The sequence below is a fragment of the Protomyctophum parallelum genome (genome assembly GCF_964188405.1).
Source record: "Protomyctophum parallelum genome assembly, chromosome: 13".
In the NCBI taxonomy this organism is placed as follows: domain Eukaryota; kingdom Metazoa; phylum Chordata; class Actinopteri; order Myctophiformes; family Myctophidae; genus Protomyctophum; species Protomyctophum parallelum.
Window position 1 is genome coordinate 20,343,890 of NC_139708.1, and position 144,179 is coordinate 20,488,068.

A 144,179-nucleotide genomic window follows, 5' to 3' on the forward strand; every position below is an offset into this window, starting at 1 on the left:
TTTTTTTTTTCATTTTTTTCAAAACCTCAAAAATGATGAAAAACGGCGTGCTATAGTATGCCGTACAGTATGGGCTATAGCCCATGTTCAAAAATGATGAAAAACGAGGTTAACTTTGTTTTTCAAAATTTCAAAAAACGATGGGCTATAACCCATGTTTTTTTTTTTTTTTCATTTTTTTCGAAACCTCAAAAATGATGAAAAATGGCGTGCTATAGTATGCCGTACAGTATGGGCTATAGCCCATGTTCAAAAATGATGAAAAACGAGGTTAACTTTTTTTTTCAAATTTTCAAAAAACGATGGGCTATAACCCATGTTTTTTTTTTTGTTCATTTTTTTCAAAACCTCAAAAATGATGAAAAACGGCGTGCTATAGTATGCCGTACGGTATGGGCTATAGCCCATGTTCAAAAATGATGAAAAACAAGGTTAATTTTTTTTTTCAACATTTCAAAAAACGATGGGCTATAACCCATGTTTTTTTTTTTTTCATTTTTTTCAAAACCTCAAAAATGATGAAAAACGGCGTGCTATAGTATGCCGTACAGTATGGGCTATAGCCCATGTTCAAAAATGATGAAAAACGAGGTTAACACTTTTTTTTCAAATTTTCAAAAAACGATGGGCTATAACCCATGTTTTTTTTTTTTTCATTTTTTTCAAAACCTCAAAAATGATGAAAAACGGCGTGCTATAGTATGCCGTACAGTATGGGCTATAGCCCATGTTCAAAAATGATGAAAAACGAGGTTAACTTTGTTTTTCAAAATTTCAAAAAACGATGGGCTATAACCCATGTTTTTTTTTTTTTTTCATTTTTTTCGAAACCTCAAAAATGATGAAAAATGGCGTGCTATAGTATGCCGTACAGTATGGGCTATAGCCCATGTTCAAAAATGATGAAAAACGAGGTTAACTTTTTTTTTCAAATTTTCAAAAAACGATGGGCTATAACCCATGTTTTTTTTTTTGTTCATTTTTTTCAAAACCTCAAAAATGATGAAAAACGGCGTGCTATAGTATGCCGTACGGTATGGGCTATAGCCCATGTTCAAAAATGATGAAAAACGAGGTTAATTTTTTTTTTCAACATTTCAAAAAACGATGGGCTATAACCCATGTTTTTTTTTTTTTCATTTTTTTCAAAACCTCAAAAATGATGAAAAACGGCGTGCTATAGTATGCCGTACAGTATGGGCTATAGCCCATGTTCAAAAATGATGAAAAACGAGGTTAACACTTTTTTTTCAAATTTTCAAAAAACGATGGGCTATAACCCATGTTTTTTTTTTTGTTCATTTTTTTCAAAACCTCAAAAATGATGAAAAACGGCGTGCTATAGTATGCCGTACGGTATGGGCTATAGCCCATGTTCAAAAATGATGAAAAACGAGGTTAAGTTTTTTTTTCAAAATTTCAAAAAACGATGGGCTATAACCCATGTTTTTTTTTTTTTTTCATTTTTTTCAAAACCTCAAAAATGATGGAAAACGGCGTGCTTTAGTATGCCGTACGGTATGGGCTATAGCCCATGTTCAAAAATGATGAAAAACGAGGTTAACTTTTTTTTTCAAAATTTCAAAAAACGATGGGCTATAACCCATGTTTTTTTTTTTGTTAATTTTTTTCAAAACCTCAAAAATGATGAAAAACGGCGTGCTATAGTATGCCGTACGGTATGGGCTATAGCCCATGTTAAAAAATGATGAAAAACGAGGTTAACCTTTTTTTTCAAAATTTCAAAAAACGATGGGCTATAACCCATGTTTTTTTTTTTTTTCATTTTTTTCAAAACCTCAAAAATGATGAAAAACGGCGTGCTATAGTATGCCGTACAGTATGGGTGTCACGGCCCCTTGGCCTGGCCTGCAGGGCCTATGCTGTGTATATGGTGTACTGCCCTGTCTGTGTTTCTCCCACAGATCATGTGGGCGTCGGCCCACTTGAGACTTCTCATTAGGTGCATTAGGAGCACCTGATCAGTGCTCCTGAAACCCTATAAAAGAGGGCTTGCCAGCCATTCTCTTGTTCCCACTCCAGATGACAGCACCTTTCTGTTTGTTGCTCCTCACTGTTTGAGTTGCACACTACAACACACCTTCACCATATTAATCACACATCCACACTGACACCACTGATCTTACTGACTTCCACATCTCATACATTCTGTAAGCATTATCCTTTATATTAAGTTATTATTAGTTCTCTTACAAATAAATTATTGTTATTTTGAACACTGCTCTGTGTCCTCCTCAATTTGTCATGGCCCAACGGGCCGGGTTATGACAGATTGGGGGCTCGCGGCCACTTAAAGCAACTCGGGTTGGCTGTGACTCTGCGAACAGGTAAAAGTACTTTCCTGTATTGTTTGAAGCCTACATTGGCAACTTTAGTCACAGCATTGTTGAGGAGGTGCATAGTGGTGTTTGAGTAACAATTGTTTTGAGTAACTAATTAACTAATTGAGTAACACTTTGTTTAAATTACAATTTGTTTTGAATCATTTGAGTAACACTTTGTTTAAATTACAACTTATTTTGAGTAATTTGAGGAGCAATTTGTTTAACATTTTGTTTCGTTAACAATTTTGAGTAATTGATTTATCAGTTTGGTTAAATACAATTATTTAAATTTTGTTTTGTGCTGTCAATTAGTTGCCACTTATGGTGGTAATTAGGGCAGGTGTTGCAGGTGGGTCTAGACAATCTGAGGGGAGGTGTTCCCCACCCTTGTAGGTCAGCGGCGTTTCCCCATATGGGATCTGTTTGTTTGATTTTTGTTTGTGTTGTTTTGGGTTTAATAGATTGCTGTCCCACACAAGCTGGGATAGGGTGGTACCCCTGAGATGCCCAGTGTTGGCAGGGGAACTCGGGAGGCCCACTGAAGACTAGGGCAAGTTATGGTAGTTTGGTTTTTGGTTAGGCAGTTTAAGTAGGGGGAACACCGCTCCTGTAGGTGCACCTGTTCCACCTGTCCTAAATTGGCAAGGAGGGAACGTTTGTTCCAATTTGGAATTTTGTTTTCTATTTTAAAAAAAAACAAATTAATTAAAAAAAAAAAAAAAAAAAAAAAAAACTACTTTGTAGATTGGCGTTAAAAAAAAAAAAAAAAAAAAAAACTTGTTACTTGTTTTTGCCTTGAAAAATGGCTACTGCTGAAGAGTTTATTGAGACTCCATGTGAGGAAACTCTAGGTAGTTTGTGTAAGGACCAGCTGCTTAGAGTGGCGGATTATTACAAAATTGATATCCAGGACAGAAGGATAAAGGACACTAAAATAAGATCACTTTTGGTAGCCAATTTGATAGCTACGGGGATCCTAGAGGAGTCCTCTGAGGTGGTGGTTAGTCAGCCTATCCTACCCACTGGCCAGCTTCTCACATTTGAGCAACAAAAGGAGTTGATTATCCTGCAGACAGAGCAGCAGAGGCTGAAGTCACAGTCACAGTCAGAGGTACTGCGGCTGCGGGTAGAGCAGTCTAGGATTGAGGTGGAAAAAAGCAAACTTGAGTTAATAAAAGAAGGTAAACTCTCAGCTGATCAGGCTGGGGTGTCCAGTAGTAGGGCAACGGCCTTGGGTTCTCAAGACCGTGAGTTTGACATTTTCGGCAATTTGCGCCTTGTGCCCAAATTTAATGAAAAAGACCCAGAGACTTTCTTTTCCATGTTTGAGCGAGTAGCCGATGTTCGTCATTGGCCAGAGTCTGCCCGCACGTTAATGCTCCAATGTGTATTAACAGGCAGGGCGCAGGAGGCCTATTCCTGTCTTAGCCCTGCGGACAGTCAAAGTTATTCCAAGGTTAAGTCAGCGGTGCTAAAGGCGTTCGAACTCGTTCCAGAAGCCTACCGCAAGCGTTTCCGCACATGGCGGAAAACTGACAACAAGACTCATCTAGAGTTTGCACGTGACTTGTCATGCTATTTTGCTCGCTGGTGTGCCGCACTAGATGTGGGGGATTACGATGGGTTGTGTAACCTGATAGTCCTTGAGCAGTTTAAGACCACCTTGCCTGAGCACATTGCCAACCACATCAGTGACCGGAGAGTTGAAACTGCTGCCGAAGCGGCTGCTTTGGCAGATGAGTATGTGCTGACGCACAAGCGCTCTAATGGAGATCGGCGCTCCTTTGGCCAGCCTCGTGCTGGTAATGATGGTGGTGAGGGCGCACGTGGCAAAAATGGCTCTCCTGGTGGTTCAGGCATGGCGGTGTTGGAGGTGAAACCTGAGCATGGCACACGTGAGGAGAAAATATGCAACTTCTGTCACAAGAAGGGGCACTGGAAAATTGATTGTTACGCTCTAAAAGCGAAGACGTCAAAGTCTACCTCTTTCCCTGCAAAAGGTGCGGCTATGGCTGTGCCTGCACCAAGCATGGGGGAGGTACAGGTCAGGGAAGTCAATGGGTCATGTCAAATTCTTGAGGTTGATGCATCCTATAGGCCGTTTGTCAGTGAGGGCTTTGTGTCACTGGTAGGAAGCAATGTCAAGGTGCCAGTAACAATATTGCGTGACACAGCAGCTTTTGACACGTTTATTGAAGCATCAGTGTTGCCATTTAATGCAGAAAGTGCTACAGAGTCCTCTATTCCTGTTTTGGGGATGGGTTTAACTGTCCTCCATGTGCCTGTTCACAACGTCATGCTATACTCCGATTTCTTCCAGGGTCTGACAGGCGTGGCAGTGCGTCCCGCTTTACCTGTGGCAGGGGTCAATGTCATCCTGGGTAATGGTTTGGCTGGGGCACGTGTGTGGGCGGATGTACCACCACCTTTAATAGTCGATTCAGTGCCATTGGTAAGAATTCAACCTGATGAAAATGAAACTGAGTTTCCTGAAGTGTTCACAGCTTGTGCAGTGACACGTGCTATGGCGCGTGCACAGTCTGATGCAAATGCAAGTACCATAGGAAAAAACAAAAATGTACTTTCAGGACCAATGTTTTCCTTAGCTGACTTTCCTTTGTCAGTCTCACAGGATGACCTGAGGGTGGAGCAGCAGGCTGATCTCTCACTCAAATGTCTGCTGGATCAGTTGGTTACTGATGCGGAGATAGAGAGCAGCGCCCGTGGCTACTTCCTTCAGGATGGGTTGCTGGTAAGGAAGTGGGTCCCACATGGCGAGGGTTTTGTGGGTGATCCCATTCTCCAAATTGTGTTGCCAGCTAACTTTCGTGAGTCTGTCTTGAAATTGGCACATGAGGGGTCAGGGCATCTTGGTGTCCGGAAAACTTATGATCGGGTGCTGAGGCATTTTTACTGGCCGCGTTTGAAGCGAGATGTGGCGGCGCATCTCAAGACTTGCCACACATGCCAGTTAACAAGTAAACCAAATCAGATCCTCAAACCTGCTCCTCTGTTGCCAATTCCAGCTATCAGTAAACCCTTTGAACATTTGATCATTGACTGTGTGGGCCCACTTCCTCGCTCGAAATCTGGTGCAGTATATCTTCTCACTGTAATGTGTCAAACTACTCGTTACCCTGCAGCATATCCATTACGCACTATTACAGCGAGGTCAGTTGTGAAGGCCTTGTCACAGTTCATTTCTATTTTCGGCATTCCCAAGGTCATCCAGAGTGACAGGGGAAGCAACTTCACCTCTCACCTCTTCTCACAGGTACTGAAGCAGCTTAATGTCAAGCACAACCTGGCCTCTGCTTATCATGCGCAGAGTCAAGGTGCATTGGAGCGGTTCCATCAGACATTGAAGTCATTGCTGCGTGCCTATTGCACACAAATGGAGGGGGATTGGGAGGAAGGTTTGCCTTGGTTGAGGCTTGCAGCCAGGGAGGTTACACAGGAGAGCACTGGGTTTAGCCCAAATGACTTGGTTTTTGGCCACACTGTACGGGGGCCTTTAGCCATTTTGAGTGACCAGTGGAAAGGTGTTGAAGCTCCTCGTAACCTGCTAGACTATGTCAATGGTTTCCGGCGTCGACTTTATGCAGCTGCAGAGCTAGCTAGAGAAAAGTTAGAGTGTGCCCAAAGTAAGATGAAGAAACTTTATGACAGGCGCACAGAGCTGAGGGTTTTCAGCCCTGGCGATCGTGTGTTGGCATTGTTGCCAATCATAGGCTCGCCATTCCAAGCCAAATTTTCAGGTCCTTATACTGTAGTCAAGAAAATTTCTGACTTGAACTATACGATTTCCACTCCTCTGCGGAGGAAATCCACTCAACTGTGCCATGTTAACTTGTTAAAGCCGTATCATGATCGTGCGTCCGCTTCGCCTGATGCTCAGTCGAAGGTGGATGGTGTTCATGCTGCGTGCTTAGCAAGTAGAGCGTCGGTGATCACTTCTCCTCATTCGGTTGCGGATGAGGAAGAAGACGGTTTGCCTGCTGTTGACCCAGCATTGTTACAAGGTCGGTTAAGAAACTCTGAGACACTCGGTAATCTGGATGCTTTGTTACATCATTTGCCAGGGAGAGAGAGAGCAGATTTGACTGAGGTTATCCGGGCTTTCCCATGCCTGTTCAATGATACCCCTGGTCAAACTCACCTGATCGAGCATGACATTGAGGTCGAGGGTGCTCTCCCTATCCGGCAAAGGTTTTACAGAGTAAATGTTGAGAAACGAAAGCATCAAGATGCCGAGATCACTTACATGTTGGAAAACGGTATAGCTGAGCCGTCTGCGTCAAGCTGGGCGTCGCCCTGTCTCCTTGTTCCGAAATCTGATAACACTTTCAGATTTTGCACAGATTTTCGAAAAGTAAATGCTGTTACTAAACCAGATTCATTCCCTCTTCCTCGTATGGAGGATTGTGTAGATGAAATTGGACATGCCAAGTTTGTAAGCAAATTTGATCTACTGAAGGGATATTGGCAAGTGCCTTTGTCCAAACGGGCACAGGAAATTTCTGCCTTTATCACTCCAAAAGGTCTGTTTTCCTACAAAGTAATGCCATTTGGGTTGCGGAACGCACCTGCGACATTTCAGCGACTCATGACATATGTGCTGGGAGATCTTGAGGGTTGTACAGTCTACCTCGATGACGTTGTTGTGTTTTCGGACTCATGGTCTCAACATGTGGAACGCATTCATGCTCTGTTCAGGCGCCTGGCCGAGGCTGGTCTCACTGTGAACCTGGCAAAGTGTGAATTTGCTAAGGCCACAGTGACCTACCTTGGTCGAGTGGTTGGACAGGGTCAGGTTCGACCAGTTGGGGCAAAAGTGAGTGCAGTTGCACAGTACCCAGCTCCAACCACCAAAAAAGAGTTACTGCGATTTCTTGGTCTAGTAGGTTATTACAGATGTTTCTGTCGTAATTTCTCTACTGTTGTGGCTTCCCTAACTAATCTGTTAAAGTCCAGTGTTGAATACATTTGGTCTGAAGAATGTCAAAAAGCATTTGAATCCATCAAGGGTCTGTTATGTTCTGCTCCTGTTCTTGCAGCACCTCGTTTTGACCGTCCATTCACTCTACAGGTGGATGCCAGTCACGTGGGTACTGGTGGGGTTTTATTACAGACAGACGACTTGGGAATCGACAAACCTGTGAGCTTTTTCTCAAGAAAGTTTAACTCCTACCAGTTGAATTATTCCACTATAGAAAAGGAGGCTTTGGCTCTAATATGGGCATTGAAACATTTTGATGTCTATGTAGTGTCTGGGGCTGCGCCTGTGGTGGTCTACACTGACCATAACCCACTAACCTTTCTAAATTCACTGCAGTGTCCCAATCAGAGATTAATTCGCTGGTCCCTAATGTTGCAGTCTTATTGGCTGGAAATCAGATACATTAAGGGGGTAGAAAATGTTGTGGCAGATGCCCTTTCCAGAGTGCCTTAAAATGGAGGCAAAAATGTAACTTGTGTTTTTCTTGTCCCATCTTCTGGTCCTCCTTTTCTGTCTGCTCCTGCCTCCTGCTCCTCTCCTCTTAGATGCTCCAGGAATCCATGGTAAATCTTGGTTGCTGAGGGGGGGAAGCGGTTGTGCTGGTTGTGGACAGGAATGGTTGGAACGGAAATAGTTTGGAGGCAAATTGGGTTTAAATTCACTTTCAAATTTTCATTATTGTTATATAGTAAAAAAAAAAAAAGTTTTTCTTGATTGATTTAATTTAATTTGTTATTAAGTTAAGGTTTAGACCAACTCGGTCCCTTATGGTCCCTCATTTTGAAGGGGGAGGGTGTCACGGCCCCTTGGCCTGGCCTGCAGGGCCTATGCTGTGTATATGGTGTACTGCCCTGTCTGTGTTTCTCCCACAGATCATGTGGGCGTCGGCCCACTTGAGACTTCTCATTAGGTGCATTAGGAGCACCTGATCAGTGCTCCTGAAACCCTATAAAAGAGGGCTTGCCAGCCATTCTCTTGTTCCCACTCCAGATGACAGCACCTTTCTGTTTGTTGCTCCTCACTGTTTGAGTTGCACACTACAACACACCTTCACCATATTAATCACACATCCACACTGACACCACTGATCTTACTGACTTCCACATCTCATACATTCTGTAAGCATTATCCTTTATATTAAGTTATTATTAGTTCTCTTACAAATAAATTATTGTTATTTTGAACACTGCTCTGTGTCCTCCTCAATTTGTCATGGCCCAACGGGCCGGGTTATGACAGGGCTATAGCCCATGTTCAAAAATGATGAAAAACGAGGTTAACTTTGTTTTTCAAAATTTCAAAAAACGATGGGCTATAACCCATGTTTTTTTTTTTTTAACCATTTTTTTCGAAACCTCAAAAATGATGAAAAATGGCGTGCTATAGTATGCCGTACGGTATGGGCTATAGCCCATGTTCAAAAATGATGAAAAACGAGGTTAACTTTTTTTTTCAAAATTTCAAAAAACGATGGGCTATAACCCATGTTTTTTTTTTTGTTCATTTTTTTCAAAACCTCAAAAATGATGAAAAACGGCGTGCTATAGTATGCCGTACGGTATGGGCTATAGCCCATGTTCAAAAATGATGAAAAACGAGGTTAACTTTTTTTTTCAAAATTTCAAAAAACGATGGGCTATAACCCATGTTTTTTTTTGTTTTTTTTTTTTCAAAACCTCAAAAATGATGAAAAACGGCGTGCTATAGTATGCCGTACGGTATGGGCTATAGCCCATGTTCAAAAATGATGAAAAACGAGGTTAACTTTTTTTTTCAAAATTTCAAAAAACGATGGGCTATAACCCATGTTTTTTTTTTGTTCATTTTTTTCAAAACCTCAAAAATGATGAAAAACGGCGTGCTATAGTATGCCGTACGGTATGGGCTATAGCCCATGTTCAAAAATGATGAAAAACGAGGTTAACTTTTTTTTTCAAAATTTCAAAAAACGATGGGCTATAACCAATTTTTTTTTTTTTTTCATTTTTTTCAAAACCTAAAAAATGATGAAAAACGGCGTGCTATAGTATGCCGTACAGTATGGGCTATAGCCCATGTTCAAAAATGATGAAAAACGAGGTTAATTATTTTTTTCAAATTTTCAAAAAACGATGGGCTATAACCCATGTTTTGTTTTTTTTTTCATTTTTTTCAAAACCTCAAAAATGATGAAAAACGGCGTGCTATAGTATGCCGTACGGTATGGGCTATAGCCCATGTTCAAAAATGATGAAAAACGAGGTTAACTTTTTTTTTCAAAATTTCAAAAAACGATGGGCTATAACCCATGTTTTGTTTTTTTTTCATTTTTTTCAAAACCTCAAAAATGATGAAAAACGGCGTGCTATAGTATGCCGTACGGTATGGGCTATAGCCCATGTTCAAAAATGATGAAAAACGAGGTTAACTTTTTTTTTCAAAATTAAAAAAAACGATGGGCTATAACCCATGTTTTTTTTTTTTTTGTTTTTTTTTCAAAACCTCAAAAATGATGAAAAACGGCGTGCTATAGTATGCCGTACAGTATGGGCTATAGCCCATGTTCAAAAATGATGAAAAACGAGGTTAACTTTGTTTTTCAAAATTTCAAAAAACGATGGGCTATAACCCATGTTTTTTTTTTTTTTCCATTTTTTTCGAAACCTCAAAAATGATGAAAAATGGCGTGCTATAGTATGCCGTACGGTATGGGCTATAGCCCATGTTCAAAAATGATGAAAAACGAGGTTAACTTTTTTTTTCAAAATTTCAAAAAACGATGGGCTATAACCCATGTTTTTTTTTTTGTTCATTTTTTTCAAAACCTCAAAAATGATGAAAAACGGCGTGCTATAGTATGCCGTACGGTATGGGCTATAGCCCATGTTCAAAAATGATGAAAAACGAGGTTAACTTTTTTTTTCAAAATTTCAAAAAACGATGGGCTATAACCCATGTTTTTTTTTTTTTTTTTTTTTTCAAAACCTCAAAAATGATGAAAAACGGCGTGCTATAGTATGCCGTACGGTATGGGCTATAGCCCATGTTCAAAAATGATGAAAAACGAGGTTAACTTTTTTTTTCAAAATTTCAAAAAACGATGGGCTATAACCCATGTTTTTTTTTTTGTTCATTTTTTTCAAAACCTCAAAAATGATGAAAAACGGCGTGCTATAGTATGCCGTACGGTATGGGCTATAGCCCATGTTCAAAAATGATGAAAAACGAGGTTAACTTTTTTTTTCAAAATTTCAAAAAACGATGGGCTATAACCAATTTTTTTTTTTTTTTCATTTTTTTCAAAACCTAAAAAATGATGAAAAACGGCGTGCTATAGTATGCCGTACAGTATGGGCTATAGCCCATGTTCAAAAATGATGAAAAACGAGGTTAATTATTTTTTTCAAATTTTCAAAAAACGATGGGCTATAACCCATGTTTTGTTTTTTTTTTCATTTTTTTCAAAACCTCAAAAATGATGAAAAACGGCGTGCTATAGTATGCCGTACGGTATGGGCTATAGCCCATGTTCAAAAATGATGAAAAACGAGGTTAACTTTTTTTTTCAAAATTTCAAAAAACGATGGGCTATAACCCATGTTTTGTTTTTTTTTCATTTTTTTCAAAACCTCAAAAATGATGAAAAACGGCGTGCTATAGTATGCCGTACGGTATGGGCTATAGCCCATGTTCAAAAATGATGAAAAACGAGGTTAACTTTTTTTTTCAAAATTAAAAAAAACGATGGGCTATAACCCATGTTTTTTTTTTTTTTTTTTTTTTTTCAAAACCTCAAAAATGATGAAAAACGGCGTGCTATAGTATGCCGTACAGTATGGGCTATACCCCATGTTCAAAAATGATGAAAAACGAGGTTAACTTTTTTTTTCAAAATTTCAAAAAACGATGGGCTATAACCCATGTTTTTTTTTTTGTTCCTTTTTTTCAAAACCTCAAAAATGATGAAAAACGGCGTGCTATAGTATGCCGTACGGTATGGGCTATAGCCCATGTTCAAAAATGATGAAAAACGAGGTTAACCTTTTTTTTCAAAATTTCAAAAAACGATGGGCTATAACCCATGTTTTTTTTTTTTTCATTTTTTTCAAAACCTCAAAAATGTAGAAAAACGGCGTGCTATAGTATGCCGTACGGTATGGGCTATAGCCCATGTTCAAAAATGATGAAAAACGAGGTTAACTTTTTTTTTCAAAATTAAAAAAAACGATGGGCTATAACCCATGTTTTTTTTGTTTTTGTTTTTTTTCAAAACCTCAAAAATTATGAAAAACGGCGTGCTATAGTATGCCGTACGGTATGGGCTATACCCCATGTTCAAAAATGATGAAAAACGAGGTTAACTTTTTTTTTCAAAATTTCAAAAAACGATGGGCTATAACCCATGTTTGTTTTTTTTTGTTTTTTTTTTCAAAACCTCAAAAATGATGAAAAACGGCATGCTATAGTATCCGTACGGTATGGGCTATAGCCCATGTTCAAAAATGATGAAAAACAAGGTTAACTTTTTTTTTCAAAATTTCAAAAAACGATGGGCTATAACCCATGTTTTTTTTTTTTTTTCATTTTTTTCAAAACCTCAAAAATGATGAAAAACAGCGTGCTATAGTATGCCGTACGGTATGGGCTATAGCCCATGGTCAAAAAATCAAAAAACGAGGATTAAAAAATAAATAAATAAACGATGGGCCGTACGATATGGGTTATTTGACGTGCGTCTAAAAATGGGATAAAAAACGTCTAAGAATAGACGTCTAAAAAACGTCTAAAAATAGACGTCTAAAACACGTCTATTTTTAGACGTGTTTTAGACGTCTATTTTTAGACATTCAAAAAACATGCCGTACGGTATGGGCTATAGCCCATGGTCAAAAAAGATGAAAAACGAGGAAAAAAGAAAACAAAATCAAAAAGAAAAAAAACGATGGGCTATAACCCATGTTTTGTTTTGTTTCCATTCTTTTCAAATCTTTAAAAATGATGAAAAATGGCGTGCTACAGTATGCCGTACGATATGGGCTATTAGACGAGCGTCTAAAAATGGGATAAAAAAAACACGTCTAAAAATAGACGTGTTTTAGACGTCTATTTTTAGACGTTTTTTATCCCATTTTTAGACACACATCTAATAGCCGGCAATTGCTCAGTGGGATGGTCAAAAATGCTGAAAAACGAGGATTAAAAAAATAAATAAAAAAACGATGGGCTATAACCCATGTTTGTTTTTTTTTGTTTTTTTTCAAATCCTCAAAAATGATGAAAAACAGCGTGCTATAGTATGCCCTACGGTATGGGCTGTAGCCCATGTTAAAAAATTATAAAAAACGAGGTTAAAAAAATATTAAAAAATTAAAAAAAACGATGGGCTATTACCCATGTTTTTTTTTTTTTTTTTTTTTTTTAATCCTCAAAAATGATGAAAAACGGCGTGCTATAGTATGCCGTACGGAATGGGCTATAGCCCATGGTCAAAAATGATGAAAAACGAGGATAAAAAAAAAATCTAAAAATCTAAAAACGATGGGCTATAACCCATCGTTTTTTCTTTTTTTTTCCATTCTTTTCCAATCTTTAAAAATGATGAAAAACGGCGTGCTACAGTATGCCGTACGATATGGGCTATTAGACGAGCGTCTAAAAATGGTATAAGAAACGTCTAAAAATAGACGTCTAAACACGTCTAAAAATAGACGTGTTTTTCGCCATCGCTTTTTTTTCGCCATCGCTTTTTTTTCGCCATCGCTTTTTTTCGCCATCGCTTTTTTTTCGCCATCGCTTTTTTTCGCCATCGCTTTTTTCGCCATCGCTTTTTTCGCCATCGATTTTTTTCGCCATCGCTTTTATTTCGCCATTTTCCGCAATCGCTTTTTTTTTCGCCATCTCATCATCATCTCATCATCTCCATCATCATCTCGCTTTTTTTTCGCCATCACTTTTTTTTCGCCATCGCTTCTTTTTTCGCGATCGCTTTTTTTCGCCATCGCTTTTTTTCGCCATCGCTTTTTTCGCCATCGCTTTTTTTCGCATCGCTTTTTTTTCGCCATCACTTTTTTTTCGCCATCGCTTCTTTTTGCCATCGCTTTTTTCGCCATCGCTTTTTTCGCCATCGCTTTTTTTCGCCATCGCTTTTTTTTTCGCCATCGCTTTTTTCGCCATCGCTTTTTTTTCGCCATTTTCCGCAATCGCTTTTTTTCGCCATCTCATCATCATCTCATCAGCATCTCATCATCTCCATCATCATCTCGCTTTTTTTTCGCCATCACTTTTTTTTCGCCATCGCTTTTTTTTCGCTATCGCTTTTTTTCGCCAGCGTGCTATAGTATGCCCTACGGTATGGGCTGTAGCCCATGTTAAAAAATTATAAAAAACGAGGTTAAAAAAATATTCAAAAATTCAAAAAAACGATGGGCTATAACCCATGTTTTTTTTTTTTTTTTTTTTTTTTAATCCTGAAAAATGATGAAAAACGGCGTGCTATAGTATGCCGTACGGAATGGGCTATAGCCCATGGTCAAAAATGATGAAAAACGAGGATTAAAAAAAAAATCTAAAAATCTAAAAACGATGGGCTATAACCCATCGTTTTTTCTTTTTTTTCTCCGTTCTTTTCCAATCTTTAAAAATGATGAAAAACGGCGTGCTACAGTATGCCGTACGATATGGGCTATTAGACGAGCGTCTAAAAATGGGATAAAAAACGTCTAAAAATAGACGTTTTTTCGCATCGCTTTTTTATCGCCATCACTTTTTTTTCGCCATCGCTTTTTTTTCGCCATCGCTTTTTTTCGCCATCGCTTTTTTCGCCATCGCTTTTTTTCGCCATCGCTTTTTTTTTCGCCATCGCTTTTTTTCGCCATCGCTTTTTTCGCCATCGCTTTTTTCGCCATCGCTTTTTTTTCGCCATCGCTTTTTTCGCCATCGCTTTTTTTCGCCATCGCTTTTTTTCGCCATCGCTTTTTTTCGCCATCGCTTTTTTCGCCATCGCTTTTTTCGCCATCGCTTTTTTTCGCCATCGCTTTTTTTCGCCATCGCTTTTTTTCGCCATCGCTTTTTTCGCCATCGCTTTTTTTCGCCATCGCTTTTTTTCGCCATCGCTTTTTTCGCCATCGCTTTTTTTCGCCATCGCTTTTTTTCGCCATCGCTTTTTTTCGCCATCGCTTTTTTTCGCCATCGCTTTTTTCGCCATCGCTTTTTTTCGCATCGCTTTTTTTCGCCATCGCTTTTTTTCGCCATCGCTTTTTTTCGCCATCGCTTTTTTTCGCCATCGCTTTTTTCGCCATCGCTTTTTTCGCCATCGCTTTTTTTCGCCATCGCTTTTTTTCGCAATCGCTTTTTTTGCGCCATCTCATCATCATCTCATCATCTCCATCATCTCGCTTTTTTTCGCCATCGCTTTTTTCGCCATCGCTTTTTTCGCCATCGCTTTTTTTCGCCATCGCTTTTTTCGCCATCGCTTTTTTTCGCATCGCTTTTTTCGCCATCGCTTTTTTCCGCATCGCTTTTTTTCGCCATCGCTTTTTTCGCCATCGCTTTTTTTCGCCATCGCTTTTTTCGCCATCGCTTTTTTTCGCATCGCTTTTTTTCGCCATCGCTTTTTTCGCCATCGCTTTTTTTCGCCATCGCTTTTTTTCGCCATCGCTTTTTTCGCCATCGCTTTTTTCGCCATCGCTTTTTTTCGCCATCGCTTTTTTTTCGCAATCGCTTTTTTTGCGCCATCTCATCATCATCTCATCATCTCCATCATCATCATCTCGCTTTTTTTTCGCCATCGCTTTTTTTTCGCCATCGCTTTTTTTTCGCCATCGCTTTTTTTCGCCATCGCTTTTTTTCGCCATCGTTTTTTTCGCCATCGCTTTTTTTTCGCCATCGCTTTTTTCGCCATCGCTTTTTTTCGCCATCGCTTTTTTCGCCATCGCTTTTTTTCGCCATCGCTTTTTTTCGCCATCGCTTTTTTCGCCATCGCTTTTTTCGCCATCGCTTTTTTTCGCATCGCTTTTTTTCGAATCGCTTTTTTTCGCCATCGCTTTTTTTCGCCATCGCTTTTTTTTCGCAATCGCTTTTTTTGCGCCATCTCATCATCATCTCATCATCTCCATCATCATCATCTCGCTTTTTTTCGCCATCGCTTTTTTCGCCATCGCTTTTTTTCGCCATCGCTTTTTTCGCCATCGCTTTTTTTCACATCGCTTTTTTTCGCCATCGCTTTTTTCGCCATCGCTTTTTTTCGCCATCGCTTTTTTCGCCATCGCTTTTTTTCGCCATCGCTTTTTTTCGCCATCGCTTTTTTCGCCATCGCTTTTTTCGCCATCGCTTTTTTTCGCATCGCTTTTTTTCGAATCGCTTTTTTTCGCCATCGCTTTTTTTCGCCATCGCTTTTTTTTCGCAATCGCTTTTTTTGCGCCATCTCATCATCATCTCATCATCTCCATCATCATCATCTCGCTTTTTTTCGCCATCGCTTTTTTCGCCATCGCTTTTTTTCGCCATCGCTTTTTTCGCCATCGCTTTTTTTCGCATCGCTTTTTTTCGCCATCGCTTTTTTCGCCATCGCTTTTTTTCGCCATCGCTTTTTTTCGCCATCGCTTTTTTCGCCATCGCTTTTTTCGCCATCGCTTTTTTCGCCATCGCTTTTTTCGCCATCGCTTTTTTTCGCCATCGCTTTTTTTTCGCAATCGCTTTTTTTGCGCCATCTCATCATCATCTCATATCTCATTTCATCATCATCTCGCTTTTTTTTCGCCATCGCTTTTTTTTCGCCATCTCGCTTTTTTTCACCATCGCTTTTTTCGCCATCGCTTTTTTTTCGCAATCGCTTTTTTTGCGCCATCTCATCATCATCTCATATCTCATTTCATCATCATCTCGCTTTTTTTTCGCCATCGCTTTTTTTTCGCCATCGCTTTTTTTCGCCATCGTTTTTTTCGCCATCGCTTTTTTCGCCATCGCTTTTTTTTCGCCATCGCTTTTTTCGCCATCGCTTTTTTCGCCATCGCTTTTTTCGCCATCGTTTTTTTCGCCATCGCTTTTTTCGCGCCATCTCATCATCATCTCATCATCTCCATCATCATCATCTCGCTTTTTTTTCGCCATCGCTTTTTTTTCGCCATCGCTTTTTTTTCGCCATCGCTTTTTTTCGCCATCGCTTTTTTTCGCCATCGTTTTTTTCGCCATCGCTTTTTTTTCGCCATCGCTTTTTTCGCCATCGCTTTTTTTCGCCATCGCTTTTTTCGCCATCGCTTTTTTTCGCCATCGCTTTTTTTCGCCATCGCTTTTTTCGCCATCGCTTTTTTCGCCATCGCTTTTTTTCGCATCGCATCGCATCGCACACACACACACACACACACACACACACACACACACACACACACACGAGATTCTGACAGAATGCGGCGGCATGCTTAAAATAAACAGATATACAAGCTTATAGTGTACCATAGCGTACATACCAGCGTACTTACCGTTCAATAATAATTAGCAGTATTATTATTAACGAAAAACATAAATACTAGCCTACTATTTTATTGGTCTAGTTCAGTTGATTGAAACAAACGTAATGGAATTGAATTGCCTACATTCAGTATAGGCCTGGTTTATAATGATGCAGGGAGATTTTCTGAGCCAGTCCGTGCCATGTCATTTACTGCATTACATCTTCTGCTATTTTCGGAGCTGCCAGATTAATATTTAAATATTTAGTTGGAAGAATGCAATAGCATATCATAAGTGTTGACCATAATGGGACGGTTGGAAGTGGAACCAAATGAACCCCCGACGGCTGGCGCTATTCAGCTATAAGGCCTATAAACGATATGGCCATACAAATATGGTTATGTGGTGGTCTGTGACATGTCTGCGTGCGTGCGTGAAAGACAGACAGAATACGACGCAATGACATGTCAAATTGTCAATTGTAGATCAGCTGCTTGTTATTAAAGTAGGCTAATATGAAGGCAGCGTCTCCGCAAACGTGGACACCCGTGGCCCCCCTTGATCCCCAAGGGTCCACGGGGACCCGTACCGCCCGGGGGTATTATCATTAACCCCCGTGCGCTCTGATCCACAAGGCGCACGGGGCTGCGCAGAACCGCGCTCTGAGCTCAGATGCCGGCCGACAGACAGACAGACAGACAGACAGACAGACAGACAGTCAATGCGCTATACGAGCGCGGTGAGCTTTGAATATAGCCGTGTATATAAATTAAATTCATATGTCCTTGTAGGTTATCTATCAGCCCCCCCCCCCCTATACGCAGCAAGTGCAAAGGGGGGACCCCCCCCCTCCAAGGGTCCACATGGGGTGGGGGGGGGGGAGGCACACGGATAGGAGCACAAGCGCTCAGACGCTCACACACACACACACACACACACACACACACACACACACACACACACACACACACACACACACACACACACAGACGGACCCCCGTGGACTACCGTGATCCCCAGGGGTCCACAGACGCGGGGGAGCTGGTAGATCTTCTATTTTCGGTTGGGCAAAAGAGGTGACAGCTCTGGAACGCAGGGTCGCCTGAGGACGGCGAAGGGCTCCACGGAACCGGACCGGCAAGGTGCACGCGGTGATGCCAGGCCCGGGCGCGTGGGCCGTTCCCCGGGCACGATGCGCGCGGAAAAAGGCCTGCTGGAACCCCAGAGAACCACTCAGGCTCGCCTGGAGACCGGACCGGCGAGGCGCACGTCGCAAACGGGTAGATATAGTCGCGACGAGTCACGTTCTGCCGCGACGAGTCCAGCTCACGCCACAACGGGTAGATATAGCTGCGACGAGTCCCGTTCTGGCGCGACGGAAAATAATAGTCAACCTATTACGTCGCAAACGGGTAGATATAGCCGCGACGAGTCCGTTCTGCCGGGACGAATTGATATTTACGCCAGGACGTACTCGAATATACGTTGCGACGGAAAAATATACGTCGCGACGTACGTCGTCCGTCGTGAAGGGATTTCGCTCCACCTGCAATTCACACTGCTTTTTTGTTTGTTTTATTCTTCTGAAATTGGTCTTGAAAGTAAAGACTTGAGTGGTGTTTGAACTCACCATCTCCCAAACATGTGGCCAGTGTTCTAACACACTGAGCCAATGGTTCCAGACAATTAACACTACTTTTTTGTTTGTTTTATTCTTCTGAAATTGCCACATCAGAAGAAGAATAGACACACACCAAGTTTTTCGTCTAGAAATCGGTCTTGAAAGTAAAGACTAGAGTGGGGTTTGAACCCTCAACCTGCAGATCATGAAGCCAATGACCTAACTCACTAAGCTATAAATGCTACCTGCAACAGCACAGTCTTCCTTTGCCTTTGCAACGACATTGGTACAAAATATTAAACATAAAATAACAGGAGCTTTGTCTATCGTTTGTTGTGCTGTTGTTTATAGACATTTGAATGTTTATGAATCAAAATGGAAACAAACCTCCAGTTTTTATGTCATCATTGTAGTGTCCAGCCACTTGTATTGCATAGGGTACCAGGATGTTATACACAGGTGGGTCATATGTGAATAAGTGGTGGTGATTACATGCAATGTGACTGTGAGTTGATTCAGTATACCGAACGAGTAAAGACTACAAGGCAGCTCTGTGTCCGGTGTGTGTCTATTTGGCTTTTTGTACACAACCAGCACCTCACTGGGTAAAGAGCCTGCCTGGGAATCTGGAGGCCACAGGTTCAAGTCCCATGTTTGATGCTGGAATGTTTTGCTTTGAAATGTTTTGTAGTTTCTGAGTTATGGCACGACAAAAAACTGTGGAGACACATGCTGGAACTTTTTACTTTGAAATGTTTCATAGTTTTAGAAATATAATGCTATCAAATTTGAGAATGGGGTCAATGGCAGAGGTTTGAACCTGCAAGTGCTGCAGTACAAACATCTATCCACTCTGGGTGAGATTTCCGTGCACTTTTCTCTTCTTCATTTGTCAAAGTAAAGTTTCACAATATGGAGTGGGATTTGAACCCACAATGTCTGGATCATATGGACAGACGCTTAACACTTGAGCTAACACTCTCTTTGTGTTCTATCATGGTTTCTCCATAATAACAAAGCACTAAAGACATGTGATGGAACTGCAAACACTGTTAAGATGCTCTGTACATTATCCCAAGGCCCCATCTGAAGTGACAACCTAAAACAGAAGCCAAACTATGAGGAACAAACTGTGGCACGCTATTAGTCCTACATAATTACACCTAGAAACCCAGTTCAAACTTTAAAATGTTCATCTTACGGTGGACATGTTTGCCTGAAAATGAACTTTGAACACTTTATATAATTCAGCTTACTGTGGACACACCATACTGAAACTTTAATGATGGAAATGATGAAAAACGGCATACTATAGTATGACGTTTTTCATGTTTTCGACGACATACTAATGATTTTCATGATTTTTATAATCTAAAACCATGAAAAACTATATGCTATAGTAGTATAGTATATGTCCACTCTTTAGCAACTGAAGATGCATACGACATGGATTTCTACACCGAGAACAAATTATTCTAACACATAAATGCTGCCCTTCAAGTTCAGGAGTGTTCTGAAACAAGGCAATTCTCCTGAATGCTGACTTTTGGTATGAACTATGAAGAAGGAAAAAGGGGGGCATTTTCATTTCTTTCACCATAGTAAATGATGCATTCATGGTCCCGAGAGGTCACTTTTTTACAGACGGGTTAAAGGGCATCGGCTCGAGACCCCTTTGATGTCTACTGTATGTGTGCACGGGTCTGGGCAACATGAAGCAGCATTCAGACTCCACCACTGTACAAGAGAGCTGCACTTTATTAGACACACCATCACAGCAAATTATGTACAAAAAAGAAGGCAGGTTCAACCGCCAAGTTTTCTCACAGGGGGAAAAAAAAGAAAAACACACACATCTCACAGAATATCATGGCATCCACACTGATAAATTAGTATCTCCAGTATTGGTAGGCTTTTAAATTTAATATATCATTATATTATTATTATAGATCTATTTTCTGTATTATTTCTGTTCATATATCACACTACTCTACACATAGGAGAATCACTCTGAAAAGAGTACACACCGTTACTCTGGTGTGTGTGTGTTTTCTGGTTGGGGTGCAATCAAGCATTCTGACACTCTCATCACTCCAATCCACTTTCTTCATTATCATTATCATCATCTTCGTCATCATCATCATCATCACATCACAGAACACAGTAAGACCGAACATGCCTGTGTCACAGTTACCAAAATAATATTTAATTCTCTACAGTTGTAAACCATTGATATATCTTTTCTCTCTTTCTCTCATTTGTGAGAAAACATGTAACTTTTTTTTCTTCAACTGCACCGTGCGATTGCTGGAAACTATACATGCATTGTTTTTTGTATATATCTTTGTACCCATCGTATTTTATTAATAAAACATAGTTTTGGACATAACAATTTGTCGAAGTCGCTAGGAATGACTTATTTGTCTATTTACATGGATTTGTTTTGTATTCTTTTTGATGCCAAGATTTTTGAACATCCACACATTCGTGTAAAAATCTCATATACATACTACAGAATGCATGTTTATTTCATATGTATATATATATTTATAAAAAAGGGAAAATGGCAAAAGAAGATAAAGAAGCTATACGTCCTATCATTCCCTTATTTTCTTAATTCTTATGTACGGTGCTTACATACAATTCCAAATCCACTCTGTGCAACAATGGAATAGAACAATGTATTTCCATTTATACAACAATAAAGAACCTCTCTATTCACTATATGCCATGAAAGCGTCGCCACTGTCCTGTCTCACAAGCAGCCATAACACCAAGGAGGACAATTAAAGCAGAGTAGACCAGTGTCAGAGCAACTTGGCTCATTATGAAACAGGTGGGCTTCACCAACTCACCATTCACAGTAGTAGTTACCTCAAGTATCTGTATATCTGACTTTCTCCGAGATTACCGATATCAGCGGTATAGTATAGACTCCATGCGCACAGAATAACTTTTCTACTAACTCTTCAAGTCTTCTCCTACTTCGGGGCCTTCCCTTCACTATACTTCCTTCACACTTCGCTGATGATACTAATTAAGGGTCTGTTCCATTTTAGTGTATACAGTGGTTCTCAAAACGTTTAATTTCAAGGACCCCGCCATAACTCTGAGAGTATAGAAATGGATTCCATTTTGTACACTCAGAGTTACACACCTGTATGGGGCCATTTGGAAGCCACTCATGGACACTTTGAGACCCACATGGTGTTTCCACTGAGCCAACAATAGCAGCACACTGACTCTTTTTGACCTGAATGGAAACAGAGCCTTAGTTAGTATCACCGCTAACACCTGTGAAGGAAGTGGGGAAGGGGCCCGGAAGTAGGAAGAGTTATTCTGTGTGCATAGAGCCTACAGTATAATGTGGCGTATAATCAAAATAAGACGATAGAACAAAAAAAATGCACATGTCTAGGTCCAGTCTGCTACACTGGGAGTCTTCTGGACAATAATTTCCAGGGACGAGCTCTTCATGAGACGGTCAGCAACAGAATAAAGTTTAAAGTAAATCAACTTGAAAGAGTGCAAATAAATCCCTAGAAATAAAAATCAACTAAAACAATATTACAAACCTAGCTGTCATTTGTACAAATGGTCTGTTCAAATTAATGTTAAAAAAACAACAATGCAGCTTATGAATAAATAATCTGTTGATGTGAAATGCAATACTTCCTCTTAAAGAATTAAAAAAGGACAAATATGTACAAAATGGTCACTAATATATAAAGCTGTAGAGATGATGACATTTTACATTATATAATTCAATCTAGGCCTATTATATATATATCTCACACTTTTCTTCACAATTATATTAATATACACAAACATCTCACTGCAGTTATATTTATATATGTATATATTCTGTTTCATTTCAATTCAAGTTTGCATGACGAGTTTTTCTGATTGCCAAGGGCATTCACTGTGAGCATCTTCTCTAATACCCGATTTATACTTTGTTGCGTGGCATCACACACTGAAAATAGCTCACAATGCGTCACAGTGTGACGCACTGTAGCTTGCAGCTCTGCACTTTTCAGTGCATGATACTGGCATGCAACTAAAAATAAATGCGCAGCCTTCAGCCATGTTCAAAGTCACAGTCCAACAACACTATTCTTGAAAGTCATTCCAGAGAGCACTGGCATTTTCATCTTTCCACATCTCTCACGTTAAGCAGTGTAGAATGAAAATGTCCTGCTCACCAGACACCAATAAAGCTAATTTAACGCTGGGAGCCTCGATTTGAATCTGGAACAGCGTGTGTAAGTGAATGTCTTCCTTTGGGCTCCGCTCACTATGAAACCCAGGGCTTGAACACAGCATAGTAACAGAGCATCCTGCTCGAGGCTGCATTTACAGTGTCGGGAGCTTTCTCATAGTGTTAGAACACACAAAGGGTGCTTAGTGGAATACTCCACATTGCTACAACCTGACACCCTGCGTCTCACACTGTGTCTCCTTGTTTCTGCACCCAAAACAACCTCTGTCAGTCTCTTTCTTTGGGCAAAAGTATTATTTGGTGAAAGCGAAGCCAGTTGTTGAACAACTCCTCCTCCTTCATATCAGCAAATTAATTGCATGAACCAAGTCTTAGGCACTCAAGAGAAACCATGGTTACGGTCCTTGCAGACAAAGACGCAGAGTTATTTCAGAGGCTAAATGCACCGCCACAATGAAACTGCAGTGCTGGCAATTATATATTGCACATATTTTTCCAGAACAGAGGACTGTCAAACTTTGTCCTGGCCTAACCTCACTTGAGACGTTTCTGATTCACACACACCAGCTTCAAATGACACAAAGACAAATGACGGGCCGGGGTGGAAGCAAGTAAATGTCTATGTCATACAGGCTGACAAAGACTTCCTCTCATCTCTCTAGGCCTTTTATATCACAAGCAATCTCAGTGGATGCAAGTCGACGTTTGTCTCATTAAAGTGGCCTTTAAACGTACATCCGCCAACTAATCTCTCCTCCTCAAGCTTTCTGCTCTCGACACCAGATATTTTACAAAAGCTATTGTTTTATAATCTCAATGCCAAAAAGGGTAGATTTTGCACGGTTGTCAGGCAGATGACTGAAAAATGCACTTAATCTGTGACTGCCCCGGCCAACCCCACCAGCCCTACAGACAGAGGCATCCTTCCCACAGGACAAAGATTGAGTGAAAGGAGAAAGAATGTTTTCCTGATGCAGGATTTAGTCTTACAGTATATGAACTCTGACATGCCTTTGACGCCAGTGTACTTAAGATAGCCTATACACCATATGTATTCACTTAAGACATCGTCATGAAAGAACCACCATAGCCACACATTCATAAACCCTCCATTTTACAACATATGCAGCCTCTAAACCTTTACTATCCCTGAAATGGATAAAAGCAAGTTTAATATTAGGCATCTATTTTAAATACATCTGGGATTTGACAGTGTTCTGTCTTTGGGGGCATTTGTTGGCGGGAGCGACGACGTGGAATCCTTTGTGCTCTTTGTAGTTGTGCAGATTAAACCTCCTTTTCAAGGAAACGGTTCCACTCTTCTAAAATATGTCACTGCCAAAGTAAGCAAGGCATTTTCCTCAGAAACACATCTTTTGAAACGGTACTTTTATGCAGAACTGTGCTTCTTTCTATCTAGCGGGTATAGACTGTTAAGCTCCAATATTCACCTCCAGGAACAGAATGACAGCCTTAAATGTGCGATCAGCTGCAAGACTTGTTTATCCTTAAAAACTACCCTAACACCACACGATGCAGCGTGTAATTATTTCACTGAAGCGAGAGATACCGCTTGTTGTGGTGCTGAGTCACGATAATTCGAAGAAGGGTATAGCGTTCTACAAGATGGCCTGGAAAATGCTAAACTATAATGCAGAGGCAGCCGTTTCCTAACTGCCTTCCTTTTGAAACCAGGCGTTCAAAGAGCCAAAGCTTCCACTTCCACTCAAACTGGAGTAATCTGAAGCAGTAGAATATCATTTAGTTGTTTGGATCTTGCAGTGCCAGAAATTGGCAGAAAAACAGATTCTAGTGTTGTGGTCCACATGGCAAAATATACCACTGTACTCAATATCAGTGGCGGTGCTACAGAAATGCCATGGAACCCCCCCACCCCCCCTCCTCAAAATAATAAATTAGGGACTGTGCTTTTCCAGCTTGAGAGTGTGTGTCATGTAGTATAATGACATGTGCGTGCGTGCGTGCGTGTGAGTGTGAGTGCGTGCGTGCGTGCATGCAAGTCTTTGGGAAGGGTTCTGATCTGTGATGGAATATGCGGGCCACCCATACTGTACATACGCTGCTACTGTTGTTACATCCTGATTGTCAAAGTACACGTGTACAACAACTCTACATTCCTTCTTGAACCCCTAATTTACAGTGTTTAAGTAACTTGTCTGTGTAACTGCAACCTCCTTCCTGGTCCCTTCAAAGTGTTTGTTTTAATAGAGATGTGCTATTATAATATCCCTATGATGTGCTTTTATGAATAACATTTTCAAATTGAAAACATTTTTTCAAATTGGGCGCACGCAGTCCAGAGTGTGTCTGAGAACTGGTCCTAATGTTTTGAGCCAACCATATATCATGTTGTATACTATTGTAGGGATACATGATCAACATGGATGCATGGAGAATAGATAGAGCAATTAGATCCATAATAAGAAGCCTCGACTCATTCGACCACAGACTATCAAGACAGTGGAATGTACAGTTGCAACGAAGTGAAGGTCAGGGGAATGGGGACATTCATGTAAACTCTTTACAGACGTGTACAAACGGGGACAAAAGTATAGCACCAATTCAGAGTTCCACGTACAGTAGATGAAGCAAGGTAAGCATGAAGCGCCCTTTTTGAACACCAAACAACTCAAGAACCACATCCGCCGCCTTGATCCGACGACACCTTTGACTTCATCGATAATCGTGTCCTTTATTCCGAGCGACCTCTCACTCGGCCCAGGCTATGCATATAAAGAGTGACAGTGGATATTATTGTGAACACCACACATACAGACTACTGTACTCACTTGTTGATTATTATTGCAACTCTATTTCTCTATGGTATACAGTAAGTCACAGTCTAGATAGTACATCTACTCAACTAACGATCCACCGAGTGAGGTTTTGGCAAAAGAAATACGATGTGGTGGACGGATGGGAGAGCGGAGCCGTCACAATGTCCGGCCAACGAGAGCACGTCAGACTTCAGAGCAGCGTCCGTCCATCCGGTCGGTGGGAGAGGATGTGTGTGTGTGTGTGTGTGCTCTCTTTACAGTTCATCCTGCCGAGGTTAATGGAGTTGAATGAACACTGCGTGGGGGGAAGAGTTTGAAGGGCGGACCAGATCACTGCGTGGGGGAGGAGTTTGAAGGGCGGCCCGTATCGCGGACCATATCGCAAGAAATAAAATAAAAAGTCCAAGGAGTCCATTAGCTCTAACGCAAAAGCGGGATGGCGGTGAACGAAAATGTGAGGAACAAATGTCGTACCGCCCACCCCCCCACCTCCCCACCCCCTCCACTCCCACATTCTACTATTGGCTTGTGGTGGTGTGTGTGCTGCCTTGTCCCTAAGATCCAACCTCCCCGCTCTGCTCACTGTGCACCACTAGGTGGGAGGGCCATGTTCCGCTCTGCTCACTGTGCACCGCTAGGTGGGAGGGCCATGTTCCGCTCTGCTCACTGTGCACCGCTAGGTGGGAGGGCCATGTTCCGGCTCTGCTCACTGTGCACCGCTAGGTGGGAGGGCCATGTTCCGCTCTGCTCACTGTGCACCGCTAGGTGGGAGGGCCATGTTCCGGGAGAGCTTGGCGGCGGTCTTTCTGCTGGTGTCCTTCTTGCCGTAGAGGTTGTGGGCGACGTGGGCGGCAGGCTTCGGACCCGCCGGGGAGGAGACTGTGAGGGAGGAGCCGAGAGGGCCTCCTCCGGGGGAGGAGGAGGAGGAGGAGGGAGACAGGGAGGGGGGCGTGGACAAGGAGGAGGTGGAAGAGGAGGAAGAGGCTGTAGCGACGGCCGGGCAGCAGGAGGAGGAGCTTCCGTTGGCCAGAGGCAGGGAGGAGGAGGAGCTTCTGTTGGCCAGAGGCAGGGAGGAGGAGGAGGAGCTTATGTTGGCCAGAGGCAGGGAGGAGGAGGAGGAGCTTCTGTTGGCCAGAGGCAGGGAGGAGGAGGAGGAGCTTCTGTTGGCCAGAGGCAGGGAGGAGGAGGAGGAGGAGGAGGCCTGCTGCTGCTGCTCCCGGAGGAGCAGGCGGTGGTGTCGGAGGGCGGAGCAGAGGAGCAGAGCGTCGGCGCTCTGCAGGCTGGACGAGGCCGACAGGCTGGCCAGCAGCACCTCCTTGGCCTTACTGGAGGAGGACGACACCAGCGCCCCCTCCTGGGGATACCTCCTCAGGCCAGGGGCGAACACCTCCGTGGGGGGTAGGTGACCTCCTGGGAGACTGCCGCCGCCGGCCTTTTTGATGACGACGGAGGAGGAGGAGAGCGGCTCCATGCCGACACTGTGGTTGATCGACGTCAAGGCCTTCTGGGTAAGCATCCCAGGACAGATGGAGGATTGGCGGGTGGGGAGGGGAGGAGGGAAGGGGGGGGGGGGGGGGGGAGCAGGAGAGATGAGCAGTTTTCAAGGGAATGAAGGGAAAATGATAAGAGACAGTATACAGCCTTATAGTAGGTGGTGTTTTCCCCTGCAACACCTTCACATTCAGTCAGAGCATATGTACAAACACACACACACACACACACACACACACACACACACACACACACACAGTTTGCAGTGTGAGTCATTTGGGAGATGCGGGGGGGGGGTGATTTCGAGCACAAGACCCTCAGGAGGGACAGGACGAAGGGCGGACTGATTAAGCAGAAGGGCAGACAAGGTGGGCGGCAGCTCTGAAGTCAGCAGGCGGGGGGGGGGGGGGGGGGGGAGGTCAGAGGTCAGGCACGGTTCAGGTCGCTCACTGCCGGAGGGTCACAGGAGACGACGATGCAGGGTGGCATCACACGGGTGGCAGGGTGGGTGAGGAGGTGGCATCACCGCAGGAACAGGTTTATAGGAGAAACAAAGGGTGCAGGAGTGAGGGAGGGAGGGGGGGGGAGGGAGTGGAATGGGAACAAGAGACAAACACAGGAGAGCGTTATTTCAGGTTAGTATCAGCCCGAGTGGAATAGTAAGAGAGTGGCGACACTAAAGCGTTGACTCCCATTTTAACAATGGAATGCGGAAGTGCTCATTCTATCTCAATGGGGCAGTTCCAATGTTTGGAACTATTAGCCCATAGGCACCCGCTTTGTGGCGAGATCAAAGCGTGTCGCCACTCTCTTACTATTCCACTCGGGTATCAGCGCGTTATTTCAGGTTAGTATCAGCGCAGTGTGACGCTATAGCCACAGACAGGATCAGTGGTTCTTTATACTTAGAAGTCCTGAATTCAAAATGCACATGAAGGTACAAAAGCATTGGCATCAAAATGTACTTGAAGTACCAAAAGTGAAAGTATAGTCATTATGCAGATTGTCCCATTTCAAGTTTTCAAATGTATGAAACACTTTTGAAAATAGCCAAACTACAAGCTTCATGACACACCTTTTAGTGAACCTTGTAGATATGCTACTTTCAAATATCTGAAATGTACAGTCTAGGGCGGCTATATAGGGCTGAGTGTTTTGTAATAATAATCAAATTATCTTAGTGGTACAAATGCTTTGTACACTCCAAGAGTGTACAAATGCTTTGTGTATAAAAGTGTATAAAAGAGGTCGCTCCGCGTGATGCCAGGGTGAGCCAGCAGAGGGCACTGTTCTAGCAGTGTGAAACATCTGGATCACACAGAGATGAGGTGTGTGTGTGTCTCTCTGGCACCAAGAGGGAATTTGAACCCACGGACCACCATTTGACGAGATTTAGACTTGCAGACCCAAAACTAAAGAATACAGTATTTTTATATCGCTGGATACGATTTTTTGTCCACAATTCTTCTAATATTCTATAATTGTGTATAGACGTCTTGTCCACTGCTCCTAACAGGAGTAGTGGGTGTTACGCCGTTACGGGGAGCAATTAGGGGTTTAAGAGTCTTGCTGGCCTTGAATTGAAGCCTCTGGCTCCCCATTAATAGGGCTTAAGTGGTTAAAAGAAGCAATAGGAGAAAAGTTTAGCCTGTTTGTAACTTCTTTTTTTTTTTTCTTTTTTTTAATGGTGTGCATTTAAGTGGGGGATAAAAGAGAGCTAAGCTCTGCACGGCAGGAGATCAAGTAGACACTGGTTGCTGCTGGGAGGTTTTAACCTGCTCCGTTGAGGTTCCAGTGCTTGTGTCTGCCAGCCAGCCGTCTCCCCAGAGAGACCTGGCTGTTCCTTCTGCTTGAGGAAGCCCTCTCAAGCCTGGCCAACACATTTAGTCTGAAAAGCAGTCTCTCTTGTCATCTCCTGGACCCTAGAACTGCTATAGGCTATATAGACACAGCCTCGTGGGATATGGTCTTCAGAACCCCCCACATCCACCCACAGCTCGCGTCCAGCACCTTTAACTAGCTTGCCATTACAGCCAGAAGTAATACAAGGCCACACTGGGAAATGGAAGTATGCGTTTTGCGGCATGAAAGAGATTCACATTGTTAACGCCACCTTCTTGATCTGTGCCAAAGCCAATGGAAAGAAATTGTGGCTTTGAACGGTCTGTTCTTATCCAGCACATTTTGATTGGAAGGATTCCTCATGCCTGGAATCTTAGAGCATCTGGGCAAAACTTAGCTAGCAGCTACGCTATAGGCCAGAGCTGAGAGCATTGCAGAGCATCATCACAGAAAGTTCCACACCGAGAGTGATAGCGCCAGGAAGAACAATGTTAAATAAAAGGGAAGTTCCATTTAGTATGGGACTACCGGTATTTATTTTTGTTTGTTGCATTGAGTTGAAATACATCGCAATTGACATAATCACTATTGATATAATCATATGGGGGTGTAATGCTGCTTTCACATGGGCAGATGAAAGAAACAGTCTACCATTCATTTTCAATGGAAGCCACAAAGCAAATCCCACATTTGTAGCTGCTACAAAAGATACAATGATACAAATTGAAGCTGAGCTGCAGGTTCAACTTCCAGATGCAAAGATACAAAACTACAACTGTAGCTCCAATGAATCAGCGAAGCACGATTATATATTATATTTTTTACATTATTCGTTTTGACTGCTTATTTTTCTTCCTTTTTTCATTTGCATTCTTTGTTTTTTGTATGTCATGTGTATTTGTTGGAAGATTAATAAATACTTTAATGACAAAAGAAAAACAGAGACTGAAAGCCATATAACTGCCATCGTATAGCCTCACAGCATTGTGCAAACACCAGTAAAGTCAAAATGTGTTCAGTAGAGACAAAAGTAGGAGAGAGTGATCTTATTGCAAATTAAAGCGTGCGACAATATAGTATGGGTCAATATTTGGGGGGAAATAACTAGAGAAAAGACAACTTTACCTTCAGCTGTGAGCCCAGTGGAGAGTTCACCCACGATAAGCATGTCTGATTTAAAGAGGTGGGAGGCAGCAAATACGGTTAGAGGGATTGGGTTATGGGCATCACAGGGGATTACCGCTAGTAGGAGGTTATAACAGCTTTTAGAGGACCACACTGGAAATCAAAGTATTTCATTTCATATACTGTGTGTTATCCTCTGTATGATTTACAGTATACTGTGTGCATTTACTTACACATAATACGTACATTTTTTTACCAAATAAACTCAATCAATCAACAGCATTAGGGGTCAGGGGTTACAACATGAGGACACCAGCCAGTTCTAATGGGAGATCCTGGGAACAGAATACGCTGTCCTGCGGATGCAGGCTTAGCAGTCGACGCTGGCTTCATGGACGCAGTGTTAGAGCTCACATGTTTTGAGACTTCTAGCTGGTCGAGGGAGGCAGCAACAGATTCATTCTTAGAAGTGGTTATACATAAGATGTCTTTTCATGAAAGTCAACGAAGAGCTAAAAAGACACGGCGGTGTTAGTCGAGAGAGTAAAAGCAAGGAAAGAAAACGTTCTCAAAGGCTGTATATGCAGATGAGTCAAGCACCTTTTGATGAGACCATTTATATACATAAGCAGTGTATATTTGAGAGCAGTATGGCCAGCTGTGCTCATTAGTGGCCTAAACAACATAGTGCAGAGTATGCACTCCCTCAGTCCTCACTGACCTAAAACATTTCTGCTTATTTTCACGTTTTGTTGTTTTTCATAAATTGCAATTCGGCCTTAGCCACTTGCCCAAATGTGCCAAAATGTGATGACCTCATCACATTTGTGATGAGGGCTGTGGTCCTTTTTAGCCGAAGGAGTGTTTTCCGTGCAAAACTAATGAAAACCCCCTAGTTTGACACGTCACACACACAATGGTGGCCATATTGATTTGGCCACTGTGGCGACCCCGAAGGTCGCCGGCTCGGGCGCAGTAGCTAAATCGAAATATCCCTCCACTATATACTGTATCTAGTGCTGAAAAACCCTGAAGACCCTTGGCTTACACCAATACGTTTTGTCCACTGGGACACACTGCCCCCTGTACTGCAACAGGTGGTGGGGGGGGGGGGGGTTAGTCTGACCTGTGCTGCGTGTTACGAATCCCCCAGAGGACCCACACCCTGGCCCCTGTACTGCAACTGTATACACACACACACACACACACACACACACACACACACACACACACACACACACACACACACACACACACACACACACACACACACACACACACACACACACACACACACACACACACACGCGCACACACACACACACACACACACACACACACACACACACACACACACACACACACACACACATTGGAGGCGTTGCCGGCCGGACGCCAGGCCAAGGGAGAAAAGCCAGGTTTCTAGTGAGGCTGAGGCAGCAGGCCACCTGCCCCGACCTCCCTGCATTCTGCTAGCCAAGGTATTGCTTCCAAGATCATCGGACTTCCTACACCCACACTTTCTGCAATGAACAATAAGGCCATCACACGGCTAACACTTTCAATCTCAAATGACACTGATCATCCTCTGTGTCGCCTCTTTTAGCCTCACGCCATCTGGACAAAGATACAGAACCGTGCCATGGAAGGCATTTAGACAAACCCCCGCCAATACCATGGTTCTGTGGGGACCTCATGTTTTCATGTGTTTGTATTGTCTTGGTGTTGTGTGCTCTGTGTTGTTTTTGATGTGGGTGTTTGAACAGACTGTGAAGACGAATATCCTTTGGGACAATAAAGATTATTATTATAGTAATTAGTAACGTACAATCCACCTGCCCCCCGACGTCCCTGCATTCTGCTGGCCAACGTACAAGCTGTGCTGAGTTGAGTTGAGAGCAAGGAATCTTGTTTCCAGCGGGAGACAAGGGATTGTAACATAATCTTCCCTGGTTGGCGATGCACCAAAACACAGCATCATACCCTCTGAGTTCTCTGTGTTATTTATTTTTGGCCGGAACTAAAATATGAACCCCAGAGGCCATGTTCATCACGGTTGGGGAATCAATGTAAACACACGTGGACATATAGTTTACCACCGTTACTCTCACTACTTCAGCAATGCCTCTAAATCCCTCCTCCAACTATTGTTCGGCAAATGGGATCACGCCTCCATCGTGAGGCTGAAGCAAGCAGCGCCGACCACCGGCGTGAGGGTACGATCCACTGCTGGTCTGACTAGTCGGACGCCGTATTACAGAACAGAGCTTTGATCACATGGACTGGGAGGAGTGGAGGAGTACAGAGGATGTTATCCAGGTGTATCCATGGATCAACATGATGAGCTGCCCTCATCACACCAGACACCGCCTTTGCCCCCGGAGTCATCACCATGCACGACTTGCGGCGGACATATTTGTCAAAATTCCATTTTTGTCAAAATTCCATTTTTCCCACGGACACAATACTAAACTAGAAAAAGTGCCCTTCCGGGCACAGGTCTCCACCAGGTTATCCACAGATCTGTGCAGTTAGAGGTAAAAACACTTTTCGGCCAGTTATAGCGCCACCTTGAGGCTGAGTTGAAATTGTTCATGTGGCATTTCGTCCTCGGCCTAGTGGGAATGTGGGTGCACAATTTCACGGAAATCACGCGATGTGTTCATGATTTGCAGCATTTTGTTTGAAACTGAGCACTCCTGTGAACTTTGGAAGCCAATCTTAACCAATCAGGATGGAGTGTGATAAATCTGAAAGACCCGTTTCGTTGAATGGCTCTAGAGAGACTGTGTACCAATTTGCGTGATGTTTGGACAAAATCTGTAGGTGTACTGTGCAAAAACTTGTTTTGCACAAAGCGGCCTCTTGGTGGCGCTATAACAGGCCGTTGTGGAAAGTTTGGGGCAGAGGTTCATCGTTGGCATCCAGGGAGTGTGTGTGCAAAATTTGGCATCGACCGGGTTAACGGTGAAGTTTTTGCACAAAGCGGCCTCTTGGTGGCGCTATAACAGGCCGTTCTGGAAAGTTTGGGGCAGAGGTTCATCGTTGGCATCCAGGGAGTGTGTGTGCAAAATTTGGCATCGACCGGGTTAACGGTGGCCGAGATTAGCCTGTCACGGACACACGGACGGACGGACGGACGGACACACAAGCGGACGGACGGAGTGCAAAACATACTCTCCCCACATGCCTTCGGCCTGGTGGAGACAATGACTGGTCCATTTGGTTCCATTTGTTTCTTGCGAATAACACATTTGGGAACCACTAGTACTAATGTGCCGTAGTAAATCAGTGTCGCATATTATGAAGAAAGTCTGGAGACTTGACATTTGCAAATGGGAACATTATAATCGTGTGACAGACAAGTTGACACTTGTGGAGAAATCCACCTGGCGGTCCTACTATACTGAACGACTCGGTTATTGGATCGAAAACAAATCCACAATGTCTAAGACAACTGCAAATTCAATTAACAACTGTGATTGTTTATCGTCTATGAATATTTCATATACTGTAGTGTTACAGCTCTAAAATCCCTTTTCCCATGCGCCACGCATTTGTGGCGTGGCGCAGTCCAATCTGGCCTCGTGCCTGTGACGCCAAGAGACAATTAGCTGTGAATGACTCCTGTCCCTCGGCGGGGATTACATTCGCGCTCGCCCTTCTTTTTTTAGGGAAATGTGTCTGCGACATTGTCCGTGGACAAAGCCGACATGCTGTGTCTGAGTCTGAGTGAGTGTCCTACTGAAATAATGGGATTAATTTCCGCTTTCACGCAGGCCGTCGTGTCCCGCAGTGTGCCGAGTGAGAGCGAGGGAGGACGGTTGGAGAAAGAGAGAAAAGGGGGGAGAGAGAGAGGGAGAGAGAGAGAGAGAGAGAGAGAGAGAGATAGAGAGAGAGATCAGGTCTTGTAGATCGGCTATTAATTGGAAATGCTCAAGTAAAGTACAAATATCTCAAAATTGTACTTGAGTTTACAGTACTTCAGAAAATGTACTTAGTTACTTTCCATCAGTGGCGAGAGAGGGGGGGGGAGAGAGAGAGAGAGAGAGAGAGAGAGAGAGAGAGAGAGAGAGAGAGAGAGAGAGAGAGAGAGAGAGACGGGGAGAGCTGAACTGTCCTCTTCATACTGAATAATCTATGACAGCGAATGACTCAACTGGCCACTTATTAGAGATGCTTCCCTCGTGAGCTTCTCCCACACCAGGGTGACTTAAGCCTCATTACGTCTCCTCCTCCCAACCTCTCTCCACCTCCCCCGCCCTCACTCGCCTCTCTCTCTCTATCTGCAATCCCCTGTACAGACTACAGAACAAGATTTCTCAGTGAATTTGCCATCATATTCCGCAAGCGTGTATAGAGGAGGTTTTAGATTCACTTCAGTGCTCTTTGCGTTTTTAGAATTACAATGAGATTACGCACGTTTCTTTTATTGACACAACTCCTGTCATTGCCGGGGTCGGAGGTTCTCTGTTGACAGTGACACGCTTCAACAGTTCCATTTCCTGGACTGCCATGGGCCATCCACCATCCCCAAGCTCTCCCCAGACTCCACAATGTGGCACTTCTACCATCCACCATGTTTCTAGTACAAAAGTAACATCATGCGGTTCAGAAAATCCTGCCTGTTAATTTCACTCATAAGAAATGGACTGCATTTTTGTACACTCTCAGAGTTAAATGAACAACATGACATGCCTATCAGACAATACAATGTATATCCCTCCCCTCTGTAGCAGTGGTTCTCAACGTGAACTAAATGATTGATAGTCAGGAACCGAGTGAACCTTTATGATGCTGTAACTCTGAGTGTGTGTGTACATAAATGGAACCAAATGGACTTATATTAACGGATCCATTTGTACGACGAGAAGACTTCCACACACCCGGTTTCTTTCCAAGCAGGTGTGTGTAGGCGACAAGGCAGTACAGATAGGAGGAGAGAATAGACACGTACCCGGCCACTTTCTCAAGCCTTGAGTTTCACTCCTCCTATACAACGTATACTGTATGATAGTGCAACAATATGGTGCCACACTGCTCTCCTCTCTCCTACACTGTACAGCATCCTAGTGTAATGCTGCTCTGAACAGGAGGATGCTCTCATTAGTGTGTGGCAGGGAGGTTTGATTTATACCTGGTTGTATGAGGGTGTTCCACGCCTAAAGGCCAAACCGCACCAATGCAACTATGCTCACAACTCCTTGCAACATGCAACTACTCACAACAACTATCCTCAATGGCAGTTGCATTAGTGTGGACAGCCTTAAAACCATTTTGTTGCAAGGTGTTGTGAGTAGTTGCATTGGTTTGGCCTTTAAATAAACAGCCCATCTACAGTATAAGCTCACAACGTGTGTCGCAACGACACGGTGTGAGCTTGTAGATCAGCCATTTCCAGCGTGCAACACAACCCAGCCCAACCCAGTATACACTGTATACATTATATATATATATATATATAGTATACATCAGGCAGAGGGTGCTGCTGCTGCTGCGGGACCATCCCTGATCTCACAGAAATACGTAAACAACTAGAAAACTCCCAAAAATCTGTACATACTGTATGACACTGAAATCCAACTGAATGGCTCAAGTTCCGTGGAGTTGTCCGACTCACACAGCCTGAACCAGCCACGGTGAAATATAGCACTTCCGTACTATAGTGAAAGCCAAGCCTCCGTCACGGTCAAAACAGTAGTAGTGTCATATGTGTACGGATTCTGGGGGTTTTCTAGTTGTGTATGTACGGAATTGCAATCCCATACATATTTACGATTTACGTAGTTCTGTGAGATCAGGCTGGCGGGACGGAGGGTGGATGGATGGGGTAAAGTAGGGTGCTGTTGGGCCCAGGTTAGGTTACAGGGATTGACAGGTTAGGTTATTGGCAGGTACAGGGATTGACAGTGATGATGATACAAAGTACAATTGTGCTAATTTAACTCTACGGGCGTACAAATGGACACACACGCATTCAGGGTCCACCTTATAGTTTAACCAACACTGAGGATAATGATATTGTTGACAGTACTTTACCTGCAGCTGGCCCTCCCTTTTCCCGCTCTTTGTCTTGTCTGTGCTGTTGTTCTGCTGCAAGTGCTTGAGTCTGGAGGCAGCCGAGGAGGAGTGCTGGACCCGGTTCCCTCCCTGGAGAGAGACAGGTGGAAGAGAGACAAGGTGGAGGAGAGACAGGTGGAGGAGAGACAGGTGGAGGAGAGACAGGTGGAGGAGAGACAGGGGGAGGAGAGTGGAGGAGAGACAGGGGGAGGAGAGACAGGGGGAGGAGAGACAGGGGGAGGAGAGACAGGGGGAGGAGAGACAGGTGGAGGAGAGACAGGGGGAGGAGAGACAGGGGGAGGAGAGACAGGGGGAGGAGAGACAGGTGGAAGAGAGACAAGGTGGAGTAGAGACAGGTGGAGGAGAGACAGGTGGAGGAGAGACAGGGGGAGGAGAGACAGGTGGAGGAGAGACAGGGGGAGGAGAGACAGGTGGAGGAGAGACAGGGGGAGGAGAGACAGGTGGAGGAGAGACAGGGGGAGGAGTTGACAGGTGGAGGAGAGACAGGGGGAGGAGTTGACAGGTGGAGGAGAGACAGGTGGAGGAGAGAAAGGTGGAGGAGAGACAGGTGGAGGAGAGACAGGGGGAGGAGAGACAGGTGGAGGAGAGACAGGTGGAGGAGAGACAGGGGGGGGGGGGGGGGGAGTACGAGAGGCAGACAGACAGAGAAACGGGAGAGAGAGGTATGAGAAAGAAAAAGGACCACATGTGAGTGACGGATTCTATTAAGCAAGTCTGTTGCCCGATCGAGGCCTGTAGGAGATCAGGGATAACAGCAAGAAACTAAAGTTGATCTTATAGTAACCCAAGTTCTTTAATCAAAATGAGCAGAATGGTTCTTATGCTTATACGGGTAGAGCGGCATCTCCCGGCGCAGTCGCACCAGGAGATGCCGCCACTCCCTCCCTAAGCGAACCATTCAGTGAAATGAAGATTAAAAGAACTGCGGTCACTTTTCAATCACATATCCTTATATACCGACACAGCAGGACTATAGAGGCGCAGCGGCAAACAGGGAAACACGGCAGCGCAGACATGAAAGTGGCGTTGCATGTAGCGTAGCGTAGCTACACACCAGAGGCTATACCGTATGATGCAGTGTGCTTAAAGGAGAATTCCATGCTAGAATGCTTTCTTATCTTTCTTACCTTTCTTTGTAGTTGTTACGTCCCCACCAAAGAGGTCCAGGTGTTTTTTTGTGCAAAAACTCCTTATTGGCTATTTCCCCTACCATAAGCCCTCAATGAATTGCATTGCATTGAATGGGAATTGAATGGGGCTATGGGGTGTGATGCTAATTTGCTTATTTCCATCGAAAGAAGTAGTAAAGTGTGCCGCTTGGGATATTATTTACATTATGAAGAGAGGATATATACAAAGAAATTATAATTTTGAGCGATGGAAATAAGTGAATTAGCACAACACCCCATAGCCCCATTCAATTCCCATTCAATTCAATGCAATTCATGTAGGGCTCATGGTAGGGGAAATAGCCAATAAGGAGCTTTTGCACAAAATAACACCTGGACCTCTTTGGTGGGGACGTAACAACTACAAAGAAAGGTAAGAAAGCCTTTTAGTATGGAATTCTCCTTTAATGGTCGGTAACAAGAAGACTCACCCCGGTGCGTGCCCGTTTTTCCTCCCGGAATTTTCCCCAGTGAGGGGGATAACTTTGTAATATGCTATTGGCTGTTTGTATTCTTTTTGGAAAAATATAAAAAGATACTCCTGTGGAAAGGCTATATTATATTACTTATATTGACCTTATAAACAATTTAGTATTATTTAGTATATGTAAGGTTTTGCCCCCTCAAATGGTACCTCGTCAGATAATCCCCACATATCCTACAACAACTTCTGTGAACAGACTTCACTGTAGTAGCTTTTCATAAATTATATTTGTACTTAGGCTGTCTGCTGTCATGAAAGTTTATAGTTCGAGAAATTCAAAATCCAGCCGTCTGCTGTCCAGACTCTCCCACCCCTCACTGGGGAAAATTCTGGGAGGAAAACAGAAACGGGGTGAGTCTTCTTGTATTCTAATGGTCTTCCCTGTTCCCTGTTATCTGCCTCAGTTGGTGGTCTCTCTATTCTAACACACACAAGCACAAACACATCCTCACACAGTTCATCCTCTGCATAATATAAACCTTAGCTGAGAAGAGAACTGGTTGGAACAACATGCTGCAGTATATAGCCTGTATGCCTGCTCTCACACATAGCCAGTGTTTACGTTGCTGCATTGACACAATGCAAAGATCTGCCTGAATTCCACCCCTGATGCAAAGAAAGATATTAACCCATTAAGACCCGAGGCAGATCATTCTACAAATGCCTTCTAAATCAGTGGTTCTCACACTTTCCCGATTTTTCAATGTTCAAAAATAGCAGATGATGCGTGGCCACTGGCCAGACTATATCACTATATATATACATACATATATATATATATATATATGTATCACTATATATGAAGGCAATTATTTTTGCAGCGCTAGATTTGTGTCTGGCCATGTTAGGCTAGATATAAGAGCTTGCTTGTATATCTACTATTTCTTTAATAGCCAACGCAAAAATCTAAAATGACAGATACTTTCCCGGGTTTAATGAGTCAATCAAAACTGTAACCTGACTTCATGTTATATTGTGTCATTTTGACAAAGACACCCCGGAAATAGAAAGTGGGATTGTTTGGAATTGCAATGGACTAATAAGAAACTGTACAGTTGGGGTGATGAAATATAGTGAGAAGACTCTGAAATCCTCTGTCACATGCCAGTGGGAATGGCCTAGAAGAGCAGGAAAATGCCCCGTGACAATGTGAGAGCCATGACCTGACTGTGAGGCTACACATGTTGTGAGCGTTGTTTCCTTCTCTCTCTCGTACCCATTTTCTTTTTACTGTGACCTCTCAAGTGCACTTCAGTGAAATAGTTTATTTTAAATCACATAAGAATTCAACTAATTAGCACTAATCACTCCTCCATGCACAATGTATCAATGGTGTTGTACACACACTCATACACGCACGCACGCACGCACACACGCACAACTACTTAAGTGTTTGTAATTATAAAGGCATGCTGGATATAAAGCTTTGAATGTGAAAATGTTAATAAACCAAAGTGAAGTTACCTCCGTTTCACCTTTGGCTTATATTTACCCAAAATTAAGCTGATAATTACTTTGAACAGTTTTCAAAGAAAAAGCGATTTTTGAAGATCATTGCGGAAGAACACAGAACAGAATAATTATGAAAGGCAAAGAAAGTGCAGGAAAAAATAACAGAGGGAAAACATGAAGAAAGACCTTTAATGTTTTTTCTTCAAAGTGTAACAAAGAATGAAATTGTCCCGGTTTACAGAGCAGGGGAGCATAGAGATGCAAAGGACAGGTCGATGGAAAGACAATTAACAAGCCTCAGCCCAGCGGGATAGACAATCAGAAAGAGATACATACTGATTGCTGTCATGAGGGAGTGTGTCGGCTGTCCTTCTGCACACTGTGGAGAGTCTCGCCTCAGTTGACAACCCTGATCAGGGAGTGTCCTTACAGGGCAGGCAGCCACGGTGAGGCTAGAGTTCAGGACCACGGCCAGCACCACTCCCTGGGCCTGGATCATGACCCTATTATGTCCCTATTATGTCCCTAATTTCGTCTAAGCCATGGCTACACCGTGAGCTAGAGTTCTGGGTTTAAAACGCCAAACTATTTGATTGCCAAGCCAGCGCAGCTGCCCTCAGCCTGACAGGCAGTGCACCGGTGGCAACGAATCAAACTGATTCAACATGAAATTAGGGACGTATGGTATACCTGCCGTCGTGAACCAGGTACAGGGGGACTGGCGCTGAACTCTAGCCTCACTGTGGCTGCCCTATGAGGGACGGTCACCTGATCAGGGGTACTGAGGCGAGACTCCACAACACCCTCAATTTGAAATGCAATTAGAGGCCAAATCATCCTGGAACAGATCAGAAGAGGTCGACAGAAAATAAGCTTGGGAAGTTGAAATGCTGCCGTTCAATCATCCAGTGAAGACGTTAGAGTGCTAACTGTACAAACAGAAAGCCCAGTGAGGGCAGGGAGGGTTAAGTAATGAACCTGGATCAGTGCAGGGTTGAACGAGGAGGGCTTTGGAGGGACTGCGGGCTTCTTCTTGCTCTCGGGTGTGCTCGTGGAGGTTTTCTCAGCGTCGAGGTGCTCTGTGGCGGATCGGCACTGCCCACTGATCTCTATCAGCGTGTTCTCCAGCTCGCGGATGATTTCCTCCAGGCTGTCCAGACGCTTGTAGGTGCTGCTACGGATGTCCTCGCCCCTTCTCCAGGGGCTCTGGCCCGGCGCGTCTCCGCTGTCCGCGGGACTAGTCGACCCGTCTGGTTTGAGGTCAGCGTCTACTGTGCTCCGTCGCTCCTCTGGAGCGGCGTGGGTTCCAGTGTTACGCTCGAGGTTTAAGGTCCTGTCCCCGGTCACGATCCCTCTCCTCAGAGCCTCCACCAGAGAGCCCTGCAGGCCGGGGTGGCCCATAGGGCCAGGGCTGCCATGTGAGGCACTCAGTGCCCTGGGTCTGGGCACTGGCTTGGGCTCCAGTAGCGAACACAGCAGCCTATAGGCTTCTCTGACGGTCACTTTGTCTCTAAAGAGCACCAGGAGAGGCGTGTCGTCTCTCAGGGGGATCTCAGAGGGTTCCTCACCCTGCGGTGGGACGATCAGCGTCAGCAGAGCATCTCCCATGAGCTCCCTGACCTCCTGGGCCTCCAGGGGAGCCAACACCCGCAACTCTGGCTCTATCAGCAACAGCGCCAGCTCCTCTTGGCATTCCATGTCGTCCTCGAAAGACTCCTGGATCCTTAACTCATGGAGAGGAGTTTTCCGAGATGGTGTAACCGGATCCCTCACAGCCTCACAGACTTGAGAGGTGGCGGGGTGACGATGGCTGCTCCGCTCGCGAGTTGGGAGTTCTGCCAGCAGGTCCTGTTGTGTTAAATCTCTCACGTGGTTCTCTGAGGAGGAACGAGGGGGTGACACGGACTCGGTCAACACGATCTGGGGGATCAGAGAGAACGAGGCGCGGGGCCGGACCGCACTCCTGACCTGTAAAACAAGGAGGCTCTGTGAGCTGTGAAATCACCTTTAATCAGCTACGCCAATTCACAACTACCTTTGTGAGATTAAAAAAGATATTGCATGAAGAAATGCGTATTGAGTATGAAGGACACCAATGGACACAAGACAATATACTGTACGTTCTTGGGTTTAAATCCTTTATAGCAGACCTTGTATTGAACTGTACTTTCCTGTGCTCTTTTTTTGCAAAATGTTAATAAAGTATTCAATCAATCAATCAATCAAAAGTCATTGGGCCCAATTATTCACTAAGCTGTTGTTAGTGCACATATTTTGGGTGTAAAGGAATTTCCCAAACTTCCAACATTAGTAGTCTAGAAATAGAATAAAGCATTCTAATTACATACAGCAAGCTTTGGTCCCATGTAACGTCTGTATCCAAGCAGAGTTGAGAAAGAGCGCCCCTCCGCAAAATTCACCAACAAAAAAAGACTACTGAATCAGACGACTAACTAATCAGAAAATTACTTCACACCCAAAATAATGGGTGTAAACAGCTTAGAGAATCGGGCCAAATGTGTTTCTAGTATCATAATGTATTATTGACTTACGGTATAGCAGCAGTAACAGTGCATTACCATTGTGTCTGATGGAGTAACAGTGCATTACCATTGTGTCTGATGGAGTAACAGTGCATTAGCATTGTGTCTGATGGAGTAACAGTGCATTAGCATTGTGTCTGATGGAGTAACAGTGCATTACCATTGTGTCTGATGGAGTAACAGTGCATTACCATTGTGTCTGATGGAGTAACAGTGCATTACCATTGTGTCTGAAGCCAGAGCACTGCTTGCTGTGAGGTTTGATCTGTACCGCTGCTCCTGCAGTCCAGAACTGCCCAGTAATGCACATCTTGACAGCTGAATGACACATGTGTGATGATGAGTTTGACCACTAATCTAAATGGCACAATGTTAAAACTCGACACACCCATCACCCATGGCATGCAACAAAATAACACACGCAAATGCACACTGCACCACCACCACCACCACCACCACGAACTGCAACAGCCACTCACAAAGGATAGAACTATATCTGTTCTAGAGAGTACATGAATTTGTGGACACGTCTCATCGCACATCACAATGTCCCCAGTTCTGTTCTGGAGAGCTGTGCTACATTTCATCCGTGATCTGAGCTCTTTGTTTCCTGTTCGTAGATAGAGGATAGAGAGTTCATGAGTGCCCTACTTTACTTCAAACATGTTCAGAGCCACATACTTTGCTGGGGGACCAGACGAGGCTTGTATTGCTAATAGAGATGTACGATATTGAAATTATGAGCGATATCCGATCTCCGATAATTTGCTGGTTCGGCCGATACCGATATATCTCTAAGTTAGTAAGGATACCAAACAAAAAGTATATTCGTCTGGAACAAACGGGTCACACCCATTCCGGGTGGGTGGGTGGGTGAGTGAGTGAGTGAGTGAGTGAGTGAGTGAGTGAGTGAGTGAGTGAGTGAGTGAGCACGCACGCACACACTGCACAAATGCGCACTTGCTGCACACACGCACGCATGCACATATACTGCACATACACGCAAATTAATACTCACTCACACACACACAGTATGTGTGTGGCTGTCGCAACAGTGATAACAGCCTAATTAAAAAGTGACAGTGTTTCTCGATCCCGTCGACTGCACGTGCTCTATGTCTGTGGCAGTCCTATAGGTCCTATAGGACACACGCATCCTCCTCTAAGCATGCTGCACCAATTACGAGTCCTCCAGTGACTCCATGGCTGCGGAGAGGAGACACCCTGTTGTTGTACCTTGGCTGAGCTGGAGGGAGGTTGGAGTGACCCAACCTCAGAGTGAGGAGGAGGAGGAGGAGGAGGAGGAGGAGGAGGAGGAGGAGGAGGAGGAGGAGGGCATGTGCAGTGGTGGGAAAAAAAGTACTCTATTTTTTTTTTACTTTAGTGCAATACTGTAGAAATACTCTGTCTGGAATTCAAAAGTGTTGGTATCAAAATGAAGAAAGTACTCTTTTAAAAGTAGCAGATACAAGCTCACAAAGCGTCACATTGTGAGCTTGAAGATCGGCTATTTTCAAATGGCCGAAATTAATAGAGGGCTGAAGTAGTAAATTCATGTTTTGTAATAATAATCAAAATCTACAAAGTATCTAAAGTTTTCAAACAGTAGTGGACTAAAAGTGATTGTAAAGTAAAAGTAAAAAAAATAAAAATGTGCAATATTTGCCTTGCGGAGAAGAAGTAAAATAAATACTCCTATAAAGTTACTTAAGTGTAACAGTACTTGGGCGTGTGTGAGGAGGAGGTTGGAGGCAGAGGTGTGGTCAGTGGGGGTAGGGGGTGGTTAGAGAGAGGGCAGCAATCAACACACACTCAAAAGGTCAAGGGCCAAAAGCTTCAAAAGCAAAAAAAGCTAAAAGTTGCACAGACTTGCTCTCATGTGGGTTTTATTGGAACCGCATGATCTTTCACCTCCGTTGTGTGTGATCCTCCTCCTGACAGAGGCAAAATGCCAACGCATGTTTGTAGGCAATCATGCAGCGCTCCAATGAAACCTGCGTGAGAGTTGTTATGCTTCGTCGTACGATGGTGAGGCTCTATGCACAATTGCACACAGAATAACTCTTCCCTACTACCTTCACAGGTGTTACCGATGATACAAATTAAGACTCTGTTCCATTTAGTGTACAGTGATTAATTATCAAACATTTTTAATTTCAGGGACCCCCGCAACTCTGAGAGTGTACAAATGGAACCGAAGGGACCTGTAAGGGTCCATTTGGTTACGGGGCCACGGGGCATACGGGCCATTTTGGAACCCACTCAAGTTCACTTTGAGACCCACTGGTGTAGCAGAGTGTTTCCAGTTATATTAGCCAACACACACAATAGCAGCTGGACCAGAATGGAACATTATCAGTATCACCAGTAACACCTGTGAAGGAAGTATGAAGTAGGACGAGTTATTCTGTGTGCATAGAGCCTATTGCAGATACTGAAAGCTCAGAAGATGTGTTTGTGAGATAATAGATTGGCTATTTTACGCTACATGACACCATCGTGTGACAAAGTATAATGTAAAAATGTGCATCTTTTGGATCCAGCGTGTTACCTGGGAGCCTGGGGCCGCAGTGGGCCACAGGTCTAGGCGGCAGGGGGGGACGCTGGTGGGCCTGCTGCTGCTCGGGGGGCCACGAGGCAGGGAGGAGGAGGGGAGGGGCAGAGAGAGCCTGAGGGGGACTCTCTCAAACAGCTGGGAAGGGACAAAGGGGAGGATGGAGAAATGCCATGATGGGTCGGACACAGCTGTTCTCGAAATAGAACATTTGCCACGGCCATGACCGGAGAATGATATCATACATCATCTCATGAACAACTGAATTTATGCGATTGGTTGGTTAAATTCACGTCATATTTGGCGGACATAATTTTGACCAAATTTAAATTTTCTCCTTTCATTGCCAATGGCAAATAATGAGACGTGTGGGGACAAAAGCTGTTTCTAAAACGGTTAGTCCCAATACTTGATTCTGATTGGCTGGTTACCGTCACGTGACCGTTTAACCTGATAACCCACACCTTCAATCACTTTATATCATTCCCAGCTGATTCCGCATCTCTGTAGCTGTACTGGGGAAGGGGAGCGCTTGATTGCCTTACAAACTCATGCCGTGCGGGCGTCTAAGCACCGCCCAGGCTCATATGACTGTGAATGTGTGGCTCCAGGCAGCCCCGTAAAGACATCAAGCGCTATTCTCCCGTCACGTAGCCTACTTGCCGAGCAAAACAAGGAAGTGATGTGGCTCGCTCTGGTGGCACAAAGCGTAGCTACTTTTGTGAATGTAATAGTTTTATCCGGTTAATATTGCTATATGTTTGTAACCGTTTTAGAAAAGCAATAAGCCACTCGAGGCCCAAGCTTACCGGTTATTTTACAATGGCTGGGAGGGTAGCCATTGTAACCTGAGAACTCTCGTGGCTTATTGCTTAAATATAGCCCCTCAAAAAACAAAATCAAAGATTTGCCACGGACGGACAAGACCAAGGTTTTGCCAGGGACACATTTGTCTGTGTACAGACGTGTTGATAGTCGGACATCATTTTAGGATTGCACGTCATCAGAATCTGCCTTCGCCGATCTGGACAGCCGTGTTTGCCGTCAAATTGCCAGCCGGGTCGTGCCAAAGTAGCCATCAGGCCCCATCTGTGTGTGTGTGTAATCTGTGCACCCTGGGTGACGATGTGTGTGACTGAGCTGTGTGACTGAGCTGTGTGTGTGTGTGTGTGTGTGTGTGTGTGTGTGTGTGTGTGTGTGTGTGTGTGTGTGTGTGTGTGTGTGTGTGTGTGCGCGCGCGCGACACTGTGCGTGCAATCTCTGGGTTTCTCTCAGTACCGGAGGAACAGCAACATATGGCACCTGCCGCTTCAACATGTGGTAACGAGGCCTAGCGTGTGTGTGTGTGTGTGTGTGTGTGTGTGTGTGTGTGTGTGTGTGTGTGTGTGTGTGTGTGTGTAGCCTGGCATTAGCCAGAATGATAGCGTATATTCACTCACACGTTCCTCCACGGATTAATGGTTGTCTTATGATGAAAAGGATTTTGGGGACGTACTGTAGAATTTAATAAGGAAAATATTTGCGTTGGGTAGATTAGGCATTTACAGGTTAGGTTTTTTATAGGGGATATTATATACAGTATAGGGATAGAGTAGAGTTATGGCTGACTTATACTTTTGCACACAAGCTGTCACAGCATGGTAATACATGCTGTGACAATGTGTGTGCAATTATTACAGTACAATATGTGCACTCTGTTCAGTGGCAGGTTACAGAGATCCTGTGAATAATGAGAGCTGCAGCTACAGGGTTTCCCATTCCCTATAGAACCCCACTGGACAAACCTAATCCAAACGAGACAGTATATACATGTACAGTACATGCTGCTCGCTCGTGGGTGCTCTCCCAGTGTGACAGACAGACCCAATGCAGTACCTCCAGTTCGGCGGCCATGTTGTCCTGCTCTCTGTCTCTGTCCTCCCGCATGCAGTCTCCAGAGGTCAGGGTGGGGGGTGTGGAGGCAGGGCGGGTAGGGTTGTCAGACACCGTCCTCCTCAGCTTTATGTGTGGCTTCTGGCCTTCCGTCTCGTCAGACTCAGACTTCTACCGTAACAGTCGCACAGGATTGGGTTACAGTTACACACAGTGCAGGTGGAAAGAAACTAGCTCACAATGCAATGCGTCGCAATGCATTATATAATGCAGGAGAAAATTCACGGCACTCCATCTTTAAATCATGTCATATGGCAGCCAAGTCAATGGACTTTTTGAGTGTTTGCTTATAGAGACAGTTTTGCACATAGAGACAAATGCATTCATTCTCATAGTGACCAAGTGAGGATTGATATAGATAGCAATGAGGTTGTGCAATTAAATGATCCTTATAGGAATTTAATTGTGTTAGGTGCAGATAAAAGTGAAACGCATTAAAACTTTAATATGAATTGTACACACTGTACACTGCCCATAATGTTAATTTAACTCAGAGACCGTACACACACTATGCCCGAGCTAAATTGAACTCTGAACGTGTCTGTTTTCTGTGACTATCCGGTCCGTCACCTTTATGCTCTTGCCGGGGATGAGGGTCTCTCCGCTGCGGGTGGTCAGGCCCGCCGGGGATGATGGGAAGCTGCGTCGTGGCGGCGGGGGAGGGGGCGACTTGGACGGCTTCTCCGTGCGATACCGAGGCACCGTCAGCTCATCTTGGAGGGAATGGACACACGACGAGTCACTATTTGAGACACGCATAGTGGCTGAATCCGCCATTCCTTCATGGGGTGAAAACAACACAGCTCACCCTGGAGCCTGGACCACATTCACACGGCGGCTATCTTCCCTTGGCAGGGTGGCAACCCTGCAAACTGATTATCTGCCAATTATCTGCCACCGAGTGGCGCGCTACGAGCTTGTAGGTCTGCTATTTTTGAAAAATCGAAGAACGACTGACATAGAAACATGTCAGGATGTAGAAGACATTTTTAGAATCTGATCTCAGGTCAAAATGGGTTAATGTGAACACAGTAAATCCCAGACCATGACTGGTAATGAGAACACGGTAACCCCGCCGGGAACTCACCAGAACCACGCCTGCATCCGCCCCCCTCCTTCCCACCAGTGAGCTTGTGCTGGGGCTTGTTGGAGCGGTGCTCGGGGGTCTGGGTGGGTGTCTGCTGGGTCTGGGAGGAGGGTTTGATCTGCCTGGCAGCAAAGTCCAGGTCTGGGATGGCCTTCATTAGTTCCGCCTGGGTCTCCTCCAGCAGCCGGTTGATGTCCTGGGCGCTGTACTGGGTCAGGCTGGCCCTCTTCTCCTCCCAGTCCCGCTCCGCTGCCTACAGAGTGGAGAGATGGAGGATGGAGCTGCTATGAGTAGCATCACTCCCAATCTTCCGCCGTAGTCTGAAAACCCACCTTTTCAGACTCCACCATGGCCCATAGCACTTACCCTACCACCTTAGATAGCATTTCTGTAGACTTAGATAGCATTTGATACAGACTTATAGCATGATATGTAGACAGCACTATAATTGCATTGTATGTAGTCATAGCACGTCATAGTACATACTGTATGTATAGCATAGTAGTATATATGTATAGTTTATATGTATAGTTTCATTATATAGATATTCCACTGTTACTTTCTTAGCTTAAGCATGTTTCATGATAAATGCTTTAATGTGATGTATTCCCATGCTTTTTTGTTCTTGCTTAATGTAAATCGCTCTGGATTAAGAGCGTCTGCTAAATGCCTAAATTGTAAATTGTAAATTGAGTAGTAATATGTGGACGACGTGTGAATTATCCTACGCTATTTGTCGTTAGACGGATAGTCAGTGATAGTGTCGATAATGTTATAATAGCCTATATGCAGTGGTGGAAAAGGTACTCACATGTTTTTCTTAAGTAAAAGTATCAATATTGCAATGTAGAAAACTGAAGAATATTTTGTTATTGTCTGATAAGATGTTGTTCACAAGTCCATGCTGTGTTGGTAACATAGAAGAGAATAACAGGCAAACCAAAATCAAAATCAATTATTTTACATTCTCTAATTGTGTGGACTTGTAAAATAGCCTAATCTAGGTGTTAAACAATCATTTAACTCTTGAGAACGTAAAATTAAACCAAATTGTCCTGTTTCATTTTGTATAATGCCTATATATGTATATTGGCTGGAAAATATTTACTTGAGTAAAAGTACAAAAGCATTGGTATCCAAATGTACTGAATGAACCAAAAGTGTAAGGTTATTATAGTATTATGCAGAATGTCCCGTTTCACAAGTTTTCAAATTCAAATCAAAACTTTCCAATCCACCGGCTGTTTCAAAACCCGGAAGAGACGCCTGTTCTAGGTGCTTTCTTGACGCCCCTTCACGCTATATGCTGTCTGGATGTACCCTGAGTGACATGATTGCTCTGTGATTGGCTAGTCCGTTGCTATAGGCCAAATTGTTTGTGTGACTCCGCCCCCACAATGATGGCCCAATCCAGTGACTCTACTGTAACTACAAACTTCATCGTTGAGAGACGAGATTTGGGCTGGCAGCTCCAGCCTAAACATGATAGTAGTTATGCATGGTATAGCAATGTGCTATATTTGTCAGCCTGATAAAAGCATACCACGTCCAGTTATTTGTGTAGATAACTAAAAAGCATCGCATGGATCACCCTGAGACGTAAGAAAGTAACAGTGGAATATCTATATAATGAAACTATACATATAAACTATACATATATACTACTATGCTATACATACAGTATGTACTATGACGTGCTTACAGTGATGTATCCTGAGGTCAACGGGGTTTCGGGTCTCTCAACATCATACCCCTCACTCAGGCGACCCAGCCGGGAGTGATCAAGTCCCGACTTACGTCCCAGTAGCTACCCTCAATCAGTCCCACTAGGGAAAAACCAGGGGCACACAATACGTTGGAACTACTCCAGAACTACTCTGCCAGGGCTGGGAGCTACACTTCTGGCGCATGGAAGGACTAGGCTCTGTGGGTTGTCTCCTGTCCGGGCCCCTCCTACGTCTCACCAGGTCCACTCCTGCTCTCACCAGGCTCAGGACCTGTGCGTTGCACCAGAGTCCCAGCACCAGACAGTTCATTCAGGAGTGGTGGGCAATGGTTCCGCAGGGACATGGTGCATGGTGAAAATATAGAAAGCTCTAACAGTCTAACTGATATCTGCTGAGTTCAGGCTGCAAGGCTAATAGCACTCATGAGTCATCTCAGGACACGGCGTGTGCCGGTAGCTTTCTCAATTCTTGTCTTGAAGGGTAATAGAAAAAGCATTAGCTAAAAAACACGAACCATTCTGCAAATTTATCAAATTTAGCAACCATTTCTTGTCGCCCCCACAGCCTCTCCCCAAAAATGGGGCCAGTTAATAACCTACTTTAACACAATAAATCTAGCTTTATTAAACGTCGGGTCTTTCGCAGGAAAAACACTTTCCTTTTCTGTTATTGAGGCAGCAGTCGTATACAATGCACTCATTAATACAAATGTGTCCTCTTTTCAGCTATAAACAAAACTAACAAAACAAATCCAAGGAAAATTATGTACGCCGTCGCCTCATAGTCCCACAGCACTGGAAGGTTTTTTCAGGTGAGTTCTTGGAGGAAAATCACATCACAATACTTTAAAGCCTTTAGATGTGTCAACAGTTTCCCCCTTTTCATGGGATGACTCATTTTGGGCGGGAACCCCTTTTGTTGTTTTAACTAAGCATTATGTTATACTTTAGCTATTGAAAAATAGCAGAAGCTCATAATGCGCCACCGAGTGGCGTGCTACGAGCTTGTAGGTCTGCTATTTTTGAAAAATCGTAAAAATGTGGCACAAATCTTTGAATATATATTCTTTCAGAGCGAACGTTTTTTTTATTTTGACGTCAGGTCTAAATGGGTTAACCACAATGAACCTGGCATGTCAGTTCGTTAGCCTCATAGGATAAATGCCCAAGTCATTTTTTGGCGAAATTGAGATTTCTGCCTACAGGTGCTCTCCTGGGGCTGCTGCATCGTCCTGGATTAGCGCCTATGTCCTCAGCCAATCACAAAGCTCACTATCTTCAAAAATGATGATCTGCCTAAGTCACTTGTGTGATTTGAGCATTTTTACGTTGCCGCCTAACTCACTTTGTGTGACTTGGGCATTTTTACATTGCATACACAGCAAACAACAGTTACTCTAATAGACCCCCAGGTGTTTAGTATGGAGTTAACATTACTCTAATAGACCCCCAGGTGTTTAGTATGGAGTTAACATCACTCTAATAGACCCCCAGGTGTTTAGTAGACATGTATTAAAAAATGCCTAAGTCACAGATTATTTTCTTGAAAATGGCCTAAGTCACTTTTTTTTGTTATGGAATGACTCTCATGTTTATCTTTTTGTAAAAAACATTTTGTTAACCCCTCAGGAAGCCATTGTAAAAATCTGCAAAGGGAAAAATCTGCAAAAATGGCAGAACTTCCAGCTCAAAACACACCGCAACTCTACACATTGAGGTTGTAGATAGCCCAAGTAGGCTATAGACTCCTGGGGGACCCCCGGCAATGAAGTATAGGTTTTATTCCATGTAACCACAGTGTACGGTCTCCATGCATTCTTCATTTGTGTTACAATATCCTGCATAAAATATAAAATACAGCGTGATAGAAATATTCAAGTGCATATACAGTATATGTCCCAGGCTAAATTACCTTCATATTATATTATATTATTTTTAAATGAGTTTATAGCACAGGCAGACTATCACATACTAGAGCATGTCTGAAACAAATGTCAGAGCTGAAATCGACATGTAAATATGAAATAAATGCTTAAACATGTAGCTAGGTGTAATGTTAGAGACCACAGAAGTGAACCTTTCAAGACTGTTTTCTCAACTTGCTGTTTTCTGCAAGACATTACTCTATAAGCCATATCTCCAAAACTGGTGGGTCAAACTGAACAACCAATATGTCAATTTGAAGCTATGATTCCCTGCTTTCACATGACATGAAAAAACGAAAATGTAAAGAAAATCCAATGGCAGTCCCTCAGTCAAATGTAGTCACATATGGTCAGAGGTCGCTATAGCGTCAAGTCAAGATGTAAGTCTGAGTTTCACACTAGAGCGGAAAGCTCGTTTCCAAAATGTGTCGGAAACCTCCTCAATCTGAGAATCAATTGTCCAGCACATTTCAGCCCTGGTGGTTTGAACCTCCATGCATAGCGAGTTGATGGCCTCCAGGATGGCGGCATCGGCATCGACCATCTGTTAGCTACAGCTTCAGTCCAGGGTCCAGGGAAGCAGGGCCTGTCTCCTTTAGCTTTTTATTTTTGCCTTTTTAGCTTTCGAGGTTCTGCATCTACCATGCATTCTGGTGCTGAACATTTGGCAAAAAATAGCAGATCTACAAGCTTACAACACATTGTGTTGCGAGCTTGTAGATGATCGGTGAAGAGATATGGTATGGAGGAAGCAAATAGAGGATCTACTGTAGTACAGAGCCCTGGGGGGACTCCAGAGAACTAATTATGGTTTAAGTGGTGAAACAATACAAAACAATACAGTACAGTGCAGTGCAGTGTACCAATTCATCTTTCAGGTCAGGAAAAAAACTTTGATCAATCATTAAAGTACAAACTTGATATTATGATTTGAATTTAAACTTGATTAGAGCAAGTAAAGTGAATCTGGAATGAAAAGGGGATGGCGCTGCCTATTCCTTTTACTGTATCTCATGGAAAAGTTGCCTCTTTTGAATGTGTGCATCTTCAGTAGAATTCCTCCTCTTGAGTCACATTCCTAAATATCTATGCCATATTTTCACTTTGATGAAATGTGGTCTATAATCTGTATTGACTTTGACTATGTAGCAATTTTGTTGGTGATTTTAACATCCATTGTTGAAAACCTTGAGGACAAAGGATGTAAAATTTACATCCAAAATTTACATCCAATGTTGGATGTACATTTTATTATATTATATTTTTGTTTTCTTGATAACTATGGATTGACTCAGCATGTGACAGTCACCACACACACACACACGCGCGCGCATACACAACACAGTCTGCTCTGGCACACACAAGAGGCACACTCTGGACTGAAAACACCAGTGAAAGGCTGGTGTTGTGGAAGGCTTTGTCTTCCACAATCTTGGGTCCCTGCCAATAACCTTATAAGATGAAGAAATGCCAACCTGCTGAGAAAAGCATGTCAAAAGCTGATGTCAAAAAAGTGTCAAAAGCTATAAAATAGGTATATAAAAATATAATAGATATAAAAAAGGCTTTTCCTCAGTCTAGTTGCTAATCCTCGGTCTAGTTGCTACTGTAAGTTGTTTAGTTGTTTTTGTTTGTCATGTTTTTCTCAGAACCTAATTTGGGCGCTGATCAGAGGGTACTAACAAAGAGTTCTTGGATCCCAGAACGTAGAACATGTACATTAAATTGTTTTCCAAAAAATGTGCTAAAAATACAGTAGCTGATCTACAAGCTAACAAAACAAAAAAACAGAACAGAACTTCATGCCCTAGTCAAAAGATCCTAGAGAATGTTCAAAAATTCTAATAGGATCCTATAGGATTTCGAAAATCCTACAGGATTCTATTGGAACTTCCAATAGAATCCAATTTCAAACTCGGAAAATCCTATTGGATTTTCTTATAGGAAAATGATCTTAGAAAAAATCCAATAGGATTCGTTCCAAAATCTGATAGGATTTTTAAATTAATTTTAAATTATTTTGTCTAGGTCACGTTCTGGAAAGTTTCAAATGATGGAATGTTCTGGGTTAAACTTCTATGTCGGGGAAAAAAAGAGACATTCTTCCCGTTTGGTCTCTGAGGCGCTTTATATTCTGCAGACCCCATTCTGGGCGGGAACCCCTTTTGGTGTTTTACCCCCTCAGGCCGGGAACCCATTTTTGTGTTCTGTACAGTATGTACAGTATTAAAAAAATGAAAAACTTTGATGCTGCTATATAAATATTTGAAGTTTTTCAGAAAACTTAGGTCAGGCTTTAGAAGTCCTTTTTAGAATGGCCTCAGGCCTAAATGGGTTAGGACTCACAGTGTACAGCATTCCGCCACTAGTGTACAGACAAAGCAGGTGCTGTGGGAAAAAAAATAGATGGACGACAGACAGACAGAGACGGCGTTTCCTACCAGTCGCACTTCCACCGACGAGGCCTTTTCCGAGGCAGCGCGGCGCTCCAGCTCCACCAGAGCGTTCCCTTTGTGGGGAACAGGAGGGTGATGTGACGACGTGCCGTGGAGGGGAGAGGGGTTCCCGTGCAGGCCGCCCAGGGTGGCGTGATGGGGGCTCCAGTTGGACAGGTTGCCGCTCACGCCCCCCAGGTCATGGATGCTGAGCGGGGGGCTGGTGGGCATGTCGAAGTCCGAACCTTTCCGAAGGTCCTCGCCGTGCTTATTGGCCATTAAGGGGCCGGAGAAATCCTCCGGCGTTTTCCAGACGCCCTCGTTGGCTTGTCTGACAATGACACATTGAGATCTGAGTCATCATTACTGGCTGCTATGTCGACTTTGTTTAAAAGGGAACACGTTAAGAGTGTAAATTTAAATCAGAAAATACATAAATATGTATAAATGTTTACACTTTCAGACACATTTTTGCTGTGGAGACACTTTTATAGAAGGGACAGTGCTGGCCTCAGCCGGTCACAGAGTGGGTTATATGCGGTACAGTACAGTACAGTACAGTACAGTACAGTACAGTACAGTACAGTACAGTACAGTACAGTACAGTACAGTACAGTACAGTACAGTACATACTTGCGCATTGTGGCCAGGCTGTCAGTGATGGTCTTGCAGCGTTTCAACAGAGCATCCAGCCTGTGGGGTTCCTCTTTCAGGAACTTCACCGCTTCCACCTCCACCCTGAGCACCACCCGCATCTTACTCTGCAGGCCAGGGAACTGATCTGGAAGGTGGAGGAGAAAATAACGGTGTTCATAACATGACAAGTATATTTTGAACTATGATCATTTATTTAACTGGGCATATTTTGAAGTGTGGAGAGATTTTCACAGTTTTGAGACAGCGTGGGACTGTGTAAGACTTTGAAAATGTTTGGCAGACAACGTGCATGCTAGAATTGACTGACAGATAATCAGTCCCTTGTGAGTTATTACAAGTAGCTCTGCCAAAAGCTATCGTGCATGTGTGCGTGCGCAGAAACATGCAGAAAGGAGCGTGTGTGTGTGTGTGTGTGTGTGTGTGTGCATGTTGTTTAAGCTGGTGACTCACTTTTGAGCTCCGTAAGTGTCTCTCCCAGCTTCCTCAGCACCGTGGCCTTCTCTTCCAGCTCCTGCACAGACGCCAGCTTGTGGCTGACAGAAGACTCCTTCTGAATCTCCTCCACGGACTTCTCCAGGTCACTGAGACGGAACAGACAGATGGATGGAAGGATCACCAGGGATTGAAGGGAGTCGTGTGTTCAGAGCTGTGTTCAGGCGTGAATATTTCCCTCAGAATGGTATGATATCAGTGGGTTATTTGTTGTGTTTTTTGTGTGTCACGATTCCGATGCATTGTGAGCTTGTAGATCTGCTATATATATTTGTTTTTACCACAAATAATAGTATTACGGTAATCTCCTCACACCAGAACACAGGGATTTCGGTTGGAAATGGGTGATGGGTTCTTTAATTCAAAGCTGCAGTGAGTCAAATACAAAATATTTAGTGACATTGCATTTAGACAAAATGTTTGGACATAATTCATGTGCACCACACACACACACACACACACACACACACACACACACACACACACACACACACACACACACACACACACACACGCGCACACAGCTAAGCAAGACCATAATTCTGTCCTCAATCGTGACCTCAATTAATTATAGAAGAATTATAATAAATAATGAAAATAAACAAACTTGCTCCTCGCAATGGCAATTAACAGACATTGATTCACAGAGGTGATTAAGCAAAGTAGATCAATTATCACCAATTATTATTGGCACAAAAATGCCACTCACACACACGGCATGTATGGCCATGCAGAAAAACAACCAGTAGCATTTTCATTTTTAGAAAACCTGCACAAATTATCTAATGATTAAATCTCAGAGTATATCTCTGTGCTTTTGCAGTCACTTCGTTACTTGTTGGACCAAATCAGTCCTAGGATCTTAATGAGCATCCTGCTCTTTCCCAGGGATAATTACACTGACGTACTGTAAACCCATTCTGACCTGAGATCAGATTCTAAAAATGTCGTCTACATCCTGACAGTTTTCTGAAAAAGCTATGTTTCTATGTCAGTCGTTCTTCGATTTTTCAAAAATAGCAGACCTACAAGCTCGTAGCGTATGAGCTCACAACTATGAGCTCACAACGCATCGCACCGTGGTGCATTGTGAGCTTGTACAGTACAGTAGATCTGCTATTTTTGGCGTGTGACAGAGGTGCATATAACAGAGTATGAAGCATGTCACTCCGTCTGCCAGTGAGTGAGTGAGCTAAACATGAGCGTATGTTTCCTCTCGGGCTGCGACTATATTGTTTTCACAGCTATTAGCCTACCGACTACTTTTGTGATAAATCGACAAATCAAGAAGAAATGTATGTATTTAATTAATTTGTCAAAAAAAATCAAAAAAGTCTGTATGTCTGTTTTCTGTGTCTCAGGCATAACTCGTGCGGCGCGCCATTCGCCTGTTTGACATCAAACTTGGCATGTACGTGTCCTACGTGTGATCCATCGAATGTTGCTCAATAGACGCCCCCAGGCTGTAGACTGGTGCACTCTGTTATGAAAAGAGTAATGTTCCATCTTTTGATTAATCTCCGTCCTGGGCGTTGGCCATTATTATTATTATTTTTTTAATATATGTTTATTGGTAATATGTTTCAACAATTTAGTACAGTTTGAACATACTTTTATTTTTTTTTCTCCCTCACCCCATCCCTCCCCCCAGTTATCGTCATCATCAAAACAATATAAAAAATTACATTACAAATTTTGTACAGACATACAAAAACAAACATACATACAGACATATGATATAAACAGTAGGATACAAAAATAATAATTTAAGCACAGATAACAAAAACTATATAAATAACAAAAAATAAAATAAAATAAAACAAAAATAAATACAATTATGAGTTGGGTTATTCGAGTTCAAGAGATAGTCAGTCACAAATTATGTCGGAAAAGATTGTGTTCGGAACGTTGTCATATATCACCCTCTATACACAGTTCTATCATTATGAGAATGCAAAAAAATTGTATTGATTCAATTAGTCTGTCGGAAGTACTCTCAGATTCTCAAAGTAGGTAATAAATGGTTGCCAGCTAGAAAAGAACCTTTCTGTTGAACCTCTAATTGTAAACTTTATTTTTTCCAATTTTAAAAATCCCATAATATCCTTAAGCCACATAGCTATAGAAGGGGAAGTTGGGGATTTCCATCCCAACAATATTCTACGTCTTGCTATCAGTGTGGCAAATGCTACCATATTAGACTGTTTCTGGGTTAGAAGTTCAAAATCTGATGGCACTCCAAAAATAGCGATATGGGGTGACGGCTCGGCCGTTATTTTTTAATAGGACGGAGACCTCTGTTTTGGCCGACCAGAGTGTTATCTCATTGCAATGTCATGCAAAAATGTTGAAAATAGCTGATCTACAAGCTATACAATACAATAAATCTACGATGCGTCGCAATTGTGAGATTGTAAATCTGCTATATATTTTTTAAATCCTGAAAACGGGTGCAAATCTTTGAATATATATTGTTTTACATCAAACGTTTTTAACTCATATCTGTGCTTCTGGGCTGGACAACATACTGTATTTTCAGATGGTTGTCGGCGGCCAAATACATATAATTTTGGGGCTCCTTGACATGAAATAGTTTGAGCACCACTGATATAGAAACACACGCTAGGTGGGGCAGTGGGGGTTCCAGGTGGTCCCCAGCTAAATGATGGAGAGTGGTAATGGTAACCAAATGGACCCTTATAGAGCTTTAACTCTTGAGCGTAAAATGAAACGGTTTACATTATTGTTAAACATCTACATGACTTCATTTACAAGAAGTCTACACAATATGGAGAATGTAGAATTGTTATGGGGATATTTTGGTTAATAAGATGTCTTATATCTGTGGGGATTTCCTTGATTTAAATGACTATGTAAAAATGGAGATATGTTTTGCCAAAGGGACTTTTGTTGTGGCAGATTTTATTTGTCAAGCTTGGGAAAGAAGACAGAGTACTCTGTATAAATCTGAGTGGTAATATAATGAATTATGTAATGTAAACATGCTGTAAATGCAATTGTGAAATGGTGTCTTATAAACCCATGAGGGTGAGTTGGGCACATTGTGTGCAGGACACGGAAATAAACAATCAATCAATCAATCATTGCTATTTCCGGTGTCCCTGAAGAGGGAACCAGACTGAACTAGAAAAAGTGCCCTTCTGGGCACAGGTCTCCACCAGGTTATCCACAGATCCGTGCAGTTAGAGGTAAAAACACTTTTCGGACAGTTATAGCGCCACCTTGAGGCTGAGTTGAGATTGTTCATGTGGCATTTTGTCCTCGGCCTAGTGGGAATGTGGGTGCACAATTTCACGGAAATCACGCGATGTGTTCATGATTTGCAGCATTTTGTTTGAAACTGAGCACTCCTGTGAAATTTGGAAGCCAATCTTAACCAATCAGGATGGAGTCTGAGAAATCTGAAAGACCGGTTTCGTTGAATGGCTCTAGAGAGACTGTGTACCAATTTGCGTGATGTTTGGACAAAATCTGTAGGTGTGCTGTGCAAAAACTTGTTTTGCACAAAGCGGCCTCCTGGTGGCGCTATAACAGGCCGTTCTGGAAAGTTTGGGGCAGAGGTTCATCGTTGGCATCCAGGGAGTGTGTGTGCAAAATTTGGCATCGACCGGGTTAACGGTGGCCGAGATTAGCTGGTCACGGACGGACACACACACACACACACGGACGGACGGACGGACGGACGGACGGACGGACGGTGTGCAAAACATACTCTCTCCCCATGCCTTCGGCCTGGTGGAGACAATAATAGACAAAAAGATATAGTTTCATTTACTTCTTTAATTTCTCGCCGCCGTATTCTACTTCTATGGAGAAACCATCAACCTCCCTCAAACATATCCTGGTTACGGGACCTAATGTAATTTCTGAAACTAGAAAATAATTTTCTACTTTGCTGTCCACGGCTCTATTGAAAACTTTTATAAACACTAATGCAGCCTCTCGTCTCTCACTTTGATTCACTTCAAGCTATCTCATTGGATTAGATAAGTGTATAACTCACCCAAGGGTGCAGACTTTGTTCCATCATTGTCACAATTCACAAGGAGCATATGCCACCTGAGGCTGAGGCCTCTTTTAGACGGCGACCATCTCCATATAACACGTCAAAGTCCCGTTGCGTTCTCATTTTTTCTTACCCTTTAGACGAGAACGCACATGTTATGATATGATGTGCTATTATGCTATACTGTCGCTAGGTGGCGATAACGGGCTGCCAAATAGACAGGTCACCCACGTACAAGAAGAAGACGCAAGCGGCGCAACACTGGGCGCGCCACGGGATGATATATATTTATTAAATAAACGCTGCATGCTGCCGCGGCTGCCGTCTATCACAAGGCTTTTTATTTACATCATGGTTTTACATTCAACATCGCTGATGAGCATCACTTTGTAGGCGAGGAGGGAGGCTTGTTCAGGAACTCCATTATATCATAAAGATATTGCTGCATCAATGTAATAAACATATGCGCTGTGAGCCAACGTGAGCCATGATGTCATAAGTTTTGCGGATTCACCGTTTTGCCTGTTTATATGGAGACCATAGGAAACGGCGTTCTGAAAGATTTCCACTCTGGGAGGCGGTTTCACTTCGTTGCGTTTTCACCTCCTGAGAACACGGTTCTCGTCTAAATGACAGCAGCAAACGATACTTTATTTTGACGTTTTATATGAACACCATCCTCGTGTAAATAGCACCTGAGTCAACATGCTGTTTTCACCCTGTCTTTCCCCTGTCTCTCTCTCTTTCCCTCTTTTCTTTCTCCAATCTTTTCTTCTTTTTAGTGGTGCAACCACTTCATTAAGTAGCTTTTGTGTGTGCCTGGCTGCCTGCCTGCCTGCCTGGCTGGCTGGCTGTTGTGGCTGGGTTTAACGAGGGGGGTATGTGAGATGGAGGATGACTGATTTAAGCAGTCACACCTGGCCTGAGTCAAACTAGAACTGAATTCAGAGCTGGGTGTGGCTGCGCACCTGTTGTGCATGGACTTGATCAAGGCATAAATCAGCCATCTCCACAAACACTCAAGAGAGAGCCTCTGTCTCAGTGGAGAGCTATCTGCTTTCCTGTGTAAACTAATATTGTGATGCTTTTAAATTGTTCCCTCGACTTGGAGGAATAACTTGGGAGTACTTGGGAGCAGGGGGGAAACTGGTGGGTGAGAAAAATCCACAAGCAAGCACTGCCACTGACTACCATGAAATGCACCTACTGGTAATTATATGTATGCACCATGTACTGTACATGTATAACATGTACAGTATGCAATGTGTCACTGCAAAGATGTGGAATAAAAATGTAATAAAAAAAAAGGAATTGTAGAAAAAAAAATCTCATGCAACGACATACAAACAAAATATTCTTTAGTTTTGGGTCGAGAAGCTTAATCTCTGGTGGCCCATGTGGTTCAAATGCGGAATAAACAATGGGCCTTGAGATGAAAAGGGTTGAAAAGCACTGATTGAGAAGACGTGACGTTTCCACATACTGTAGCTGTTGGATGAGCAGCTCCTCTTCGTTCAGGTACTTGAGTCTCTCCTCCTCCACCAGGAGGCGCTGTCTCTGCAGTGGGTCCTCCTGCTTCCGCAGGGCGTCGCTCACGCGCACGCTCAGCTCCGTCTCCGTGTGCTGCAGTAGCGTCCGCACCGACTCCTGGTTCTGGAGCTGCATGCGTGAACACAACACGCACACACACACACACACACACAAACATGCACGCACAACAACACACACACACACACACACACACACACACACACACACACACACACACACACACACACACACACACACACACACACACACACACACACACACACACACACACACACACACACACACACACACACACACACACACACACACACACACCAGATTATGTCCTGCTGTATAATCAAATCTGTCAAAAAAGTCTGTATGTCTGTCTGTGTCTCGGGCATAACTCGCGCGCCATCCGCCTGTTTGACGTCAAACTTCGGTTAGCCTGGCCCTGGAAACCAGACGAATCTGCCACAGGAAAAAAATAAATGCCCTGGGCAGATTGGGTCTGGCACTCACCCCAGAGTTGTGGGTGACCAATCAGAGCCCACTATTCAAAGTGAGACTTTTCTTTCTGTGACGTTGGAATCTGTTTGTATAACCACTCCTTGGAAATAAATCTTCCACAACGAAGTTCCAGACTAACATCTACGCAGTGATATATAGTCTGGCCATGCCATAGTAGGCTATAATCCAGGGGTATAAAGTGCCGTGGCAATTAAAAAGGACCAACAGTTTCCGAGAACCGAAAGACTACATTATGTCTGTCCGCAGGAGGAAGCACCACATCTCTGTTCATTGTTGGTGAGAAGTGGCTGCTGGTTTAAACCGACTGCCGAGCTTCGATCGCGTCACATATGATATAAGTGGCAGCGTGTGCAATAAAATGGAACATAAAGTACGAGATCTGTGGGTGAAGGAAGCCGCGGCGAATGAAAGTGGCGGTGAGCAGCAAAACACTGACGACAACGCGGGCACCACGTTATAACAGATACCAGCAGTATTGCACGGGGGTGGGGTTTGTATTCCCCACTTTGATTGATTCATTGAATGCATTTGGTGATAAAAAAGGAGAGAGTACATTATCAGTGCACTTCCATGACATACAGTATAACACATATACAATATCACAGAGGTTAAAAGAAAACACAATAAAGCTCTATATGGCTATGGCTTTCCATTGTGGACAAGCATTAATTCCTGGCTCGCATGACCCGGAGAAGGCCGGGGCCTGAAGGGCAATGGCCTAGTATAATGTCCATACGTAATATACAGTGGATTGTTATACAAGAGGCACGCTGCAAAATCATGGGTGGTAATTGAACTACCAGAGTGTACAAATGGAACCAAATGGAGGTTCCTTTGTAACATGAGCACTCAGGATTGTATTATATTTCCTTTAGAATATCCAGTTAAAGGATAAGCCCTATGAGATGCATCATATTCCTCGAGCACGACACACAGACAATAACGATAAACAGAACATTCCAACAGACATACATCAACAAGGGCATACTGTGTCTATACAGACTGTACATTGGGGGTATATACACATAATAAACACATAGTGCTCTCCCACCATCTCAAACCACACTGCCTCTGTTACCAATATAATCTACAATAAAACACCATAAGAAAAATAAATAAAATAAAGCAAACATTGTACCAAAATTAAAACACTCAGAAACAGATAGGTTTCAGTTCAACAAGCAAATAATTCTTGAAAATATTAAATTAGTAATTGATGCACATTGTACAGTAAATGGTAAACAGGCTGAAAAGGTTGTTCCAGTCAGTCTGATGAAAGTCTATTAAAAAAACGACGTTCAGAGTTAACGCCGCTGTGTCCTGTAGTGTAGACCTTAGTGTACAGTACGTTGTGTTGAGAAATGCATTGCGTGGCACTATTCCATGTGGGTGTTTGTTCGTCGCGGGTGAATGCCTCGCGGAATGCCATGAAACGAACACCCTTCCTGGCAGGATCACTCTGGCGTACAACGCAGAGGTGGAAAAAACCGCAGGCCCAGAACCTTTGAAAAGCCACGCCAGTGATTTACAACGGCTGCGCTAAACATGCACTGCAGTGCATAATGCATATACAGTACTGTATGTCCCTGCATATTCTGCATTAGAAGCTTCTACTTTCTGTACCACTGTACTGTACTGCGCCGTATGTCCTTCCGCATGTCCTGCGCGTGAGGGGAACGCACGTCGGTCCGTCCTTGGCTACTTACATGAATTTGAATTATGGTTCTGTGTGTTTTTGCCTTGATACCAATTACTCCGTCCTTGAAAGCAATGTGGTGTCCTGCAGCATGAGTACTGTGCTCTGTCTGAGCTGCTGCAGGGAACCCAGAGCGCAAGCATGTGAAACGGTGTGTGTATGCAAGGTTTCCGCCTCAAAGCGACAATATCCACTTACTCAACGATACATATACAATGTATTATACTGTACATACGTATCTATGACAAGAGAACTACAGTACAGTCAACATGAACCAAATACTCCACCCGTGTTTTTGCATGTTGTGCAGGTTTGCTCCAATGAAAGCATCTGCTTAGCAGAAAAAAACAATCATTGATTGACCTTATGTTACAGGAAATGAAGCAGAACTGATACCAGTAAATGTTGAAAATGACCAAGGATTTGCTCCATGCACCAGTCCAAACGTGTGGTAAAGTTATCTAATTTTATTTCATTTATCCACCTGTAACTCTGAAAGTGTAGCTACAAATGGAACCAAATGGACCATTACGCATGTCCATTTGGTTATATTTGTACACTCTCAGAGTTTAATTAATTGTGTGTGCGTGCGTGTGTGCGTGCATGAGCATGTGTGTTTCCTCAGCATTATGCTCCATCTCTCCTGTTTACACTTCTCTGCTAGACTCTGTCTGCATAATTCATAAAGCACGTGCATAATTCATCCTGTTTGTCGAGACCATTGGCAACAGGGGTCATGTTAGGCCACACATCCAGGTGTACGTCAGCTGGTAATTAGCATGGATTAGTTCTAGTACGGTTTAGTTAGCTCTACATTCCAGTCTAGTTCCAGCATGGTTAAAACCTTCTTTCCACAACCGTTTTATGGCCAAATGGGGGTTCCCAGTTCCATCCCGGCCTCCCCCAGAGTGTCCAAGTGTCCTTGAGCAACCCCTAATCGCTCCCGTTGAGCAGGCTGGTGCCTTGCGTGGTTTCCTCCGCCATCGTTGAGTGGTGAATTCAATGCACAATCATTGTAAAGAGCCTTGGTTAAAGGTGCTATATATAAAGGACCATTTTCTATTTTCCATTTTCCAAATGAAGCCACACAGCGCTGCCTCCATAACTCTGAGAGTGTAAAAATGTAACTTGTACTGCATGTGTAGTTATAGTTGTAGTTGTACACTCTCTGAGCTACAGCTACCTGTACGGGTCCATTTGGAACCCCCTCAAAAGAGCCTGGAGGGTCCCTGGACGCCACTTTGAGAACCACCGGTTTAAAGCCTTCTTTTTCTACCGCAGCGCGCTAAACCGCAGCGTGCTGTGCCGCAGCGTGCCATGCCGTGCCATACTACAAGTGTTCCAGCATGGTTTGGTTCCAGGCAGCACAGTTTTAAGCCTTCTTTCCACAACAGTTCTGAGGCCAAACCACGCTATCCATGCTCATGGGTTCCAGCGTGGTTTTAGTTCCAGCATGGTGTAGTAGCTCTCCATTTCAGTGCTGGGCCTGCGTAAGGACCCTGCGGACTACTTGGGAATTTTCAATTACTATAGAAGAAGGGTTTTCAATTCCCCAAATTGACTTTCATTAGGCCATCATGGACCCCTGTTTGAAATGATTCTTTGATATGGAAATTATGTTTTATTTAAAATGTAAATTAATTGTGTATGTCAAAAGTGTATTATTGAAATATTCACAGGTCTGGTACTGATATGAATCTGTCAAATTATTATTACTATACAGTATCTTAACAAATAAAAAAGAAATAATCTCCATGAATTCAAGGCTTCATGGGATGTGCAATTGAAAGAAAATAAATATTGTTTGGGGTGAACTGCCGGTAATTTCAAACAAATGCTAAATTTTGTCATTTTGAATCTCCTCAATGACACACCTGGGACGCCACTTTGACAATGACCGCTGTAGAACATGTGCACTGCACTTCCTGGTGTGGCGCTTTAGAGGAGCAGTTCAACTGATCCAATAGTTAAACCTTAGGTCTACTGCCCAGGACCTGCACTGCAACCCACTGCATGCTCCAGCCGTGCCGCTGAAGGAATGTTCTGGACTAGGTCTGAACAGAGTGTGAATAAATAGGGTTGTTTTGCACTGTAATTTATATCCTTCTCTCTGCCCTCTCTCCATGACGGCCAGTGGAAGCGTTTAACTCAACAGGAAACTCAACAGCAGACGACCCCATCTCTTTTATAATTTCATATTTTTACCTCTCCTGCATGTATTTCTATGGCCTTTTATGTGATCATCATGTGTCAAATCGCCACACGGAATGTGTGCCTCTCCTCCACCGCGCGGCATCTGCCTGACCTTTTAAACGTGAGCTGAACCCAGTGTTTTATCATTCTTACAGTACGTTTCATCATAGGTTCTCGAAGGATTCAATGGCCTCAATGTGTCAGACTGTACAACAGCAGCAAACCTGTGTCTTTATGACTATATACTGTAGCGTTGCTAGAGTCAGATTAGTTGCTAACAGAAAGACTGCCCGCTTCGAATGTTATCAACCGATAATCACCAATACAGGTTACTTATTACTCAAATACAAACAAGCCAGCAGGCTCGCCTGGAGCCGACTGTATGTACAGTATTCTCCGCTGTGATTAGGAAACACGTCAAATGAAATTACAGCCGCTGTAGGTACCGACCAGTCATTGGTCCGACAACGACAACCTACCACAGACCCTAACCTAACCATAACCGCCAGCACGGAGCAGTGCATGTTCGCCAACCTTAACGCATGTTCGCCAACCTTAACGCATGTTCGCCAACCTTAACGCATATGTTCGCCAACCTTAACGCATATGTTCGCCAACCTTAACGCATATGTTCGCCAACCTTAACGCATATGTTCGCCAACCTTAACGCATGTTCGCCAACCTTAATCCGGGTCGTTTTCCGCATGTCGGACCAATGACTGTACGGACCCCCCGCTGTAGCAAAAACATCCTGAAACTGACTTACATGGCCGGTTAAGACTGATATGAGGTTAGGGGACTTACCGTACGTGCCAGTTTAGACTGATGTTAAGGTTTGGGTTAGAGTTAGGGTTAGATTTAGGGTTAGTAATAGTCGGACAGCATGACCCACACAACGTCGGAACGCCACCGCGTTTCCTGATCGCAGCCAGTCGGCTCCAGGCAAGCCTGCTGGCTTGATTGCATTCGACTGATAACAATTTAAAATTTACAATTTAGGCATTTAGCAGACGCTCTTAATCCAGAGCGACTTACATTAAGCAAGAACAAAAAAAGCATGGGAATACATCATATAAGAACATTTATCATGAAACATGCGTAAGCTAAGAAAGTAACAGTGGAATATCTATATGATGAAACTATACATATAAACTATACATCTATACTACTATGCTATACTTATGTACTATGATGTGCTATGACTACATACAATGCAATTATAGTGCTGTCTACATAACATGCTATAAGTCTGTATCAAATGCTATCTACGTCTACAGAAATGCTATCTAAGGGGGTGGGGTAAGTGCTACGGGCCATGATGGATTCTGAAAAGGTGGGTTTTCAGACTACGGCGGAAGATTGGGAGTGATGCTGCAGTTCTGACTGCAATGGGAAGTGCATTCCACAGTTTTGGAGCCAGAAGGGAGAAGAGTTTGGGACGTGTGGAGCGTTGTCCCGGCGTTTTTAGTGAGGGTACTTCCAGCTTCCCTGCGTTGGCTGATCTGAGTGCGCGGGAGGGTTTGTAGGGTTCGATCATACTTGCAAGATATGGGGGAGCCATACCTTTGGTTGCTTTGAATGCCAGCATCAGAGTTTTGTATTCTGTGCGGGCAGCGACCGGGAGCCAGTGGAGGGAGCGGAGCAGGGGGGAGTAACATACATGTAAGTAACATACAGGTGTCTATCGCTTGATTTTCATTCGAACCTGCAAGACAGACAAACACACACACACACACACACACACACACGCAAAGTGGCAGCAGCAGGTATATCTCACCTGCATGTTGCGCAGCTGGCCGAGCTGCTTGCGCAGGTCCGTGGCGTTGTGCTGCAGGTCGTGCAGCTGCAGCTGCATCTGCAGCCGGCCGACGCTGTCGCCTGCGTTGGAGGACGGAGGAGGCATCAGAGCCAGCGGCGCCGACGGTGTGAGAGCTGACGATCACAGAACAGGACACAGAGCGGGGTCACGGGGAGGTGACGGGGACATTAAATTGCTGATACCGTGAGCTGTGACACGCTGGGCTGACATCTTCAGCCCGGCCACACGCACACACGCATGCACCACACATACTTACTGTATAAACACATACACAAGGGCACTGATGGCACTTGCAAGCAGCGCACAGCAGCACTAATTTGTGAACACACCGCACACAGGCACGCGCGTACACGCACACACATGAATGTAAAATGCCATATTCACAAACCTCTTCCTCCAGCCCCGTTGGGAATGCACTAGAGGAGGTGTGTCCTCATAGTGATCCACAGAGACTTGCAATCAGTCTCCATTCAGTGTGTGTGTGTGTGTGTGTGTGTGTCTGTGTGTGTGTGCGCGTGTGCGTGTGCGAGACATACAGTACACACAGGGGGATAACCATGCTCTTATCTACCTCAGGGCTTTGTGATTATGGCCATTTACCTTCCTATCTAACCTCCCACATGCACACCACACACACACACACAGCCAGGAGTGAGTGCTGGGGCATCTCTGACAAAAAAATATCCCTCTGAAACGCATTGCCAGACTGAAATCCAGAAGGAGGGACAGTCAGGACACACACACACACACACACACACACACACACACACACACACACACACACACACACACACACACACACACACACACACACACACACACACACACACACACACACACACACACACACACACACACACACACACACACACACACAGAACAGTGACAGTGACAGGAACAGATCAAGTCCTGTTCTGTCTTGAGGAATCGATCAGGGAGAGGAAAGGAGGCACACGGGAGGACAGACACCACTATAGCCAGCCAGCCACCCAGCCCAGGCAGAGAGAGAGAGAGAGAGAGAGAGAGAGAGAGAGAGAGAGAGAGAGAGAGAGAGAGAGAGAGAGAGAGAGAGAGAGAGAGAGAGAGAGCGCGCGACACCACCACACACCCACACTCACAGACCGACCACAGAGCCATGGAGACGAGAGAGACAGAGAGAGAGGGATTGGATAAAGGAGAAATGAAGTGTGGTGTGTGAGGTAGGAGAGAGCAACTACCTTTCCCTTTTTTCTTCAGCCGTCCAGCTGAAAATATAGAAAGAGTGAGCCTGGTTACAAGACGGTTGATGAGGGAGAGAGGGAGATGTATAGATCAGGGAATCTCTATAGAGTTCAAATGTACGGGTTTGTGTATTTTTTTATTTGTGTTACTGTATAATCCCCGTAGTCGGATCTTAGATCGCCTCATATAAGAACTGTGTTTGAAAAATAAGCAAATCATCCCAGCGGTTTCACTCATATGGGATATTATGAAGAATCAACTGACTGCGTTAGAAAACGCTAATGTTACTGCTGCCATATTACTGTAGTTACGTTTTTGTAAATGATACAGAGACACGACAATATCGCAGAGAAAGTTTGTTTATTTTTGGACCACAATTCTTTTTTATGTTATTCTCCATAGAGACATTATTTCCGCAAAACCAGCTAGGGATGAGTGAGTGCCGTCAGGACTTCGGCACTCTATAGAGCTCGTCATTTTAGTGTTCAAAATCCGAGCAAGTTTTCACTTTTTTTACGCGGTTAGCGTATTAATGACGGCGACTAGTACAGTAGTACAGTATATTAACGAGTCCTGCACAAAGCACAGGAACGAGAAAGTGAACAGCTGTTAATTGATTCACAGTGATTAACTGTGGAGTGTTTCCTGAACGTACCATTCCTCCAAATATGCACGTTCATACTGACACAGAACACAAACGACTGCAGTCGGTAACTACAGTGGTCGACAAGGACGCTGATGTGAAAGTAGACAGTGTCGCCACTGGAGGTTTGCTGTATTGATTTGGCATTATTTCAGTCGGCAAGAAGCTTCAATGGCAGTTACAGCCCTGTGCTGTCAATGTAACGCTCTGGCGATAGTAAAGGTTATCTCCGTAGAGTATTAAATGCCAAAGTGTATTTTTTCGTTTGGATTTTTCTTCCTTAATGGTATATGGGAAACAGGAATGGGGATGAAAAGAAATAGATTGTGACCGAAAAAGCCCAGAGAGGGAGAGAGATGAGGAAGTCAATGTATCTGACAAAGACTATAGACTAGATACTATTCTGACCTGATCCTGCAATAAGCAGTTCATGAAATACTGAATTAAATCTATATGCACAAAGACTCCTCCATGAATCCCAATTGTACCCTTCATTTTCCCAGCTAGATTTAACCCCTTTAAAGGGAAAGTTCACCTCCCACTCACCCCATGAATACAAGGAGAATTTTCACTGTGAGTGTTGTTTTGGAGTTTATAAACAGATAGACAGCATTGATATACCTGTAGTTTTGCTGTTGCTAATCTCAGCCGTCTACTTCAATTCATCAAGTAGGCCTATTTTCTTAGTTTTTCGATGCTTGATTCACCATACTGTAGGAATGTCGTACAAACGAACATTCTGGAGTGAGTAAACAATAGAAATAAAGCCTACGTCCACTATGTTTCAAGAACAGCAGATCTACAAGGTGACAACACATTTGCTTGTAGACCGGCTATAGTTTCAAAATGACTTAGAAATGTGTAAAGTGGTTAAGGGCCTAATTTTGCAGGGCCATGCATATAAAGAACTAAATGAGAGAGTTCCTGAAGGATCCTGAGATAGGAAGCCAGCTCTGTTAGCATTCAGCTAACAGAGAGGTCATGATCGCGGGGTGCATACAGTACGTTTGTTAGACATGCTAACAGACCGACAAGCATTAGTCCAGACATGCATGGCCGGTTACAACTAAAATGTGGACGGAATAAAATTAACCCGTGGCTCCAGACATGCTCGCCAGGTTAAAACTAAACCATGACTCCCGATATGCTCGGCAGGTTAAAACTAACCCGTGGCTCCAGACATGCTCGCCAGGTTAAAACTAAACCATGACTCCAGATATGCTCGGCAGGTTAAAACTAACCTGTGGCTCCAGACATGCTCGGCAGGTTAAAACTAACCTGTGGCTCCAGACATGCTCGGCAGGTTAAAACTAACCCGTGGCTCCCGACATGCTCGGCAGGTTAAAACTAACCCGTGGCTCCAGACATGATCGGCAGGTTAAAACTAACCCGTGGCTCCAGACATGATCGGCAGGTTAAAACTAACCCGTGGCTCCAGACATGCTCGCCAGGTTAAAACTAAACCGTGACTCCCGATATGCTCGGCAGGTTAAAACTAACCTGTGGCTCCAGACATGCTCGGCAGGTTAAAACTAACCCGTGGCTCCCGACATGCTCGGCAGGTTAAAACTAACCCGTGGCTCCAGACATGATCGGCAGGTTAAAACTAACCCGTGGCTCCAGACATGATCGGCAGGTTAAAACTAACCCGTGGCTCCAGACATGATCGGCAGGTTAAAACTAACCCGTGGCTCCAGACATGATCGGCAGGTTAAAACTAACCCGTGGCTCCAGACATGATCGGCAGGTTAAAACTAACCCGTGGCTCCAGACATGCTCGGCAGGTTAAAACTAACCCGCGGCTCCCGACATGCGTGGCAGATTAATAGTATGTCGGATCAAACGCATGCACCCCTGAGATAGAAAGCCAGTCTGTTAGCATTCAGCTACAGTAACAGCTCACACACTTCCCACAGACGTATTGTACTCACTTCCAGTGGCGGAGCCGTCGCTGTTGGATTCGGTCTTCTCGCTGGAAGAGAAAGGTAATGGGCGTGAGAACTCCGGCCCTTGGTCCGGAGGGCAGCCCGCCATCATGCAGAGACGCAGCAGGCCGCATCTGAGGATCAACGGCCACACAGGGCAAGGCAATTACAGTGCTAATGCTAATAGCGCTGCTATACTGCTGCTGGACACCAAGGACTCCCAAATTGACCCCCCGTTTGAAGAGAGATATGCCAGGGACCCCCATGAGAGACTCTAGCAGTGATTCTCGACCCGTTTTAATTTCAAGGACCCACCAGTTTGACATTTAATGGCATTTCTATCTCCGAGACCCCAATTTATAATTGTAAAAACAATGTTTATTTAACTCTGAGATTTGTGAGCTTGTACAGCTCAGCTATTTATACATTCATAATGTATTTTTGGGAGACACCAAAACGTATGTTTTGGGTCTCGAGCTGAAGACGTTTGGGAATCCCTGATGTACACTGTAGGCTACAGTCGCTGACCTGTACAATGCCCTGCTCTCCATCTGATGATAGTCTGACCTGTACAATACCCTGCTCTCCATCTGATGATAGTCTGACCTGTACAATACCCTGCTCTCCATCTGATGATAGTCTGACCTGTACAATACCCTCCTGTGTGGCTGTACTTACACCATGCTTACACAAAACAAAAACTATTTCACTGCACAGAGCTGGTAATGGTTCTGAGAATAGCTTGTTATACTGCTTGTTGCTGTCCATGTGCCTCAGCGTGCAGCCTGGTGGGATAATGGGGGGGGGGCTATAATAGAATGTCTTACGTGCTGTCGCTGTCCGGTGCTCTGGTCAGAACACTCTGAACCAGGCCAGTCAGACTGGCGATCTGTTTCTCCATGGCTTCCATACGCTCCAGACGTTGGTCCCTAAACAGTGCATATACTGTGTGTCATAATCCCGTCACGTGATGTCATATCTGCCCTGTGCATTTTTTGATTACCAGGCAGAACAGAAATGTCAAATGTTCCTATGTCGAAAGCCAAAAACCACAATTCAATCGTTAATCGCAATATTTGTGCGACGATTAATCGTCAACTTAAAATGGTAATTGTGACAGCCCTACATAATGTTAACCTTTAGTAATCAGACAAAGCACTGTGTTCAGTCCTCACTCTGATACTGACCTACTGCTGTCCGGGTCCATGGGGCCGAAACCGGCTCCTCCGGGCCCGGCCGTGAGGCACAGCGGGTCCGAGCCGGAGCTGGGCCTCGACTTCGGGCTCTCCACGAACACGGAGGAAGAGGCCGAGTCCTTGCGGAAGGCCTGCCTGACGGGGGAGTCCCTGACCCGGCTGGGGGAGCCCGAGTACGAGTCCCTGTGACTGTCCCTCAGGCCCATGTCGGGGATCTTCTGCGGGGACGAGGGGGGCATCCGATGGAAGCCCATGCTGCCCAGCGTGGCCGAGGAGTACGAGTCGGAGTAGAGCGACGCGCCCGGCTTGTAGATGGGGTCGTCCAGGTCGCCCTGCAGGTAGCGGTGGGCCATATGGAAAAATATTATATATCACCATATTTTTGTCAAGCAGTATCACGATACACGATATTATCACCAATTTTTTTCTTTTCATGCCGTTTCTATGGTTATTTTTCAAGTTACTTAACAGTATAGTACAACAACCTACAAGGTAAAAGAAAATGGAGTAACAGACCATTTAGACCAAAATACGTATTCTTCTTGGCGAACGAAACAGCCGTTCTAAGTATAAATTAGGGTATAGAATTCACTGCAAATCATAGAATGAGCATTGACTGTCTGTATCACAATATATACGATATCTGGAAAAGGCATATCGTGGAGAAATTGTCTCGCCGCGACGATATTCATCGCGATCATATCTCCCCACCCTATCTATACCTGGAGGGCGGCGGCTGAGTAGGTGCTGAGGGAGCGGACGGAGCCGCGGCGGTAGAGCCCGCTGGACACGGGGAAGCTGAAGGGGTCTCCGATGGCGGCCAGGGACTGCGTGGAGGCGATGCTGAGGCGGCCCTCGTGCACCAGGCTGTAGGGGTCGGCGTACAGCCCGTCGCTCTTCATCAGCACCATGCTGTTCTTCCCGGAGACCTCCTCGTCGGGCTTGACGTCCCGCCGCTCCAGGATGGCGCTGGGCGAGGGGGACAGGCCGGAGTTCATGGGGGGTCCGCCGCCGCCGCCGTGATGGCCGCCGCCGGCATTGGGGTGATGATGCGGGTGCTGCTGCTGCGAGGAGTGGGAGGACCCCCCCGAGCCCGGCCCGCCCGCAAAGGACGGCGGGCGACCCCCGCTGTAGGAGAGGCGCGAGCGCGACGGGGAGCCAGAGGGGGAGCCCGAGGCGGAGGAGGAGTGAGGCAGGGTGTTGAGGCGGCGGGTGGGGGAGGAGTCGCGGGACGACGTGTACACCATCTCCCTCTGAAATGACAAGTGGGGAGGGGAGGAGTGGGGGGGGGGGGGTGTTATACCATGGAACTCTGGAGATGCATTGGAGCAACGTGTTCGCGAGTCAAGCTGAGGTTGACCTACGATTGTATATGTATCTGCCAATGCTGCATGTAAAATAGACCAGTCATTTGCCCCATTATTGAAACAAACAAAGCTGTTGGGCAGCAGTTAGGTCAGCAACAGAATGTGTTCAGCGATGTTGATCAAATTCAACATAGACTATTTCTGTGCCACTGCAAAAGTTAAAGGCTAGATCTGTAAGAGTGTTCGCTGCCTCTGAGCTGGTATCCAGGATACTGTCCTGTCTAGATGCAGCCGTTTCTTCTCCTTGGAAGAATGCTAGGCATTAGAATGGATCGTTAAGCAGGATGATGCCAGTATGCACTGCTCGGCAAGCAGGGCCAAATGAAGCGAATTTAATAGTTTAAACTACCCTCCAATATCCTAACTTGAACCAGAGGGTCTCTATTCTAGGGGGAACATTCGCCATTCGGCATTATTGTGAGCTATTTTCGGCGAAGACATTGGTGTAGAGGAGGGGAGGAGGGGCAGTGGACCAAGTACAGAGCCACATTAGTTTAATAAGTAGATGGGGTTTACGTGGTTACTAATATTTTTTCCTCTTTCATTTTTCTTCCTCTCTGGTATAGACTGTCGCAGTCCCGCCCCCTCGAGAGACCCGGAAAAGAAATCCCTGTTAATTTTCCTCATAGACTTTTCAGAAAGTATTTATTTAAAGACGTTTACGTCGCGGACAAAGCCAATTCTTGTCGTGACAAATCATGACAATAAACACAATGTTTTGGACAAAACAAAGAATTAGAAAGTAGAAAAGAACGGCAGGTTACAACCCTTTTTTTGTTGTTTTTCTTCTTTGTAATTATTTGTTTGGTCCAAAATATTGTGTTTGTTGTCATGATTTGTCACGACTCGAGTTGGCTTCGTACGAGGCTTAAAAGGTCTTTAAATAAATACGTTTTGAAAAGCCTATGGAGAAAATGAATGGAGAATAATTTCCTGGGCAATCTACTATTGCAATTATGTTAATCTATGCAGCTCTTGTCTCGAGGCAACACTTTCTATCTCCCAACTTCTCTTGTTCTTTAAAGCATCTCAGTGTTTCCTTCTACTTTCCATTCGTTTTTCAGCATCCCAGTTATAGCTCTATAATACAGCACTGTTTGATGCATGCTGTACCGCACACTGGTGTACGACAAAGGGATTTGCAACATTAGGTCCTCACACTCACACAGAAACGCATACAGTGTACACACATAAAAACCTTTCACATTAAAAAGCAGATACAGTATAAGCCATACAACACACTGCAGGACCAGTTCATGTCAATTATGTTAGTTTTTTTTTTCTTTCAATAATATTTTCATTGATTTTTACATTTTATGACAAAGACACAACAGAAAAAAGACACAGACAGCTCAGCTCAGACACGTTGTGGAACAAAGGACACAGTTATACACATAATATACCCATTACTATACATCTAACCATAAAATGAGTTAAGTGCAGCTTGCATTTGGTCCGTCCAGCAGAGCCAGCTGGCACGGAGAGAGGAGAAAAGACATTCTGTGTCATTCCTTCATTCAGTCTGTAAAACAGCTACAGTAACTTCAAGGTTTGTCAAAGTATTGATTTGGTTGTACTTAAGGGTATTACATCCTGTTATTAGCTGAATGAACAGACATTGCTGTACATACAGTGCACGCACGCACGCACGCACGCACGCACGCACGGTCGCACGCACAGTCTGCTCTGGTTTATTTACTGATTTATGTACTGTATGCTTTAATGGCTGCTTGATTCTCTGCGTTGTGTGAATAATGCAGATGGTAAATTGAAAAAGAAAAAGATAACTTGTCTCCAGTCTTTTAAACTACAACAGATAGCTGCTCACGGTGTTCTTGTTGTGCTGGGATGACAGAGGAGTGTTGTTCTCTGCTGTCACGTCAACAGATTGGCCCACTTGGAGATAAGAGAAAAATGCATTTCCAGAAGGAATTACTAACCCACATACATAAGCTGCTGCCCCAGCTGTTATTGCAGGTTATTGCTGGGGAAAATCAAAAGAAAACACCCTGGACTATTACCCTGTCTAAGAAACCCACGGTCTCCATTTATTTACGCTGTAATAGAATACTATAAATATGTAAATGTGCTATACTAGGCCACAGGTTCCCAAATACTGGGTCGGGAACCATTTGTGGGTCGCGGACACATTTGTATGGGTCCCTTTATTTTTTTTGTCGTCCGACATTTTGTTTTTAATTATCAAATAATCAAAACATTTTCAAAAAAATTCCCAGTAATTTCATGAAGAAATCAGAGAAAAATCGAAGAAATTCCATAAATTAGAAAATAATGAAAATAGCCAATCTACAAGCTCACAAGTCAGTGCGAAACAACGCATTGTGAGCTTGTAGCCTACAGTAGATCTGCTAATTTCACTAGTTTGGGTCCTGGGCAAAATGTATTTTTGTCTTTTTGGGGCCCATGCACCGTTTTAGCCTATGAAGATCAGATTTGAATGAGATCTGCAAGGATTTCAGTACTTGGCCAAATTTCAACCTAAACCCATTGTTCCGTTGCGAGATCAATAATAGTGTGACAAATAATACCCATGTTTTCTGTGGACTTCTCTGCAAATCGCTGATGTTGCGAAATGGCATATGGAGGAATACAGAAGATAATAGGGTGTTGTTTTCTACAACCTTTTTTCCTTGGATGGAGAAATGGAGACAAACATTTAACATAAAACATTTTGTTAATTCAATTGAATTAATACGACACAAACTTTTGCCCAGTTTTCCGGGTTTGTGTGAACACAAAAATTGGCTTGTGATTGGCTGATCACCCACCCATAGCGATGATTTGATTGGCTGGGCAAAGTGCATATTGAGGATAATAATAGTGAGGGCAGAAGAGTGAAGACGCCAAAAGTGATTGGCCGGCATGACATTTGTGATGATTTGATTGGTTGAGCACGGAATGTGATGTATGATGATGTATAAGATAAGATAAGAGCGCCCCTCACTTCACACCTGTGTGGATATTTTTACACAACATTAACCCATTTTGAGCGGGAACCCCTTTTGGTGGTCACATACATTATGTTATAATTTAGCTATTGAAAAATAGCAGATCTACAAGCTCATAGCTTGTAGGTCTGCTATTTTTAGAAAAATCGTAAAATTGTGCCTCAAATCTTTCAGAAAATTGTCATGATTTAGAAGACATTTTTTTAAATGTTGACCTGAAAGCACCAAGGAGCCAACTCTTTTGTCTGTAACTAGAGGTTCGGGACACTGTATACTCTCACATCTAGCAACCTAGGTCTGCACATCCCTCACCTCTCTCTCTCTCTCTCTCTCTCTCTCTCTCTCTCTCTCTCTCTCTCTCTCTCTCTCTCTCTCTCTCTCTCTCTCTCTCTCTCTCTCTCTCTCTCTCTCTCTCTCTCTCTCTCTCTCTCCCTCTCTCTCCCCCTCTCCCTCTCCCTCTCCCTCTCCCTCTCTCTCTCTCTCTCTCCACATATACGTGTCAGCAGGACAGAACCCTGGGATAGGCACTTTCTTTCCGCACGCCGCTTGAACTTGTAGCGTCGGCAAAGCGGTTAAGTTTTTTGCCAACACAACGCTACAAGTTAAAGCCGCGCGCATAAATGCCATCCACCAGCTGATCAAAAACCTGTATAGGTGTTTTTTGACACGAAGACGTGCCATGCACCCTCTGCCACTTATATTGGCACCATGAGGTAAATGGTGCATTTATATAGCGCCTTTAGCCAAGGCGCTATACATAGAGTGTACATTACATTCACCCATTCACGCACACATTCATACACCGATGGCGGCGGAAACCATGCAAGGCACCAACCAACACATCAGGGGAAATTAGGGGTTCAGAGTCTTGCTCAAGGACACTTCGACACTAACTCTGGGGGAGCCCGGGTTCGAACATGGCAACCTTGCGGTTCCCATCCGGCCACTCTAACCGCTGAACCATGGCCGCCCGTGACACAAACATTATGCAAAGTTCAGCCAATCACAACATAAATAGACACATCTGTTCATTTGTATAATAAAGGAATCCTATCTGCCCTTCTTGAATTTTCCTTGCGTGGCTCCACTCTTTTGCTTCCTCTTTGAGGAGCCCTTTGTCTGGAGTTCCTTGCGTTTGGAGGACAGCGATCCAGTGACAGTGAAGAAGGAGTCCAGGCGACCCTGTGTGCTGCCCCGCCTGCTTTTCAAAATCTTCTTAAAGCCGCTTCGAATCCTGTCCTCGTTGAACTGCTTCTCTCCACACATGAACTGCACCAGCCCGGCCTCGTCAGGCTCGTCCCACGTCAGCTCCAACGTGGTGCAGTCCACCACGTCGGGCTTCAGGAACAGTTCCCTGGCCTCCTGGTACAGCCAGTCCTCTGGAGCAGGGTGCTTCTCGGAGTCGACATTGTCCAGGATCTCCTCAATGGAGCCGTGCCGTTTGATCAGATCCATGGCTCTTTTTGGACCGATCCCCTTGATGGTCCCGCAGTAGTCGCACCCCAGCAGAATACACAGGTCTATGAACTGCTCGTTGGTCAGACCCATTTCTTGTAGAAGTCGATTGAGCCGGAACTCCTGGATAGGTAGCTTCTTCGCTTCGCTGGCGGTGAGGTGTCTGAGCAGGACGCCCGTGCCGAACGTCAGCCCGTCCATGTCCTCCGTCGCCGTGGCGAAGGCCTTCCCCGCTTTGACCAGGGCGGCGCAGCTGGCCTCGGCCTCGCAGGGAGCCTGGACGTAGGGGACCCCCATCAGGGTCAGGAGCTTCTGGCACTCGTCGTTGTGTTGCTTCGTGACTCTGACCAGTCGCTTGGTGAACCTGTCGACCTTCTCCCGCTCCCCTGCTTCCTGCGCCCGAGCGAGCAGACTCCTGGCTTCGGCCCTCCTCTCCGCTCTCTTCTCCAACTCGCCGGACTTGAGCTGCGGAGGCTCGCCGTCAAACACGTACACGGGTTTGATTCCGTGCTCCAGCATGTGGGTCGTTCGGTAGAACATTCCCATCAGGTGGCTCGTCGTCTCTCCGTGGTCGTTCTGCAGAAGGTTGCCGTCCTGACGGACAGAGACCAGGAACTGGTAGATGCACATGGAGGCATCGATGGCGACCTTCCTCCCGAAGTAGCTCTTAATCTCGTTCTCCTTGATGGCGCCGGGCGACCGGTCAGCGATCAGTTTGGCGAGGCCGTGTATTCCCATGATGAAGATGTGAAGGGAAACGCATCAAGTCTCAAAGTGTGTATAAATGTTATGAAGAGCGCACTCACTTTTGAGGGACGCTAGCCCCTCCTATATTCTGCTATTGTGTAGATTTTTGTCCTAACGTAAACATTGAATGCCATTGATAATGACTGGAGAATTTACGTCATATGTGTCTGAGCAAATCGACATGTTACGTCATGATGACGTACAATGATAAGAGCGCCCCTCACTTTACACAGGTATTTTTATCCTCAATACGTACATTTCTCAGCCAAGCAAATCATCGCATACACACAAAGACACAAAGCGGGGCATAGGAGCCCCTCAAAAAAAAAGAAAAAGCCACATAAAATATGCCTGGTTAACCATTCACATTTCATTAATGAACTAGAAATGTACTCTATCGAGCTGCCAACTTGCGCCATGCACACAAGTATAAATAAATGGCGCAAACAGAGAGCGACCACATTACCTGCTTACGCAAGTAACAAGTAATAATGAAATGTGATTTCAAGAGGGAGTGGTCAGCCAGGCTAACGAGTCTTTGCCACGGACACATAATTTTGTCCGTGTACTACGGACACATCGATGACCCCCACGCAGACCCTCCTGACTCACCCTCAGGTCCCCGTTGGCCAGGTGTGCGGCGGCGGGGTACGAGGCGTAGATGGGCTCCTTGCGGTAGATCTTGATGATGCTGCGGTCCTGGATGTCCCGGACGTCCTCCAGCTCGTAGAAGACGTTGCGCGCCTCGTCCTTGATGAGGATGGCCGTGTTGGGCGACTTGAGCATGCCCGCCGTCAGCTTCTGGGGGAACATGTGCACGATGAGCGCGTGCAACGTGTCCAGGCTGCTCAGCTCGTGGGTGATGTGGACGCGCCGCGTCTCGTCCCCGAACTGCAGGAACAGCACGCCTGTAAGAGAAAACCACACCCGTGTGAACTGAGCGGTGCAGGCTGTGTGTGTGTGTACTGTACTCTGTACTGTACTGTACTTTACTGTGCTATTGTTACAGTTATAGTGGTCAGTGTGAAGCTCAACAGCTGTACTGTATAGCCTGTTAGGCTGCTCAACAGTGCCACTTTAGGTCACCCAGCGGTATTGCAGCTGTCCGTACTCAAACGGACATACTGTACAGACACACATAGCTGTTCATTGGAGGTTATAGGCACCGCTCAAAAATGTGGATACCGGACTTCGTATGGCCAGTCTATGATATCAGTAGTCTGACTTATCTATGACGTTTGACTCCAAATTTGGCCAATGTTATGTTTCAGCCCGAACTGACTTCCATTATTGTTATTATTATAAAATTAAGATTAAAGTTAAAAATTAAGCAGCGATGTCATGTGGCAGCCAAGTCTATGGACTTTTAATTTAAACATCTGAGAGAGAGATAAATCACACTTGTGTGAAGTGAGGGGCGCCCACTGTGGCTGCCACATGACGTCGCTGCTTAAAGCCAGCGTTAAAAAGTCCATAGACTTGGCTGCCACATGACGTCACTGTCTGTCTGTCTGTCTGTCTGTCTGTCTGTCTGTCTGTCTGTCTGTCTGTCTGTCTGTCTGTCTGTCTGTCTGTCTGTCTGTCTGTTGATCCAGAGGGTGTCAGACCCAGATGATGGAGAAGAAATGATGACAAGAAAGAACAAAGAAAAGGAGCTGATGACAGTCAGGCAGAAATGAGGGCAATACGGCATGGGGGAGAGAGAGGTGGAGAAAGCTGAAGACCAAGGGGAATAGGCCTCTACACAATAACATATATCCAAATGCACCCTAATACGGGTCCATTTTGTTCATAATATGCGTAACACTAGCAGTGAACCTGTCGTTACAGTGACAGAGACAAGTGAGACCGACAGGCAGTGGTGGAAAGTAACTAAGTACAGTACATTTACTCAAGTTTTGAGTTTTTTTTATTCTGAAATACTGTAATATTAGAGTATTTCAAATTGTCAGTACTTTACTTCTACTCCACTGCAATTATTTGTAAACTTTAGTTACTACAGATACTTTGTAGATTTTGATTATTATTGCAGTTAGTACTTTAAAGGGTAAGACCACTTTTTTTAAGGTTTGGGTTGTGTAGTTACTTTGCCATGATGCAACTCCAAATGTGGACAAGAAATAAAAAATAACTGCTCCAGTGATTAGAAATTGATAATTAAAAATTTGCTCCTCATTGACTTACATTGTAGCTAAAACAGCTCTCAAAGTCACTATTTTAGTACGTAAACAAACACAAACAATGTTGATTCAGACAATATAGAGCATCACCAAAACTCATGCTGTTTTATTTTTTCATCAAAATGTTTTCTTCCTGTTGATTTGTCCATTTTATTGGGAAGAAAACCCGGACTGGATCCGTGGATCTGGATCCAGATCTTCAAATAGTAAAATCAACAGGAAGAAAACATTTTTATGAAAAAATAAAACAGCATGAGTTTTGGTGATGCTCTATATTGTCTGAATCAACTTTGTTTGTGTTTGTTTACATACTAAAAGAGTGACTTTGAGAGCTGTTTTAGATACAATGTAAGTCAATGAGGAGCATATTTTGAATTATCAATTTCTAATCACTGGAGCAGTTATTTTTTATTTCTTGTCCACATTTGGAGTTGCATCATGGCAAAGTAACTACACAACCCAAACCTCAAAAAAAGTGGTCTTACCCTTTAAGTACACTTCGAAGCCAAATCTTCTTGAATACCAGACTTTTACTTGTAACAGAGCATTTCTATATTGCAGTTGATACTTTTACTTAAGTACACAGACTTGTGCAAAAAAGCACCCTTACGGTTACGGGTCCATTTTGTTTATTTGTGTACACTCTCTGAGTGAAAGTGAACACTAGTGAACCTGCAGTTCCCACCACTACGGTGCCAGAGTGGAGTGAGAGTGACAGGTCCACTGTGTTCTAGCGCCTCACAATGACTCCTCATCAGTCACTGTCAGGACAGTTTTACGGCAGCCTCTTTATCCCCGCCGTGCTTGGCATAACCTTATGCCTCTGTGTTTATGAGTCTGAGCCAGGCTGCACACTAATCCTATACTCACCGCCATGGCCTTTACAATACTAAACCTGTCTTCATTTTGGTCTTTTTACCCCAACAGTCCCGTAATCCCGTCGTCGCCTAGTCGATAATATGCTAATAGATAGACATACTGTAAAGCTTCAGTATGTCAACAGTTCCTATACGGTAACCTAACTTATAAATCGTATTGCTGTAATAGTGCCACAGTGAATGTGAGCTGACTCTACGAGGTGTAGTACTGTAAACGACGGATTAACTGCACTAGGTGAGAGATAATATATCCGTGTAATAAAGGTTGTTAAGTTATGATAGTAGATGGTGTAATCTTGCTATATTGTATACATTTTCAATTGAAACGTGAAATGTATTACTGCTGAATCGTCTGTGTTTGCATAGTTCAAAACTATTATGGAACTAGATAAAGTGCCAATCGGCACAGGTCTCCACCAGGATTCTTCCTCAGCCTAGTGGGAATATGCATGCACAGTTTCATTGCAATCGGACGCTGCGTTGAGGAGTTGTGGCCATTTGCTACTCCTGAAAACTGTAGGAGCCAATCGTGGCCAATCAGGATGGAATATGAGAAATCAAACAAACCTGTCTTGATCACATGACTATGGAGATCATGTGTAGCGATTTGCGTGAAATTTGGATAAAATCTGAAGGAGTAATAATAGAAAATGTGTTTTACATATGTCGGCCTCCTGGTGGCGCTATAAAGAGCAGATGTGAAAAATTCCAGACAAAGGTTTTTCCTTGGCCTCTAGGGAGTTGGCATACAAAGTTATCCACAGATCCGTGCAGTTAGAGGTAAAAACACTTTTTGGCCAGTTATAGCGCCACCTTGAGGCTGAGTTGAAATTGTTCATGTGGCATTTTGTCCTCAGCCTAGTGGGAATGTGGGTGCACAATTTCACGGAAATCACGCGATGTGTTCATGATTTGCAGTATTTTGTTTGAAACTGAGCACTCCTGTGAACTTTGGAAGCCAATCTTAACCAATCAGGATGGAGTGTGAGAAATCTGAAAGACCGGTTTCGTTGAATGGCTGTAGAGAGACTGTGTACCAATTTGCGTGATGTTTGGACAAAATCTGTAGGTGTACTGTGCAAAAACTTGTTTTGCACAAAGCGGCCTCCTGGTGGCGCTATAACAGGCCGTTCTGGAAAGTTTGGGGCAGAGGTTCATCGTTGGCATCCAGGGAGTGTGTCTGCAAAATTTGGCATCGACCGGGTTAACGGTGGCCGAGATTAGCTGCTAACGGACGGACGGACGGACGGACGGACGGACGGACACACGGACGGACGGACGGACGGAGTGCAAAACATACTCTCCCCCTAGGCCTTCGGCCTGGTGGAGACAATGAACTTCAAATTGCAATCAGAACTCCAGACTCACTCCTAATCTTAGTCTGAGAACCCACCTCTTCAGACTCTATCTTAGACAGTAGCACTTGCACTAGCCTTGACGACCTTACAGCCAGGCGTATGCAAATGCTAAACTTATGTAGACATAGTACTCTATAGTGTATACTTTATTTATATTTGTTTATTGTACATATTCTATACTGTTAGACGGATGTTAGGTCCTTAGCTTGCTTTTGATTAATGATGACTATTGTCATTATAAGCCATTATTATAAGCCATTTGTCTTATTAGCCAGGGATCCTATTAATGTGCGGAGGCATAACATCACAAATCATTAGCCTTATGTCTGCAAGCAGTTATTTTCAACATAAAGAAGCACTGGCTGTGCAGTGGGAGCAATTAGACGCTCAAGCTGTTGAAGTGAGAATATTGTATTGTTATCCCGTCCCAATTCACTGTATACCTCTGAAAGCACAGCATATATGTCCACACATTACTGAAGATAATTAGTGCAGCTGTCAACATGTATTGCTATATATATATATATATATATATATATATATATATATATATATATATATAATATGATGTTGAATCATAAAATGGAGGCAGATGACTCGCTGTGGCAACCCCTGAAGGAGCCGAAAGGAGATGGATGGATAGGATTGACAGAGGCAGGATAGATGGATAGATGTGACCACACCATTCACATGAGGGCCATTTTGTGGTCACTTCACACACTCCGGGGGATACTATAAAGTGAAGGTATATGAAATAAAATGGCGTCCCGTCCGTGTCACCGTGACGACCCTTACCTGGCGAGCGTAGCTTGTTCTGGCTGGCGGAGCGCGAGAGCGGCAGGCTCTGGCGGAAGCGGTTCATGCGGTTGAATCCCAGCGGCATGTCGGCCTCTGACATGGTCTCCAGGGACTCGGCCGAGGCGAAGGAGAGCTTGGCGGCCTGGTCGGCCAGCCCAGACTGAGTGGACTGAGAGTGCCGCGGGCTGCGGCTCTGTGGGAGGACGGACACACATGCACACACACAAACGCACACACACACAAACACACACACACACACACACACACACAGTGGTCAGTTAGCCCAGACTGAGTGGACTGCCCGACACACACCGTCTGCGACCGCCGCGGCACAGTATTGCCGTGCGCCATAGCCGCACGGCAACACCAACAGGACGCGGCACGCTACCACGCGGCTGGGAAGTTTTGTTGGCTGTGTGGTTGACACAAAACCTCAGGACGTCACGCTTAAGAGGAAACACCTCAACTTAACAAAACACACTCCCGTGTCTATGTCGGTTTTGCCATAATGAGCGCATGTCGGGTTTTTGGGTTGACTCGACGGTGCTGTATATTGTCAAGGAGGACGCGGGGGCTCATGCGGAATTTCCTCAGTCTGACGGTCTCCCCAAGGCAGCGCAGACGTCGTTGAGCCGGTGTGTGTGTGTGTGTGTGTGTGTGTGGCCTACGTGAGGTCCTCAGAGACGTTGTGTACACACTGAGCAAACTTGGAAGTTATCGGCTCCCTATTCCCCACCTCCGCCGCGCATCTCCCTTCTCGCTCGGAGACCGCCGTACTAATGAGCTCCCACAATGCCACCTGTTGATGTGTGGCAGTGGTTGAAAAAATGTACTCCATTGTTTTACTTAAGGAAAGGTATCAATACTGAAATGTAGAACTACTCCGTAACAGTCCGGAAGTATTGCCATCAAAATGTACCAAGTTATCAAATGTATAAAAATCTTTTGAAAATAGCCGACGCAATGCAACGCATTGTGAGCTTGTAGATCGGCTATTTTCAAATGGTCTAAATGTATAGGGCTGAAGTGGTTAATGTATATGTTGTATAACTATAATGGATCATTTAAGATTGCTATCGAAGAACTACACAAGCAGGCCTCACGTGCCATGTACTCCCTCCTTAGTAAATGTAGATCGTTTGATTTACCAGTAAATGTTGCATTGGATCTCTTCGACAAATTGGTCTCACCAGTCATGCTGTACACATGTGAAATCTGGGGGTTCGAAAAACTGGAAAAACTAGAAAAATTACATCTGAAATTTCTCAAGTATATTCTAAAAGTTAAAACAACTACCTGTAGTAATATGGTGTATGGTGAGCTGGGGAGGTATCCAATTTGTATCGCTGTTAAAAAGAGACTTATCGGGTACTGGGCCCGGTTGATCGAAGGAAAAGAGAGTAAACTGAGTCGAATAATGTACGACTGTCTGTTTAACCTGTACAACACAGGTGCCCATGTGTCACCTTGGGTTGCACAGGTGAAGAAAATACTGGATGACTGTGGTATGTCTTACATTTGGTTGGCCCAGAAATTTAATAACATTGACTGGTTGAAGCGAACTGTTGAACAAAGGTTGAAAGACCAGTTTCTGCAAAAGTGGCAAAGTGAACTCAATAGTATGACATCATGTGACATCTATGTTGAATATAAACAAGAGTTCAAACTAGAAAAATATCTTCTATGTGAAAACCGTAAGTATAGACAGGCTATTTGCAACCTTAGGCTAAACAACACAAGAATCCCAAAGGTCATCGGTAGATATAAAGGATTGGAAAGAAATCAGAGGATTTGTAACCTATGTAAGGAAGCCAGAATTGGAGACGAGTATCATGTTTTGTTAGAATGTAAGAACACTGACATTATGAATTTCAGGCAAAAATACCTGCCACTTTATTTCTTTACCTACCCTTCTATGTTTAAACTAATTGCATTACTAAAATCTGAAAAACAAAAAGTAATTTATAAATTGGGTGCTTTTCTGAAAAATGTTCTCCCACTGTATAAATAGGGAAAGCCTTACGATATGTCTATGTATATCGTGTAATCTGTAATGTATTGTATACTCTCGATTGTATACTTTTATGAATCTGTGCTCCAAACCATGTGATCATGGTCGTGAGTTAAATAAATGATGATGATGATGATGTAATCAAAATCTACAAAGTACAGTAACGTAACTAGTAACTACCTGTCAGTGGGGAGTGTTGGCTGATGAAGGAATATCAACATCCTAATACATCCTAATACTGGGGGGTCAAATTATGACAGGCAATTCCTGCTGTCAAAATATGGTAAAGAACACTTTGTTTGAAATAGACACTCATGCTTTCCAAGGTGTGATTTGGGGTCCTAAGGATGAATACAAAATGAATACTGTTTCAACATCTTAAAACCAAAATGTTGAATTGTGGGTTTGAGCTCAGGGGGGGTAACTACCTGTCAGTGGGGAGTGTTGGCTGGGAGGAGGAGTAGGACTACGGCCCTATACGTCCTCTCTGGGGGGTACTACACTCCCCACCTGTCAGTGGGGAGTGTAGTTATCCCCCCTTTTGATTTACATCAAAAGGGCATGTGAGCTCAAATGTTGATATTCATCTTGTATTCATCCTTAGGACACCTTGGAAAGCATGAGTGTCTATTTCAAACGTTTTTTTGACTGGGGGGTCATATTTTGACAGCAGGAAATTGCCTTGTCATAATTTGAACCCCAGTATTAGGATGATTCATTCATCAGCCAACACTCCCCACTGACAGGGTCAAAAAATTGTAATGGAGTAAAAGTTAAACATTTTCCTGATGTAGTGGAGCAGAAGTAAAAGTATTGAAAATTTGAAATACTCCAGTAAAGTAATAGTACCTCAAAATTGTACTTACTGTAAAGTACAGTAGCCTACAGTACTTAAAAAACGTATGTACTTAGTTACTTTCCACCACTGGTAATGAGCTCCCACAATGCCAACTGTTGATGTTTGGATGGTGCGTGCGTGGCTCCAGACACATCCGCTAGTTAGCTAGCATCACAAACCCAGTGGAACACACAGGGGATCTTTTTATTATTATTATTATTATTATTATTTTGTTGCTGTCGGGCAGAAGCCTCCTATATGTCCATATTCTACATTCCCACAACATTTCCACACATCCACAAAACTTTGAGAGCCTTTTACTCAGATTCTTGGTTAGGCGTTTGACTACATTCAAACAAGCATAATCTTATTCAAATATTATTTTCTGATTTCAATGAATGACACATCATTTGAAAGCTTACATTCTGTACTTCCATAATCTGCAAAAAGCTGCTTTTCCCCACAAATGAATGCCCTGCTTGATCATACTATCAACATCAGCGTCACACAAAAGCATCAAAAGTGGCAGATCTGCAAGATTAGACCCGCCAACAATGGACGGACTACCGTCTACCGCTCGAACGGCGCTGCTCCCGTGCCTGCATGGTTAGGGTTAGAGAATGGTCGTCCATGGACCATGTCTGACTTTTGCTATTTTAGAATTCGAATCCTGAAAAGTATTGGACATAAAATGAGGTTTCCACCCGACAGAGACACTTTATTTATTTCTATTCTTGTTTTTCATTTTCCCATCTTGGTCTGACTTAATCGGATTTTCAGTATGGCACTATAGCTGTAGCGATTCCAATTAATCTAGTTACTGTCGCGACGCCGGCTGTGACGGGAGCTGCAGAGAGGGCGAAGGTTGAGCATTCCCGATCGCGAGGGCTCATTCGTTGTTCATTAACGTGTTAAACGAAACGGACGAAAACACATGCAAATTCAATCACATTCAATGTCATCAACTATTCTACTCGGGAATGTCTTTTTTTTGTCTAGGCATACATACAGTAATTCAGTTGCGTGCCTCGCGTGCGTGGCGTGCGTAGTTCAACTCACGCACGCACATTCTGCACATTCTGTATCTCTTACACTGGACCACCAGAATTTTAAACAGTCCTCAAGGACCACCCCACTCCACCTCCACAAAACAATATGTAGTTAAAAAAAAATATATATATTGCTGATCTTAAATCTTAATGACAGATTTATTAGTTGTGCATGCTCACAATGCACCACGCTGCGATGTGCACTGAGCTTGTATAGATCCGCTGTTTTCAGTTAAGCAATTATCAGTCATTATTGCATTTGATGGACTTCCAAAATATTAGGTAAAGATATTTTTGATACAGTAACAAAGGTACTATAATGTGTATATATATATACACACACACACACACACGAGTGGTCCATGGACCACTGGTTGAGAATCAGTGCCTGCAAAATTGCAGTTGGTGCTGTCCATGGACAGACAACGTCTGAGCACGCAGGGTGGTGGTGATACTGACGGACGGTCCCTCTCTGATGGGGTCATTCATCTAAGCAGTGTCCACACCACACCATACAGCCACTATAGTTCCAGACAATCATCTAAGCAGTGACCACACCACACCATACAGCCACTATAGTTACAGACAATCATCTAAGCAGTGTCCAGTGTCCACACCACACCATACAGCCACTATAGTTCCAGACAATCATCTAAGCAGTGTCCACACCACACCATACAGCCACTATAGTTCCAGACAATCATCTAAGCAGTGTCCACACCACACCATACAGCCACTATAGTTACAGACAATCATCTAAGCAATGTCCAGTGTCCACACCACACCATACAGCCACTATAGTTCCAGACAATCATCTAAGCAGTGTCCAGTGTCCACACCACACCATACAGCCACTATAGTTACAGACAATCATCTAAGCAATGTCCAGTGTCCACACCACACCATACAGCCACTATAGTTCCAGACAATCATCTAAGCAGTGTCCAGTGTCCACACCACACCATACAGCCACTATAGTTCCAGACAATCATCTAAGCAGTGTCCAGTGTCCACACCACACCATACAGCCACTAGTTCCAGACTTAGAGACAAGCGCAAGCGCGCCACATGGCAGCGACACCCTGCAGAGTATGACATCCTTGCTGTAGCTTCAGTGAGACATGCAGCCAAGAGATTAGCGTGAAATTACACTGAGAATATTCGTTTAAAAAAAAAGAAAGAAGCTAAGCCCACAGTTAGACTGTTGCTTCTTTCATAGATAGGAGCAACAGTTTTCCTGCATAAGATGAGTAAGGCTGTCTCAAATAAAATACTAGTCATGTCTATAAAGTGCAAGAGCGGTTTCTGTAGCTGTCCTTTGAACTGCAGCTTTGTGAAGTTGAAAGCAATTTTGCTTCTGTGCTTCAGAAATACCAGTTTCCTGCCACTGCTAAAATAGAGAACACAGCTGTGATATCTTTGAGGCAAGGGAACTGCATAATGCACCCACACCGAGCTACTACCACTTCCCACAATGCCTGTGGAGCCTCCTGCAAGGCTGCGCTAACATTCAGCATTCAAGAAGCACATAGTTCCATTGAAAGGAGTCAAAGGACACCCATTTGAATCCACGCGACAATCTGTTTTTGAGGGAAATTTGGCCACGTCCTTCAATAGTCGCCGTCGATATGATACCGTTACCGTATATGAGGAAGGTGCAGAATGTCTATCTACAGCTGTGGAGCTGCTCAAGTGTAAAATAGTGCTGGTGGTATAGTTTCCAGGATCATAATGTGTGCATTGTAAATCTCCCTCTACAGACATTTACTGTTTCTGTATCAACTCATGTGGTTAATCTATTTGTACAGTACATACATTTAAATGAACATGCCCTAGGCTATGCATGACTATATCCTCAATGTGTTGATATTTAACACGGTAAAGGATAGTGCTACATAATAGGACAATGTGTTACCCAGGACTGTGGCATTGGTGCTAAACGTGACAATACATACACACGCCTGTTGGGAAAAAACTGGGTGCAGCATTCCCCTTCCAGGGGCCATTCAATTCAACAGCACATGTTAGCTCGACGTCACTGAGATCGCAACGTGAACTCTACACTACCGTTGTGTTATTAGAGAGCATAGAGCAGAGGAGAGGATCATCTAGACGAGAACAAAACATCTTTTGCACGGAACATGACTAAAAGGAAAAAGGAGAACATGGATGCCTCAAACACACCTGAGGCTATTGTATAGGCTTATTAAAACCCAAGCAGCCTCCTCCCTCCTCATGTCCTTTTCTTCTCACACGTACATGTGCACGCGCACACACACACACACACACACACACACACACACACACACACACACACACACACACACACACACACACACACACACACACACACACACACACACACACACACACACACACACACACACACACACACACAGAGGGTAGCTCAGTAATAAGACCAGGGGGATACAGTAGTTGTTGCTAAAGTGATCCAGCACTCCAGTAATAGGGTTGTACATTATAATGGCTATATGGTATAAGAACCAGAGAGAGTTTAATCAAAGAACTAAAGACCTGTAGCAGAGGGTTATACCTGTTATCCCATTCCCCACCCACGCACCCAGCCAGCCACTCACCACCCACCCATGCACCTGCAGCCAGCTGCCACCCACCCATGCACCTGCAGCCAGCTGCCACCCACCCATGCACCTGCAGCCAGCTGCCACCCACCCATGCACCTGCAGCCAGCTGCCATCCACCCATGCACCTGCAGCCAGCTACCACCACCCACCCATGCACCCACAACTGCCTTCTAATTACGCTGCTGATAAGCGTCTCGCTAGTTGTCTGGACACCACTGAGGGAGCAGACAGATTTGTGTGAAAAGAGAATGAGTGTTTCTCCCCTGAGTGTTATTTCTCCAATCTCCAGGAACGTAGGTTGTAACAGCTATTTTTCGCACCTCCTCCATTCCTTTTCTTTTCACGTCAGCCTTTCAAACCGCCCGGAAATCAACAGGTACTCCCGAGTCCCCACTCGTGACTCCATGTGGCAGCCAAGGCTTTGGACTTTTAATGTTTGCTTTAAGCAGTGACATCATGTGGCAGCCACAGTGGACGCCCCTCACTTTACACCAAAGCTTTGTGTGTTTCTGTGTATGTTTATGTTTATTTATTTGATATTTGTATATTTATACATTGATATACTTGTAGATGCATCGTTTACAGTGTGTTAGCACGAGTGCTAGTTTTCACCACTTGTCCATAGGAGACTTTTATGAAAATACAAAGTTAAAAGAACACCCAATCTAAAAATAAGAAGTACATTCAATAAAAAGTACATTCAAGTGAAATTTACAGCAAGGTTACAGTACATTACATAACCTCCAGTACAAAAGTAAACATAATCATTCTCGTAACCAGTCAGGAGCTATACATGTGAGCACAGTTGATCTGATTTCAACCATAGTTTGAGACCTCTATAGAACACATTACCATCCGTCTCTAGTTTTAAGACCGTAGGCAAGGAGTTCCACAAGTTAGCTCCCTTTACTGAAAAGGCAGACTGTCCGAATGTGTTATTGATGCTGTATGATATGTGTGAGAAAATCATAGCATGCATATACAGCTGTGCAGTTTTGGCTGATAGGTCCCTTCTAATATGACGAAAACTATTTAGATTTGGTTTGACCTTGCATATATGCTTTACCAGTTTTTCAAATTTTAAGTTTTTATCCAAGATTATTCCTAAATATTTTACTTCACCCATTTCCATAAGAGTTTCATTTTTGATGCGTACCTCAAAGGTATCAGCAGCAGGCCTGCTGCGGATGGAGATACACATTGAAACTGATTTTTGAACATTTAAAGTTAATTGTGATGACTCTAGCCAGTTGGAGATGTTCTCTAATTCCTGTGTCAGCTGCGCAGCTGCCATGCTGGCTGTTTTAGCAGATGTATAGATGACAGTGTCATCAGCATACATTTGGCAGCTAACGCCTGGGCAGGTATTAGGAAGATCGTTAATGTACATAGTAAATAGCAGTGGTCCAAGTACCGACCCTTGGGGCACTCCCATGTTATTGGGGAGCAGCAATGATTTCTCCCCATTGACCCTGACACACTGCTGTCTCCCTCCCAGATATGACTTAAACCACTGTGAAGCTTCTGCTGACACTTTGAAATGTTTTAACTTGGACAACAAGACTCCATGATGGACAGTATCAAAGGCCTTTTTTAGGTCCAAGAACACTGTCAACACAACTTGTCCCCTCACCAGTAGACCTTTGAACCTGTCAAGTAAGTAACAGTTAGCTGTCTCGGTAGAATGTTTGGGTCTAAATCCAAACTGCTGTGGGTGCAGTAGTTGCTTAGACTCCAAATATTCAGTTAGTTGCATGGCAACGATCTGGAAGAAACAGGAAGAAGAGCAATGGGTCTATAATTGCTAGCCAAGTCCTTGTCCCCTGACTTGTGGATCGGGGCAATTATTGCCTTTTTCCAGCTCTCTGGGAATCTTTTTTGTTTTTATAGATAAGTTAACTAAGTAAGTGATAGGCATTAGGCTCTAGTAAGCAGGTCAGATTTATTTTTATTAGTACAGCATATAAGCCGTGGATGTCCTTTGACATTGAGCTACTCATGTTTGCGATGCATTTTTTTACTGCATCACTAGACACCTTGGAAATCATCTGGATGAGCATTGTCAGTCTCATCATAGGGTGACTCAGTGGATCTGAAATTACTAGACAATTCCTCTACAGACTTAATAAAAAAATTGTTGAAAGCATTTGCCATGGCCACATTGTTATCCACAATGCCATTGTTTACTTTCAAACAATATAATATATATATATATATATATATATATATATATATATATATATATATATAGTATACCAACCACGGTTTGGCTGATTTGATTGGCTGAGCACGGATTGTGATGTAAGATGATGTACGATGAAAAGAGCGCCCCTCACTTCACACGAGGGTGATTGTTTTGTAATAAAGAAAGTTCTGAGACTGTCTGTCAACAGCGCAGAAACACAAGCATGTCCTGTTAGAAAACTGTCGGGGGTTGGAGGAGGGTTGGTGGCAACACGTTTCTCTCACATCCCTTTGTCTTTAACTTTCCTTTGGCTTTCATCATACTTGCTCTCCATCCTTGTAAGTTTCCACATCAATGCCTGTCTGTAGCCCCTCCTGAGATCTCCCCTTATGTCTCTGGAAGCCGCCAATCCGTGGAAAAAGATTACTCAGACAAAATTGCTGTGGATTTTTTCACAGATGCCATCGGAGAGAGAGGGAGAGAAAAAATGGCATGTTCCTCTAGGGGAGGGGGAGATGTCGTAATCCTCTTTGCCCATGAAAAGGAGGGAGGTGGAAAACGACAGTCGAAATCCTCACTGAGGCTGCAACTGTCAATCATTTTGTTTTCTCAGCCATTCTCACCCTTTGATTCAACTGGACGTAGTTGTGTCTGTCAATATTGGTTAATGTATTCATTAACATAATTTAGTATAGCCTAATACCTGCTTAATGCTCAAACCTATAGCATCCCTCAAACCAGTTCTTAAACTCCAATAGCTGGAGCCATAAACCATAACCATAAGCATGGTGAAATAACACGGATTGGCAATTCCATACTTCTGTACATACACTACTAGAAAACCCCCAAATAATAATGTTGTGGGGAGTGCATTTTTCCCCAACTGAGATAATGGGGTGAAAGCCACACCTCCGTCGCAGTCAAAACAGTAGTAGCTTTGTATGTACAGAATTGCCAGTCCGTATTATTTCACTGTGTTTAGGTGAGATCTGACTCGCTCCTCCTAACCAACACCACAACCACCTGAGTGGCGAGTTGGTCACTATATTTAACTCCACCTGTTTAAGCATCCTTGACCCTGTTGCCTCCCCTTAAATCCAGATCCTAAACCTTAAACCTAAACTCAAATCTCAGCCCTGGACAAAATTACACTATAGTTAGTGCCACAAGGCAGCCAGGGGAGGAGCATGAACGGAAAAAAAGGATACGCTTAAATTATTAAAGTTTAACATATCCTGAGAGACTGTCTGACTAAATAGCAAGATGCTGTCAGAGCAAATGAAAAAAAACATGTCTAATATAATCCCAGGACAATGGGGATTATTGACACTATAAATAAATGCATTACCAACCTGTGAAAACCTCTCTGTTTGTTGATAAGGTATACAGCTGATACAATAGACCTTCTGTCCCCCATGTGTCTATACTGCTCTTAGCCTCTTATGTTCATTGAGCATATATGTGATCGTTTCCTTTTTTACTGGAGATAGTTCCCCAGAGGAAATCCACAACCCGCTGTCTTAACTCTGTTCTTTCACACCTCCTTAAAGAGGCACTAGACAGATTTGGCACCAGCCTTCTGTCAATTATCAACAGCTGTCTTGGTACAGGACCGGGTAATGTTCCATTTTATGAAAGAAAACGAAAATGCCGACGTTCAGCCTGTCGCCAAAAGGTCTGCACTTTTTTTTAGATAGATTTCTAAATGATCTTTCCTTTAAAAAATGTCGTCTTTGACCTACTACTATACTCCTAGGTTATCGTTATTTCATGACAATTGATCAAGTGCTCCTGGATGGGTTCAGAGCACATCATAGCACATCATATCTAGTATTAAAGGTTGTTTCTGGTGGCTGTGACTCAAACTCAGAGTTGTCATTCAGGGAACAGCCAATGTGCCGCCAAGATCGAAACCTTTCAGTTCGGATTGCCTGTTGTCCCGATCTATTTTCCTTGTAGATGTCCGCCCTGGGTTCTATTAGCCCTGAATGGACAAGAGGGCCTCCTGTGTCCCCGTTCCACCACTAGGCCACTTAGATGCTCTGACCAGATGCTTTTAACTGTCCCGTGAGCCAGTTGAAGCCTTTTCTGTTGCTGTGGAATATAGCCTAACACTTCCCCGTTAGGAGGACTGTCCCTTCTTTAAACACTTTTAAATCGAGACTAAAAACATACTTTTTCTGCCTTTGAATGTTTTATAATTATTTTATTTTTTTACATCATGCAAACGTTTCTGTTTTCAGTTCAACTCTGGTCGGTTTTAAATAATGCTTTATATACTGTAAATAAAAATTTACTTGACTATCTTTCTCTCTTGCATTATCTACCAGCTGTGATGCTGGCACTTCCTGGATCACATTAAGATTAAGGAAGCGGGTAAAAAGGCATCATGAAGTGCCACTTTGTTTTTCAACAGAGGAGAGGTGCACTGAAAGCAAAGCGCCTCCCCGGCCACTATAAACCTGTTGCCACTCAACAAGACCAGTTGATTGATGGTGTTTTTGTTTGTGCACTGTGCTATCACAGCAGCACAAACACCCACCTCCACTGCTGCCACACTAATCTTTGCTGCAAAGCCACAGACTAGAGTAATGTATGGCAAAGTGATTGATAGATGGCAACATGCTGTGCTATTAGGGAAATGCACACAGATACAACAGTATTCCCCACAGTATGATCATTCATTCTTCATTTCGTTTGGGTGTCCTTCCAGACCATCACACACCGCGGCCCTCAACAGTCTCTATGACGTAACAAACTAACGGTCTCCCAACACACTCTATGGCACACAGTACAACATACTACCTCTCTCAACAGGCTCTATAACATACAATAACCTACGCCACAGTCTGGCACATGTTGAGGAGTGGCAGTGCACGCATTGACCTCACAGCAAAATACGGTATATGCAGTGTATGGACCAATACTAATAATTGCGACTGCAGGTCGCATTTACTATGAAATCGTAATTTTTTGTCCGTCAGTGTCCGTCATTGACTCAAAATCCCCATACAGGGCAAAGCCCTATGGTGCCCAGATCTCGTCACATCGCGTGACATCAGAGTTCCCTGATATAGTCATATAGTAAATGCGACCTGCTGTCGCAATTAAGCCCATATATGGAGATCCCTCAATGTTGGCCAGCAAAACTACATCTGACCTCAAACCTCAAACCCTTAGATCTCCATGGATATATATGTCAGAAGAACCTGTTCTGAAATTCCATAATATGTTGATCCTTCCCCATCCTTCCTTCCTCTTCGATGTCTCCCTGTCCATTTAAACACTAGCCTGCCCCAAAGTTATTAATGCAGCCGCGCCCTGCAGCCGACGAAAACTGTCATCAAATGCAGCCCAACGTAATTACATAAACAAGAGATCAACAAAAGAACAATAAAACGATATTAAACAAGATTAAAAACAAGATCAAAAACACCATCAAGGAGAAATTAAAAGGAGGCAAGATCGGAATTAAAACAGTACAAAAATAGCAAGAACAAAACATCACTACATCACTGTAGACGTATTTCAGACTCACTCAGATCTCACACCTGTCCATGCAACCTATCATGGATAACTTTCCCAGTTGTTCAGCATGGATTCAAGTTGCCATGGTAATAATGTTAAAGTGTTCATTCAGCATGTCTGAGAGTTCTTAACGTCTATACTGTCATTAGCCCGAATAATGCTTCGGCAAGGTCACACTATAGTGCTACATTCAAGTGAAATTTACAGCAAGGTTACAGTACATTACATAACCTCCAGTACAGTGCTAGCTGGTATCATAAAGCCAGAGAATCATTTCCTGCAGATTAAAAAGGAGCTCGGACGCACACACACGCGCACACACGCACGCATGCACACACGCACACATGCACACACACACAAACACACACACACACAGTGTACAGAGGCACCAATGTCAAAGGTGCGGTGTCAATGGTGCAGTATACAGTAGGCACATCGCAGTGGGACCATGGGAATTACTGTGTAGGCTAATAGTGCTTCACACAGTCTGAAGTGATAGAAAGAGACACGCATCGCAGAGCTCTCTCTCTCTCTCTCTCTCTCTCTCTCTCACACACACACACACACACACGCACACACACACACACACTGTGAGGACGATAACACACAGAGACATTTGGACTTATATGACTGACCTTAAAGCTCCAGTAGTTGGGCTGTTGCTGCAGCGTCATTCGTTGGGAGGAAGAGAGAGAGGGAGAGAGAAGGACAAACAGAGAGACATAGGGTTAGAATAGAAACAGTTACCTTGCCAATCAAGCATTGTAAAACATCAGTGGTGGCCTCAGGGGCGAGGCAGATGGGAGATGGATGGGATGGAAGAGCAAGAATTGGAATAAGCCCCCGGCCCCTCCCGCAGGCCCCTGACACAAAATCAAATGCTTCTCCATGTATGACGCTGCCGCACCGTTCCATTTTCCATTCCCACAGTCCTCCACATAACAGCATAACTATGAGAACAGCCTCTGCATTATACTGTAAGAAACAATACCTGAATAGTATTGGTGGGTAGAGTCTATGTAATCTAAGAAATGATCCACTTAAACCCGATATACTTCATTGACTGGTGGTCAATGGACCCTGGCCTGCAGCCCGCAGTGCCCTGTGCGAGACTATTTCAAGGTACAGCTGTTGCTTTCGTGGAAACCGTACATTCATACGTTCATAAGGTCACCGATTTCAACGCAACGAACCCCCGCTAGTGTTTTTTGGTTGTCCAAAAACAGTTTCTTAACCACTCGGTGGGAGGAGACTCGAAAATGGCAGATTCAGTGGGGATGGTGTTGGCAGTATAGCCAACACCATCCGTGGTGGTGCGCTGAACGCACGTGTGTTCATTCACTGGGCGTGCAAACGCAAAAAGTGGCGTTCATCTGTGTTATTTTTTTTGCGCAGGGCCTTTGATTTCGTGGCCATCCCTGGCAGGGGTTGATTCGTCACTGGCAGTACGTGGTCCCCACAGGTGGTCTATACTAAATATCTGATCTACAAGCTCCCAACGTATCACAACGTGAAGCGCTGTGAGCTTCAATAGATCATTTGTTTTTTTCCCCTTTTTTTGTCCAAAAATGCCCATAATAGGGATGCTATAGGGTTGCTATGGGGAACGGTGCCCATTGGTGATTCTGAACGGTGCATGGTTCGTGGTTCAATAAAGCTGCAGTCAGTCATCGGTGTTGTTTATTGGCAGACAGAAGAGGACATTGGCGCGAGAAGGCATTTGTTGTGCCGGGCGTAGAGGAGTTGCAGCGTGCCTGAAACACCATTGAACTGACTGTCAGGTTTGACCTATGGCGAGAGGGATTGGAAAAGAGTGGAATTGAATTAAACGTCACACTGTTATTTGGAGTCAGGCCTCCCTCCCAGACTTATCTGCAGCAGGTGCTCCCCCCTCCCTCCCCACAGCCCCCCCCCCCCCCCCACACACACACACACACACACCCATCTCATTTTCCTGTATCTGTCCACCCCCTAACACCCCCCCCCCCCCCCAGATTCACCTCCATCTATCTTCCATTTCATATTCAGCACCTTTACTCCTCATTTTCTCAAAAGACACGTCGTATCTCCAGCTCTCGCACAACTCTTTCCATTTATTTGGGACCTTCTTCTTTTTGCTCCGCTACGAATAATGAAATGGTGTTCACATGCAAGCCGAGGCCGCGGGAAAGAATATCCCTGATATTAAAACATAATTACCCCAATGTTAAAGAACCGGGCCGAGCCGACCGACCGACGGCCCGAGAAATACCTCAAAGTGACATGGGAATTAAAAGGATGAGGGCAGTTCATGAATTTTAATTCCAATCCAAACTCTTATTCCAGATCTCATTCTTATCTTCGGGGCAATTTTCTGTCCATTCACCATCCCGTCTATAGAGTGGCCATATTATTACCCACTGCAATGAGAAAAAAAGACCTGACAGGCAAGTTTTGATTTATGATCGTTGTGAGTTTTTCATTATCCGCTTTCCTTTTTAATATCACCTCAACGTGAGCCGAGATTTATTTCCATAAACACGGAGAGCAAACAGATCATTACTTGCAATGTAATTTCATCTTGTATTTATTTTTCCCCTCATTGTGGCTCAGATGCCACCCTTTTCTCTCCATTGATTTCCTCACCATAACTTGTTCTGATTTATTATGAGCAGACACAGACAGATCCTTCATCTCATTGAAGTAATCAGAAGGTGATGATTTCTCACCAGGAACGCACTAGACTAGACTGAGCTACAGCTACACACCCCTCCACTTCTACACTGCAAATACAGACTTAGCTGCAGCTACACACCCCTCCACTACTACACTGCAAATACAGCACTGATAAAATAGATTTTATGGCTCAATAGGGAGACTGGGAGTCGAATATATTTGTCCTACAATGCTTCCATTGAGGCATGGAGGCTCGTATGTGTTTAATGTTGGGGCATTTTGACCCGAGATCAGATTAAAAAAATGTCTTGACAGTTTTCTGAAAAAGCTATGTTTCCATCTCAGTCGTTCTTCGATTTTTCAAAAATAGCAGACCTACAAGCTCATAGCACGCCAATCGGTGGCGCTCTATGAGCTTGTAGATCTGCTATTTTTCAATAGCTAAAGCATAACACAATGCTAACACCAAAAGGGTTTCCCGCCCCAAAACGGGTTAAGACAGCATTAATTAATTTATAGAACAGACCCAATATCTGGTAGCATGTATCTATAGCTTTCTTGGTACTCTGGCAGGAATAACGGTTCCCTTTAAACGATTCCAATAGAGGGTTCCAAATGGACCCTAAGAGGTTCATTTGGTTCCATGGTGGTCCAGCGTCCATGCCATGTAAACCCTGCAAACCCTCCAAACCACGCTTCCTTCCTTTCATGCAGCGCTAGAGTGTTTTCCCAGCGTCAGTAGCACTTTGACGTGACACTGAGTCTAATGATCACTATCTCTAAGTCACTCTATTGTATTTATCTGCTTGGCATGTGTGGTGTATTCTAGTATACTGTACTGTACTGTACTGTACTGAACCAACTCACTCTTCTGAAGCAAGTGACCGAAAAGCTCTTTGTCAGTCAGACCAGGCACTGTGACGCCATGTGAAAGTTGGCAGTGGTGGAAAGTAACTGAATACATTTACTTACAGTATTTTACTTACGTAATTTTACTTCTACTCCACTACATCTCAGAGGCAAATATTGTACTTTTACTACACTAAAATTATTGCTTGCAGATCTGCTACTTTCAAAAGGTTATTATACATTTGAAAACACAAATGCACAATTAGTAGGCCTACTTTTACTTTTGGTACTTTAAGTACATTTTGAAGCCAAGACTTTTGTACTTTTACTCAAGTAAATGTTGAATTCCGGACTTTTACTTTGTAACAGACAAAGTATTTATTTTGATACTTTAACTTTGAGCACTTTTTCCACCACTGAAAGTAGGTCCCTTCCAGGGTTAAGGCTGCTCTCTGGGATAGGGCCTTCATGTGTAGCTGATCATGTGTCAGTCATTCATCCAGTCTCGCTGCATGGGGCCCTACAGCAGTATCCTGCTACAGCAGACAGCCGTAGATATAACCCAACACTGACAGTGGCTCAGGGCTTCCATTACCAACATCGCAAATAATTGCAGTTCACTTGTTCAGACACAATGGTACTCATTTTGTTTTCGACAAAGCACAATTATTCTGTGGGCTGGTTTTAATGATGCAGAGGTAATTTGTGGCCTCTGTGTGTGTGTGTGTGTGTGTGTGTGTGTGTGCACGTGTGCGTACATGCGCGCGCGTGTGTGTGTGTGTGTGTGTGTGTGTGTGTGTGTTTCCTGTTGCTTAAACACTACTTATTATTTTGATAAACACTGTTTCCTTCAACAATTGGAGTTGTTTCAACACCACAAGGAGTTGCAATTAAACTAATTGTACTTTGAATTGCAACAAATGTGTGTTTCTGGAGAACATTAACACTAACAGTGTAGTGATGATGATGCATGCGTTTATCTGTTTGCATGCATAATTAATAATCACGTTTTTTTTTGCTCCCGGTTCCAATCATTTGATTTTTCCCAATACCGATTTTTCCAAATCTGATATTTAAATATTTTTATGCCATATCACAAAAGTACAATATCCAAAATCACAGAAATTATCCAGTCTAATATCATGAGATGGATATAATATTGATACTAGGGATGATACCGATCATGATTCTTTGCGCCCGATCCGATTCCGATCACTTGAAAATGACGTGATTGGCCCCGATTTCCGATCACGTGATCGGATCGGAACAACCCTGATTATAACCTCCTAATCTTAAATCAATTATAAACCATATAAAACAAAAGACTTCCTTGGATACATCTCAGGACTATCCACTGAACCTTGATCCTGATAATAATCCTAGATGAAGTGTCAGAGCACATAGCTTGATTTATAGTAGCTAGTCTCTCGAGACAGACTGTTGCTAACATCAAACTAATTCAAAGGAAAAGAGGGTGCTGAATGATTTTCCTTTGTTTTGCCAATGCCAGATTCTTGCTGATCATAGTTCCGCTCTCTACGCTAGCAGCGTTTACACACCGGTATTCCGAAGCCCCCTATTCCGATGCATCGCCATTCCGCCGCATTACAATCCATGTCCCTAACTCTATCCCTAACCCATAACCGCACGCGGAAGCCACGTAGTCGGAATGGGGGTGCATACGTTTGTTAGACATACTAAAGGCCTATTCATAGTTTGAATTTTCGGTGGTGAGCTGACCACCGCGACCACCGCTGACCACCGCGAAATAACGTTGAGCGGTGGTGAGTAAGGGCTGGAGCGGTGGCGGTGGTTTGCTCTTCACCGCGGCTCGTGACGTCATGTTGTAGTTCGGTGGTCACCTAACCACCGTGTTCCAGTCTCCTGTTGAATTACATAATGCAGCTACATGTACATGTGTAGTGTAGCATGTAGCCATGTGTGTTTCAGTCTTCAGGATTGGAGTTGGCGGCGAGGGGGTTTAAAACACATCCCTAACTGCATGCGTTAGTTGTGACGAACGCATTGTAGGCGCATTGATTACATCTGCCCATATGCATGCGCGAATGCCATGCACATGCACGCACACATGCACGCACACACGCACATATGCACGGAGGTGGCCGCAGGGCTCTGGCAGTCAGAAGGACGGAGCCTCACAGACACTGGAGCAGCGCTGCATTACCTGACCTGCATGCAGAGCAGCTTTTACTCTCCTCCCTCCCTCCCTCCCTCCTCATCCACCCCTCTGCATGCCTGCCTGCCTCTCATCCTCTCCTTCCTCCTCCCTAACCCCCTCTCCCCGGCACCGTTAGCGTATGCTATCCCTGATCCATCTTCCAGTCTATAATACCTCTAACATTACGCCTAATACTCTATTCTCCTTCACACGTATACAACCACCCAAAAACAAAACCCAACAACAATGCACACACAGGCGAACATGACACCCGCAGACCCGCTGTCCAGTCAGGTAGCATTGTTGTTCACAGAGCCTGCTTGTACACCCGGCAGCTTCCACTACGTCACCACAACAACCACAGCCACAACAAACACGCAACGCGTGGAATACAATCCATGCCTGTCGGCAGTCTTTGTGCGCACGCACGCATAATACACGCACACGCACATGCACACACACACGCGCGCGCACACACACACACACACACACACACACACACACACACACACACACACGCACACGCACACACACACAATAGCCCCCAATGCCATGCAGCCTCGGCTCACCTGCAGTGCACCTGTGCCTACATGTCCACTACTCCAGTCATCCCATGCAGGCTGTCACTCAGTCAGTCAGGTGCAGTGAATGCTCCTCGTAGTGTTTTGTTCAGACCCTCTCTCTCTCTCTCCGATTGTCTCCCTCTCTCCCTCCCTCCCTCTCTCCCTCCCTCTCTCTCTCTCTCCGGTAGCACATGCGGTGGCGACTCTTTTATTTAATTCATTACGACACACACCAGCCGATTAACTCCTTCGCAGCTGTGTGTCTGCTTGCTGCTGGTGCTGCTGGCTAATTTACTGGCTGCTCTTGCTCCGCCTCCCTCTCCTCCTCCTCCCCGTCCACGCTATAGCCCAGAGCGATAGCGGTGAATCTGCCGCCTCCTCTCCTCTCTGCTCTCTCCAGCGTGATGAAAATGCCCAGTCACTTTACGCTCCGTATATACTTATTTCACAGCTCGCCGTGCTCCCTTCCTTCCGTATCTTGTTCGTTGTCTTTCTCTCTATCTCTCTCTCTCTCTTGTTGTGTGATTGTCTACCTTCTCCACTGCCTGACCTTTGCAACGCGATATCGCCGGCTTGCCTTATATGGGAGAGGTTGCTATGGCAACTATGGACTCCACCTGTCTCTTACTCACCCTCCCCCTTTCCCCTCTCTCTCTCTCTTTCTTGCTCTCTCTCTCTCTCTCCCTCTCTCTCTCTCTTCCCCTTTCACCTCTCCTCTATCAGCGCCAATGCTTTTGTATTGTATGATTACACCAGATTTATGGCTTTCCATGCACAGCATTTACAGCTGCAGAATAACCACCAGGAGAGAGAGGAGAGAGAGAGAGAGAGGTGGAATATGGAGGTGAAAAGCATGAAAGGTATAGGGAAATTGTGAAAAAGCTGATAATATATAGTATAAACTATAGAATGAGAACAGAGAAAGAGAGGCGATGATGAAAAGACTAAATGAAAATCATTCGGTCTTGGAAGTGTTCCCAGGTGCTGGAATGCATGTGAGTCCGCAGTGCGTGTGTGTGTTTGCGTGTGTGTGTGTGTGTGTGTGTGTGTGTTTGTGCTTTCTTCACGCATCAGTGCGGACAGCTTTCCCTCGCTATCTGGAGGTCTGCAGACAGTGACGACACTGCACTGCCACTGCGTTTGGGGAGACATGGAGAGACACACAGCAGGGTGTGACAGACAGACAGACAGACAGACAGCAATGAAGACTTCCTACTGTATGGCAGACCATACCCACTGATGGACATCTTTCACACACCCTCTGACTCGGTCAACGGAACTCGCCGCAGCGCCACGCTCACTGTGTTGCTTTCCGACGCAGACCTGCCCCCTGATAAAGAGCAGAGGTATATCCGCTAATTGACCACACAGTATAGACTCCACCCAAACCATGCAGTTGAAATAAGAAGGATATTTATCATTTTCTCTTAAGTCCTACAGGTGTATACTCTGGCATACAATGAATAGCGGAAATAGCCAACAGTACAGTATGATGATGTGTCGTGGGCTTGTAGATCTGCTATTTTTTTTTACAATTTTTGGGAGATGTTGGGGAGATGTTACGATATGAACGAAATAGTGATGTGAGGGTTTAAGTAACCTCGTGTCACCACTTTCCAGCTTGGAGGAAAGCCTGGTCTGTGTTCCAAAGTCGCCTGTGTGATCCGGTCCAGGCGTGGTTTAGACTCAAACCACGCCCCAAACCACGCCTGGTTCCGGTAAGGTGGTTTCCGACACTTTGTTTGTTTTTAGTCTCGCCAGTCGCTACGAATTGGAATAAAAGATGGATATACTGTACCAAACTATTCCAAGAAGTACTTGGAGAAACTTGTCGGATTCAAACGCTGCATCAGGCTTATTATTGGGTAGGCCCTAAAATTACGATGCCCTTGATCGCAGGGGAATTATTTTGGGTAATTCTGGTTCCGGAAGGTGGTTCCGGCCTGATGACTACAAACCAGTGACTATAGGTAGGTATAGGAAGGTGGTTCCGGCCTGATGACTACAAACCAGTGACTATAGGTAGGTATAGGAAGGTGGTTCCGGCCTGATGACTACAAACCAGTGACTATACAAACCTGACGTAAGTTCTTTCTGCTCTCGATCGAATCATAAACAAAAAAACGGTATGCCTCCCAGGCTATAGGGTTTAAGTGCTTAAAAAGGCGTTAAAGACGTTGTTGGCAGTCTGGGAGATAAAAAAAAATAAGTTAAATAAGTCCTTGGCAGACATTGAGTTTTTTAATAATAATGGTAATGTTTGAATGCCCCCGCCTCCCCGACATTTACATACCGTATGTGGCCGAACAACAAACGAACGCCCAACGCGCGAGCCACTATACCGTACCTGCTCTCGTGCGGCCCGCTCGCGCTCGGAGGCGGAGCTCCCCCGCATGCTGCCGGCGTGCGACGGGGACGGGGAGGGCGGGTTGTGGTGCGGGCTGCCGTGGTGCTGCTGCTGCTGCTGCTGCTGGTGGTACTTGGTCTTCAGGTGGTCCATGAAGGCGTCCCGCTTGCGCTCCATGTCGGCCTTGTGCAGGTTGGTGAGCGCCTCCAGGCTCTGCGCGGCGATGACCGTGTGCCGGTGCTCCGACGTGTGCACCAGGCCCACGTTGGAGAAGCGCCGCGTGCCGTTGCCCAGCGTGCGGTACTCCCGCGGGTACTCCAGGTCATCCGTGGAGATCATGTGACCGCCGCCGCCGCCGCCACCGCCACCGCGCGCATCTTGGTCTGCATAGCGAGAGGAGGAGAGGAGGAGGAGAGGAGAGGGAGGAAGGAAAGGTAGGGAGGAGAGAGGAGAGAGAGGATGAGGGGAGGATGAGGGGAAGTAGGTGCAGTGTTGGAGAGACACACACACACGCACACGCACACGCACACATACACACACACACACACACACATGCACACACACACACACACACACACACACACACACACACACACACACACACACACACACATGCACACACACACACACACACACACACACACACAAACAAGGCACCCACGCATGGATGAAAACGAATAGAGTGCAGGAAATAGAGTGGAAAGGAAATAAGAAGACGGGGAAGGGACAAGAACGAGCGAGAGAGCGAGAGAGAGAGAGAGAGAGAGAGAGAGAGAGAGAGCGAGAGAGAGCGAGAGAGAGAGAGAGAGGAATGGAATGTTAGACGTTTTTTGCCACCAGGACAGAAGAGACAGAAAAAATAAGAAAAATAAATCAGCTCCCTGCAGAGTTATTGATCTCAAGTTCAGAGGCGAATGAAAAGAAAAAAAGAAAGGAGAAAAGTAAAACTCTGCTGCGATGGATCAAGGGGTGAGAATCAAACAGAATTTTCACAGTGGGATTGTTCCATTTCTATAGGCCTAATGTCTGTTCATCATCTGAAGTGGGAGGTGGAAAGGCAAGTGAGGCACACACAAAAAAGAATAAATCCCACTCCAGGTGCCTATAGCTCTGCCGATTCCTCCCGTTCTGTTGTTTCTGTTTGATCTCAACATCCATATCGTTGCTTCCCTTAGCGTTTACATAATTCCCGCCATCTCGGGTCAGGAGGTTATAGAGGTGCTGCCGAGCGGTCTTAAAGTCGCCACATTCCATTCGAGACCGAAAGACCTGTCGGCATTATCAGCCCCTCCCTCTCCAGCTGACAGACACAGACAACACAATTAAGCCAACAGAAGTGGTGAGTGAGGGGGGGTGGACATTGAGTCGGCTGTGTGGTTTAAACCAGAGTTTCCACAACTTTTTTTTCATGTCAAGGACCCCCAAATAGAAGCATGAGCTCAGTTGGGGGCTCTCCCCAGGTTGGCAGAGGGAGAGGACTACAGCTTTAGGGAATTGGCACCAGGTGACAAATGGGTTACAAAAATGTACAAGAATTTAAGGAAGAAAGAAAAAAGAGAGAAATAAAAAGGACCCCCAAATAGCCATAGCCTCTGGCTTTAAAATGGCATTCGAAAAAAAAAGAAACCGCCATCAAAAAAATAGCACAAATACCGATCCGCAAGCTCACAAATGTATTGCATCTCAACACGTTTGTGAACTTGTATACATTTTCCATATGGGCCCCCTCTAGCAGCCCTGCAGCCCTGACTGTGAACAGCTGTGGTTTAAACCGATGATGGGTGACATTAAGATGGATGGGTGAGTGAAGCATGACAACAACAGGTGAGGAGCTTTCCCCGTTGAGTTACCTTGCTTGGGAAAGCAGGGCCTGGCGTTGGCTAAAAGAGAAACATGGCCGTGGTTAAAATGTGTGTTTTAATTCATGTGCACATGTAGGCGTGCATGTGGCGTCCAACACACCAGTCGGTCCCACCGCCGCCAGAATGACGTTATTGCTGAGCGATAACGCATCGCGTGAAACCAATGCTGCATTTGCAATGCATTAAACATGCATCATTAATAAGGGCAGACGTGTACAGTATATATATGCGGTATAATGGATGCTTAAATAGTGAATCACGATATACATTACGCCCGTGGGAAATGTTTCAATTAATGTATTCATTACATTCTTAATATGGTTTATTGGTATAATACGCATAACGCTCCACGACATTTTGATTTGAATATTATTCAGGACACATTTTAGTGGTACTTCTATTTGGAATGGATAGAAGGCAAATAGAAGAATTATTCAACTCGGCTCAGATCAAATCAAGTGTGCGTTGGGGAGAGGAGAAAAAAAAGAGACTAAACTAAAAAGCTTCAAAAAGTGCTGCATAGAGTCAAGCTTAATAGGGCAGAATGAAGTGCACCATCTGCACATTAAATGTTCATCTCAGCGTCATTAGCACCAGCTGAGAGTGAGTGAATAACGGAGCGGGGCTCCACGCGGTTAGTAGGAGCAACAAAAGGATTGTTAATGAACGCAGAGAGGAAGAGAAGAGGGGCGTAGAGAGAGAGAGAGGAACACAGTGAGATGCCCAATAACCCCAACCTCACAGTGGACAGATGTCACCATAAAGAGAAGAGGGGCGTAGAGAGAGAGAGGAACACAGTGATATGTCCAATAACCCCAACCTCACAGTGGACAGATGTCACCATAAAGAGAAGAGGGGCGTAGAGAGAGAGGAACACAGTGAGATATCCAATAACCCCAACCTCACAGTGGACAGATGTCACCATAAAGAGAAGAGGGGCGTAGAGAGAGAGAGGAACACAGTGAGATGTCCAATAACCCCAACCTCACAGTGGACAGATGTCACCATTGAGTACTCACTCGTTTTACTTGTTTTACGTCAAAGTAAAAGTATCAACTACGGCAATGTAGTTCAAAACTCACATCATTATCAAACCAGCTGACAGACACAGACAACACAATTAAGCCAACAGAAGTAAAAGTCCAGAATTTAAAAAAAAGTACAAAAGTTTTGGCATCAAAATAAAAGTCTCAAAACGCAGTTTATAGTTAAGGGACGCAATAAAACAACGACCTCTGCATCCACGGGATGCACTACTGCACTACTGTACTGTTTTTTATTCTAGTTTATTTTGCTAGCTTTAGTTGTAATACTCATTTATTCTCCTGTTTTGTACATGAATATAACCATATAAAATGAAATGGGAGTTAAATGCTGCAATTTGTAAAAATGGCAAAATATGACTGCTAACGTTGTTGAAGTGGGACTCATAAAATGTCCCTGGGACTCATCTAAAAGACCGGGACTCATTACATTGAAAACCTATTTACATCACTACACAGGATGTCCCATTTCAAGTAGATCTGCAATTTTCAAATGGCCGAAATAGAGCTGATTCAGCTGAAGGGGTCATTAGTGTGTTTTGGAAGTAACTAGTAGTTAGTAAGTTTTCAAATAAATGTAAGTTTATTAAAAGTACAACATTTGGATCTGAGATGTAGTGGAGTAGAAGTAATTGGAAAAAAATCTTTGGAAATTACAAAGTACAAATACCTCAAAACCGTACTTAAGTACAGTACTGTAAATGTACTTAGTTACTTTACACCACTGGATTGTTGTTAGAAGGTCCATATGTTCATTCATTCCAATGTACTTTGAGCAGCCCCCCCCCCCCCTCTCTCTCTCTCTCTCTAATTCACTCTCTGACAGTGATCACAGAGAGAAGTGACTCTAAACACACTGATCTCTCATCAGGTAACGGCATTAGCATTGAGCGCTCTGCTTGAAACCCAGCCAGGCTGCCGGACACTTTCATTTGGCGCCCTCTGCACCGCCAACCAGATCTGTGGCGTATACTTCATTATAGACCAAAGATCGTTGAGCATCAGGTAACAAGAGCCTGACTGAGTCACTGTCGCTGTCAATTAGCCGCGCCCACAACAACAATTAGTTAACTAAATGAACCCCATGGCATCCCTGTTCCCAGTGGCTCAAAATAGGCGAACATTCGGAAAACGCTGGTGACCATTTTTAGCCTGGCATGGCCAGACTACTATCACTGTGTAGTAGTAGAGATGCACAATATAATCGGTAGCGTATCGGCCATATAAATGCCACATCGGTATCGTATCAATCTCAAAATAATCCTGATTATTCTTTTTTTTTTTTTTTATATATTTTTTTGCGGCTTACGCCTTTTATTGATTTTTGAAGGGACAGACAGTAGGCTGACAGGAAACGGGAGAGAGATGGGGGGATGACATGCAGTAAAGGCCGTGTCGGGTCCGGGAGTCGAACCCGCGGCACACTGCGACTGGATTACCAGTCCGGTGCCCAGACCGTTACGCTACGGCCTGGGCATCCTGATTATTCTTAACGATATAGATGATGCAATAATAATGTGACCGTCAATGGCTTGTGTACTCATCTCATTCAGTAGTCATTCAGTAGTGAAAACAGACACTTGGAAAAAGGATATACCCTGCAAATAATTGGAGATCGGATATCGGTCATAATTTCATAATCGTGCACCCCTACTGCGGATATATAGTCTGGATATAATAGTCTCGGTGTGGTAGATTATTTCCTAGGGGCGTTTACAAACAGATTAAAACAGATTAAAAAGTCTCATTTTCAAAAAGTGGGCTCTGATTGGTCACCCACAACTCTGAGGTGAGCGAAATGAAATTCAAACTGAGGAGTTGCCAGACCAATCTCCCCAGGGATTCATCTGGTTTCCAGACTAGAACATTTGGTGAAAACAACAGGCTGGTTGTCCCGGACGGCGGGCGTAGTGGTCCGGGCTCCTAGAAGGCTCCATTGTAGCCTGACATTGCGTCGCGGGGATCAGAGACGATGGCCCTCAACGAGGACAGTCGCATTTTTTTCCCGAGGTCGGTGCTGAAAAACATCCTTAAACCAGCAATTACTTTGTGCTGACCTATACACTGCAATCCTACAGGGATTAATTATCGCCTCCCATAATGTGCAGGATTACAGAAGAAAACAAAGTTATACTGAAGGACGTCGCATGGCTGCTTTTTAAAGCCCCGGAGCGAGTGAGACCCAGTCCCAGCACGGAGGACAGGACGGAACCAGCCTGATGGCAGAAAAGTATAAGGATAATCATATATATGTATATATACATCCAAATCCCAGACCAATCGCATGTATGGGAGGCCTTAGAGATGAGGAGGAAAAACTATGTTGTGTTTTTGGTCCTATACCTCCGGTAGGGGTATGCCAATTTCTTGGGGCCATTAATTGTCACAGTACTAGCAGTGACAACAGCGATCACAACAGAGATAACCAGTGTTGCCAATTCCCCAGTAACGAAAGTCGCTATAGGGGATTAGGGGCGGTGAACCCCCTCTGCACAGAATAGTAAATTATTACCCCCCCTGAGGCAATGTCAACACCAAGCCGGCAGTGCTGCTGTCCTCCTGGAATAGAGGTAAAGAAGGGGCCGTTGTTCGCCCTCACTGGTGAAACGTCCGGGAGGAAAAGGCGGGGTCACCTATAGGTGGAAACACTGAATAGAATAGAATGTCTCTGAATAGAATGTCGCCGTTGGGTTTGGAGCAGAAGGCGTTTGGGAATCGAACCCTTGTTCTTTGGATTGGAGGACAGACTATAGGAACTCACTACACAGCAGTTAACGTTGTTTCAGACCTTCCTCGTTCACACCACAAAGAGTTTCCAGCAGCGGAGAGAGAACTGTGTAGGTGGGAAAATAAGAATAGGAAATGGGAGCATGCTATTCATCTTTGCTTGTCATTCACAGACAACATTATTTCCACATAAGCCGGCAGACAATGCAACTGGCAGGGAGCCAGTTTGGGCTGCCTGCACAATTTAAAAGGACTTACAAGAAGCCATGATGGGAATGGGATGGATTCCTCAATCCTCATGATGATTTACCATGAGAAAGAAACAGCTGTAAGTCTATTTATTTACAGTAGACAGGGAGGGAGGGGGCCATCGGGTTGGTGGTGTGCTTTAAACCAGTGTTTCCTTAACTTTTCCATGCAGAGGAAATAACTCTGGCTGTGAAATGGCCTCAACCAATCTATAAAAAGATCTACAAGCTACACGTGTGTGTGTGTGCGTGCGTGCGTGCATGTATGTAGTGTGTGGAAATCCAACGTCCACCGACACATCAAGATCAGTTTTTTTCTGTGACTGTGGAGTCCGTATTTTCTTATGGAGCTATATGAATGCTGCATGCCCTATAGACAAATCCACAGAGGGCTGCAGCCCCGGGCAAAATCATAGCTGCTGCGGTATCATCGTTAAGCGTGTCAAGTGCATTGATTGCCTACAGCTGGCCTACAGGGCACCGCTCCATGGATTCGTTTATAGAAGTCCCTGGCAGTAGAGGCTGGGTGCTACAGCAGAATGCTAAACGCGTGGTGGTACGGAACGTCAACACAGGACACAGGCAACACGTGTCTGTGCGGGGAGCTACCAAGTGTATCAGAGAAGATAGTCAATCATGAGAAAGAGACTAGTAGCCGATCACTGCCATCGACGCGATCGATCGAGTGGACGTCCCACACCTATACTGTATAGTGTACGTGATGTGATAAAGAAAGACGCTGGTGTGGAAAGCACAAACAAGCTGGCCAGATGTATGGAGAATCGAGATGACTGGAAAAAACCCAGCGGAGGTCTCGTCTGAGGTTGACGTAAAGAGAGACCTGTGAGCTTGTAGATCTGTTGTTTTCGCACTACGGTTCACATGGTTAAATAAAGGACCAGAATGACAACATGAATGAACCTGCAGCAGAAGCGATAAGATCCATGAGCTGAGAAGCCTCTACTGCACCACCTAGTGGACATGCTCAAGTGCATTAACCTCGTCCTGACGAAATAAAGGGACCTGCTGTAGTTGGCAGAGCTGAGATGAGATGTGTCAAACACAGCAGGCAGAGAAACACATAAAACTGAATGAAAAATCACACTCGTGTGGATCCCAGCGTGGCCTGATGAAATAACCCAGCTGTTATGATCGACGGGTCCTCGTCTGCACTGAACCTTTATGGTGCGTGTCTGACTCCTCACGGGGAAAAGACCAAAGACCCATTCGCTGTAATGTTTATAGACGAATCCATGGAGGCGTGCCCTGGGCACGGCACTGAGGTGTACCCATTAAAGCACAGCTTTACACCGCAGCACTGATCGCCTACACCTGGCCTACAGGGCACTGCTCCATGGATTTGACTATAACATGAGGCACCTTTAACTGCTGTCCCACCCACTACAACTGCTATAGCAGCACACAGCTAGCCTATCCTGCACCGCCACAGATAAGTGTCCTTTTTACAGCTTGCCCTGGAAACAGCCCTTTTCCACAACACATTCTATTTGAAGCTTGTTAGTGTCAACATCTCGTCGGCCATCTTCCCCACTGACCGTCTCTGAACCCCCAAGAGACAGTGGGGGATGCTTGTAGCATGCCACTTGGACACTGATCAGCCTCGGTGGGGTCGCCTGGAGGAGGCCTGGGGGAGGTCTGTTGCAAGACCCAGAAACAACCAATGAGTCCAGATTATAAGACTGATAATGTGTCCAAGTCTGTGCATCAGTAGATGTTTTATTAATAAGCTCATGAGCATGTCATCGCTGTCGGGTGGAAAGCAACAGCAGCAAAAAATACCAGATCTACAAACGCGTCGTGATGAGACTTGTTGTGTTGTGAGATCAGTTATATAATGTACGCTACTGTTACACAACACTGTTGTACACCAAAGTAGGGCAGCCAGTAATTGACAAAGAAAAATATCAAAAATTGAATTAGAGAGACACAAGGTTTCTGCCCGGCAGCACTAATGCACTGTAGTAGTTTGTCTTCAATGTTCAAAAACGGAAAGCTGGGCATAGGAAGCCCTAAAAAAAATCACACTTCTGGGAAGTGAAGGGCGTCCACTGTATTTATATCGGCCACATGCATGACGTCTAAGTCGTCATTTAGTGCCCTAAAACAAAGATCAAAGTCCATAGACTTGGCTGCCAGATGACGTAATCTTCAAAAGCCATGCATTGGAGGGGCTAGTGCCCCTCAAAAATGTAAGCTCTATTAAAACATTTCTGCTTGTAAATAGCCAATCTACAAGCTAAAGGAGAGGTGATACATTGTTTCTCAGCTGCTTTGACACATTATTCCAAAACATTGTCAACATTCATCGGAAAATCAGAAAATCCTGCCACACATCAGATTCTATACTGTGCAACAAAACCCCTCAAGAAAATATATACGTTACTTTGGCGATCCATTTGCCATATTAGGCATCTGATTCCCTGATTAGCCAACCCATCCCATCGGCATCACGGATTTGGCCAAGCTTCACCTGAGGTTTGTGTCACAACGCCATTATAAGTGTCGGCGCACAACAGGCACGACATTCCTTTACATAACGTGAATTTCCCCAGAGCTGCTTTGGTTTTAAGTATGAGAGATGTTTCACTGGACAGTGTATCTGAAAGAAGGGCCGAAGGTGTTCCACGACGCTGCTGTGTCGGTCGGCCACAAGGTCTACTCGTTCGGAGGGTACGATGCGTCCGACACCAAGCCGGACCAGCTCGGCGTGAAGATCTTCAACACTGTGTCATTGCTCTGGACCAATCTGCCCCCGGTGACGGACGGGCGAGAAGAGCGCCCCCCGGACGTTCCCAACATGTGCTGGGGCCACACGGCTGTGCTGATAGAAGACATCGTCTACATCTGGGGCGGATTTAAGTACTCCGTCGTGGTCTATGCGTTCGACGTCAACACCAACAGATGGTTCAGGCCCAGGATTTCTCGGGCCGTCTCTGAGGCGAGGTGCAACCACTCGGCCTGCGTCTTGGGGAAGGTCATGTATGTCCACGGAGGATACACCCAGCTGACCGGACGCACTAACGACATCTACAAGTTGGACACCACCACAATGGTCTGGTCTTTAATTAACACTGGCGGCACGCTGCCACCCGTTTCATTATGTCACTCTGCCACCATCATTGGGACAAAGATGTTTGTGTTTGGGGGGAGAGGGGCCATGGGCCACTACAACAACATCAGAGTGTTTGACACAGAGACCAACTCCTGGCTGAGGACTCCTCCTGCGCAGCTCCTCCCAGAAGGACGTGGGTGGCATTCAGCCTTTGCCTACAATGACGAGCTGTACATATTTGGTGGGGACAACTTGGACCAGACCTTCAGTGACCTGTGGAAATTCAACCCGGACGCCTTCTCCTGGAAGAACGTTGCGCCCAAGGGGAAAGGTCCGTGTGTGATGACTGGGATGTGCTGCTGCACGGTGGGAGACCACATCATTCTCTTTGGAGGATACAGATACACATACGATGACCTGTACATCTTGGACTTAAGTCCCAGTCTGAAGACACTATGCAAGCTAACAGTCATTCGGTATGGTCTGGAGTACTCTGGACTCACACAGGACATCAGGTGGGAACTGGTAGCCATGACGACCAACAACAATCATGACAACCAAAAATCACTACCAGCGAGTCCAAAACCTGCGAGACCACGGTAAAGAACAGGTTCCAGGCAATGGTAAATAACCCAACAACGAGGAGATCGTGCCCCAGGCTGGACATTCAGATGTGAAAGAGAGCAGAGCGCAGGAATGTGCACAGTGAACTGTGGAGAATAGAAGGAGTTCAACAGGACGAACTTAGAACTGAAGCTTCTATGTCCAGTTGATGAGGAATACATAATAGAACCAAAGAGGCTTTCGGTAAAGGAACAGTTTGTAAAGGAAATGAGAAGAACTCGGAGTGAGTGAGGAAAATAACTGCAAAGGTGGAGACCGTTGTGTTTTTTTTATTATCACATTTTTTTCTGTTTGAGGCAATATTTAAAGAGAACAATATTGCCAATTGCCAACAATATTGTTACTTTTTAAAGGCATTTCAATATTGTGTCCAAGAAAATATGATATCACATTATACAATACTCTTTGAGTCCATAGCTAGTCGTTTGCCTTTCTATAGTCCAGTCAATACATTTTCAAATTTGACCATTTGTAAAAAGAAACACACACACTATTTTCAATAGTTTGTCGACACATTACATCAAGTTAAAATCACACAAAGCACATTATATTTGCCTATAGTCTGACTCTAAAGACAAACAGCAGAAACAGCTTTTCACTGTGATAGTGCATGTCAATGTGAAGCCGTTTCATGCTGAGCCATGCCGACATCAAACACTCGGTATACACATGGTCACAAACTTTGCCCGGACAAGCTCAGGTAAACATAATGGTGTGGTCCTCTACTGCAACATTGTCCTCCATGCAGACCCCCAGCAGGTACCAATTTGTGTATATTACTATATTTGAACAATTCATTATTATAGGCATAATGTTTGTCCTATAGTCATAGTGAACAACATGCCACACTGTAATGACAGAGTAAAAGTACCAAGTTATTGGTATGAAAATATACTTCAAAGTACCAAAAGTAGAAACTAGAAAGTACTCATTATATCTTTCACATGTTTTTAAATAGCAGATCTACAAGCTCAAAATGCGTGGATCATAGATGGTTGGATTGTGTTCCTCACTGAGATGCCTTTTGTAGATCGGCTATTTTCAAATGGCTGAAATGTATATAGGGCTAATGTGGTTAATGTATGTTTTGTAATGATGATCAAAGTAACTCTAAAGTTTTCAAATAAATGTAGTGGAGTAAAAGTACAATATTTGGATCCCAGATGTAGTGGATGTAAAAGTATTGGAAATACTCAAGTAAAGTACAAATACCTAAATATTTTACTTAAGTAAATGTGGAAATGTGTAAAAATATAACCAGGAGGCAGTGGTGGGAAAAGTAGTCACATGTTTTAGGGGCGCTAGCACCAGCTCCTATGCCCAGCTTTCATTATGCAGAATGTCCAATTACAAGTTTTAAAATGTATAAAAATCTTTAGAAAATAGCAGATCTATAAGCTCACAATGCGTCGCATTGCGACACATTGTGAGCTTGTAGATCGGCTATTTTCCAACGGCCGAAATGTATATACGGCTGAAGTAGTTGTGATAATAATCAAAATCGACAAAGCAACTAAAGTTTCCAAATAATTGTAGTGGAGTAAAAGTACAATTATTTGTCTCTGTAGTAGAGTAGAAGAAAAAAAAATACCTCAAAATTGAAAATACATTATATTGCCTGGAGGGAATATTGTAGTAGTGTATATCAGCGTTCATAAAAGACTGGAGGTCACTCACAGCAGCAGGCAGACAGTTTCCATAAACACTGACAGCTACATAGCCACATCTCCAGGCATGTGGGGGGGGGGGGGGTCTGCTACAGTAGGTTAACAAGCTGAACTCAACATTATGTATGATGTGGCTGTCAACTCTCTCAGTTGTATAAAACGATACAAAGGGCTTCTTCCCTGCAGCATAATTACCAATCTTCCAACGGGAACCGTTAAATGGCTGACTAGCGACCCACTGACTGCTCACCTGCGCAGAGACATTCTATTCAAGCATGCCGTTATTACACAGGATCCATCCGAAGTATATAGAATCCTCACCCAGTGTTAATGTATCCGTTTGACTTTGTATCTCCGACAACAATGTGCGGAAATGTATGAACGAACGCTGAATATTTCAGTGCATGTCTCTAAACTTGCTGTATTTTAAACTTGCTTTATTGTATTGTATTTCTTTTCTGTTTTGTTAGGCGACCTTGAGTGACCTGAAAGGCGCCATATAAATAAAATGTTATTATTATTATTATTATAATATCTCACAAACGTTTCTCTCTCTCTAGGAATAACCTAAATTGCTCGCCTCAAAACACGGTCGCCTCGGGCGTAGAGCCGGCATAACTGCTCTGGCCTGGTACACGTATTCCTAAACGTTAACCTCAGTAAAACGGTGCCAAAACCTAACCCTATTCCCTAAAGTTTTTGTTTCCACCTCGGCGTGTTGCCCTACGCACAGTGCGTATTGTGTGTATGCCTGGCGGCGGTAAGGCGGAAAATAATGAGGGCTGAGCGTTCCGGTTCCGGTTTTAAAGGGGTGAAATCAATGGCTGTGGGCGAGCAAAGAGGACAGGGGGATCTGTGTGAGTTGGAGAGCCAGAGCACAGGCCCTAACGCGCTACGCCCTTGTGCTGCCTGCTGGACATGGTGATGAATAGGCTGAGAGCACCAGGGAGGGCAGAGGGTGGCCTCACTCACCCAGGATTGACGACAAGGCCTCTGCTTTCATTAATGCTTTGAAACTCTAGCTCCCCATCTAATCCATCCCCTCCATCTTCCCAACTACGCTGATCGACAAGGTACCTGGTACCAGGTACCAGGTACCAGGGAGTTCTGCTGATCGACCAGGTACCAGGGAGTTCTGCTGATCGACCAGGTACCAGGGAGTTCTGCGGAGGCAAGCCCACTTTGACTTTTGACAGTGTTGCGGATCTGTCAAAGCGCCTGATAATGCTCAGTGGCCCGCATGCAGTCACACACAATTAGTGTGAGCTTCCCCAATTCCCCCCACAGCGCCTTCTCCAGAGAGTCTCTTGTAAAACGGGTTCAGTCAACTGGAGGATGGAAGATGCTGCGTAAGTGTGGGTGTGTGAAAGATTGCAAAAGTGAAGCTACTTTACATATAGAAAGAGAGAGAGAGATAAGTAAAAGCGTCAAATATATTATTTATGCCCCAAAATCTATAAATCTCACAGCCGGCGGTTCCACGCGCCGCACAAGGTGCCCTTATTTTCACTGTCCCTCAAAATGGCTGTGCACGCCACTGAGAGAGAGAGAGAGAGAGAGAGAGAGAGAGAGAGAGAGAGAGAGTGTGAGTGGGGGGGGGACAGTGAACATGATGCATTGTCTTGTTTCACGTCCTTCTCTGTCTGACAACACGCACGACAGTACAGGTGGTGAAAGAGCCACTTAATTACAGCCTGTTGCATATCCAGGTCAATTAGCTTACTATACAACACTGCCACTGGGTCTGAAGACACAGCACTCTCTCTCCACTTCAGCCACATCTCATTACATCAGTGCTGCTGGGCAGAGAACCCCACAAAGGAGAGCCACGCCTCTCTCCAGCCACGTCTCATTGGGCGCAACTGGCGCATATACGCGTCTAGAGGCAACAAGAAAGCACCCTGCAGATCAGGCCTCTGTCTCTTCCTGGTTTTTAAACAGCCGGTGATGAAAATGACGCTCGCTCACGGCTTCAACTTGTAGTGTCCGCAAAACGTTTCAGTTTTATTTCCACCGACGCTGCAAGTTGAAGCCACGCACAAGTAGTCGTTTTCATCCACCAGCTGTTTAAAAACCTGGAAGAGACGTCTGGTCGTTTTGTGCCTGCGCACATTTACATCAGTGCTGCTGGGCACAGCCCACAGAGGAGAGCCGTCCACGCCGACCGCCTCCAATGAGATGCTTGGCCAACAAAATAAACGTTCAGCAAAATGTACTTAAAGTACCAAAGGTAGAAGATTCTCACATAATGTCCCATTTCCAGTTTTTTTTTATGTATACAAATATTTTGAGGAAAAAAAAGCCGATCCCATATATGGGTTTAACCCATTCTGGGCGGGAACCCCTTTGGTGTTAGCATTATGTTATGCTTTAGCTATTGAAAAATAGCAGATCTACAAGCTCATAGGGCTCATATGGCGAGCTACGAGCTTGTAGGTCTGCTATTTTTGAAAGATCGAAGAACGACTGACATAGAAACATAGCTTTTTCAGAAAACTGTCAGGATGTAGAAGACATTTTTAGAATCTGATCTCAGGTCACGTGGGTGAGTCCCACTTGAGTAAATGCACTTGGTTTCTTTACACCACAGGTAAAGAGGGGGTTCAGTGCCAGAGTGCCAGCGAGGGAGGTGTATTCCCCTGCATGCCCAGTGTATATCTATCTGGCTGTGCGCCGTGCCCGCAAACCAGAAATAGCAGCTCTATACATGCTCGTAGATGGGCTATTTCCGGTGCAGAACAACCACTAACCCTTTCAGAAGAACCTCTCCTATCTCTTTCACCAGGGAGGCTCTGATCACTGCAGGGGACGTGGCTGATCCAATCATGTGAGTCCCCCCGTGGCGACAGATCGACACACAGATGGAAAACGCTGTGACAGAAAAACAAACGGTAAGGTTCACGCACGGCGAGGCATGAGTGTACTAGGGTAGGGTACTACATCAGCTTAAACCCAATTAACCCACATTTCTATCACAGTTTAGCCACTTTCTGAGTTGATTTTTCCAAAGTGTATATAAATTGCAGAGCGGGAGGTACCAAAGCTAATGTGCCATGACGAAAACATGACCGTGCCAAGAGAAAATAGAAATCAGACTAAAAACCAAAAACCGGCCGCCACCAAATTGGCATTCACCGCTGCGTTGCCCTGCACAGCTCAGACCTTTGAGTGAAATGCCTGACGCATGCATGCATGATTTAACAGTCCGGTGGCATTATGCACTGTGAGTATTAACGACAAGGAAGGTGCACCAGAACGAAGAGTCATCATAAACAAACGTAGGGAAAAGGATGCTGCTGCTGCTGACAGGACATTTCTAATGCTCTGCTCGGCTCCCCATCCGCCACCTATATCCACTCAGTCCCCATGAGACCAACCAACACATACAGTACAACGCAGTAAACAATACTCAATCCTCCAAGAGGTCCATTTTACACTCTCTCTCTGAGATAAATGAACACAGAGGATATTATTAGAGCTATAGAGGAAAGGGACGGGGAGAGGCAGACTGGCAAAAGCTGAACAAAATATTTATGGAATATAATATCTCTATAGGTCCACCTGGGAGAAATGCATTAGTTATCATTGTTCATTGTTTCTGTTCATTCATTACCACACTGGATTATCTCTCCCTCTCCCTTCTCTCCCTCTCTCCCTCTCTCTCTCTCTCTCTCTCTCTCTCATATACTCAGCATGGGGCAGGATTAGGCTAGTGGCAGGTGGGTAATCATGCAGTCTATACCGGGCCTGATAGATGCTAGGCTAACATTGATCTATTGGATTTCTCCCCTTTAGAACCCTCCGCTCCCATGGAGAAACTGGACGGGGGGGAGCAGATGTAAAGGACAGTGTCTAGGAGCCCCTCTAGCAGCCCCTAGAGGCTGTGTTGCTCCTTACACGCTGCTGGAGATTGGCCGAAGGATGGCAGTATAGATTTCATCCTGGAAATTAGATTATGAGAGATCTTGTGTGAAAATGTGATATTTTTGCCCAGAGGGTATACTGTAGCACTAGAGGAAATGTCAAGTATAGTCAACCTTCCAAGGGGGAAAATGAATAGCTCGGCAAGTGGCAAATGCTATGGCAATCCAGAGTCAGCGGTTTTCCAGATCTCTTGTTTGGGAGAAAATGTGTGTGGCAAAAAAATAAATGTGGCCAAATGGTGGCGCCAGAGCAAAGGCCACCAGTAGGGGCTATCCTCAGGGGTTCAAGAAGAGGAACAGACATTCCCACGTGCACGCACGATTGCACGTGCACGGGGCAAGTGATAAAGATGTTAAAAGAAAGAAAGAAAGAGTGTGCTGTGTGTATTCAAGCGTATCTCTGTGGATGCAGCAGAGCAGTACGACAACACACTGCCGGGACACGGCCGAGAACGCAGAAAAAACTAAAACTAAAGCTTTGTGGAATTACAGCGTCACTACCTGGGACACCCACTGAGTCATCCTCCACGCAGTGTCACGCTGTGTCATTCCCCTTATGGGTTATGATGACCCTTACGGGTCCATTTGGTTTCATTTTACGCTCTCAAAGCGTTAAACTATTGTTATTGTAAAACATCTGCATTACTTAATTTACTACAAGAAGTCTACACAATTAGATAATATAGTAGAATGTTTGTTATTTTGTTCAACGCCTCTCCTAATGGTACCACCACATATCCTGGTACCACCTCATCTCCTGGTACCACCTCTCCTAATGGTACCACCACATCAATACAGCATTGACAAATTGACATGTTGACAAAATCTTTGGTCGGATCGAGAAGCAAGATCTCATCAAAATTGGTGGTCCGTGGCTAAAAAGCTGAATAAATAATGGACCTTGATATGAAAAGGGTTGAAAAGCACTGAATCTGGTTCCTGTTCTTCATGGCCCCCCAAGCAGCTATGTCTGGTCTGGACTATAAGGGGGCATAATGTGCTTTGCATGCAGGCACCGCTCTGCTCTGTGGTTTCCACCCATGATGCGATTCAAATGAGTTACCCTCGCATCACAGGGTGCGACTTTTCCAGCCATCGCTTTCTAGGCCGCTGGCTTGTTTTCAAATGGATGGCAACCAACTGAATTCTGGCTTGTTTTCAAATGGATGGCAACCAACTGAATTATTGACATGAAGCACTAATGAAAAAGCACAAAAAAACTATGACATTGTGTGAACATGTCTTGTTTGCACTTTGTATTGTTTGTAAACAATAGACAAATGATTTCCCTTCAGGATCCTTTGTGTGTATACGCTATTGTATACACTGCATATAGGAGATGTACTGAAATAATAGAAACCCTTCCGGACAGGGACTTTAATGCTTGCAAGTCCCTTCTCAAGCATAACATTTTTAATGAATTACGACCAAACCGACACCTGACAAGCAGCTGTTAATTATAATGAATTAATTATGGTGGCTGAGCAAAAGATGTTCATTTGGTTGTAAAAAATAAGGAAAGAACGTGAGAATGAATGCATGGGGGAGGAAAATTCGGAGACGTGGGGAGAGACAAATTAAATCTAAACTAATCCGACTACCCGGAGGGGTGTGGACATGACGCTTAATCAAAACAAACAGGCCAGCAGCAGCGGTCGAGGAAGGAGGTAGATAAACACCGGCCCCGTTACAGCCTGGCAGCTGTAAACCCTTCCTTCTGATGAGAGATTAAGATGAACGTCAATGCTTATCTAACGGCTTGCTCTAATTCACAGTGTCACACCGAGTGTCTCTGCCACTAACCTTGGTTTAGCGATGACCGCTCTATTAAAAACCCATTAAGACCCGAGACCAGGTTCTACAAATCTCCTAAATCACTTTTCTGGAAAAAACCTGTATTTCTGTATCAGTGGTTCTCAAACTATTTCATGTCAAGGACCCACAGAATTATCTGTATTAGGCTGTGCGGTCCCCCATCTGAAAATATGTTGTGCCAGGGACCTGCCAGGGACCTGATCTACAAGCTCTTAGTAGATGAGCTTGTAGATCTGCTATTTTTCAACAACTAAAGTTTGGGTGGGTAGAAACTTTGGGTTAATAGAAGAAAATATTTACAGTACATCTATCTTATCTTTAGAATGCACAGAATCTCTGTGTCTGTCTTTCCGTCAATAACCCGATTGACTTCCTACTTAGTGGGTGTACTGCTGAGGAAGTGCAGCGACCCGAGGGAGAGCAGGGTCGAGCGGATGATCGGTCCTCGAGGACCCTGCAAGCCATCATACCATAGATCTCTTGACCCATTCTGAATGGACACGTGTTCTGAACGGGTGCACGCTCCTATCTATAAATAAATACAGTACATTATTATGTACTGTAGGCCTAACTAACTGTTATTGCGACTGTAGGTCGCAGTTTACTATGAAAACCTGAATCTCCCGTCAGTCAGTCGGTCAAACCTCCATATATGGTCACGGCTCGTGACATCACGCCTCCATATATGGTCACGCCTCATGACTTCATGCCTCCATATATGGTCACGGCTCGTCACGCCACCATATATGGCCATCTCCATATATGAAGATCACGACACTGACCTCATCAAACCCTGGATAGCCGTACATGGAGAAGACTGGTATCGGTTTTCAATTTTTCTTGTGCATAAATCTGTGCTTTTGAACACCCTTTACGTCTGTGTGTTGGTTAAAACAATATTGAACCAATGAAAAGTAGGACAAAAGTTGGACAAAACCTCGTAAATGGTGCATTTATATAGCGCCTTTATCCAAGGCGCTTTACATAGAGTGTACATTACATTCACACATTCACACACACATTCATACACCGATGGCGGCGGAAACCATGCAAGGCACCAACCAGCACATCAGGAGCAATTACATAGGGGTTCAGTGTCTTGCTCAAGGACACTTCGATACTAACTCTGGGGGAGCCCGGGTTCGAACAGGCAACCTTGCGGTTACCATCCAGCCACTCTACCCAGCCACTCTACCCCTGAGCCACCGCCGCCGCTTAACTCCATGGGGCCCTCAAACTGTCTGCTAAAACAGCTAACTCCACCACCTCTCTCCCCCTCTCATGGAAGTAATTGACAACATATAAAGTCACAATACCAACTTTGATGAGGCAGTATTGCTTTTGTACTGTCCAATTATGAATGGACGAGATTATGATCAAGATTGGGGATGTATTAGGTGATCTGGACATGTGCTCTCATCAGGGAGAGAGGAGAGGGAACTGTCTATAGATAAGGTCTCTAAGCACATTCCGTGGGGCAATAAATGAGCTGCATGCAACTCCAGTGGGGTTGGGTTGTAGGCTACCTTCCTGTAGAGTGTGGGGTGTTTTACGATGCCTACAGGGGAAGGGGTGCTACACACATGTTGATAGCAGGGGAGCAATGGATGAAGTATCATTTCAATTCCTGTAATGTGGGTCAATATGTGTTCTAAAGTCCATACTTAGATATTGGGTTACCAAAACACCTTTATAATAATATCTAAGGGTCTACCAGTTTAAGCTAGTCTGAGATACCAGCTAGGCACAGCACAGGAAGTGTGGTGGAAGTTGGCTGACAGGCATGGGCTTAGAACCATCTCAGGCAGATAAGGAGCAGTCTGGGCTTTCGATTGGCTGATAACTTTGCCAGGGAGGTGTGACCCCAGTCAGGGCCTGCTGTATTCATGTGTGTAAACCAACAGTGGGGTAGATTCAAGGAGAAGATCGTGAGAGCAACAGGCGAGAGGCCAATGGTGAATATACATATTAATGTGCATTTATAATAACATGTTGTGTTGTAATGTGTTAGATTGTAACAGAGTATGTATTGTGCCTCTTGTTTGTCTCCCAAATCAGATTTAAAACCATAGAGGTAACATAGAGAAAACATAGGTAAACATGAGCATAGGTGATGCAAAGGTGGTAGTGTTGAACTAATCTAATACCAACAGCTAAGTTGTACCAGATCGAGAGAGCGAAGAATGGCTCTCAAGTGGCCGGTCTGGGCCAGCTTAGAATGTTTCAATGAGAGCTGAAATCCCAGCCGACAGATAGGATAGGAACAGGCTATTAGGCAAAGATCCGGGGTACTGTATCCACCTGTGTCAGCGGGAGGGGGAAACAAACAGTGTGTATGTATGAGTGTTTATGTGTAATAATGAGTGAATAAAACCTTATAAAAAGCATGCGTTTGTAAAGAGAAGCGATTATTGGAACATTTTAGTTCAGTCTATGCGTGTTGAATCTTAGTTAAAGTCTTGCCGGTTGCTGAGTCCGTCGGATACTCGGTTAATCTCCCGAAATCCGAACAGCTTTGTTTTTAAAATATACGGTTTTCTTCATTTTCCTGATTTTTATATTATTAATTTCCTGAGTTTGGAGTTAGGTGGTTTCTTCCTGAAAGCAGAGCTATATAACAAAGTAGAATTAAAGGGTGCAAAGAATACAAATACAGATACATGATTTGATGAGCACTTCAACCCTACGTACTCATATTAAGAGCGTATGCATATTCATGAGATGAGCCAGGGCACAGCCACAGGAGGAGGTGGGGGGGCCCATAAATCTTTACATAAGTGTACAGATTTACAGATTTTTATTGAAGGGACAGCCCCTTGAGATGCAGCATCTCATTTTCAAGAGGGACCCATAAAAAACAAAATACAGAAAAGCATACTGTACACAAATACACAAAATATGCAGTACACAGATACAAACAGATATACAAATACATACATATATACACAAATAGCTTGCTCACCATCTTCCACCTACACCAACAACCACCACATAATACACAGTGGAGATAAAGTCACAGCGCAAATATTTCAGGGTCATAAAAGGTTACAGTCAGGTTAGAAGCATAGACAAGTTGAGTCTAGATGTGAATGTAAGGAGGTCCTGAAGCTACTATATGATGAGATGGATCTAAGATATAGAGGGAGGTTGTTCCAATCGAATGGGGCTTTGTAGGAGAAAGACCTCCGCCCAACCACATTGGAGATTTTGGGGATTTTAAAGTAAGGGTATTGTAGATGTCTTAGTGGATAGGATGAGGTAGACTGAGTCAGGTACTGTTTTAAGTAAGCAGGGCATCTAAAATAAATGCATTTATAAGTGAAGAGATACCAGTGTAGTTGCCGTCTTGATTTAGGCTGCAGCCAATTGAGTGATTTGTACATGAGGCAGTGGTGGGTAGCATATGGGCATCTCAATACAAACCTGCACAGGGAGTTGTATAAAACATTTAGAGGTTTAAGATGAGAGTCAGTTGTGTTCAGATACACAACATCTGCGTAGTCAATAATGGGAAGTATCACTTGAGCAATAATTATTAACATCAAAGGAGAAGCAATTAATAGAACGGTAAAGTGAGCTTAGGCAAGGCAACCATAGGTTTTTTTATTAACGTAGTCTATGTGTGGTTTGAAGGTAAGCTCTGGGTCGAGCCACACTCCAAAGATATTTAAAGGAGTCAACTTTCTCAAGTTGAGAGCCATTTGAAAAATGAATGTCTATTCCAAGTGTGCTTGCTTGACTGTGTCGTGTGCCAAACACCATGCTGCAGGACTTCCTCTTATTCAACAGTAATTTGTTATTGTGGAGCCAGTTCTGAACAAGGTTGAAATCGGATTGTAAGGATGATTGAATATGAGTTAAGTCAGAGCCAGAATAATATATAACAGTGTCATCAGCATAGAGCTGAACTTGACTGTGTGAGCAGATGTCGGGTAAATCATTAATAAAAATAGAAAAAAGGAGTGGACCCAAGGTGGAACCTTGTGGGACACCTTTATCAATAATTGAATAATCGGATTGGGTACCTTGCCTATTATGGAGATAAGCATTAAACCAGAGAATGGCATTTCGCTTTTCGTACGGCTGGGAGGCTCACAATAGTGAGTGAGTGAGACAGTGAGTGAGTGAGTGAGTGCACATGGAACCAATGGACCAGTAAGTGTCCATTTGGTTACAGACATGAAAGAGTCCATGTGAAACCCCCTCACGGAACCCCGGGCCGAGAGTCCATGGCTGGAACCCACTTTGAGAACCGCTGTTTTTAGTGTTTTAGTGTGTAGATGTTTGTGTCCGCAGATGTGTGAGTTAGATTCAAGTTATATTTATTTAAAGTGCAAAAGCACATGAATGTCTCTAAATACACAACACCTGCCTGCCTGCCTGTATGCCTACTGCCTGTATGCCTACTGCCTGTATGCCTACTGCCTGCATGCCTACTGCCTGCATGCCTGCTGCCTGCAGGCCTCCCTGCCGGCCGCTCACGGACATGTGCAGGTCCATGTGTGTGTCAAATTATCTACAGTATCTATGGATGAAAGAAGTTCTTCCTCGTGTCCGGCCATCCTCCTCTCTATGTCACGTCTTTCCAGTGGTCGACGCAGGCGAGTGCAGCATTTGGCTAAGAAAGAAGTGGAAAGAAGTGAGAGACCCTTTTTTTGTGTTTGTTCCAGGAATCTTTTCCAAGTTCTAAATCTATCAAAACACTCCCTGGAGCATGGCCATGACCTACTAAAAGAAGACAATGTGGCTGGACCATGGCTGTATAAAGCCTCATGACTTACTTTGTAATCTAATGAACAAATAACTCAAGTAGGTATCTTGTTAATGTAGGTCAGGTGTTGATCCATTTCTCATAATCTGTAACTGTAACATTATATAATTCAACACACAGGCCAAGGAGATTATTCTACTGGTATGTCAATAGTTTGGAGACTTCATTATCGTCCATTAGTTCCCCTAAAATGTGGACAGACCATTTTGTCCCCATCTCATCCTGTTATCCACTGCGTTTTGATTGAATATGACAAGCGAAATGGGTTGCTTTCCTGACTTCACAGAGCGTCCGGTCATCTTTTAGAATACCTTGTGGTCCTTACCCAGCCCAGCCCTCATCGTGGGTACAAACATCCTTGGATGCTTGATTACGGGACTTGTTAATACCTTTTGTGTTTGCCCCACTTTGGCATGGCAACTAACGTTATGCTCGGTCCAACGCAACAAGCAGTAATGACTGTGCTAGTTAACAAATTTACAATTTAGGCATTTAGCAGACGCTCTTAATCCAGAGTGGCCACACAACGCCTGTGGTTTCCGAGGCTACACAGCACCTGATCACAGACCAATTAGGCAGTAAACCAAGCACTTTAGGATAAAATATAAGGAGAATGTAGGAACTATTGTTCTGCGATTGGCTAGTTCATTGCTCGGCCAAACTGTCTGAACAATGGTGTACAGTACAGTATCTTCAACAGTCAGTCATTTGCATATATAGGGTTGGCCCTGCTTTTGCGCTCCAACCAAAATAATAATAAAATAAAACAGGAGCAGAGAAATACAAATGCTGGAGTGTCTCTCTCTCTCTCTTCCTTTAGTCAGAGATGTTCAGATACACATGGTTGGTGACAGGTTGGGTGACAGGTGTATTTGTTTGCTTGAGCACACAGCTATCTAACTAACTATCACAGCAACATGACAATAGCAGACGGACAACCATGAGCTCTGCCTTCATTGTGGTTCCAGGTTAAACAAATGGATACAAGCCTCCGAGTTCAGGAGGAGCTGACCAGACTGCCAGACAGACACGTAAGCAGCTGACCCAGTTTGGGCTCGTCGCCTTAACCCATTACAACCAGGAAGGCATCTGTGTCATTTTAGATGTTTTAGTTAGATCATTTTAGTTGGCTGTGTTATACAGTACAGCACATTGTTTGGATATTAGAAAATAGCAGATGTACAAGCTCATAGCGCGTCACTTCGTGCCACGCTATATGAGCTTGTACATCTGTTGATTTTTGAAAAATCTTTGATATGCGTCATTAAAGAGAACAATTTGTATTAAATCATTTGCAACTGGTGGTCCCTGGAGGCGAGCAAACTATTTTGAGATGGGGGTCTGTGGCCAAATTACATATAATTCAGGGGGGTCCTTGACATGAGAACCACTGATATAGCAACATACGTTTTTCATAAAGCTGTTAGCATTTGGAAGACATTTTAGAATCATTTTTAGAGACATAGTGAGGAGAACCAGGCCGCCGCTGTTCATGTGAAATGAAGCTTTGTGCACTGTAGCTTTGTGTAAGTGAGCCGGCACAGTCAGGTTCTATTGCAAAGCCGCTCAAACAGGGTTCCAAAATGATCGTATACGCTAATTGAAAATGGCATGAGCCTTTTTTTAATTAAGCACTTAGCAGCAGCAAAATGCCATTAATGCAGTTAATAATATAATCATTGCCTGACTGTGTGTTGGATGCTGAAGCCCTGATTCGTGCTGCTAAAATTGAGGTTTCCTAATGATGCGTAATGTGCTAAATATCATCTTCGCCGTTACTTATATATAAAGGGATTGCACTCCAACGAACGGCACCGCTTGCGTTATTTCACTTACTTACTGGGTAAGATTACGATTACAAATAACCTGGCTGTACAAATAACCACCCACACACACACACACACCCACCCCCACACCCACCCCCACACACACACGTGCACACACACACACACACACACACACACACACACACACACACACACACACACACACAGACACGCTGCCAAGCATCAGCAGAATTAGCACCATCACACAGCAGCCCATACAGCTAAGCAAACAGTCTCAAAGAATAAGTACTCTACCACTACTGGAACAAATCAGCTGTCAGAAAAAGCCAGACACTTAACCAGGGATAATCCATTAAAAAGGCTGCATTATAAAGCCGTCGCCTTTCACCATCGATTTATACCCACTGAATCAGATGATTAACTGAGGACAAGTTGTCCGGTGGAGAGAGAGATGTACAGTACATGGGGAGAGAGAGATGTACAGTACATGGGGAGAGAGAGATGTACAGTACATGGGGAGAGAGAGATGTACAGTACATGGGGAGAGAGAGATTGTACAGTACATGGGGAGAGAGAGATGTACAGTACATGACAGGACACATTGGGGCCGGAGAAGACCCAACAGAGAGGCTTTCAATCAACTTCGGAGCGAGCGAGCGGCGGCCAGGTATATACAGGGATTAGTCAGTGGTGGAAAAAGTACTCGCTTTCTTTTTACTTGCATAAAAGTATATCAATACTGCAATGTAGAACTACTGGCTCTGATGCCTGACAGCAGGTCGCCGGTTTGACCCCCAGGCCAGACAGATCATTTTCTAAATGCCACTCCCCTACTCTCTCCTTGTTTCCTGACTCACTCCAGACTCCTCTACTATCAATATAGCTATCAAAAAAGCTGAAACCAATACTAGACACCAGACATTAGATTCACACTTTAAAAGTGCAAGTCTAATGTCCAATCCAGTGCGCCGTCTGCTTCAAATAACTTTATTGACGTCCTTTTGCCACCTGCTTCCTGCATGGAGGGTACAGCACTGAATTTCTCTCTATAGCAGAACAGCAGACAGTCTTGCCGTTTTTTCTTTCACATGAATGTAAACCAGATAGTTTCATTTTAATCTTGTGATATTAACAACTTACAATTTAGGCAATTAGCAGACGCTCTTAACCCAATTTGAGCGAGAACCCCTTTTGGTGTTTTAACTGTTATACTTTAGCTATTGAAAAATAGCAGATCTACAAGCTCATAGCGAGTGGCGCGCTATGAGCTTGTAGGTCTGCTATTTATGAGAAATCGTGAAAATGCGGCACAAATCTGTGAACATAAAATTATATTCTTTCAGAAGACTTTTTTTTATTTCGACGTCCGGCCTAAATGGAGATGTAGGGCGATTTACAGTAAGCAAGGTGCAACACAAGGTAATATGCATCAAATGAATATTAGAAATAGTAATCTAGGATCAGTATACTAGTGAAGTAAACTAAGAAGAACCTATATTAAAATCTCACGTTGGGATCTGGTCGATCTGCAATAATAACCATATACCATGACAGACTGGTGACCGCCACTGCAGACAGACCAGTCACCATGGCAACAGGTCAACTGTTGAACAATGCCATCTGCAATGAAAAACACACACATAATATATACTGAATAAACCATTGCTGACGCACGCACGCACGCACGCACGCACGCACGCACACACACACTTGCAGAACGTTTCCCCACGTTTGTCCAGTGTGGCGGCGGTGAGACACAGCTTGTGACAGATGTGAACAATGTGGGAGAGATCAGAGACTGCCACCATGTGTGTGCGAACGTGCACGGGCCCTGTGTTGTGATGCAGTGTGTATGTACGTGCACGGGCCCTGTGTTGTGATGCATTGTGTATCTACGTGCACGGGCCCTGTGTTGTGATGCAGTGTGTATCTACGTGCACGTGCATGACGCTGCAGTGTGCGCGCTGTCACAAGGCATCAGGAAGCAGATGGAGACGGGGTCAGGTAGCATAGAGCAATAGAAGCACATCTGCTGTTGAATTAGTAAATGGTGCATTTAAATGGCAAATGGTTAGCGCGTTTATCCAAGGCGCTTTACATAGATGTGCTTGTGCATTATACACACGTTCACCCACTCACCCACCGCTGGCGGAGGAAACCATGAAAGGCACCAACCTGCTCATTGGGAGGAATTAGGGGTTGGGCGTCTGGCTCAAGGACACTAACACACTAACTCTGGGGGATCCCGGGATGGAACGTCGGCCGCTCTGCCCCTGGGCCCCATTATCTTCAACAGGGGATTGAAGACCCCTATAGGGGGTCCTCAGAGTTACTATACAGGCCAGTCCGTCAAACCTTGGCGTGATGGGGAATATTAGCCGAAAATAGCAGATCTACAAGCTCACCGTGTGCTCATTCATGTCTCGAACACTGGCGGCGCGTTCTGGAATAAATTATATGGTGTAAATAGGACCCAATTAGGCAGAGCCCATCACTATTCCAACCCGGGAAGAAGAAGGGGTGAAAAGGGGTTCATGCGCTGGGTAAGCACCTCCATGCAAGTGGATGGGAGTGGGACTTCAGGTGCCCTCACAGCTGTGCTGAACAGTGCACTGCTGTCCCTGGTGGAGAGTGGCTGTAATTGCCTTGGCTCCATCTGTCCCTGGAGGGCACCACCCAATGGGCTGCAGCAGACCAGGATAAAAGCCTGCCTGCCAAACAGCCCCATGCACCCCCTGACTCATACACCCCCACCCCCCGCGGTCCCTCAATTCCTCTCAGTGACACACTTTTGACCAAGAGCAAAGACAAAATGATTTGGCCACAGGAGGAGAGGAATAGTATAGGAGTTCGGGGGGGGGGGGGGGGGGGGGGTGGATTGAAAGTGAAAAATAGCTACGGGCAAAAGTTTGTACTGTAACAATCTACTACTTTCATGCTGCATATAAACAAGAATGACACTCGAGTCATAACTGCCAGGTGCAGCAAAGAGATGCTGCTTGGCCGTCTCTGTTGCATCTTTTCCCCCATTATTATTATTATTTCTTTCAAAAGAATTATGTTCTCTGCCGTCCAGAGTCCAGACTATGGGTTTTATGGGTAAGGCTCCCATTGGCTTAGAGGCAGCCTAGAAGCAGCCAATCATGAATAAGTGTCTAGTACGGTTGTCTTTACGGTTGTCAAATGTAATGCCATTGCAAATGCAGCCTAATAGTTCTTACTGTAAAAATATTGTAGCAGAATTACGTTTTACATTCCAAACTTTTCAGCTAAAGGCTTTGAACAGGAACATAATATTCTCTCCAAAATAATTGGCAGTCCTTGACACATTTTCTCTCCTGTGAAAATCTGTGTTAATTTATCCATTTATAACTCTAAGAGATGAAACGTTCTCTCTCTCTGAGATAAATGAATGTGTGCGTACATGAAATATGCTAAACCAGTCGTTCCCAAAATAAAAACAAAGTTGTTAAAATAGCAGATCTACAATATCACAATGCGACACTTTGCGACGCATAATGAGGTTGTAGGTTGGCTATTTTCACTCCTACTTAAACATTTGTTTTCTAATTTATGGAATGTTTCTTTTATTTCTTCCTGAAATTACTGAAAAATGTATTGAATTTTGTTTTCAATTCATGAAACGTTGAAAACGTTGAAAACGACCCACTGTTTGAGGACCAGTGCTGTAGATCAAACTGCCCGACATCGAGGAACGGCTCCCTGGCACCTTCTAACCATCCATCATGAGCGTGCGTGTGTTTGTGTGTGTGTGTGTGTGTGTGTGTGTGTGTGTTTGTTGGGGGGTGGGTGTAATTGACAAGGTGGTCATTATGTCCTTGTACATTAGTTTAGACGCTAATGGATGCAGTAATGTAAGCAACAGCATATAGCGCGTGTGCATGCGTGTGTATGTGTGTGCTCGCGAGCATGTGTGTGTGTGTGTGTGTGTGTGTGTGTGTGTGTGTGTGTGTGCGTGCGTTTGGATGCAGCTCGTTCCCCTCATCGATCAGAGTCATTGATCTTGGCACGCAGGCATAGTAACGAGTATACGTAACGAGTATACACGCATCAGCCTTGACTGCTTGGCTGCCTGTTCCTTTTCTTAACTACTATATGAGCGTGTTGAACAAATGTAAACAAACGGTCCTCCATTTGGACCCGTGTTCCCACTCCCAGAGATGAATGAACACTATCTAATTAACGGAGAAAAAAAGAAAGGAAAGGAAAATCTATAAAACAACATTAAAATAATAGCAGTAATGCAATACAGTGAGGACATGAATAACAACAAAGAACTTAAAAGATCAACTGAAAGCAAGAGTGTGTAGAAGAGTAGGTCTTGAGCTGTGCTTTAAAAATGTCTACAGACAGAGGCTGCCTGTCCAAGGTATATCGGGAGTTCGTTCCATGCCGTCGGCCCGTAGAAGCAGAAAGCTGTTTCACCGTGTTTTTTAGTTGCCGTTTTTTTAAGGCACATCAAGAAAGCCAGCTATGGAGGGCCTGAGGGGAGAAGACACAGAGGCATATATGCAGAGAAGACACAGAGGCATATATGCAGAGAAGACACAGAGGCATATATGCAGAGAAGACACAGAGGCACATATGCAGAGAAGACACAGAGACACATATGCAGAGAAGACACAGAGACATATGCAGAGAAGACACAGAGGCACATATGCAGAGAAGACACAGAGACACATATGCAGAGAAGACACAGAGACACATATGCAGAGAAGACACAGAGACACATATGCAGAGAAGACGCAGAGACATATGCAGAGAAGACACAGAGACATATGCAGAGAAGACACAGAGGCATATATGCAGAGAAGACACAGAGACATATATGCAGAGAAGACACAGAGGCATATATGCAGAGGAGGGTTTCTCTCCATGGCACATGGGTGCTCTCCATATATGCAGAGAAGGAAGGGAACAGCAGGCGCCTGCCTGGCACAGCGACGGGTGACGATGATGAGTCTGACATTAACAAGCTGTCAGGACCCACACATCACTGCATCTACCTCACAAACAACAACAACAACACATGGATCCTTATGGGTCCACTTTTACACTCTGAGAGTTAAACTGATACTCAGGATTTTGCTGTGTACTGTGTGTATGTTGTGTGTGTGTGTGTGTGTGTGTGTGTGTGTGTGTGTGTGTGTGTGTGTGTGTGTGTGTGTGTGTGTGTGTGTGTGTGTGTGTGTGTGTGTGTGTGTGTGTATATATATATATACACACACCGCTAGTGCCTCAAGCTATCTGCCCACTCCCGGATGGCTGAAAATGTGCTGGTAAAAATGCCCACTGTACAGAGGCTTACAGGCAGCGGCAAAGAACACTGCGACCAAACACATCAAAGTTTCCCTGGTGGAATAAGTCCGTATCGAGCAGCCGAAATGTATTTGGGGACAATCTGATTGCTTGTACGTTATCACGTTTCTGTGTTTGCGGCGCCACTGATGCCAGTAAATCATACTGAGGGAATGCTTTTTTTTCTTTCTCTATACAGTATTGGCTCTCTCCTCTATCTCTCTCTCACACTCTCTCCTCTCTCAGACACATACTGTACATACATACACGCACGCACATTTGCACGCGCACACATACTGCATGGTAAAGCCAGACCTCACTTGAAAAGGCTTAGCCTTTTAGACAATGTGTGCTTTGGGTTATTATACTTTTATTGTAATTTGTGGATTCAAATACAGAATTTAAATGTGTGTGGGGAGGCGGGATGAATAGCACTGTGGCAGAATGGGAAAAGGCTGTGGATGCAGAATATGAGGAGATACAGAGAGAGAGAGAGAGAGAGAGAGAGAGAGATTGCAAAAGATACTGTAGCCTACTGCGAGTGATTGACAAGCTTTTAAGCTACGACCGGAAATGCCCCAGAAGCAGCCGGTGAAGCATAGAGACCTGAATCTTCTTCATAACTCGGGAGGGAAGCGAAAAATAAAGTTGCAGTGGAGTATAAGAAGGCAGTTTAACTGATAAGACTTTCAGTAAATTAAGGTCAGTGGCATGCAGTGCGGCGCAGTGTTGCGAACAGCAGCCAGGCGCCACGCAGCCAGCGAGGTGGAGCAGTGAGTTCCCGATCGGGGCTGGAGGATAGATAGGGTGGAGCCGTTTGGAGGAGTCGACAGCCGGGGAAACAAGGCACAGGGTGACAATTAGATGGCGTTGGTTGTTTTGGCAGAGGAGCTTGCCTGTCAGTCCGCGTGACCGTCTTCAGGGATTTCTGCCGGTAGATTAATGTTCTCCCGTCACATCCAGGACTACTAACTGTCAAACAGGGGGACCGCTCCCAGGACTATTTATAACCGAGACGCCCACTCCGCAAAAAACACTAATGAGTCTCCTTGTGACAAATGCATTTGGAGGAACACCCCGCAACGGTCCCCGTTTCCCTCGCACTGCTCTCTTGTCGTCTCACTCTCTATGCCATCGCTATGTGGGCCTTGCTGTGTGGCCGATCCTCTCCTGACTCCTCGGTTGCGTTTTTATTTAATTCCTCCTACACGGCATCCGGGCTGACCCATCCAGCCTCGTCATGGCCTACTTCTCTGCGCTCCTCCTGCTCTCTTTTCACCAGATTTTTCAGCACTCGACTTGTGCTCAATTTGTCTCAGCTCTGCCCAACCTCTTTCTGCCAACCTTGTGGTATCCTCGTTCTTGCTCTGTATGTTTCTATCTACCCCACTGATTTATCTCTCATCTGTCTTTCTCTCTCTCTGTAGTTGTCTTTCTTTCTCTCTCTCTGTAGTTGTCTGTCTGTTACTTTCTCGCTTTTGCGCTCTCCATGTAAGTTTGAGTGAGTCAGTGCTGTGCTGGTTGGATTAGCTGATGATGGCTGGCTGCTCTGTCGAGTGCTTTGGGGGTTCAGACGAGCTCTCAGGATTGTCAGGATTACAGTCTCATGTCTTTGGACAGCTAGCCGGAAGAAGGGAAAGAAGGACAGGGGCAGAAAATAGCATGGTAGAGTTCCCGGTCCCTTCCTTCCGTTTGGAATTACAGTGCATGAAATGTACCCTGCGGCCTTTAAAGCCACAATGTGTAAGATTCATGTCCTTCCTGGTACTCGTCCTGCCCTGACTCCTGTACCCAGACAGAAGGTCTTAAATGTCTCAATAGGAGAGCAGGGAGACCACCTCTGAGATGCTCCACAGATACACTTGCCAGTGGTTGAAAGTAACTAATTACACTTAAGTACTGTACTTAATTACAATTTTGAGGTATGGTATTTCCAATTTTCAGTACTTTAACTTTCACTCCACTACATCTCAGAGGCAAATATTGTACTTTTACTCCACTACAATTGGAAACTAGTTACTAGTTATTATTGCAAAACATACATTAACACTACTGTATATACATTTTGATTTTGAACATTTGAAAATAGCACACAATGCGTCACGATGCGAGACATTGTGAGCTTGTAGATCTGCTATTTTCAAAAGATGTGTATACATTTTGTGAAATGGGACATTGTGGCACAATGAGTACTTTCTAGTTTCTACTTTTGGTACTTTTAGTCAAGTACATTTTGAATTCCGGAATTTTACAATTCCACAGTATTGATACTTTTACTTAAGTAAAGAATTTGAGTACTTTTCCGACCACTGCTAGTTAGTCTATATCTAATTATAATGCTCTTCCATACAGATTGGTTAAAATAATGTTTTTATTCTTCGTGAGCTCTGTGAAATGTCAGTTTAACTATTGGGAAAATGCTTATTTGGTGTCGGTGATAATAATAGTCAGGAACTGGGAAATGCGCCTCTCAGAGCCAACATAGCATTGCTATGCCAGTCAATGGGGATCCTTGCACAAAAATCAATCTGCACTAAAGCTACAGAAAGCTAATTAAAAAAAAGTTCACGAGCGCCTAAGGATACACATGGCACCTTCTCCTCCACACCGACAAACTGACTATAACAGCCCAAACAGTAGCCTGGGCTCCAGCCTGATTCGCTGCGTTCTGTGGATTTGCATTGTCACTTCGCTACTCAGTCTGGCCAGCAGGTGGCAGTCTCGTCTTTCCTAATGTCACCTGTTACGACGTGGCTACGTTGTTACGCCACTCTATCCACGCTTCTCACTGTTGAAAAAAAAAATCGCCAGTTCGAGACTCTAGAGTAAAACCTAGGCGGCAACAGCAGTAGCTGCGCGGTGCGCAATGATACAACGTCAAACTGGTGTTTTTATCCCCAACTGCACCACAGAACCAATCAGAAGCCACTGGGCCAGTTCACCCTTGTACATGTCCCGCCTATAGGAGATAGTATCCTTTCCAGACTGAGTAGCGAGTGACAAAACAGATTCACGGAACGCAGCGATTCGTGCTGGAACCCAGGCTAGCAAACAGAGTAGTATTTGGCACGTTGTTTGGCTTTCCTCTTTGTCACGCCAGCTATTGTTAGGCCACTCTTGGTCAGTTTAGGTGTATCCGGGGGATGATAGCAAAGACATCACATGCATATTGCATAACTAAACCAATCTGGTTCACACTCTAGTTCAACACTGGATGGCATGCATTTTTGCATGGATGTGTTCGCGGCACGCAATGTACAAATGTGTTATATGTGCAACGGATTCTACATTTTGTTCAGAATCATGGTGTATACAGAGTGGAGTGGACACACACACACACACACACACACACACACACACACACACACACACACACACACACACACACACACACACACACACACACACACACACACACACACACACACACACACACACACACACACACACACACACACACACACACACACACACACACACACACACACACACACACAGCTACTGCCTCAAGCTATCTGCCCACTCCCGGATGGCTTGTTCTGGATGTGAAGTTGTAGTAGTGGAAGACTGGAAGTTGTAGCCGGGGCCCCCCAGGATATAGCCAAGAATCTTACAGGGTCAGAGACACATCTCATTCAGGACTTCTAGCCACTGCAAATAGGTTAACCCACACTGTCTGAGATCCACTCACAATGTAACCCACTCACTCTGTGCGCGCACACTCCTCATCATCACCTCCTCTTGACATATGACAATTTCCTTCTCACAGGTCACTGTGCTAAATACTCTAGAAATTGGTCAGTATTGTTTTGTACTGATATGTACTTAAACATCATACCAGCTGGTCACTCTCTGTGATGTAAAGATTCTGATACTCAGCACATGGATCCAGATGCGGGTTCATGAACTCATTTGAATTGGCATTGGTTTGTCTGCTGGTTTTGCAGACATGAAAGCCAAAGTGGGCCGACATTTTCAATGTCATTACATCGTCCGCACATTCCAGCGAGTTAAAGAAACTAATCATGTTCGGAATACACTATGAATGGAGTGATCTAGCTTTGTCTGCAGTTTTACTGATGTACAAACAGGTCAAGGTATCTGTGTATGAAGACTAAACTGTCTCATCACAGAGCATTTCACCTTGAGGGTGAAATGCTTGTGAACACCCTCCCCGTTCTTTGATCAGATGGAAGACTTTGGAAGCCCCGCTGGGCAGAGAGGCTATTGCATCAACTGGGAACACGTCATGACCTGCCATGTCAAATGAAATAAAAATGAGGTTTGGAGTACAACAGAAACACAGTGGCTCAGTGGTAGAGTGGCCAGTAGAGTGGCCGGTATAGAGCGGCTGATGAGAACCGTGAGGTTCCCGGTTCGATTCCGGGCTCCCCCAGAGTAAGTGTCCTTGAGCAAGACGCTGAACCCCTATAATTGCTCCCGATGTGCAGGTTGGTGCCTTGCATGGTTTCCTCTGCCATCAGTGTATGAATGTGTGTGATTGGGCGAATGTAAAGCGCCTTGGATAAAAGTGCTATTATAAATGCACCATTTACCCCCCCCCCCCCCCCCCCAAGTTTAATTGGATTGAAAACAAACAAAATAAATTTAAAAAATACATGAAATAGAAAACAAATAATGTTTAAGAAGTTGCGAAAATAGATGATCTACAAGCGCTCTACAAGCGCGCGCGTTGTGAGCTTGTAGATCAGCTATTTTCACTAGTTTGGGTCCAAAGGTTTTTTTCCGTTTGGGCCTCGAGCTAAAAAGTTTGGGAACCACTGATCTCACAAAGTGTCTCTTCCTCCAACCACAGACAGTCGGGTGGTGTTTTATGTTCAAGCACAGACATCAACTGTGTGCATCATGCCTGTTCACTTCCCATCTCAGCTCTCCTAAATCCATTTCACGGAGACAACAGACCGCGGGGATGCTTTGAAGAGCTGGAAGGGAAAGTCAGTGAGGCGAATAATCAGCACCTTTTGTTTCCCCCCCAGAACCTCTGGGTGGGTGTGCGCGTGTGTGTGTGTGTGTGTGTGTGTGTATGTGTGTGTGCATGTGTGCACTCATGTGTGTGTGCGTGTGTGTGTGGGATCCAGTGCTAAAAAATAGGCAATGAACCCTATTACCCTCAGCTATGAAACCTTCATGCACGTGCACTCTCTCGCTCACGTTAACAAGCTCGCACACGCAAACACACGCACACGCACACGCACACGCACACACGCACACACACACACACACACACACACACACACACACACACACACCGTCACACACACACACGCGTTTGCTCGCTCTCACTGCCTGAGATGGAACTGTATAGGCACGATGAATAAATAATATCTCAAACTCTGAGCTTTTTGCCTGACTAATTAACAGGAGAACGGGATTCTTTAAGTCGTAACAACGGCAGAGAGAGAGGAGAGCGAGGCCAAGTGTTCCGTCGAGGGTCAGTGCACACGCTTTGCACACGCCACGCTGACAGCGCCACACACACACGTGCACACACCACTAGATACATGCACACACCACTAGATACATGCACACATACAATACACGGTATATGGAAATGCACACGCATCTCATTTGCGATTCAGTGCACCGTGGAAGCAGAGTGAAAGGCAGGCGAAGGACAGGGGAGAGGTTGCCGGCCTCCTTTGACACAAAACACCCTGGGCTAATGGGACCCTCAGCCTAGTTGAGTGCTGCATACAGACATGTACACACATACGCACACACATGAGCGTTGTGTGTCTGTCACAGACATGCACACATGAGCTCTGTCAGGTTGTCAAAGTTCTGTCAGGGAACTCAGTGCAGTTATTGGCGGCCGTCCATTGGTCCACCTCAGGTCCACGTTCAGTTCCGCATGATCCACTCATCCAATAACACGCATCCCATGCTTGCTTTTTGCTGCTGCTCACACCTCCGCCACCCCAACTACCACCTGTTGTTTGTGGATCTGATGTTTGTGGATCCAATTCATCGGCCAAACCATAATAAATATACAGGTGTTGCTCATTTTATATTCAATAAAAAATATATTCTATCCATTCATGAGTTGTCCTGACTCCTGACTGAACTCTCCACAGACCTGAGCAAGGAGCCATTAGTTATTATCATGGAGAAATGTGTAAGCGGCATTTTTTCCGATGGCGCGTTGGTCCGACTCGGCCCATTAACCCTGACCCTAACCCTAAACGCCCTGCACATTGTCGGACTAATACGCCGTCAGAATTACGAGCGGATCCCGGAAGAAATGCACGGCCAGTGAAACTCACAGTGAGTCCCCTGACGTCCTGGCAGCGACCATGAGGTCCAGATGGCTGTCTAGGAGTCATAGGTTTAGCTTCATGAGCTTTCCTCGGCAGGTGTACATGGCCATCATCATGCCACACAGAACGCACACACACACACACACACGAAAGGTATAAACGCGCAAATATACTGTATATACACCTACATGCACACAAACACACACACAAACCGCACACAAACACACACATAAACAGAGTAGGGATGCCACAAAGTGACCATTTGCCCAATCGAATAATCTACAGCTCTGGCGATTAATAATCGATCAACACCCCCCCCCCCCCCCCCCCCCCAAAATAATAATTATAATAATAATAATAATAATAATAATAATAATAATAATAATAATAATAATAATAATAATAATAATAATAATAATAATAATAATAATCAATATCAGATACAACTTTTAAGATTTTATATTATGCACATGCCATGGTCACATAATCATTATATGTTGAGTGCATGCTTTGATGGTTTGGGGAGAAGTAGTTTCATAAGGGGCTGGTATGAAGTACTTGATATAAAGAGAACATGTTCAGTTCACTAGTCTACACTCTACTCTACACCTGCCTTCATTTCATCTGATTGTCTGTCTGGCAGGCACTTAACAAGCGATCGTTAACTGTGTCTGTTAGAGAGAGGGGCAGAGAATAGTGGCTTTGCTCAACTTGATTTATACTTATATTCTCCACTCTGATGAAGGTACATGTTCGATATATCATGCAGCCTTACTTGTTAGCCAATATTTTGGCTTTTTTTCGATTTTTTATTATAAAATATTAAAATCGATTTTGGAGACTGCAACTATTAATCGGAAAATCGATTATTCGGTGTCATCCCTAAAACAGAGGCCATTAAAGTGGTGTAATTATGAGCAATAAGCGCTCTGGCTGGGCCAGCTGTCCGATGGCTAATGGCTTCCAACTCCATCTCCCCGTGGTCACACGTACAGACAGAGCACTGCTGGAAGAAGCACTCAAATGTTTTACGTATAAGTAAAAGTATTAATTCTGCGAAGTAAAAGTCTGGAATTCAAAATGTACTTGAGTAAAAGCACAAAAGTATTGGCATAGAAATGCAAAAGAGTACCAAAAGTATGAAGTACTCATCATGCATAATGATTTCAAGTTTTCAAAAATATAGTAATCTTTTGAAAATAGCAGATCTACAGGCTCACAGAGACACCACATGCAGCAGCGCAGCACAGCGCATGCAGAGACAAACGTGGGAGCGTGAACGCCACCCCGGGAGTGAACATGGAAGAAAAGGGAGTGGCAGCGAGACAGCGACTGAGCGATGTTGTTATCCGGCATGGCGTCTCCTTGGCAACGGCGGAAGATATGCCGCTATATACGCCATGCCTGGGTGTGTAGCGAGTACAGAAGAAAGACAGCATGAGAATAACATCAGCGCACGGTTGTTTCAAAGTTCAAACGCACAGAGTAAAAAACAACCACATGAGTCTATACTGTAGGCTATACCTTTGAAGACCTGCGGCCGACTGAACAAATGCCTTCCAAATCCTAACTGTATTTTGAAAAACGTATATTGCTATACGTTTCAGTGGTGCTGAAAACGTTTTCATGTCAAGGACCACCAAAATGATATGTGTTTGGCCGTCTCAACATATGTTGTTCTATATAGGGACCCCCCAGAAGCAGAGTTGAAAGTGTTCGCATCAGCTGTCGCCTCACAGCTAGAAGGTCCTGGGTTTGTATCCCGCCAGAGACGCTGTGGGCGTGTTCTATCCTCAGCGCCCATACCTTATAGGCCGGGTTGGCGAAAGGGCTTTTCTGTGTGGAGTTTTTTTTACCCTCATAAAAAAACATGCAGCAATCCTGGTCTCTATACTGCCTGCCCCTGCTGGCCATCCGGGGCGCATGATGGAGGGGAAAGGAACTGGTTGGAATAAGATGTTCCTTCTACATGCTACATCTTACCGGGGAAACTCCCCCCTGTCAGAGGCCTGGTCACTCCTCATGCATTGAAGGAGGCAAGAGCTCAGCTCGGGGCTCTACCCAGGTTGGCAGAGCGAGAGCAGCAGCCAGGAATCAGGATTACCGTTTAGGCAATTGGCACTGGGTGAAAAAATGTGGGTTACAAAATCGTTGGATGAAATAAAATAAAATAAAAAAGAGAGGGTGATGCTTTTATGTGTGGTGGAAATGTATGAAAACAAATTACGTCGCTTTATCGCCACATAATGATTCACACTCTGTGCGCTGTACTCAACAGTTCATATAATAGCTGAAATAAATGCTCCCGAGGTGGAAGGATCATGATATACTCTGCACTCTGAGAGTATGCAAATGGAACCAAATGGACCTGTGACGCTGGTTTACAGTGCAGGCAGCAGCTCTATGAGGACCAGAAGATGCATGCATGCTACAGCAGAGCTACGTGACTATCATGACAATAACACATGCACGCACGCATGCTCGCACGCACATACAGTACACACACAAACACACACACTATCCCTGAACGCTGCATGCAGGTTAGTAAACCAAAAACACCTCCCCGTTCAAGCAAAACGGGAAGGACGGCGAAAGAAGCAGGCAAGGGGACAGACACACAGAGAGACGGGAGGCTAGGGGACACACACACAGAGAGACGGGAGGCTAGGGGACAGACACACAGAGAGACGGGAGGCAAGGGGACAGACACACACAGAGAGACGGGAGGCTAGGGGACACACACACAGAGAGACAGGAGGCTAGGGGACAGACACACACAGAGAGACGGGAGGCTAGGGGACAGACACACACAGAGACGGGAGGCTAGGGGACAGACACACACAGAGAGACGGGAGGCTAGGGGACAGACACACAGAGACACGGGAGGCAAGGGGACAGACACACACAGAGAGACGGGAGGCTAGGGGACACACACACAGAGAGACGGGAGGCAAGGGGACAGACACACACAGAGAGACGGGAGGCTAGGGGACACACACACAGAGACGGGAGGCAAGGGGACAGACACACACAGAGAGACGGGAGGCAAGAGGACAGACACACACAGAGAGACGGGAGGCTAGGGGACAGACACACACAGAGACGGGAGGCTAGGGGACAGACACACACAGAGACGGGAGGCTAGGGGACAGACACACACAGAGACGGGAGGCTAGGGGACAGACACACACAGAGAGACGGGAGGCTAGGGGACAGACACACACAGAGACGGGAGGCTAGGGGACAGACACACACAGAGAGACGGGAGGCAAGGGGACACACACACAGAGAGACGGGAGGCAAGGGGACAGACACACACAGAGAGACGGGAGGCAAGGACACACACACACAGAGAGACGGGAGGCAAGGGGACACACACACACACAGAGAGACGGGAGGCAAGGGGACACACACACAGAGACGGGAGGCAAGGGGACACACACACAGAGAGACGGGAGGCAAACGGACAGACACACACAGAGAGACGGGAGGCAAGGGGACAGACACACACAGAGAGACGGGAGGCAAGGGGACAGACACACACAGAGAGACGGGAGGCTAGGGGACAGACACACACAGAGACGGGAGGCTAGGGGACAGACACACACAGAGACGGGAGGCTAGGGGACAGACACACACAGAGAGACGGGAGGCTAGGGGACAGACACACACAGAGACGGGAGGCTAGGGGACAGACACACAGAGAGACGGGAGGCAAGGGGACACACACACAGAGAGACGGGAGGCAAGGGGACAGACACACACAGAGAGACGGGAGGCAAGGACACACACACAGAGAGACGGGAGGCAAGGGGACACACACACACACAGAGAGACGGGAGGCAAGGGGACACACACACAGAGACGGGAGGCAAGGGGACACACACACAGAGAGACGGGAGGCAAACGGACAGACACACACAGAGAGACGGGAGGCAAGGGGACAGACACACACAGAGAGACGGGAGGCAAGGGGACAGACACACACAGAGAGACGGGAGGCTAGGGGACAGACACACACAGAGAGACGGGAGGCTAGGGGACAGACACACACAGAGACGGGAGGCAAGGGGACAGACACACACAGAGAGAGGGGAGGCAAGGGGACAGACACACACAGAGAGACGGGAGGCAAGGGGACACACACACACACAGAGACGGGAGGCTAGGGGACAGACACACACAGAGAGACGGGAGGCAAGGGGACAGACACACACAGAGAGACGGGAGGCTAGGGGACAGACACACACAGAGAGAGGGGAGGCAAGGGGACACACACACAGAGAGAGGGGAGGCAAGGGGACAGACACACAGAGAGAGAAAGGGAGGATGGACGGGGAGCCAAGAGAACACACACACACACACACACACACACACACACACAGAGAAGGGATGATGATGAAGAGGGAAAGGATAAGGTGGGAGGAGGCTTAATTGTGAGTGGTTGCGGGATTAGGGGTTGGAGTTTGGAGGGGCACGTTACTCTAAAGCACTGCTTCCCAAACACTGCATGGTCGGGACCCATTTCATGTCGGTTTTCTTAGTTTTTTATTATTATTATATATTATTATATATTATTATTTCGAAACAAAAAAAAAATCTAATTCAACGATTGTTTTACCCAGTAATGTCAAGTAGAAATAAAAGAGAAATGCGATTTCCACTAATAGTCTGGGTCACGGGGAGACATCATAAAATTTCTCTTTTGTTGTCACAGGCTAAAAAGTTTGGGAACGAGTGCAGCCTAAAATCTAAAGTGTGCCCACCGGAGCCATCCCCAGCATGCTCCAACACCCCCCCCCCCCTTCTCTCTCTCTCTCTGTTATCGTCATGCACGCTTCCCCCTCTCCCCCCGTGCACGTGCTCACTCACAGACTGGACGTCCTCCGATGGACGGCGGCCGTACCGTGCGTGGTGCAGACCCAACACTGGACGTAGTGTGGTGGTGAGACCCAACCGTATACCGTAAGAATGAACACAACACAACACAGGACATGCAAGGACGGATAAAGGAGAGCAAGAGAGAGAGAGAGAGAGAGAGAAAGAGAGAGAGAGAGAGAGGAGGAGTATATGGAACGTGTGAGTGTGTGTGTGTGTGTGTGTGTGTGTGTGTGTGTGTGTGTGTGTGTGTGTGTGTGTGTGTGTGTGTGTGTGTGTGTGGTTCACAGTGGGTGAGCGTTGGCTGCCAGGCCCCAATGTTACCACCCCCTCTCTCTCTCTGTCTGGTTGTGTGTTCCAGGCTGTCCGTCTCTCTCTCTCTCTCTCTCTCTCTCTCTAAAAGGTGACACAAACATGG

General features: G+C 44.6%; 3 protein-coding genes across 3 annotated transcripts; 1 reads left to right on the forward strand and 2 right to left on the reverse strand.

Annotated features, from left to right (window-relative positions):
• Positions 1 to 35,810: 35,810 nt before the first annotated feature.
• Positions 35,811 to 104,091, reverse strand: srcin1a (SRC kinase signaling inhibitor 1a; the record flags this gene model as incomplete). The annotated part of the gene is made up of 25 exons (XM_083778997.1): positions 103,747 to 104,091; positions 95,789 to 95,815; positions 82,937 to 83,132; positions 78,338 to 78,633; positions 71,910 to 72,440; positions 71,167 to 71,519; positions 70,819 to 70,920; positions 69,998 to 70,125; positions 67,420 to 67,446; positions 66,161 to 66,315; positions 59,917 to 60,092; positions 54,365 to 54,495; positions 53,891 to 54,038; positions 53,264 to 53,588; positions 47,172 to 47,424; positions 46,655 to 46,797; positions 46,028 to 46,192; positions 44,150 to 44,290; positions 42,032 to 42,099; positions 41,821 to 41,890; positions 40,034 to 41,023; positions 39,746 to 39,859; positions 39,486 to 39,545; positions 35,909 to 36,019; positions 35,811 to 35,816 (listed from the first exon to the last, which is right to left on the reverse strand). Exons 1-25 carry the CDS (start codon positions 104,083 to 104,085, stop codon positions 35,811 to 35,813), a joined length of 5,055 nt encoding a protein of 1,684 aa, XP_083635123.1. The 5' UTR covers positions 104,086 to 104,091.
• Positions 76,574 to 77,716, reverse strand: LOC310868865 (flap endonuclease 1-like; the record flags this gene model as incomplete). The annotated part of the gene is made up of 1 exon (XM_083779339.1): positions 76,574 to 77,716. The coding sequence occupies one exon, from the start codon at positions 77,714 to 77,716 to the stop codon at positions 76,574 to 76,576; it is 1,143 nt and encodes a 380-aa protein (XP_083635465.1).
• An 8,134-nt stretch (positions 104,092 to 112,225) lies between the features above and the next one.
• LOC310868538 (kelch domain-containing protein 3-like) lies at positions 112,226 to 119,381 on the forward strand (the record flags this gene model as incomplete). Its single annotated transcript, XM_083778998.1, has 4 exons — positions 112,226 to 112,680; positions 112,798 to 113,214; positions 114,072 to 114,082; positions 119,326 to 119,381. The coding sequence occupies 4 exons, from the start codon at positions 112,226 to 112,228 to the stop codon at positions 119,379 to 119,381; spliced, it is 939 nt and encodes a 312-aa protein (XP_083635124.1).
• Between the last annotated feature and the right edge of the window lie 24,798 nt (positions 119,382 to 144,179).